This window comes from Pongo pygmaeus, chromosome 4, assembly GCF_028885625.2.
Source record: "Pongo pygmaeus isolate AG05252 chromosome 4, NHGRI_mPonPyg2-v2.0_pri, whole genome shotgun sequence".
NCBI classification, from domain to species: Eukaryota; Metazoa; Chordata; class Mammalia; order Primates; family Hominidae; genus Pongo; species Pongo pygmaeus.
In genome coordinates this window covers 180,695,714-180,839,020 of record NC_072377.2, presented here as the reverse complement: position 1 = coordinate 180,839,020, position 143,307 = coordinate 180,695,714, and the positions used below count along the sequence as shown (strand labels likewise).

The following is a 143,307-nucleotide window of genomic DNA, read 5'->3' as shown; positions in this document are numbered from 1 at the left end:
ATCTGTTTAACTCTCCTAACAACTCTAAGTTTCTCTGGAAAACCTAAGTGTCAATAAAGATCATATTAAATCTTAGGTATTTTGTGCATCTGAAAGTTATCCTAGCCACACTTTCACATATTTGCAGACATCAGACTTGATAAAGAACAAGGAATTTCCAATTAGAGTATCAGTTAGGATTAGATTTTGCTGTATGTGACAGAAATCGCGAAGTAGCAGTGGCTTAAACACACAAGGGTTCACTTTATTGCATAAAAGTAGTCAGGGAGCTCGCAGGCAGCCCCAGGCATTCATCAAGGACCCAAGCTCCTTCCCTCTTTGTGCTCTGCTGCATAGGACTCACGGTCACCACATGGTCCAAGAAGACTCCTGGGACTTCAACTGTCACAGCTCCACTCCAGGCAGAAGGAAGAGAAAGAGAGGAAGGACAGAAAGCAGTGTACTTCTGGCTGAGTCCAGCCCCTTTAAGTTGTCTTCCTGGAATTTCCACAATTCACTTCCATTTGTACATCATTGGCCAGAACACAGTCATGTGGGCACTCCTTGCTGCTAGGGGAGGATGGGAAATGTAGTCTTTTAACTGGGCACACTTCTACCCTCAGTAAAATCTGGGCTTTGTTCCTAGGGAACAAGAAGGGAAGGAATACTGGCCAGCAAATGGGAGTCCTCCCTGCTATAGATGTCTACATACAAAGGACTGTCTGTATAACAATAGCCTGACTAAGTAGACAATTTTGTAGAAGGCTTATGTAGCCATTTGAACCTAGAACATAAGGGACCAATATCTGTACCAGTTAGAATTCTTTCCATTTCAAGTAACAGAAGGCTCATCTCCAACCGGTTTAAACAGGGACATTTATCAGTCCACACACTTCACTCCCAGAGGTAGAGTTGGCTCCAGGGTTGCTTGATTCAGCAGCCTAGCAACATCATCCAGCCTGGGCTCTGTTTATCTACCTGTTCTCTTGTGCTTGGTGTTGGCTTCTTCCCCAGGCTGGAGGCAAATGGCAAACTTGTTTCTAGGAATCACATCCAAACCCAATCATATCCAGGCCAAGAAAAGAGAATATTATTGCCAGTGGCTCTTAGGAGCTAGACATGTTCTCAAGAGTTTCTTGTGCCTCAGTGGCACTGCATCATACATCTACTCTCAGACAAACTGCTAGCAAGAGCAAGGGCAAGTAGACCATTTCCTGGGCTGGGATCAGCTTTCCTGAAGCTCATGGCTATGTCAGGGAGTAGTGGATACATGAACAAAATTGGGGTTCTGTGCGTATGGGACAGAAGAGAAAACATGGCGGCAGGCAACCAGCAGTATACACTACAGCCTGGGAGGTGGGGTTAGTGTCTCCATTTTGCAGCAAAGGGATTGAGGTTCAGAGAGGTAAAGTAATTTGTTCAAGGTTACACAGCCAGGAGGTAGCAGAGATAGTGCCAGGATCAGGGAATGTCATCCCATATCTAAGAAGCTTAGCATTGCACTCTGCAGCCATAGAAGGGAGAGGGTCTCAGCTGTCATCTCTATCCGTGTTTCCCAAACTTCAGCCATTTGCTCACTACCTTTGTGACTTTTTTCTACATTTACTTTCATCTGCACAATGACTTACTCAATATTTTATTGAAGTAATATCACCATTTTATTGTTGCTAAAATAAATTCACAATTTTTATGTAAAGAATTGCATTTGTAAAGGAAACTAAAATAGTGTCATAGACAGAAAACTAGTGATGCTTGCCAGAAATAGAAGGTACATTATAAAAATAAATACAATAAAACAAGCACTCATTCTGTTCTATAGGGATACCATTACCCGATGAGCTCAAGGTCTGCTCTGTTTGTTCTCAAGGAGTGAGGAGAGCATTAAAGACTTGCCAGGACCAAGCTGAGGCTTCCCCTTTGATAAAATGAGAAGGAACTAATGAGAGTGGGAAAGAGCCCTGCTTTCTATGCCTTTCAGTGTCATTTAGGGCTTCTCATCTGAACTCGTTCCATGTACCATTCTTTGAGAAACATTAACTGCACCCTGAACAGTTAGCTACTGCGGCATTACACACCACGCCACTGACTCAGGAGCATACAACAATAACCCCTCATTCCTAGAGAGCTGCTGGTCAGCTGATGCTCTGCTGATCCAGGCTGGAATTGATTGGGTGACTCTTCTGTCTAGGGTAGAACAGGGTTGGCAAACTTTTTCTGTAAAAGGTCAGAAAGTAAACATTAGGCATTGTAGACCACACAGTCTCTGTCACAATGACTCAACCCTGCTGTTGTAGTGTGAAAGCTGACACAGACAGACCAGACATAAATGAATAATCATGGCTGAATTTTGATAAAACTTTATTTATGAACCCTTAAATTTGAATAAAACATAATTTTTGCATGTCATGAAATAGTATTCTTCCTTAGATTTTCTTCCAACCATTTAAAAATGTAAGAACCATTCTTTGCTTTAGGGCCACACAAAAGCAGGCAGGGGACAAAACTGGACTTGAAGACTATAGTTTGCTGACCCTTGGTCTAAAATAAAAGCTGTCATTGCCTCTACCAGGGCTGGCTTTATGGGTGTGGGACCTGTGTAGTCTCTCAGGGTCTTGCACAAAGAAGGACCCACACTTGGTTGAATGCTGTGCAGTAGCTGTCTTGAAATTTTTAATAATCTTTGAACAAGAGACCCTGCGTTTTCATTTTGCAGTGGGACTTGCAAATTATATAGCCATTCCTGGCCTCTGTTCACAAGATATGTAGAGACAGGAAGAATGATCTCCCAATAGCTGTCTCACTGGTGCATGCTTTCCTCATGGAGAGGGCAGAGGTGCAAGGAGGCCAGTGGAAACACCTCTGCCTCTTAAGGTCTAAGCCTGGAACGGACCCACTGTGTCTTCTGACCACATTCTCTTGGCCAAGGCAAGTCAAATAGTCATGGCCAAAGTCAAGGAAGGGGGAAATACGCTCTGTTCCTTCAGTGGGAAGGACTCCAAAGGCACATAACAAAGGGCTTGAATATAGGGAGAGGTGAAAAACTGGGGCTGATAACGCAACCTACCACCAACTGTATAAGAGTGTGTGGGCCCAGTGTGGTGTTTCATGCCTGTAATTCCAACACTTTGGGAAGCAGAGGTGGGATGATTGCATGAGGCCATGAGTTCGAGACCAGCCTGGGCAACACAGTGAGACCACATCTTTACAAAAAAAAATTTTTTTTAATAGCTTAGTGTAGTAGCACATGTCTATAGTCCCAGCTACTTAAAAGGCTGAGGTGGAAAGGTTGCTTGAGTCCAGGAATTTGAGGTTGCAGTGAATTAGAATTGTCCCACTGCACTCCAGCCTATGCAACAGAGTGAGACCTTGCCTCTAAAAATAAGTGTGTTAATCATTCTGGCTATTTGGACAAGGGAAAATGTCAAAGAACTAATTTCCTGGTGCTCTTATCCATGAGTTTTATCAGTCCCTTGTTCATCAGACCAGGGAGAGTCAAGACAAAAGACTGTGTGTGTCCTGAGGTTGGTTTCAGGTGGTACCAGTACACGCATTATCTTTCTTTCCCTTCTATGGGAGCAGGGAGACAGCACAGGACTGATTCCACTGGTGCAGATGCAAGGGAAGGGAACTAGGTGGCATTTCACATGGAGGAGCCAGCATGCCAGTCTCCTCCCACAGTACTCAGCCTGCTTCCTTTCCTGGAAGAGCCCTCTGGGGGATCTCAGTACCTTGGATAGCACCTTCAGGCTGCAAAACTGGAAAAGAAAAATGTCTGGCTCACACTCTACTTGGGAATTCTTTCTAGGTTTTAAACACATTTGAATAAACAGAGTGAGTCCATACACATACATCTGAGTATACCACTGCCCTGCTTAGTATCCTTTCCTGATTCCTGAGGCCCATGTTTGGCTTCACATTGTGGCCCTGTATGACCCAACCACAGTCCATTCAGAGTGACCACCTCACCATTCCTGGGCACACCAGCCATCTTCTCCATAGAGGTCTTTGTAGCCACCATCACAGCTGTAGAGGCCACACGTGTGATAAGCCGACTTGAATACTTTTAAATAAAAATGGAAAATTACCGGCTTTCGTAACTTATATAGATTGGATCTTTCCCCCGCCCAAATCTCATGTTGAAATGTAATCCCCAGTGTTGGAGGCGGGGCCTGGTGGGAGGTGACTGGCTTATGAGGGTAGAAGTTTCATGAATGCTTTAGCACTGTCCCCTTGATGCCATCCTTGTGACACTGAGTTCTCTCGAGGTTTCATTGTTTAAAAGTGTGTGGCACTCCCCTGTCTCTTTTTCTCCTGCTTTCCCCACATCATGCCCGCTTATCCTTTGCCTTCCACCATGATTAGAAGCTTCCTGAGGCCTCCCCAGAAGCAGAAGCCAGCACCATGCTTCCTGTACAGCCTGCAGAACCGTGAGCCAATTAAACCTCTTTTCTTTATAAGTTACCCAGCCTCAGATACTTCTTTATAGCAATTTGAGGATGGACTAATATAGTAACTGAACATCTAGTGGAGGGAGCTCCAGACATGCAAAGTGCTTAAAGATTGCCTCTAAGAATATGCTTTCTTCTGGGTTGGCTCCATTCTCAGGCAGGCACACCCTTAGGGTGGCCACTAGCCTCTCCTGGAGAAAGAGAAAGCCTCTTTCCTAAGTATTCTGACAGAGGTCCCAAGGCAGACTCTCACTGGCTGATTTGGATCATGTGTCCATCAGTAAACCAATGGCTGTGGGGCATGGAGTGTACTGATTGGCCAAGCCTGGATTATAAACCCACTCCTGCAGCTTGGAGGATGGGGTAAGCACCACAAAAACCACAGACACCTAGAGTTGGGGGTCCCAGAGGAAAATCAGGGTGTGGTTACCAAATACAGCAAGGGACAGAGGCTGAGAAGCCACAACAATAGACATCCCCCACCCTTAGGGCTCTGTGTCTAAAATGCTTCCCTTTCTCCTCCTGCTAGCTCGGTCTCCAGTGTCACCCCCTCTTTAAGAGCCCTCACCCCACCTCAGAGCAAGTCACTTCTTTCTCTCCATGTTCACACCATGCTTCACTGCCAGGTGTCTCTTGGGGCCACCTGTCTCCGGAAGATGCAGGTGAACGTGGCTGAATGCCTCAGTGTCAGAGCCTGTGCTTCCCTGGGGGCTGCATGCTCCTGGCCTGCTTCCCCTGTGGTCCTCAGCTCCCACACCTGTGGGTGACAGCTCAGGTTGGCCTCTTGACTACTGGTGTGCACACCATGCTATCCTTCCATCGCCACTGAAAAATGTCATCATACTTGGGACTTTGTGAGTTTAATAGCTTTACTGAAGACCTGAGGGAACAGAGGGAGCACATGGCTCACAACAGAGCTTTCCACCATGAAGCTGCCTCCTCACTTATCCCCCACCCCCTTCTTTTTTTTTTTTTTTTTTTCTGAGACAGAGTCTTGCTCTGTCGTCCAGGCAGTGGCGTGATCTCAGCTCACTGCAACCTCTGCCTCCTGGATTCAAGCAATTATCCCGCCTCAGCCTCCTGAGTAGCTGGAATTATAGGTTCACCACGCCCAGCTAAGTTTTGTATTTTTAGTAGAGACAGGTTTCACCATGTTGGTCAGGCTAGTCTCAAACTCCTGACCTCGTGATCTACCCTCCTTAGCCTCCCAAAGTGCTGGGATTACAGGCATGAGCCACCATGCCTGGCCTCCTCCACCCCCTTCTAAGAACACCTTCTCCTCAGGGCAGCCTCCCGCTGGGCCCAGACTTGGGGAAGTGGAGTTCTGCTCTCTCCCTCCCTTGCCTCCTCCTGCTCCCCTTGCAAGGCACAGACCTGCCAGGCCAGTCTGCACTTCCCCATCGCCCTTCCCGCCTTGCCTGCTTCCTTAACTCTGGTGACTCATTTACTTGTGGCAGTCTAAGGGTCTGTTGAGTCTCTCTCTTCCCTAAGTAGGGTCTGAGCTCCTTGAGGGCGGAGCTTCATCCAGGTAATCTCTGTGTCTCCACTGCCTTAGACTAGGAACTGAACACTGAATTTCAAAGCCAGTTTCAACAAAAGGCTGCATTTAAAAAAAACAGCAAGAATTTCTTTGGCTCTGCAGAAAGCACAAAGAGTGTGGGTGAGTGATGATTTCAGCAGAAATGCCATAGGACGCACGGGTTCTCAATTATTTATGGGCCTGAGGATACTGTTCCCAGAGCATTGCAGTACATTCTGAGGATGTCAGGGGAGAATGTGAGTGACTTCGTTCCTTGGAGTCCCTGCACCCCTACTCTGCAGATACCAGGGAGGGGGCTTTGAGTTTCTTTTTGCAGCAATGAAGAACTGAAGAGCTCAGTTCTGCTCTTTCCTGGTTACTGTTTCTCAGTGTGCTGGCAAGAGTGACAAGAGGAGGTAGGATGGCCTCTGGAGACAGAGGGGTCTGGGTTCAAGTCCTCTGCCCTGGGTCACTCTGTGCTGGCCATTTTCTGGGCTGCCATTTTCTCATCTGTTTGATGGAGATGGGCACCACCCCCTGACGGGGTCCCTGGGGCATTCAGGGAGGCAGAAACCTATGTGGACTCACAGCTCCCCACTGGGTGCACACAATAAGTGCTCACATGGTGGCAGTGGCAGTCCCACTCTCGGATCTGGCTAAGCTGGGTCCAGCTTGACTCTGTGTGGTTCTGAGTTCTTGGAGTCTCTCAAGTGCAGAGTTTCTCAATGGAATTTTCAAGAAGATTTGCAAAGGATTTGCTTTTCACTTGAACCAGAGGATAGAGGTTGTATAATTATCTGCAAGGGATTTCTTCCTGTTTATGTAAGGAAGAGTTGAAAGGTTTTCAGGCAAAACTGTTAATGCTTTTCTTAAGAGCAGAGGCTGCATCAGTGCCAAGGACAGGGGTTGTGCTGGTGGCCAGAGACAATGGATGTGCTTTTTTTCAGGGCCGGAGGTTGTGCTGGTCCTGGGAGGCAGAGAGTGTGCTGGTCCTGGGATAGAGGGTGTGCTGGTTCAGTAAGACATACACAGCTTCCATAGTCAGAGATCTTGAGCTTTCACCTGGTGCTTGGAGACCCCAGAAGTAGTTGGGGATGGAGGCAGCCTCTGGAGTCTGGTGTCCCAGGTTGCTGGCCTTGATTTTCACCACTGATTTCCTCCCTTGGACTCCTTCTAGGGTGGTTCACGTGATGACCACAGAGCCATCCCAGCGTCTGGTAGTACATAAGTCCTGAATAAATGATTGTTGAATGAATTATGTGATGAGGAAATAGTCTTGGACTTGGGGCGAGATGAAGCCTGATGCAGATTTTATGTGTGCATGGCTGAGTGTCTATTCCTTCTGAACATCAATTTCCTCGCTGGTGACAGTGGGTGTAACACCACCAGCAGTGCTGGGTGTTTGAGGCGTAAACAATCACAGTTGAGCAAGCACCTAGCACACGCTGGCACTAGATCCATGGTGATGTCTTCTCTGAGTGCCCAGCTGCCTTCTTCACATTTCTGGAAGTCTTCATTTTCTTTCTTATTTTGTTTTCCCCTAGTTCAGTGGGTTTTTTTCAGGTTTAAAAAAAAATCATGGCAGGAACACTTACCATGAGATCCACCCTCTTAACAGATTTGTACATGTACAATACAGTATTGTCTGCAGGCACGGTGTTGTACGGCAGGTCTCTAGAACCTCTTCATCCTACACAAGTGAACCTTTCTGCCCATTGAACAGCCCCCTCTTCCCCCCTCCTCAGCTCCTAGCAACCACTATTTACTCTGCTTCTATGCATCTGACTATTCTTCCTTATTCTTCCCAAAATAAATAATGTTCCCCTTAAGTACTGCCTTCTAGATAAATAAAATGCTCTTATTTAATTTGATTGTTTTCCTGTTTGTTTAATTACTACCATTAAAATGTTAATGCTTTTTTGTATTTTCTCATGGCAAATGTGATATTTTAGTTCCATTTTGGGTTACTGTATTTGTCAAGTCTCTGACGTTGCAAGTATCAGAAACCTGATTCAAATTGGCTTAAGAAAAAGGGGAAATTTATTGGTTTCTGTAACTAAATATTCCAGGGGGATTGCTTCAGCCAAAGCGGAGGCTGTGTCCAGACAATCCAAGGATGGCGTCAGGACCCCCGTCTACCTCCCGGCTCTCCACCGTGTGGCTCTCGCTCGTGGCACAGTGGTCTTTTGCCCCATCCTCTCCTCTCTACAACTCCACTGAAAGAACTCTTCCCCTTCATCACAGACACTCAGAGTCCCAGGACTTAGATCCAAACCCTGCTGAGGGATGGTAACACCCTGGCCAGCCCTGCTGGGTCCATGCCTGGAGCTGGGGTGGGGCTCATTCCCTTCCAGACCTCATGGGCTCGGAGAGACAAGTGATGGATCTCTGAATGAAATCAGTGCTGGGTTCATAGACGCGGAAGGGAGGTTGTTGTTACTTCTGTTTTACTGGTGAAAAAAACACCTGTGTTCACTACTGTCCTATTGGCAGCGAACTTGACCCCCTGTGATAAGGTTATGTCCTCTGAAAAATGGGACCTGGGCATTAAACTGTCAACTCCTAAAGCCCTTATGGAATCGGGTGCTTGTGTTGACTTCTGGGCCTGTCCAGGGGCCTGTGTGGGGCTGTCAGCGCAGGTGCTTGGGCAGGAGTGGGCAGGGAGCATCAGGGAAGGCTGAAGTCTGCCCTGTCCTGGCTGTGCACCAGGTGCCCTCGAGGATCTAGTGCTGGTCAAGACCTGCCCTGGATCTTCACTCCCTCATTGTGAAATGGAAGCAAATAACTCCAACTTCCCAGAGACGTGGGGAGGATCAAATGAGGGATGAGCGCTTAGGAAGCACCCAGTGAATGCAGAGTTGGCTCAGAACCCATGTGAACTCGGGCAGGTCACGTCAGCTTTCTGAGCCCAAGCAGCTTCAGCTGTAAAATGAGATAATTATGATCCTGTGTCTCAGGTGGGTTGGGTACGAGGTGCTCACTATGCCTCTGGAGACTGAGGGAAGAGGAGACTTCGCGAGCCATGAATCCCCCCAGTGCCCGGCGTCCCCCCTCCCGCAGGTGCGCACTTGCTGAGACTCCCACTATTGAAGTGAGGAAATGGATGCCCAGAGAGGCAAACTTACTCCCTCAAGTTCATGTAATCACACAGCGAAGGGGCAGAGCCAGGCTCAGTTCCAGCTGCTTCCCCAGGAACTGGGACAGCACTCCTTATATAGTCCTAGTTACTCAAGACCTGGCTAAGAGCTGGCCTCTCATGAGGTCTCCCCAGGGCCCGAGGCTGAGTGAGGGGGCTCTCCTCTCTTCCCCCCAGCTCCCTGGGCTCTCCAACCAGTTCTCCAACCTGGAATAGCAATTGTCTATCTATGTGTTTGTCTCCCTCACTGGACGGAGGATCAGGTCTGATGTACCCCAGAGCCCCTGGCCCTTGATGTGCTGCTGGGGGTGAAAATGATGCTGGGCAAACATAGAAACAATGACATGGTAAAGAGAGCTTCTGGTATCGCCCCGAGCTCTCTCCACTGGACCTTGAGCAGGGTCTTGCCCTGCTTTTGCCTCAGTCTTCTCATCTGTGGAATGGGAATAAGAGCACCTCCCTAGCTGTGTTGTTGTCAGGATTAGAAACAGTCTAATAGTAATATAGTCATAATAGCGCTGGTATTAAGTGAGGGCTTACTCATTTATTTCTTCCCACAAACTTTTAAGGCAAACACCGGAGTCTCTCATATTTTACAGATAAGAAACTGAGGCTGAGAAAGAACTGCTTTGCCCAGAGTTGCACAGCTGGAACCTACCGTATGCACAGTGGGAAGTTGATAAGTGGTATCTAGAATAATAAAGAATGTTCCTGGGGTAACTGAATGAATGTGCCCCTGACTGCATGGCCTCCCCTCGCCTGCCATCGCAAGCCCCTGAGCCCTTGTTAAGCAGCAGGCTTGGCCTTGGCCAGGCAGTGCCCAGCCCAGGTGAGTTACTGAGCTAGAAAGGCCAGCGTGCATGGGGGTGCATAAGTGTGCAGGTCTGAGGTGGCCTCTGGAAGGAGGGGGATTTGGAGTGGAGCAGAGGCCTTGCCAGGCAGTCCTGAGAAGCAACCGGGCTCATAAAGTCTGGCGTTTTGATCTGAAGAAATTGCTGCACCTGCTGCTGGACCCTGGCTTTTTGTTGCATCCCTCTCTCAGCAGCAAACCCTTCCTCCCGCAGGAAAAAGCTGCACAGCTGCCCGGCCCCTCAGCAGCAGCCTCGGGCCGCAATGGAGCATTCACAGAGCGCTCCAGTGAAGGAAGGAAAGATGCAGGCATAGCGTGGGGCGGCTTAGCATCAAATAGGCTGGGCTCAAGTCCCTGCTCTGACGTTCACTGGCTGGGAGACCCTGTCTGAGCCAGGGTCCCTCTCTGAAAATGGGGACAACCACCCTGGTCTTGAGGGGCGGAGTGAATTAGTGTCAGTAAAAGGCGCTGGCACTCATTGGTGCTCAGAAATGCTTTCTCCTCTTCCTCCCACCCCTTCCCTTCCTCAGGCATTTACTGAGAGCCTTCTGGGTCCAGATGTAGCCCAGGGGTCACAGAGTCTTGGAAGCTCTGAAGAGCCGTAGTGTTTGGAGTTGGATATGAGGGTCATTGCTGATTCCAATATGAGGCACCTCCCCCAGGCTCAGTGGCATTGTCTGGGCATAAGAGTGAGCCCCCATGCCAGGAAATGCACTGTCCTGGCCTCCCCCAGCCTGGAGGCACCAGGGCGAGTGACCTGTGGGGAGGTATGGGTGCCTGGCCTGACCACAGTGCCCACGTGCGCCTCTCCACCCAGCACCACAGCCTGGGCTGAGCTCAGGGCCCCCTGGAGGTGGAGGCCTGAGTGTGGGGGTGCTCTGCTCCCCTTCTTCCTGGGGCATGGCTGTGGTCTTGTGCTTAGCCAGGGTGAAACTGAGAACTCTGGGGCACCTAGAATCTTGTTTTCTGCTCTTAGAGCTGGGTGATTCCTCCATTCCTCAGGGAACAGGTGGAAATACTTAGAGTAGGAGAGAGGGGCCCTGCAGAAATGTGGGCGGGGGCAGCAGGGCAGGGGATGCGACAGACAGTCCCACTGCACAGCCAGGGAATATTGGGCTGGGAGCCGTGCTGGGGAGTGGGTTATGGGAGGTACCCAGCCAGGCATTCTTGGAGGGACAGAGGAAAGGCAAGTTTAGGGGGTAGACCTGGACTCACTGTCCGGCAAGAGAATGATTTGCCAGAGAGGTGATGAGCACCCTGTCTCTGGAGGCATTCAAGTCGATGCTCATGACCATTGGGCAGAGACATGGAAGAGCTGAGGCACCAGGACAGTTCTTCTGTTGGGAGTGACCTTGGCCTTGCAGAGAAGAAGGTGAGAAGCCCCATGCTGGCTTTGGGGGCCCTGTTGAGAACAGGGCACGGCAACTTCTGGCGAGGCCCAATCATGCTTGTCTTCCCCGGATCTCAGATGGCAGCTGTTGACTCTCCCACAGGTCAGCATCTGGTTCTGACAGAGCCATGGAAGGTCACGTTCCTGGGGCTGCAAGTGACCAGAGAAGATGAGCAGCCCATTACCCAAGAGGTGAAAGACAAGGGGGCTGTGAGGGGCACCCTGGGCCAGGCGGCCGCCCTGAGAGGCTGGGACCCTAAGGTAGGGCCAGGCCAACCTGGGAATGGGAGAATCCGAGCCAGTGATGGCTTCCTTAGGACGGTGGTGTTGAGCACAGCCTTGAAGGACGGGGAGAAGCTGGGTGGAGGGGCGGTGGGGAGAGAAGAGACACAGCAGGCAGCCTCAAAACCTGAGACCAGTGCCGGGGGCTGGATTCGTCAATACTTATGCAGTTGCAACAGCTAGAAATGGGATTAAGCTGATTTCTTCTTTTTTTGGTTCACATAATTGAGAAATCTAGAGTTGGCTTTCTGCATAGCTAGATGCAGTTTTCCAAACGCTGTCATCATCTCTTTTCATCACTCAAGTCCACTTTCCCCCTGTAGAATCTCAGAGGGGCTCTCTCAAAGCAGCCCCCAGCACCAGTGTCTTCCCCAATAGCTCCAGAGTAAGTTCCAAGAAAGGTCTGTGTGCCCTGGCTTGGGCCACGCCCACCCCTGAGGGATGGGGGATGAAAGGCTCTGGTTGGCTTTGACGGGGTCACGGGCTGATCCTTGGGTTAAGAATGTACAGAAGTATTTCCATTAGGAAACCTGAGGTGCAGTTACCGGAAGAGAGAGAATGGATTTAGGGCAGGCAAAAACGATGTCCATGGCAGGGCCTGGTCCTGCTGTAATGCTTCCCTTTTTTTTTTTTTTTTTTTTTTTTTTTTTTAAGACAGAGTCTTGCTCTGTCACCCAGGCTGGAGTGCAGTGATGCGATCTCGGCTCACTGCAAGCTCCACCTCCCGGGTTCACACCATTCTCCTGCCTCAGCCTCCCGAGTAGCTGGGACTACAGGTGCCGGCCACCTTGCCCGCCTAATTTTTTGTATTTTTAGTAGAGACGGGATTTCACCGCATTAGCCAGGATGGTCTCGATCTCCTGACCTCATGATCCGCCCACCTCAGCCTCCCAAAGTGCTGGGATTACAGGCGTGAGCCATGGCACCTGGCCTTTTTTTTTTTTTTTTTTTTTTTTTTTGAGACAGGGTCTCATCTGTCTTCCAGGAGGCAGTGCTGTGGCATGGCTACAGATCACTGCAACCTCAACCTTCTGGGCTCGAGCTATCCTCCCACCTCAACCTCCTCAGTAGCTGGAACTGCAGGTGCACACCACCATGTCCAGCTAATTTTTGTATTTTTTATAGAGAGGGGGGTCTCGCTATGTTACCCAGGCTGCTTTTGAGCCCCTGAGCTCAAGCAATCCTGCCACCTCAGCCTCCCAAAGTGCGGTGAAACAGGAAAGGTTCCCTTGCCGCCCTCGCAGGGCATGCAATGTGGGTGTGGCTTGCTTCTTCAGTGCCCCGATGCTCAAACCTCTAGGGAGGCAAACAGATGGGCAGGCTGTGAGGCTTCAACCCCACGGCAGTGTATAGGGTGAATGTTTACAGCTCCTGAAGCCCCAGTGGGCATGTGTTACAGGGTGCACTCTTAGTTTGCCGTCTATAGGCGGCTTGTGTTAACCAGCTCCATTAGACCCTCTACCTGTCCCAAGGTCGGAAGCATTTCTGTATCCCGGTTCTCGTCTTGGTGTACCGGAAGAATGGGATCACACGTGGGCTTGGAGAATGAGTGCGAGGTTTTATTGAGTGGAAGCAGCTCTCAACACATGGGGGAGCCAGAAGGGAGATGGTTTTCCCGTGAAGTCTGGCCGCTGGGCAGCCTGACTGTTCTCTGATCTCTCTTTCCTAAGTCCGTGTTGTTCCGCCGGTCCCTGGCTTGCCGGCCTGCCGGTGCCTGTCGACGTGCCCTCCCGCCGGTGTGCTCTCGACGCCCAGCTGCTTCTGTCTTCTTCCACCGATGTGTTCCTCGCGACGTCTAGCCACTTGTGTCTCTGCCTTGCTAGGGTCTCAGGTTTTTATAGGCCCAGAATAGGGGCGTGGTGGGCCAGGGTGGTCTTGAGAAATGCAACACTTGTGTGCAAAGGCAGAAGTGCCTGTCCTCAGCTAGCTCTGTGGGGGTGGAGCCCTAGCCAGGGACCACACCCTCCTTTTGCCAGTACTCCCGGATCACTGGCATTACAGGCCAGAGCCAGCACGCCCAGCCCACCTTTCCTTCAGGCATGAGAGCTCCGGGCTTCCCTGTCACTGTCCTCTGGCCCTCTGCACAGATGCTCCTCATCTTCTCTGAGCTCTCTCTTGGTGACTGCCGGCATGAATGACCAGCTGTGGCAGGCTGAAGAATGGCCCCCGAAGATGTTCATATCCTAGTCCTTGGAGCCTGTGAATGTGTTTCCTTACGTGACAAAAGTGGCTTTGAGGATGTGATTAAGAATCACGAGCCGGGAAGGTGACCCTGACTTATCTGGTGGCCCTGATGTAATCACAAGGGTCTGTCCTTATAAGTAGAGTCAGAGAAGGGGAAGGGATGACGAGCAGAGGTGGGAGGGATGCAGCTGCTGGCTGGGGCCACAAGCCAAGGAATGTAGGCAGCCTCCAGACACTGGGAAAGGAAGGGCAATGGATTTTCCCCTGGAGCCTGCAGAAGGAATACAGCCCAATTGCACCCCGATTTTACCCCTGTGAGACCCATTTTCAACTTCTGATCTACAGTACTTTCTGTGTCCTACATCTGTGTTGTTTGAAGCAGTTAAGTTTGTGATCTGTTATAGCCACAGTGGATCAAAAACTTAATGGCTTTATACCTGACATCTTACTTTCTGGAGATCTCGCTTCACACTGGCCCCTGCTTTGTCACCCACAGATGGAGCCACCGCTCCTGGCTGGCAGCTGTCGGCTGGATTCAGGTCTCCCCTCCAGTACCCCCACTCCACCTGCTGGCTGACCTGCCACTGTCTGGGACCTACCCTCCGTCTTCTTCCTCCATGGGGACAACTCCCAAACTCTCAGCTCCAATGTCATCTCCCCTGAGAAGTTGGGCATGTGCCCCTTCAACACCTTCTAAGCACCCTTTTCTGTCCAGTCCCGCTGGGGTGGAATCACATGTTTCTCTGGTCTCTCCATCAGGCAGTGAACTCATTGGATACAGATGATGGCTGATTCATCACTGTTACTGGTTCTCAGCCTGGGGCCTGCGCACATCAGAAGCTAAGTCAAAAATTGCTGACTTGGATGGGCCACTAGCCATGAGGGGTGGGCCAGCGAGAAAAGCGTGGGGCCTCCCTCTTGATGGCTGGCTGCTCACCCTGAATCTGTTTTCTTTTCTTCCTGGTTTGTGCCTCCCTTGGGCTGTGGGCTGAGTTCTGTGTTCTGGACCATAAACTGGGGCAGAAGTGATGGGTTCCCTTTTGGAGCCGAAGCTTTTAAGGAGCAAATGTGTCCCTTATTTTCTTCCCTTCCTGAGTCTGGAAGAGATGAAAACAAGGCCCTTGTGCTCAAGGGGAGGTGGCTCCCAGGGGTGGAAACCTGGTGTCTGGCTTACTGTGAAGAGAACCCTCCCACCACCCACGGCTGCAACTGTAGGCTCAGGATCATCAAGTGAAGAAGGAACCAAATTCTGATGTGTTGAGTCCTTTTTCATTTTGGATCTACTTGCTTCAGCAGCTTGCATTACTCTAATCAATACAGGAATTGGCACCTTGAAGCAAGGGTGTTGCCATAACAACCTCAAATACGTGGCATGGCCCCAGGGGGTGGATAGTGAGTAGCGAAGACTGGAGATCCCAGGTGGACAGAGGGGGGACTTGTGTGATGCAGCCACAGCGCATCTGATGAGCCATTCATTGCCTAAAATAATCTGGAAGGAAGACAAAGGCCAGGGAACTGGCAGCTCCAGGGGAAGAGGTAAAAATCCTGAAAGCTAGTGTGTGTTTCTGCCCATAGAAACACACATTAGCTTTTGCTGCATTTTGCTGCTTATAGCAAGGTCTTACAAGAAAGACACGAACTCAGGTAAGATTTGTGTAGTCTGCAAGCAAAAATGAAAGAAAATAGTCAGAAAGGTGGGGCCGCTCTGGGTTGGTTGGATTTTCCAGATTTGGACTATTGCATTGCATGAGCAAGTAATAGACTTCTATTGAGTCTGAGTGTGCATACACCTCTGGGTCTATTTTTCCAGCAGCTAGCATTGACCTAATGTAGGCGGCTTTGGTAAGTGCCACCTTTGGGTACAGCTAGTACTCTTCACATCCACTTTGGCTCAGTCTTCCATGGCAGGGAGGGGCCACACTGAGCCACCACTCCCTGGATGGCCTGCCCTGGAATCTATGTCATCACTTGCAAGCAGAAGGCTGGGATCAGAGGGCTGCAGGGTTCCAAATAAGCCCAGGGTCACACAGCTGATGAGCTGGGGGAGCCAACTCATGGCAAGCTTCCCTAGCTCTAGAAACGTGGTATTTAGTCACGTGAGATGTGTAGGGGCCTCTTTTTCACTGGGGTCTGGTGAGTGAGTGTGAGTATGTGTGCCTCTGCGTGTGTATGGTGGTGGGTGGCAATTGAGTCCTCAGTGACCCCAGTGTTGAGATTCTCCGTAAGTAAAGCACTGCTGGACAGAGGGACTGCAGAGGACAGGTATGCTTGCCCACAAAAGTCTTTACTGATGGTAAAACTGGGGCTCAGAGAAACCAAGGACCTGCTGGAGGTTGCACAGCAGGTGGCTGGCAAGCTGTGATGAACAGCCAGGACTTTGCCCATCTGTAAGGAGTGCCTCCCTCCTTTACTCTCGCTCATTCTGCTCTGGCCTCCCTGAGCCTTGCCTCCCCGAGCCTTGCCTCCCCCAGTGGCTTTCACACACTCTGACAGCAGAATCTTGCTTGCTCCTTCTCATGTCTGTACCTTTCTGAGCTCCATGCTGCAGGGCTGGGCCCAGGGACCAGAACAGGAACCAATGTCATGAGAACTGGAGTTCCAGCCTGGACTTGGTGTATTGAACTGTCATAGACTTGGCTGATCTTTGGCCATCTGGCCTCTCTGCCACTTCACTGGGGGGACTTGCCCTTCTGAGTTGCATGTGACATTGTCCTGGGGTGTCGATCAAGCTGTCCTGTGCTCTCCAGGCCAGGCCAGGGGGTGGCCTGATTGCAGGGGCTCTGCATCATAGAGAGACCACCAGAAGTCACTCTTCACAGTGGTGGCAACTTGGCAGAGAGGAAAAGCGCTCTCGGTGTCCTGGTCCCCAGAGCTGCTCTGGTGTTCGCTGAGCTCAGACCTCCAGCTTTCCTTCATTTTTTCTGAGCTACCTGACATCTTTCCAATAAAGTTCACACAAGTCAGTGTTCAGAGCTTGCACCCAAAGACCCCAGATGATGCAGACAGAAACCCAAATGAATAGTGGGAAAGAACTTCCTGAAGCCATCCTCAAAGCAATGCAGTGTGCAGTTTTTGATCACCTACTGTGAGCTAGCCACTGAGATTGCAGAGAGGCAGCAGTCCCCTTTACAGCCTGGAAAAGCTCACATATTGAGGGCAGGGAAAAGAGACAGTGGATGAATGGGGGCCAGTGCCCAGTGGCCAGGAGTCGAGGCTTGGGGCTCTGCTGTGCCCACTGTCTCTCCTGTATCATAAACTTTTAACTATGAATTTAATTGGGACCCAAAAAGGTTTGCTCCTATTTCCTCACATTCCCCTTAAAAAATAATAAACCATTCAGGATGTCTTTAATAGAGACTAAATCAGAGTTTTTCATAACCTTGTTATGGGGTTGGTATTTGCACCATTTTATTCCTAAAGCTAAAGTTGGGTTAATATAGCATCATTTGGAAATCAGACAGTGGACTGAATTAACCAATAACCAACCTATGTCTGGCAGTTTATCATTTTCAGGGAACCCTCGCAGGCATCATAGAAGCCCTGCAGGTTAGAGAGTTTGGCTCAAAGAGGGGAGGGAACATGCCTACATTCACACAGCCAGGGTGGAAATGGTAGAGCTGGGGTTGATCCTGGATCTGCCTGACTCCTCAGCTCCACTTTTCTTCTTAAACAGAAAGGGGTAGTTGAAACTCTGGAAGCCTAGGAATGCTGGCGCTAGGGGGAGACGATTTCTGCAGGGTTTAGGGAGGACAGTTTACGCGCAGGTGCTGGCTGGATAGGCATCTGTGGTCCTGCGCTGCCCCCTGGTGGATTCCCCGTGCCTGGGCTTCCCCTGGTTTGGGGACTAGCTGGGAGTTGAAGGCTGCTGGCTGTGGGCGGGTTGGAGACCTTCCTCGTGCAAGCAGCCCCTGCTTTGGGACAGCTGAATGTTTAAGCCTGCGAGATCATCTAACAGATGTTCATGGGTTTGCTTATTTGTGGGAAAAGTGTTCATTAATTAATTCACTTCCCTGTATTCTGCAGGTCGCAATGCTGATGACTCCGCACTGCCCTGGCCCCCAGCCTCGTGGGAGGATCAGATCCACAGAGAGACGCCCACTATGCAGGGAGATTGGACTATCCTAAGCTAAGCGCAGGGCGTCCTGGGGAAGGACCCAACCCGGGCAGGAGTGGGGAGCGGTAGGCGGGGCTGGGGAAAGGCTGCCCCGGGAAGGTAACGGAGGGGAGATGGGACCAGATGGGGGAGGGGAGGCAAATCTGCTTTAAGGCCAATGGCCCGAAGCTTCAGGGAACCTCGTTTTCTAGGACTCTGGACTTCATTGTCCCATTTATCCTTTTGTACTCTTTTTCTTCAGGAGATATACCCCAGCTCATGTAAGCTTCAGGGCTCCACCAAGCCTGGCTCTGCCACTGGACAGACGGGGATGCATGCGGAGGACGCTGGGCAAGTGCCCCACGGAACCTGCAGGGAGCAGCAGGGGATCAAACGACAGAGGCAGAGGGGCGGGCTGGCGCGGAGGAGACCGGTGGCCTCTGTCCTGAGGGCAGTGGGTCCCACTGGAAGGTTTTGAGCAGGGGTGTGGCCAGGCCCTGTGAGTGAGATAGGTCTATAAACAGGAGCTCGCCCACAGGGGCCCTCGCCTTCCTCCGCCGAACAGTCTAATTCCAGGGTCTGCAGGGACCTTGCCTGGCCCCAGTCTGTAGAGGAGGGACCACGCTGGCAGTGTAGTGCCCGAGGATGGCTGGTTTTGGGGGCTGTGCGGAGGGAGTGGAGGGGCCTAATGGAGGGCATAGGCAGTGTTGTCAGCCGGGGGCCTCCCCCAGTCCACCCTCATCTTTTTCACCGTTACTTAGGAGAACCTGAGCTGTGTACCCGTGCAGCTCACCCAGGGCCAGACCAGGCTGGGCTTCCTGGGCCAGAGGTGCTGGGGAGGCCCAGGAGCTGGGAGTGGGCGGGTCCTGCGGGCAGGTTGTGGGATGTAGAGGCTGGAAGTGAACATAGGAATGTAGGGGTGCTCTGAGAGGAGGACTGGCCAGTGAGGGGGACCCAGCCCTAGGGTGACGGTGCCCGGTGCGGAGACAGTGCCTGGGGCAGGAAAGGGCAGGGAGAGGGCCAGGACCCAGATGCCAGGGCCGAGGAGTCCATGGCTCATAATGTAATTGTTGGCCCTTGGTAGCCCGGGAGTGAGCCAGGTGGCTTGCGAATCTAGGGCTGGGGCAGAAATCCAATGGGAGGGGCCATTCTCAGGGCTGGGAAGCTTTATCCCCGGGAGGAGAACTGGTCTATCTCTGACAATCTGGTCTTGGGGACTCAGGCCAGACCCCTTGTTCTCTAAAGAATAGGATTCCCACTCTGTCTGCAGCCCCCAGGAGGCAGCAGGAGGCCCCGAAAGGCGGGGAGGAAGCGCGTCTCTGGCCCAGCCTGGTGATTAGGTCCCTCAGTTGCAATTACTTTTGCAATTAGCTCAGCTGGTAATTGGAGTGGGAAGTGGTCATTTCTGTCCTTCATGGAAGCTTCCTCTGAATTGGGCTCTGCTCATCTGTCCAGGATGCAGGGTTGTGATCCCGGAGCACTGTCTCTCAGTGGGAGCTCTGAGTGCACAGCCCTGGGCTTGGCAGGTGATGCATCTGGATTCTGCTAGAGCCCCTGGGGTGGGACATTTTATTTATGGTGAGGAGGTGCTTTGTGGGCTTCACAGGAAAAAGCAAGGCTGCTCTTAAGATTTGTGGAGCTTGGGAGGACCGTATCTCATGTATCTAAATACTTACAAGTCAAAAATCAAACAAGCTGTGACAGGCAGCCCCTAAGATGGCCCTAGTGATTTCCACCTCCTGATGTTCCTGCCCTTGTATGACCGCCACCCCTTGAGGGTGGGCTGGCTGGAGACTTGCTTCTAACAGTAGAATATGACAAAGGTGATCAGGTGTCACTTCCATAAGTAGGTTATAAAAAATAGTAACTTCTGTTACAATCTTATGATGCCTCTTGGCATGCATGCCTTGATGAACCAAGATTCCTTCTGGCAAGGAACTGAGGCCAGCCTGGCTGACAGCCACTGACTGAGCTCAGCCACCAACCCTGCCCTAGCTGGGCCTTCAGATGAGTCTGTAGACCCTGGGCTGAGACTTGATTATAGTCTCCCAAGACACTGTGAAGCAGAAAACCCAGCTAAGCAGTTTCCAGATTCCTGATCAGACGAATTGTGAGACAATACATATGTGTCATTTTAAGCTACTATGTTTTGGGGTCGTTTGTTACACAGCAATAGGTAACTGGTACATAGACACATTATTAAATTAAATCGCTTCTATTTTTTGATCTTGAGAAAGTCTACTTTTCAAACTACCTAGCAGGTCAAGTTCAAATCTGGAATCTTTGGACTCCTTGGAGTTCCACACCAGAACGTGGTATGGGGAGGAGAGCTGAACCTTGGCAGAAGGCCACCCTGCTCTGTCTCTTCCCAGCTGGGCTCCATCCCATACACCCCACATCTTACACATGCCCAGGGGTCAAAACTCCATTCATATCCCCCCATAAGTAGCCACCCTTGGGCCTAGCCATGTTCATGGTCCACCCTTGAGAGGTTGGATGTGAGGATAGGCCTGCACAGGCCCAAGAATTGGGTTTTAGCACCATTTGGCCAAGGAAATCTAGGGCCCCAATTCCTGCAAGTGTGATTTAGTAGGGGGCCGGGGTTGGCTCCAGGTGCCACATCCTTTCAGCCCCATAGACCCTTGACCCCGTGGGGACCACTGGAGGGACAGGGCCAGGTCTTCCAAAGCAGGGTCCCTCTTGCCTGGGTCTGAGGGGGGTCCTGGGAGGGCTCCTTGTTCTAATCTTCTCAGACAGGGATGAGGTGTCTCCAGGGATATAACAGAAAAGAGGGAGATTCAATAATACTCAGCCCAGGGGCAGGGCGAGGGCCCACGTCTCCTCTCTCCTCCCTGTCTTCCACCTTCATTGGGGCCTGATCTGTGCTAAGCACTTGCTGGCAGAGCATCTGATGGACACAGCCTCTGGCTTCCCAGTTAGTAAGGAAGACATACCTTAGAGCAGAGCCAGTCCTTCTCCCCAAGCAGATTCATTTAATTAGAATTCATTGAACACATATTACAGGCCAGGAGCTGGGTATTAAGCAGGAAGAGATTTATTAGCATAGGTTATTCGAAAGCTCACGGATTGACAGCAGAGCTGGCCTGGCTGGGAGCTGGGGCTGCCCTCGGAAGCCTGTGCACTGGGGTGAGCCAGCTACTGCCAGAGCCCGCCGCATTCTGTCCTGCTCGGAGGAGCTTCTTCTTCCCTCCCTTTTTTAAATTGATTTATAATAGTTGTACACATTTATGGGGTACATGTGATATTTTGATACATAGGTACAATGTGTGATAATCAAATCAGGGTAACTGAGATATCCATCACCTCAAATACTTATCTTTTCTTTATGTTGGGAACATTCAAGTTCTTCTCTTTTAGCTATTTTGGAATATGTAATACATTACTGATAACTCTAGCCACCTTACTAAGTTATCAAACACTAGATCTTCTTCCTCCTATCAGACTGTATTTTTGTACCCATTAATTAACTTATCTTCATCCTCCCTTCTCCTCCTGTTCCCAGCCTCCAGTAACCATAGTTCTACTCTCTGTCTCCATGAGATCCACTTTTTAAGCTCCCATATATGAGTAAGAACATGTGATTTTTGTCTTTCTGTGCCTGGCTTGTTTCACGTGACATGATGACCTCTAGTTCCATTCATATTACAGCAATTTCACTCTTTTTTGTGGCTGAATAATATTCCTTTATGTATTGATATGGTTTGGCTGTGTCCCCACCCAAATCTCATCTTGAATTGTAGCTCCCATAATCTCCACCTATCATGGGAGGGACCCGGTGGGAGGTGATTGAACCATGGGGGTGGGTTTTTCCCATGCTGTTCTCATGATAGTGAATAAGTCTCATGAGATCTGATGGTTTTATAAAGGGCAGTTCCCTGCACAGACTCTCTTGCCTGTGACTATGTAAGATGTGATTTTGCTCCTCCTTTGCCTTCCAGCATGATGGTGAGGGCTTCCCAACCATGTGGAACTGTGAGTCCATTAAATCTCTTTTTCTTTTTAAATTACCCAGTCTTCAGTATTTCTTCACAGCAGTATGAAAATGGACATATATATATATATAATTTTCTTTATCCATTTATCTGTTGATAGACTCAAACAACTCAATAGCAAAAAGCCCAAATTATTTGTCTAAAAATGGGCAAAATATTTGAATAAGCATTTCTCAAAAGAATACGTACAAATAACCAACAGGTATATGAAAAAATGCCCAATGTCTATCATCAGGGAAATCCACATCGGAACTGAGGAGAGTGGAAATCACCTGGTGACCATTGGATGGGTCCCGGAGACGAAAACTCCTTACCTGAGGAGTTTAGAAGCGAGCAGCGACCACCTGGTGACCATCGAACAGGCCCTCCGGAGGCAAAACTCCCTACATCTGGAGAAAATCAAAAGTAATTAGACTTCCCTAGTATCTAAAGTCGGCGTCTGGTTCCAGGCCTCTTTCAGCTTTTATAAGTAACTAAAATTTCTACCATCTCCAGAATGCCACGCCAAAACTCATTTTACAACCCTAAGCTCCTGCCTTAAGTCCGTAAATACCCCTAAGGAAAAATCCACCGCGGCATGCTCAGTCCTCTTGCTGAGGTGCCCCGCTGCACGCTTTTGCAGCATTCTTCCTTTCTAATAAACTTTCCTTTTTCAAACTTGTGCTATTATTGGTACTTTTTTTTTTTTTTTTTTTTTTTCTAACAAACCCACGAGTCGATCACTTCCCGGTGCTGGGACTCTGACCTTGCCTGGCAGAAACCACAAGGAGATACCATCTCATCCCAGTCTCAACAAAAAGGCAAAAAATAACGGGTGCTGGTGAGGATGCAGAGAAAAGGGAATGCTTGCACGTTGTTGGTAAGAGTGTAGATTAGTACAGCCACGGTGGAAAACGGTATGGAGGTTCCTCAAAGAACTAAAAATAGGACTATCATATGATCCTGCGATCCCACTGCTCAGAGGAGCTTATTTCTAAATCAAAGTTGCTCGAGCCTTTGATTGGGATAGTCTGTCATATGTCTGCACCCTAGGGGTAAAGAAGGCTGAGCAAGGCAGAGGTTTGCATTCTACACTGGGCAGGAGGGCTTTTCAGAATACAGGAAAGGATTTAAACGTGAGAGGGTGTTTCCCCACTGGGGCAGCCCTGATTGACAGCTGCTTGCCATGGCAATAAATACAGGGAATAACAAGGTAGCAGGAATCACCCAGCAGCAATGTACAAAAATGAAACATTTACATTTTCTTCTAATAACATGTCACTTTTGTTTCCTGAGACCACTGGTGTGGAAGAATAATGATGGATCTGATCTTGCCAAATAAAGGATTTTTAAACCCTTCCATTTTTAAAAGTCACATTCTATTAAAATTTGGGGTAAATATTTAAACAATCCCCAGAAGGACCTCCACGGCCCTTGCTGCTGTTTATAATCTCCAGCCCAGGACTTCCTCCCCCTTCTCACTGGTTTGTCACCTTCCAGTCCTCTAGCTTGCTTTTTACCAAAAAAAAAAAAAAAAAAACAGTTGATTCCAGAATATGAAAAGAAGACTGCAGGATCAAAGCTAATCAATGTTTCTATGTAACCATATTCTGCAGGCAGTAATGTTATGTCAGCTTGTGAATTGCAATTGAATTTAACACTTGGGAGAGTCATTTCAGGTGGTGTCTGGAAACATTTTAGTGTGTTACTAAGATGTGGAGTAAGCGCCCCCCAGATTAGGGTGTCTGTATAAAAAGGACCTTCATCAAACATTAAACCACAGGATTTTTTTTTTTTTTAACCTGGAAACCTTTACTGTTTTGGTGACACGTAGGATAAATTAATTTTTATTTACTTCAAAATTATGGGACCTTGAAAACAGATATTTACTAAGTACTAAATAGGTGCTAGATGAGTTATATGCATGATCTCATTCAATCCTGGCTTGATCCTTGATCCCTTTTTACAGATGGGAAAACCAAGGTACAAATAAAGAAGTAACAGGCCCCCTAAGGTTTCCTCAGAACTTTAACTGGAGCCAGAGCTCATATTTCAGGGTTTTGAGGCCCAGTGAGGAGTGCAGTTTCCCCTTAGCAAAGGCCCTGAGGCCTGCAGTTTGCATATCTGTGTTCTCCTCTTATCTGGGGTCAAAATAGAATTTGGTTTTGTAAACACTAATAGGCTGGGCCTGATTATGGTTTCAAAGCTGGGAGGACAGGAGTCTCAATCCCCACCCCACGGCTCTAAGAGCAATTTTGGCCTGGTTGAGAATTTCTTGTGCTTGAAATGTTCTCCATGGCTGGCCAAAACTGATACTTCTACATTATCCAAATTAGTATTAGGATCTTTCAAGAAATAGTTTGTGACCTGTGGATGTGGAGATATGAAAGGCTCATTGAAACCTCTTCCTCGCCTCTTGGAGTGACCCATGATACCAGCTGGTCAAGGAATTGCTCAAGAGGCACCTCAAAACCAGAACACAGGAGAGCTATTCTTTTTTTTTTTTTTTTTTTTTTTTTTGGTGCTAGGTTCTCACAGCCTGCAGCGAGGATTCAACAAAGCCAAGCTGATTGGCTGGCCGTTGTCTCTAGGATAGCAGAAGAGAATTTCTTAGAGCACCCATCTCATGAAGATTGGCGGGTTGTGTAGAGGGGAGGCAGATCTCTTGCTGCCTGGATGGATAGCTGACTAGCATCAAGAGCCCAATGGCCCTGAGTGTGGGCAAGACACCACACAGATGGCACAGTATCCTGGTGACAGAGGGAGACAGGAGAGAATGTGAATTATGCCAACACTCTCCCACCAGATCCTGGGGAGGCAAGGTGGCCTTGGCAGGTGGAGTGGGGTGTCTATAGTCCTAGATCAGTCTTGTCTTGGAAATAGGGCAGATGGAGCTGGTTGATGGCCCTGCATCATTTTCATTTCATATTAAGTAAAAATGATGCATAGAACATGTCTTCTGCCTTTATCCTGAAGAACTCCCATCAGACATTGCAACCGCTCAGAATATCCCATATTAAAGATAATTTTTATGTAATTATGAATTGAGCTGAGCTATGGCTGACAAGCTATACTTTGTAGACATCTAAAATATTGCATTTTAGGCCTGGAGTGGTGGCTCAAGACTGTAATCCTAGCACTCTGGGAGGCTGAGGTGGGCGGATCACTTGAGGTCAGGAGTTCGAGACCAGCCTGGCCAACATGGTGAAAGCCCATCTCTACTAAAAATACAAAAAAATTAGCCAGGTGTAGTGGAGGGTGCCTGTAATCCCAGCTACCCAGGAGACTGAGGCAGGAGAATTGCTTGAGCCGGGGAGGCGGAGGTTGCGGTGAGCCTAGATTGCGCCATTGCATTCCAGCCTGGGCTACAGAGCGAGACTTCGTCTCAAATAAATAAATAAATAAAAATAAAATATTGCATTTTGTAGATTTTAATCAAATGCAGACTCATTTTAAATTTGCATTTCTCTTTTCATACTTTAAAGGCTCTATTTTTTTTCTTTTCTTTTTTTTTTTTCAGGTCCCAAATATCTTTGGAAGCGTCTGAAAAGCTTGGGCTTATAACGTGTAATGGATAAAATGGCCCTGCCAGCAGGGGGCGTCCCTGCCCACTGGCTGCGGCTAGAACCCAAGATTTCATCAAAGTATAATGTTCAAAAGACACACACGACTCATACAAATGTATAGTCAACACAAGACACAGAATAATTTAACTTATTAATGAGAGACCAAGGAGGATGGTAGGTGGAGCTGGTTCAAATAAGAATCTGAGAAACAGCCATAGACCATCACTGAAAGAATGTCTTGGGATAGGATTGCTGAGTTAGACACAAACAGGGTAATGTCCTACAGGACAATAAACTATAACCTTTGGTGTAATCTTTCCCACTACACAGAAATCATTTGCATTTCTAATGGGCCAAAAGGAAGCTATTTGCAACTTAATCTTCTACAAATTAACGTGTAACTTTGCAGAGTCTGGGCCCTAATCAATAGTAAACAGTAAGTCAAACACAGGCACATTCCCCTGGAGAATCAGATAGTCCTGGGCGGGCCTGCTAGATAGGTCCCCCCGTGTGACACTCACAGGACATGCTGTCACCTTTTAGCTTTATTCCCAAGTTTTGGGTAAAAGTTCTTAACAATAGAAAGGGGGAGAAAAGGCCTTTTCTGGGGCAAGTCTTTGCTGGGGTCAAGGCTCCCGGGAAGGTAAATGGTTTGGCATTTCTTCAGATCTATGTCTTTCAATCTTTGTTCAATATTAATCTAGCTGGGTCAGGGAACAACTGATTTTTCTGTTAACAAAAACTATATACAGAAACAAAGTCACTTACCTGTTTATTTCCATGGTCATAATGGAGTCAGTACTCAGAAAATACTCAGCAAAACATTTCATTTTGTTTGGTTTTTGTTCCTTCCCTAGTTTGGGGATTATCCAAAAATGTTAGTGGAAGCACAGGAAAGAGTTTTAGCTCTAGACAATGCATTATTTTTACTGGTAAGCAGCCCAATGGCGTGAACTACTGGGTTCCTGCATTTCAGCAGAGGACACTGTGGGCTCCAAGCTCTCTCTGATAGCCCGTGTGTGGCACAATGTCCAGAGTGGGCAAATTCACAGAGACAGAAAGTAGATTCATGGTTGTCAGGGGCTGGGGAGTCATTGCTAATGGGTGTGGGGTTTCTTTTGGGGATAATAAAAAATTTCGCAAAGTTGCAAAATTTAGCAGTGATGGTTGCACAATTTTGTGAATATACTAAATACACTAAGTTGTACACTTTAAAAGACAAATTTTATGGTAGGTGAATTATATCTCAATCAAAAAAACACTCCAGAAAAGGGTCAACAAAACAAGGGATTTTGGAAAATTCCCTGAAGGGCCAAGTGTGGGGATCAATGCACATTTCTCCAGCTATGAGAGAAGAATGATCCTGAAAACTGGAGTTAGCACGTTTGTGGTTTATTTCCATGATGTTTCAGGGTTCCCCGCCATCTAGCTGGCTCACACTCTAACTCAGCTTGGGCCGGTCCTGTCTTTAGTGACATGTTCCAGAGGAGACAGTTTCCAGGAACTGACAGGGTCCTCTCCCCTCTACCTCTCGTACACAATACATGTCTAAAAGATTTAAAATCATTTGAACACCTGCTTAGATCCACCCAGTGCTTTAGCATTTTATGCTGCCTGAGACCTAAATCTTCAAATTGGACATTTCTATAGTATTGTTCCTGGCATTGGAAGGAGTAACAACCACAAGGAAAATCCACCTCAAATAATGTTGTCATTATGTATCAAATGCTTTTATTCATCATCTCTTAATCCTCACCACAACCTGTAAGGTAGATTTTATTAAACTTGTGTAAACAAAATGGCATCTGTGGCCTCCTGATGCCTTGAGATATGGACAAGGTTGGTTTGATCTCACTCATTCACTACCCTCTAGGAAGACCGCAGCCTTCCTGAGATTCCAGTGACTTCCCAAAGGATCCAGAGTCTCCTGTTTTTTTCTGGCTCTGGAAACCCGCCTCCTCTAGGGTCCCTTCTGCTGTGGCCTATGTGGGCCCAGATGCCAAACTCCACCCCCTTCCTAGATTCCACCCCCACTACCAAAGCCAAAATACTCATGAGTGCAATGGTCTCTCCTGGAGATCTTTGTGTAGGAGGAGAGGTGGAGAAGGGTTTACACCATATCAGTGTGTACAACTATAAAATGAACATGAGGCATTCACTTTTCTTCTAAGTGTCATTTTGGGAATGTACATGGTTAACTTCATTCTGTCCCCATCTTAGCGACTTTTATCGCTTTTCTCTTTTCTCATCCCTCCTCCTCACCACCTGCCACCCCAGACTGTACCTCACGAACTCCAAATTCTTCTCCCACTATTATGCAGATAAATGCATTTTCAAATTCATCCAGGTGCTCAACAGAACAAAGGGAACCTAGTTAACAATAAGGGGCTTTCTTTGGAAAAGGCAGCTTGGGTTATAAATAGCACAAAGAAAATGTCCCCAGTACCATGTCACAGATGAGAGAATGAGACTCAGGGGCCTGTGTCAGTCACCTAGACTTCCCTCTCTGGCTCAGGCTCTAGATCAGATGACTGCTTGGTCCCTGGGAGCAGATCTTGGAGTCAACTCAGAATGAGCTCTGTCCCTAAGTCTCTAAGAGAGGTTCAATTTCAATGCCCAGAGCAGCCCTGCCTTGGCACTCAAATCCTGGACTGAGCTCCAAGGTTGGTGGAGGACCTCCATTGCTTTGGGGAGGGGGCCGCCTGCAAAGTCTTGACATTTGGAAGGCTCAGAATTGACAAGTCAAGAATGTACCGTTTAGAGTTGGGTGTGTACATCTCATGGGTGGCAACTGCATCCATGTGGGATCAGGGAAAGCTGCATGGGCTAGATCAGGCAGGGCTGTGAATGTCAAGCCAAGGAGCCAGCTCTGCATTCAAAGGTAATGAAAGCTACAAAGGCGTTTAAGCAGAACACTCAGTGACTTGCACTTTGTCAGTAGCAGCAGCTGATGCTTATTGAGCACATGACATTGTCTAAGCTCTTTGGTTGCATTATACCAAGCACTTTGCAGGCATGACATCCTTTGAAACCTTCCAACAACTCTGTCAGATACCACCAATTTTCTCCATTGGTGGATCAGGGAACTGGAGTGTGACTTGTTCCCTCAGCTGGAATTCAAGGCCAGTCAGATAGCATGACCTGCTGGCTCTGAGATGCCCTTGGGGACACAGGGAGGTGTCCATACACACTGAATGAGGAGGGAATGAGGGCTGGAAGGCTAGTGGGAAGTACAGGAAAGGTATGGCGAGGACTGACCTAGGGCAGTGGTGATGAAGATGAGAGGAGTGGGCTCACTGAAGACACTTTCTGAGGTCCAAAGGCTCTTGGGATCTCTCTTGAGCACTGCAGAGAAACCCTGGTCAAGACAGAGGCAATTCCCAATCTCTCTGTATTTCTTGTCCTCTGAGGTCTCCCTGCTCTCTCCAGTTCCCCTGGAGGAGCTGAGGGAAGTGTGTGTGCGGTGTTGTCATGGCAGAGGGAAATGGAGGAGGCATCCTCGGTGGTGTCTGCTCTGGGCAGGGGCCACACCCCACCCCTACTTTGTCCTCTAGGGGCTCCCCCAAAGTAACAGGGCAGTTCTGTTTCTGAGTCCACAAACTGGCAGCGTTCTGGTCAAACGTGGCCTATAAAAAGGCTTGGTTGCTTCAGTATATCATTTTTTTTTAAATTACCAACTTTTTGAAGAGAGATTTATCTAATTTACCCTCCTCCTTTCCCTTCTTTCCTCTCTCCCTCCCTTCCATCTATCCACTTACTTTAACAGGTATACAGCATTTACGATGCCCCCAGAATCCTTCTTAGAGCTTTACAAATATTAACCCATCTAATATTCCTAATAAATATCCAAATTTATGTCTTCCCCTGAAAAATAGACTCTGGGACCACAGTCCCAGGTGGCAGCGTCATCGTCTAGCAGAGTTGCTGTGGTCCCTTTTGGTCAAGGTCATATAAACATGCGTGCAATTGGCATGGCTGGGGTGGAGATCAACAGCAGGGACATTGGTTGTAAATTGCCAGGGACCCTCTTCTATTTGTCTTAAGCCAGTGAGCTTTGGTGGCCCCTGAAGGCATCTGAGTTGGACCCTCTGGGATGTCTGTGATGTGTCTCTTGGACAGAGGGATGTGCCAAGGGAGGAAGTAATGATTATTCTGGGAACAGGGACAGGGATCACTTTGAAATGGAGGTGAGGCCCAAGCTGGGACTTGAAGGATGCCTGGGAAGGGAATTCTGCTGCAGACATGACCATGGAGTGAGAACATGCACAAGAGGCTGGGTCCTGGGGCAAGAGGGGAAGGGGAGAGTGCAGCAAAGGGGGAGGGCTGTGAGTGAGCCTGGACCGTTAGGCAGAGCCAGACCATGTGGGGTGGGGCAGTGGTAGTGGGGGTGGAACACTGAAAGGCCCACAGCCAGGCAGTGCCAAGGCCCAGATTTGAGTCTTAGAGATCTCACTGTGGGGCAGGGTAGAAAATCATTGTGGTGTGTGTAGGAGACTGAAGGCAGCTTCACTAATGAGGAGCTTTAAAGAACTCATTTCCAGTCAGCTGGGGGACCCTGTCTCCATCCTGAGACCCCTGCTCTGCAGGGTTCTGGCATCAGGCAGATTTCAGGTCATATCTGGCCTGGCTTCTGTGGTGGATTAGATAGTCGTTCACCCCTCACCTCAGTTCCACTGGAGAGGGAAGGGGTGGATTTACTTGCTCCATCCATGGCTTGGCCATGGGACTTGCTCTGGCTCATGGTGTGTTTGCAGACGAGATGCCCAGAAACTTGAAATGCACATGTGTTGCTGGGCTTGTCTCTTATGTTCCTGCCGTTTCCTGGAGAAGAATATGCCTGGGTGGCCCTGCTGGTCCCAGGAGAGCATGGGAGACACCTGAAGCAATGCTGAACCATCCCAGCAGAGCCCATCCTAGATTAGCTGCCTACAGATGAATGAGCTAAATAAATATTTACTGCCACATGCCGAGAGATATTGTGGATGTTTGTTACACAGCACTCCTGTGGCCACTCTTAGCTGATACAGCCTGTAAGAGCTGGGTGACTTGGGCAGGGCTGGCTTCCTCCACAGAGATCCAAGGAGGAAGGCAGGACTTGGTAGAGCTCATGCAGAGCCTGGGGTGAGCCTCAGGAGAAGTCTGAGTATTTCTTCTACCTACCTTTTCTGTCCTGCACTGGAAGTAGGGTATCTCTAGGAGGACTAGAAGGACTAGAAGGCACAGGTGGGATGTTGAGGCTGTAAAGAGACAATTTCTTCCCAGTGTTGCTGGTGGGAGTGTGAACATGCTTTGCCTTTCTGGAGGGCTGTTTGGCAGCATGTATACTCCACATCCAGAAAAACACTTGCAGGTACACTTATGCTAAACACACACACACACTCACACACACACACAACCAAAAAAACTGCACTTGCACATGTGCATGAGATGATCAGCATATCACTGTTTAAACAGCCAAAAAAAGAGAAATAACTCAAATGTCTGTGGCTAGGAAGACAGCTAAACTGTGGGGTACCTACCAATACCAATACCATGGAACACCTTCCCACGGCTAAAAATAATGAGGAAGATCTTTATGTGCTAGCATGGTTGAAACTTGAAGACATACTGTTGAGTTTGGTTCCTTAGGTGCAGTACAACTTTTCTGTTAAAAAAACAAAATAAATAAAACTGAACCAAATACCATACAGCAAACTAGGATATCAGTGGTTGCATGGAAAGAAATTGCTAGGGAAAAAAGATTGTTGGCAGGGGGTCAAATAAACTCTACCTTTCTCTGTAATGTTTCCATTTTAAAAAGAGATTGTATGTCTATTATCAGTTATGTCCTTAACAATTAATTTCAAGATAAAAGTATAAAGAAAGGACCTGGACTTTGGAGACAAGCGAATCTGGCTGGAGCCCCAGCTATGCTGCTTGTTCGGGTTGTTAATTTCGGAGTTGTTAACAGCTCATGGTGATGCTAATCTCTACCTGGGATGGCTGGTCACAGAAGAGATGAGCTGGTGGCTGCAGAAGGGCTGACATCATGTCTGGGTACAGGAAGGGGCTCGTAAAAGTCAGTGGAAAGTGATGGACGGTTTATCTGGGAGCCACGTGGCCCAGACTGCGTCCCTTTGGGGCCCTATTTCCCTGAGAGTCCTGCCAGGCCCACCAGATGCACGAGAACTCTGGCAATGCCCCAAATGGCCTAGGTGGTGAGGGCCAAGGTCAGGTCAGACCAGTGCAGCAGCTTGCCCGGTGGCATCTCAGGACGTGAGAAGCACTTTGTGCTCTGTGACCTTGAATGAGGAGGTCAGGGACACGGCACTGACTTCTGCAAAGACCTCCGAAACATTGAGTTATGAGCCCCGAGGTCTGTTGACAGTTGGGGCAGCAGGGGTGGGGGGGCTCCTTCCATTCACCCTGCAGGCTTGAGGGTCCTGAATTCTCACTGGATGCTTGGAATTCCGGTGGCAAATGTGTGTCCCCAGCGATGCTTTCCTGCTTGTGTGACATGGGGAGAGCCACCTGAACTCCCCGAGCTCCACTCCCTCATCTGGACAATGAGGGTGATGAACTCTCCCTCGACAGTAGTCTTGATGGCCACACCAAGCACGGGGAATTTCCGGGTGCTTTGCTGGGGTTCACAGCAAAGTTGCTGTGAGTAGAATGGGATTCTCCATCCCACCCAGCTCAGCTGGGATGCGATTCCAAACCACCCCTCAGTCTGGCTACCGAGCAACTCACCCAGCTTGCATCTAAACCGGGTTTAAACACCACCCGAACCAGGGTACTCAGGAGCCTTTTCCTCTAGAACCTCACGGCTGCTGCGTCCACTTCCTCCCACATTCGGGCACTGTGCCTCCCTCCCAGCCGCCGCCACCCCGCTCTCCACACAGCTCATTTCTTCCCTCATTCCCTTGTAACGTTTAGGTGCATGCCCATCTTTCAGGCGGGCACGAGCTTTGATTCCTTTGGGTTCCCAGATGTAGCTTGAGGTCTGCAGTGAGCAGATGCTCATAGAATGTTCCCGTCCACCCCCACCTGCTGCAGGGGACTCACGATCTGCCCCCGATCCTCCCCCTGATCTATTTTCTCCACTGGAGCCTGAATACTCTTTTCATAACACAGACCGCATCATTTTAGCCCCCTCTGCTGAAAACCTTTCAAAGGCTTCCCGTGACTCACGGAGGAGACACAATTCCTGATGTGGCCGCCAAGCCTCCAGTCTGCCCATGGGGCCTGTTTGGGGCTCACATCCCCTAGTCTTGGTAGTTTCCCAAAGACTCTCTGGTTTCCTTCCCCCTCTGCAACCCCATTCCCCTTTGCCTAGTTAACGATCACAGTTTTTGCTTCTCTGATTCCCACTGGTGGCATCTGAGCCTGCTGGCACAGGATTCTGGATGTTGTAGTTCCCAGGCCCCAGTCCTGGCTGCTTGACTGTAAAGAGCCCCGATATTCATCACCCCCGTGGCTGTCGCTCAGGGGTTAGCAGTTCAGTTCAGGACTGCTTAGCATCATCTGCCAACCCAATTTACTACCTTCACCTTTCCCAAGTCTTCCAGCTTTGTCTTTTCTCCCCTGAAATATATATTGAACTCATTTTCAGCCAAGCAGTTCCTGTAAGCTTTGATTTACACACAATCTCTTCTCTGCTTCTTGTGAAAATTTGTCAAGGTGTGTCTTGGTGGGTTCTTCTGGAGGGTTGGAAGCTCAGAATTCCACAACCTCTAGCCTCTTCCCTACCATGCCAGGGAGCACGGCTCACAGCTGACATTGCGGTGATCAAACATCATCCTCAACTCCGGCCTGCCCCATTCCTTCCTCCTCAAAACCCTTTTGTTGGTAGCTCTGGGATTCATTCCTTGCACAAAATCCGTGCATTTTCTCTTGACCTGGTTTTTACTTGTGCCTCATCCACCCACTCTCTATTGTGGGCTTGTTTGATTGGCAAGTTTTCCATTTTAAAGGTGCCTCTTTCTCCCACGTAAAAAAAGGTGTCTTTGCATCTGACAATTTCAGAATTATTCCACTTCAGGAACACTTACCTATCTCCTCCCAACTACCTGGGTCTCCAGGTCCTTCTTATCAGCCCTTCCCTCATTTCTGGTGTGGTTCTTTAAGATGAAACTAGCTTCTGGAAAACGTCTTTACTTTTTGAGGCAATTTTTAATTTGGCCTTTACCCCAGCATTTTATCATGACTCTTTTTCTAAATCAAGACACCGTATGATGAAGTTTGGGAAGCATTTCCTCACCAGGAAGTTAAAAAATAAAACCGTGAGGCAGCATCTGTTTCGATAGTTTTATTGGAACACGATGGTAACACAAACATGGATTTGGGGTCCCACCACAGATGTTCCTCCTCCAGGCAGCATGCACCCCACTTCTGCAGCCAGCAGAGGCTCCAGGAGGCCTGCAGAAGGTGGAGGCAGCCCAGAGACAGACGTGGAGGCGTCTTCTGCAGTGGCGGGTGGTGCGTGGGCCCCTTGGGCCAGAGCTCTGACCAGCTGAGTCTGTGAACAGCCAGACTGGTTTGTTTTCACTTGAGGTCATGTGGCCGTGACTGAGAGACCCGCCTGCCTCAGACTCCTGGGAAAACTTCCAAGGAGGGGATTCTGGGGATTCCAGAAGGAATTCAGCCAAGAGACTAAGCACCTCTGGGGAATCACCAGGGCAAATCATGCCTTTAGGTTTATTGGCAGATACACTGCTGAAAGCATCTGTTTTGGCCACTCTCTGCACTCTCTTTTCTCTGATCATTCATCCAACACATATTTATTAAGCTCCTACCATGTGACAAACTCTCCTCTAGGGGTTAGACAGACAACGGTCACCAGAAACAGACAGGACCCACAGCCTTGTGAGGAGGAGAGACAGACAACGTTCAAGGAATCACGCAAACAGCCATGCCAGTGCCTTCCAAGGAGAGCTCTGAGGGGTGTGGCAGGGGCCTGGCTTGGTGTGGAGGGTCAAGGAAGACTTCCTCAAGGAAGTGACATTTCAGGGCACTAAAATGAACAGGAGGAGCCTTTCCTCATGGAAACAGCTTTGAGCATGGAATGGGCAGAGTGAGTTAATCAAACTAAAAGGAAAAGAACAGCAGGGCCAGAGAGAAGTGATGGAGGAGGCCTGGCACAGGGGGAGGCTGGAGAGGGCCCAGCAGGTCCCAGCACACAGGGCCTGAGGGCTGGGCTGAAGATGGTTTTATCTACCTGTGTGGCATGACCTGGGTTGCATCTGGCATGGCCCACTCTGGCTGTCGGGTAGGGGGTGGACTGGGTGGGGGCGAGAGTGCTGAGAAGAGGTGTTCCAACTGTCCTGATGGAGACAATGGTGGTCGGATGGAGTGACACAGAGTAGACGGGGAGAAGCCAGCAGACGGTGGAGCCAGGGCTCCATGAGGACCGAGGCAAAGGGAGGTGGCAAGGTGGACCCTCAGCCTGTGAAGCCCGGGCAGGCTTTGGTCTGAGAAAGGGACCTGGGGAGCAGGGCAGGTGCAGGGGGAAGGCAGGCACGCAGCTGCAGGCACGCTGAGGGAGAGCGCCTCTGAAACTCCCAGGTGGAGGTGTTGCGGAGGCGGCAGTGGGTCTCAAGCTCCTGGAAGGAGCCAAGCCTGCAGTTATAAATCTGTGAGTGATTTCATAACCGAACCTCGTGCCTTGTAACTGGAGTTGTGGGTGCAGACGAGGTCACAGGAGGAGAGATGCTGAGTGAGAAGAGAGGACTCCGAACTGAGACTGGGGAACAGCCACATCTGATGGCAGGTAGAGGACAATGAGTTGCAAAAGGGACAGAAAAGGGAGGTCGGGGATGTTAGGGAGCGGGAAGATCATGAAGCATCTTGGAAACCAGGGAAGATTGAGTGTCAGGGGACAGCCAGGAGATGCCACTGAGAAGCCCTGGGGGTAGAAATACCCCCACAGCCCCCTCTCTCTGGGGCTGGCACTACCCTATCTCTTTGAGTCTCTTTATGGATCCTGTAAATAGGAACAGGGGGCCTACCCTCTTGGACAGGGGAATCAAAAGCTGCTTAGAGTGGTCAGGAGACATGCCCAACGTCATACGGCCACCAGAGAGTGCTGGGGGCCAACTCCCCCATTTACAACCATTACAGTCCCTCAAGCTCCATCCCTCCCTCCATGATGCCTGGCTGCAGACACTCTCTCCAGCAAGTCCACCACACACCACTTCTTGAAGACAAGCACCAGAGAGGGTCATACTGTAGCAGGAAGGGACCCCCAGAGCCTGGGGGTCTAAGCCTTGCTAGGAGGAAGGTGGCTGAGTCAAGAAAATATTTGCCCTCTCTCCTGAGAGGCGGTGTAGTGCAGTGTCAGTAGTGTGGGCTTGAGGCCTGGCTTTTCACCCGTTCTGTCATTCATTCACCCATTCAACAAATATTTTTGTGTGCCTCCTATGTGGTAGGCACACTTTCTAGGTGCTGAGTGGCCTTGGGCAGGTCCCTTACTTCTCTGAGCCTCAGTTTCCATCTCTGTAAAGTCAGGGTGGTGATTCTTGCTCTAAACTCATGTTGCTATAAGGGTTACGAGAGCTCATGCCAGGGAAGCACCTGGTACACAGTAGGTGCTCATGAAAAGCTATTTCCTTCCTTTCTCTGTCTTTTCCTTTCCTTTCCTTCATCCTGCAGAACCCATGAGGGAGTGAGAGGCCAATGCTTTCTTCAGTACCCTCTGCCTTGCTCAGAGGTCATGCACGTTCCTACACATATGCACCCATGCACACACATGTGCACGCATCCCCGTCTGTCCCACCATCTCTGCTCATGACTCCCAGGGCCAGCACCAACGTGAGCTTTGAACCCATGGGATTCAGCCCACTCGGGCCCAGAGGAGTCTTGCGTGCCTGTCTGGGAATGCTGAGCACAGAATAGGCTGTTCCGCCCTAGGCCTGAGGACCCCACACCCAGCTGTGTGTTCTGGGAGCCCCCAGATTCAGTCCAGGGTGAGTCCTTGGTGGCTTTGGAGACTGGGTCCTTAGGAGCTCCAGGAGTCACATCTTGGGGACCAGGAGCGGTATCTTCAGTGTCCTGGGGCTAGGTCTAGACAGCCTCAGAGGGCAGCGTCCTCACCGCTTTCTGGGGAGGTCTCTTCTGTGTATCCTCAGACAGTGGCTCCCCCGATAGCTCCTCCGAGGGGCCTCCCATGTGTCTCTGAAGGAACCTGAGCCCCCACAGGCTCTTGCAGCAGCTCAGGAGGTTGCTGGAGCACGTAGTGCAGGACAGTGCTGGCTTCCTGAGGAGACACAAGCACATGCCAGGCTGAGGTGGCCACAGACGAAGGCGGGGGCAGCCCAGGTTTAGCCTCTCGATTTTGCTTCTACTAAGCCAGGGTCTGGGGAGGGTGGAATGGGGTGGGGAGGGGAGGGGAACCACCCTTTGCCACCCAGAGCAGCCTATAGGCAACAAAGACTTCTTCCCTCAACCCACAAGAAGGAGTATTCAGGAGACTTGCTTTCAAATCCCAGCTCTGCTTCTAACATGTTGTGTGCCTGTGGTCAATTTACTTAGTTTCTCTGGACTTCAAATGAAGATAAAAATATCCAATTCAGGATTTTTGTTTTGTTTTTGTGTTTGTGTTTTTTGAGACAGGGTCTTGTTCTGTTGCCCAGGCTGGAGGGCAGTGGCGTGATCATAGCCCACTGCAACTTCTAACTCCTGGGCTCAAGGGATCCTCCCACCTCAGCCTCCCAAGTAGCTGACACTATAGGTGCGTGCCACTATGCCTGGCTAGTTTTTTTAAATTGACTTTTTTATAGAGGTGTGTTGTCACTCTGTTTCCTGGGCTGGTCTTGAACTCCTGGGCTCAAGTGATTGTCCTGCCTTGGCCTCCCAAAGTGCTGGGATGACAGGCAGGAGCCACTGCACGCAGCCCTCACTTTTCCTACTCCTGAAAGAATTCAGTGTTACAGAATACATATGAAAGTAAGCACACACAGGTTGTCTGGTAGTAGGAGCCCCGTCAAAGTGTGCTATTCCTGAATCTTAGTGAGATGATTCCTGAGCATCTGCAGCATGCCCCGAGTTGGGGAAGAAGTTTGGGAGAAGTCTGAGTTACTCCATCTGGGATTCAAATCAGCTGTGAACACCTCAGCCACCAAGGGAATCAAGCGTACTGCTCCCTCTCCCTTCCACATAGAGAGAGGGAAGGGAACCCTCATGCCTTTAGCGTCCACCTGATGATAGCTGTGGGTTTGGAGGCCTGACTTTGTAAGGCTTTGTGAACAAGGACATAGCTGACATCTGCGCTTTCTTCCATGTGAGGGCATGTGCCGGCCAGGCCATTGCAGAAGGCCTGGGTGTGGCCCTTCCTCCCTGAACACCCCACCTGCACCTGGGCCTCAAGGTCATCCCTCTGGCATTTCAGAGCCTGTGGGCGTCCTTTACCATGTTAGCAGTGTACATATTTGACCAAGCAGGCAGGTATTTGCCCTTGCATTAACATTCCAGACGCAGCCTGTGGCTCTGAGAAGGCAATTCTCATTACACTCAGTGAAATTATCAAAGAACAGCTAGCTCTAGGCTAGGAAATAACCACTTCCCTTCTTCTAAGGGGCCTAAAAATCACTTAAAATAATGCTATTTTGGAAATACCACATGTTCATAGTAACAAACTCAGACCATAGAGATTAACTAAAAAGAAAATAAACATCTCAAGTCTTTCTCTATTCAGTCATATCTCTTTGTTACATGTCAATTTACTCATTAAATATTTTTAAATGAAATGCATTAAGCATCCAAAGAGACGCTATATAAAACACATATACATGGCTTAAGGAGTTTTGAAAAGAATACCGGTGGAACCACCTGTCAGATTAGGAAACTGAACTTTTCCAGCCCCTGATTTGTTTCAGTAAATATTTCTGTATCCCTAAACAATCTATTGTGTTGTTGTGCCTGTATTTCACTTGTATTTACATAAAATTGTGTTTTATGATCGTTTCTCTGTAGCTAACCTTTTGTTATTGTTTAACATTATATTATTGATAGGTATAGCTGTAGCTCATTTTCACGGTTTTAAAGTACTTCAGGGCCAGGCGCAGTGGTTCATGCCTGTAATCCTAGCACTTTGGGAGGCCAAGGCAGGCCGATCGCTTGAGCTCAGGAGTTCGAGACCAGACTGGGCAACATGGCAAAACCTGGGCAACATGGTGAAACCCTGTCTCTACAAAAAAAATACAAAAATTAGCCAGGCCTGGTGGCATGCACCTATAGTCCCAGCTACTTGGGAGGCTGAAGCAGGAGGATCACTTGAACCCGGGAGGCTGAGGCTGCAGTGAGCTGAGATTGTGCCACTGCACTCCAGCCTGGGGGACAGAGTGAAACCCTGTCTCAAAAAAAAAAAAAAAAAATCTACTCTGGGTACACTACCTGTGGGGGTAGGTAGTCCTGCTCCAAAAGAAGCAGTTAAAAAAAAAAAACAAAAAAAAGATTGGGCATAAGTTGATAACTATTTACATCTGTGTGATGGGTTCAGGGAGCCTTACTATGTATATGTTTAAAATGTGCCATAATTAAAAAAAAAGGTATTTCATTGTATGAATAGACTTCAATTTATTTATGCTTTTATCTGTTGAAGGACATCTGGATTGTTTCGAGTTTTTTTTACCATTACAAGAAATTCTGCTCGGGACTTCACTGGACCTGTCCCCCGGTGTATAGGTATTTGAGTGCTAGTTGAATTCTCTATCCTTTTCCACTGGTCTATTTGTCTATTCTTGCAGAATTACCACCAAGGACTTAATTGCTATATCTTATTTTTTCCTCTTTAGAAAAGACTTGGCTATTCCTGAGCCTATTCTCAACCATACAGATTTTAGAATCAGCTTGTCCATTTCTACGAGAACACTTTGGATTAATGGGAATTGTTCTGAACATACAGATTAATTTGGCAAGGAGAAACATCTTTATAATACTGAGTCTTTTCCTCCAGAATCTATGAGTCATTTGAATTAATGTTAGTATATAACAAGGGTATTGCACATAAGATCAGTATACAAAATTCAGTTGCACATATGGAGTCCAATTCTCTATGTATCAGAAAGAGGCAGCAAGAAAATGCAATTTATAAAAGGATACCATACTTACAACAACAACCAAAATCACAAGGCACCCAGGTACTCATCTAACAAAAGACATAACAGATTTTTATGAAGAAAAGTATATAATCATTGAAAGACTTATTTAGCTCTTCTTCAATGTCTAATTTTCTGATTGTTCTTATAAGTGGTAGTTTTCAAAAGCTGACAATGTACATTGATTTTATGTCTGGCAATGCTGCTCAACTTTCTTATTCATGACAACAATTTGTAGATACTTTTTGGTTTCTGTATAGAGGATGGTTATTAGCTGTGAATAGTAATAGTTTTGTTTTCTCCCCCTTCTTATTTTTTAAAATTTATTTTTCTTGTCTTACTGGACTGATCTCCGGTAATATATTGAATAGAAGTGTGATGGCCAGCTCTGCTCCTTATTTTAGAAGTGGTTTGTTAGTATTTCCTCAGGTTAAGGAAGTTTCCTTCCATTCAGAATGTGCTCAGAGATTTTGTTTTGTGTTTCAAATAGTGAATAAATGCTTAAACTTACTCAGTGTTTTTTTTTTCTGCTCCTATTGATATAATATTCACAAAGTTTTTTCTTCTTTAATTTGTTGATAAGCTGAATTACATTAGTAACATTTCTAATATTAAAGCAACCTTCTATTTCTGTATAAATCTAACTTGGTCATGAGGAATTATATTTTTCCTTTAAAATATTGCATGATTATGTTTTCTAATGCTCTGAAATTTTTGTAAGTATGTTCATGTTTCTGATTAGCTTGTAATTTCCTTTTTCATACTTATTTTTGAATCTGCTCTCATAAAATAAATAGGAGAGTTTCTCTCTTTTTCTCTCATCTGAGAGAGTTTGTATAGGACTTCACAGTGATCTCTTTTCTTTGAGTGTCTGGTAGAACTCATTTGCAAAACCAAATACTATTGGTGTTTTATTCATATTATGTATTTATTTTTAAAATATGGAATTCTCATGAATTTGCATGTCATACTTGCACAGGAGCCATGCTAATCTTTTCTGTATGGCTCCAGTTTTAGTGTATGAGCTGCCAAAGTGAGCCTGCCATTTTATTTATTTTTAATGGTTACAGGGCAATACAGGTTTTCTATTTCTTCCCAAGTCAGTTTTGGCAAGTTCTGTTTACTCATTCACTTCACCTTAGTTTTTTCTTGTTTTAGGCATAAAATTGATCACAATGTTCTTATTATCTTTTTTGATCTCTGCAGCATCTCTATTAATATCTCCCTTTTATTATTCATAGTCTTTACTTATGTTGTTTATTCTGTTACATTCTGTTATCTTAACAAGTTTTGCCAGAACTTTTTAAAGCACTAAAGTTTGGTTTTGTTGCTCTTCTCCTTATTAAATCTTTGTCTTCTGTTTCATTAATTTCTTCCTTTGTCTCTACTGTTTCCTTTCTTTAATTATCTTTGAGTTTATTTTGTTGTTCTTTTTAACTTCCTAAATTGGCTGTTTAAATCATTAAATTTCAAATTTGCTTTTAAAAATATGAGCCATTATGGCTATATATTTTCTTTTGAGTAGAGTTTTAGCAGCATCCTATAAGCTTTGATGTGCAGCATTTTCATTGTCGTTTACTTTAAAATGTTTTCTAATATCCATAATTACTTTTTCTTCATCCCATGATCTATTAAAAAAATGTTTACAACTATGTAAGAGTTTTGTTATGATTTAATTTTGTTGTAGTCAGATAATTGTTCTGTATGAAGCATATTCAGTGCCTTGAAATATGCTGATACATACTTCTTAACCTAATACGTGGTCAGCTTTTTAAATATTCCACGTGTGCTTGAAAGGCATATGTACTCTCTAGTTGTTAGAGACAGTGTCTTAAGCGTTTTGTGTTTCCCAAATATTAATTACTAATTTTTTACATGCTTAATGTTTAAATTTTGATAGAGGTATATTATACATTTTCTGCTGTAATGATTATTTGTTAATTTCTCTTTGTAGTTCTGTCAACTTTACATATTTTTAAAGCAGGGTTATTTGGCACATACAAATTTAAAATTTATCCTTCTGGTCAACTGAACTGTTTATCAAAATATGGTGATCATATTTATCTTTAAAGATGGTATATTTGGTTGGGCGCAGTGGCTCACGCCTGTAATCCCAGCACTCTGGGAGGCCGAGGTGCGTGGATCTGAGGTCAGGAGATCCAGACCATCCTGGCCCACATGGTGAAACCCCATCTCTACTAAAAATACAAAAAAAAAAAAAAAAATTAGCTGGGCGTGGTGATGGGTGCCTGTAGTCCTAGCTACTCAGGAGGCTGAGGCAGGAGAATGGCATGAACCCAGGAGGCAGAGCTTTCAGTGAGCCAAGATCGTGCCACTGCACTCCAGCCTGGGTGACAGAGCAAGACTCCATCTCAAAAAAAAAAAAAAAAGATAGTATACTTTTTGCTTATAGCTACTCAGATTTCTTTCAGTTAGTATTTGCTGAGTATATCTTTTTTTTCCTTCCTATGCTTTCAAAAATTATGTTCTTTATATTTTAAGTCTCTTGTAAAAACGTTTGTTTGGATTTAAAAAACCAAGCCTGACAATCTTTGTATTTTTTTAATTGGCCAATTTATTCCATTTATATTCATTGTAATTACTGATTTATTTTCATTCATTTCTTCCATCTGTTTTTGTGCTTTAAATTTGTCCCATTTTTTTCTAAATATTCCCCCCTCTTTTCTTGTTTGAAGTTGATTTCTTTTTCTCATTCTCTTTCCTCCATACCATATGGAATCTCTACCTTCTGTTGTTTAAGTGATTATCTGAGGCATTTTGACATGCATATTTAGCTTTAAAAAGCCCAGTGGCAGGAGCCCCCCCTCTCTCTTACTTCCCCCCATGCTGTGCATAAGCTGGGATGAGACACCAAGCTGGGATTCCCATGCTGTGTAGACTCTAGTACAGATTACCCTTAAAGGCAAAAACCGCAATTACTTTTGCACCAACCTACTACTTGCAGAGATTCTAATAGGTTTAATCTTCTTCAACCCCCTTCACGGTCCCATGGCCTGTCTTTGCCCTGAGCCAGAACACTGGAAGCTATTTTAGCGGATGTTAACGGGGTTCTAGGTGTGTATAATGCAGTATCTGCCTAGCAGTAAGTGTTTGTGATAAACACCTCGTTTTCACATTTCCATCCTCAGTTCCCCTTCTCATGCTAACAGCACCTTGATTCTTCTTCAGAATTCAACCTTCTCCACTTCTTGTCCTTGTAGATTAGGTGGAGTTGACCTATTTCCCTTTGCCCTGGCTTCAGGGTTGGGCACGTGACAGTTGGTTGAGGGATAGACATATGACCCAATCCAATGAAAGCGAAGCCTGGAGCTTTTTGTTGGAATAGTAGGAAAGGGACATACTTTTCCCTTGGGTCTGCAAAGATGTTAAGATAGAAGCTTGGACCTGCTGGTGGCTTTATGGGAAGACTCCGGCTGAGGATTACAGCGGCAATTCGAGCGGGAAGCCGAGTTGAAAGTTGGAGAAAGACAAATTTCTGAGGACATTTGAGCCCTTGGGTCCGACCATGCTTGAAGCTACTCTTAGTGTCTTCAGTTCTATGAGTCAGTTACCTATCTCCCAAACCCCATCCTCTTTTAACTGTGTTTCTGCTACTTGCAGTTAAGAGAGTTCAGACTAATCATATTCCTAAATAAACGTCATTTGAATCTGAATCTCATGTTTTTACATGGACCATGTTATAATATGTTCAGCCAACAGGGGACAGGACCCGGTTTCAGAGCTGCTTGGGTAGCTTTGCTCAGCCCCGCTCTGAGCCTCGGTTTCTTCATCTGTGAAATGAGTTAATAATAGCGACCTCACAGGGCTAATGTGAGGACAACGGATAATGAATGCCAGTGCCCCTTCCCATTTCCCTCCACTGCTTATCCTACAAATGATCAGACAGAACCACCATCTGTATGTGTTATCCTGCTATTTCTTGCATCTGTGCTTTTGCACAGATTTTTGTTATTCTCACTGCTTTAAATTCCTGTATTTTATTCTTTGCTAGTCAATTTATCCTGTTTTTCTTTTCTTTTCTTTTCTTTCTTTTCTTTTCTTTTTTTTTTTTTTGAGACAGAGTCTTGCTCTGTTGCCCAGGCTGGAGTGCAGTGGCACGATCTCAGCTCACTGCAACATTCGCCTCCCGGGTTCAAGCAATTCTCCCTCAGCCTCCTGAGTAGCTGGGATTACAGGTGCATGCCACCATGCCTGGCTAATTTTTTTTATTATTTTTAGTAGAGACGGGGTTTCACCATGTTGGTCAGGCTGGTCTTGAACTGACCTTGTGATCTGTTTGCCCCGGCCTCCCAAAGTGCTGGGATTACAGGTGTGAGCCACTGTGCCCGGCCAATTTCTCCTGTTTCAATATTCTGTTCAGTATCATCTCCTATGGGCAGCTGTCTCTGAGGTCTCCCAGAATTACTGGTTCCCTCCTGGCTCCTGCAGCTCCTTTGCCGAGGCACTTATGTCCCTGGGTTAGGTGTCAGCTTACTTGTCTGTCTCCCGGACTAAACAGTAGTGTCATAAAGGCAGGCATTGGATCTTTCATCATCTACCTTGTCCAAGTTTATAGTAAGTGTTCATGTGTGTTTTGGATAGTGATTCTCCTGTCTTCTAACTCCCAAATTCACAGATGGTCAGAGGCAGTCGAGCTTCTCCCCGGCTGTCTCCGGTAGCCGGTACCTACTTTCTGGCTTTATTTCACCATCTACCTTCTCACCGCCAGCCTGTAAGAGCCTTGTGGGCAGGAACCCTTGAGGGAGACAGTGAGGGAGGTTTACCACTTCAACAAACATCTGAGCAGCAACTGCATGCTAGGAGTGAATGGGAGGAGGTGTGAGATTCGGAACCAGGAGTCCCGTGTTCTGTCTGAGCCTTCCTCATCTCCTGCTGCTGGGTCTCACACAACTCCATCTCTCTCCGTTCCTCAGTCCCTCTCCACATCTGTACAACAGGGACAGTCCTGAAGAAGAGGCTGTCAGAGCCGTGAGATGAGATGAGAGAAGCAGAATGTTTTGAAATTTCAGGGAATCCTCCTTCTCTTTCTCCTCCTTTGTAAATGCTTTGTCCCTGAGGGTCCCTAAAAACTGACAGTAGGTCACACCTCTAATCCTAGGACTTTGGGAGGCTGAGGTGGGCAGATCACGAGGTCAGGAGATCAAGACCATTCTGGCTAACACGGTGAAACCCCGTCTCTACTAAACATACAAAAAATTAGCCGGGCATGGTGGCAGGCGCCTGTAGTCCCAGCTACTTGGGTGGCTGAGGCAGGAGAATGGCGTGAACCCAGGAGGCGGAGCTTGCAGTGAGCCAAGGTCATACCACTGCACTCCAGCCTGGGTGACAGAGTGAGACTCTGTCTCAAACAAACAAACAAAACAAACAAAAAAACCAAAAACAAAACCAAAAAAACTGACAGTAGAGGGACTGGGTGCTGAGGCTCTGGGCTGATCCTGTACTGAACAACACACAAGAAACCCCAGACTGAGAGGGTCAGTTTCACCTGCATCCTGGGAACTGGCAGGTCTCTCCTTTAGGAGGAAATGGAAGCGGAGGAGGTTGGGGAGGAGAGGGGATGGCTCCTGCCCTTGGGGCCAGCCACAACCCACCCCACAGGGGTCTTTCTCATTGCCTTAGGCTATTGCTAAAATTGGAGGCGACCCTTTTCTCTAGGCCATACTTATTTTTTGGTTGTTTTAAAATACGCCATGGTGGAAATTTCAGGACACAAAGTCACCTGGAGACCAATCACAGTGTCCTCTTCATTCCCCCTTGTTTTCTGCCACAAACCAACATTACCCAATATGCCCAAATGACCACACTTCAGCCCTCTGCTCATGAAAGGAATTCTTTTCTCACGGCCTTCTCCTGGTTTTCTGGAAGTAAGCACAGAGGGTTTGCCTGCCCCCAGGGTCTGCTTTGAAGGAGACTGAGGGGCAGTGTGAATGGCAGGGATCTCCCTTCAAGGCAGGGCTCACTTCATCCTGCGTTAACAAGCAGCGTGAGCAGGTTGCTGAGCAGGCCGGGGAGACTCCCAGCAAGAGCTTTGCAAACACTCTGGGTTCGCTTTCGCACCCAATGAGATGAAATGAACCCCGTAGGACTCACCTGAGATCAACGGTTGTCAGTCACAGGCCTTAACCCCTTTTACATTTTTTCCATGACAAAGGGAAAGTGTGGGTCTGGGAGCTTTAGGCCCATAAAGGGAATTTTGATGAGGGAGCTCCTGGGACACATATCCCTGAACACTCATGAGCTATAGCCTCGGACCTGACCGGGAGGCTGCGAGAGGGAGGGGGTTGGCTGTGACTCTAGCAGGATCCCTGGATTTGCTGGTGAATGAATAAGCGACTGGCACGAAGTAGCATTTACTAAGTGCTCGTGTTCTGGGGCCTGAGCTGGGTGTTTTGCATCTTTTTTTCTGTTTAACTGTCTCAATGGCACTATAAAGCGAGGACAGGTGTGTGCATTTAACAGACCATGAACGTGAGGCTCCACGTAGGTAAGAGCTGCCCCAGGTCACACAGCAGCAACGCTCAAATCTGAACCCAGGGCTATCTGACCTCAAAGCATGCTTCTCTCCCACTGTGACATGCTGCTTCCCGTGGGGCAGACTAAATGGATTAGGCAAAACGGCACAGAGGGATAATATGAGGGACACGGAGATGATCTGGGCAGGGCCGCTGGTCTCCAGCAACTTAAGGGTGATAAAATGCTTGGGTTAATTGCTGCAGTGTAAAAACAAAACTGCATGTGTGCATACTGTGAGCCTGTAAGCGAGCCTGTGCAGGTCGGTGTGCCAGTGTATGCACAGGTGTAGACTACACACAGGGGCAGGTCTGCTTGCACACAAGAGCGTGTGTGCGCTCCAGTGCCTGAGTGTGCATGGGTGTGTTGCCTGTGAGTGTGAGTGGGCGTGCACCAGCAAGACTGTATGGCCATTTCTGGCTCTGGAGTTCACAAGAGGCTCCATGGAGCAGGTGGCATTTGAGTTGGGCCTGTTGCCATGAGGGGTGTTTGGGGAGGTGGGCAAGGCTCTTCAGGCAGAGAGCAGCCTGAGCTGTGGGATATGCTCTGAGAACAGGCAATGGCCTATCTCAGCTGAAGAGGAAGAAGCATGGGGCTGAAGAAGATGAGAAAGGCAGAAAGGGATTCTGTAGTCGGAGTTTGAAGGTCTTGACTGAGGAATTTGTGTGTTGATCTGGCAGGCACTGGGGAGCCACTGAAGGCTGTAGAGCAGGGGAGTGTCAGGAATTGAACAACGACTGGACTAAGTCTGTGACCCAGACAGCTCTTCTTCAAATTCTGTGACTGCGTGGGGTGGTGAATACCCCAGTGGGGGAATGGGGAAGGGAGCTTGCCTCTCTGGTAAGGCATATTCACTCACTGCTGGGAGAGTTGAGGCTGCAGGGGAGTGGGTCTGGACAATTTTCATGGGCATCCTCTTTAAAGTTAAACTTTAGGCAAAATGTGTGACTCAGCACTGTCTTTGAGCATGTAGTGTGTGCTCAGCCTGGGACCCCTCACCCCCACCGGCAGTCATGCCAGCGGGGGACTTTACACAAGAGGGGACTGGCCTTCCCTGGGGTTGAGCGCCCTGACCGAGGTCACACAGCTGGTGAGCAGAGGGACCGGGATCCTGCCACCTCCGCTAGGTGCAAACCCTGTGCTGAGCCCCGAGAGCTACCATGTGAGGCCACCATCCGCTGAGCTCCTGCTGCACTGTGGCCTGGCTCTAGCATTTTCTATGCCTTAACTCAGTTCCTTCTCACCCCAACCCCATGGGGCAGGTGCTGAGATTCTCCCCGTCTTATAGAAGGGGAAGTTAAGGCACAGGAGAGGTTAGAAGACCCAGCAAGGGGGTCACACAGCCAGTAGGCGGTGCTGAGTGTGTTGCAGCACGTCCCATGGAAGAAGTGAAGGCGTGGGAGCCCTACTTCCTGCTGAGCCCCTCCCCCACCTCCCTGCCATCCACTTCCTGCTGCTGACCCAGGTTTGCTGGCAATAAAACCACAAGAGTGCGCATGGAGGAAGCCCTTAACATCCCCACTGTCACTTAACTTTTACAACATCCACATGATCGATATGACAGATATTTATCCTGTTCTTATCTCTAACAGATGAGGGAGTCTTGGCCCAAAGAACTTCAGTCACTTGCCCGGGACTCACAGTGAGTGGTGGAGCCTTGAGAAGTCCAGGTCGGCCCCACAGCAAAGTGGGGGGCTCCCTGCCTTATAATGCACAAGGCGGAGCTCAGAGGGGGCCCAGAGTTGGCCCACACTGCTCCAGAATCAGGGTTACGCTCAGGTCTCCCAAGTCCTGGACTGTGTTCACCCTGCCCAGCTGCTCGAACTTTTCAATAACTGCCACTTTGAGATGGGCTGACTTGACGCACCCTCTCCTCAAAACTGTGAAATGTTTTTTTCAAACTGAAGGAAACCCCCAGGCCCCTGCCCACTCATGCCAACGGTGGCCCACACACAGGCGATCCTCAATGTCAGTCACCATCCCTCATTACATCCCAGCCCTGTGAGGCAGGCGAAGTGTCATGCCCATTTTGTAGATGGGGAAACGGAGGTTCAAAGAGGCCTGCTGTTTGCCCCTGGGCATTTAGCAGTGCCTGGCAGAGCTGAGAATCGCCTAGGCCTGTTGAGCGCTGTGTCTTGGGTGTAGGCCCTGAATCGCCGTGCCAGTTTCTTCGGTTTGAGACCTTTACCGGCTCTGTAGCCTCTGACTGGCTCAGGCCTTGGACCTGGGGACCTCTCAGATGGTTCCTCCTCAGCCCCTTTGAAGACTCCTCTCTCCTCTTCCCTGTTCCCTGGCCCATCCTTAAATGCTGGTGGCCCCTTTTCCTTGAGGTCTACACCCTCTGCCTTAGTCTGCCGCCCCCGCAGCACTTCTAGGGCCCTCTTGCTGTTGTGGGTTCGAGGAAGTAATAACCTTCCGATGTGGCTGGCAGCAAGGAGGCCCCCACAGCCTGTCTAGAAAATAGTGATGGGAAGCGTAGCACAAGGCTTCATATACCCCTCCCCTTTAGCCAGTAACTATTTCCAGAAATTCCGTTTCTAGGGAAATAATCTGAAAGAAACAAAGTGTTCCCTGCATGAAGATGTTTATCATAGGGTGAAGAGGAGACAACAGCCAGATGCAACAATAGGGAAGGGTTTTCTCGCACCTACTCCTGTGCGAGCTGGTGACCTCTGGGGCTCACCGGGTGCCAGACACTGTTCTCCAGCCTCTATATTATTCACTCCTTTAATCCTTGTAAGAACTTTTTGAAACAGGTACTAGTAACACCCCCTTTGACAAGTGAAGAAACCGAGGCTTGGAAAGGTTAATCAGCGTGCCCAAGGTCAGCCAGCTCCCTGAAGTCTGACTCCACCAGCCTCAACCGTTACCAGGGCAGCGATGGTTAGTAGTCACAATTACCAGGTAGTTGTTGGGAGAGGGTCAACGTGCTGGGCAGCATGAGATGCTTATCAGGTGAGGCAGGCTGGGCTGGACTTTGCCATGCAGGGAGACTGCATGGCTCCTGGCCCTGGCTTGTCTGTGTCGTCGGCACAGGCCCCACCACTCAGGCAGCAATGGCAGGTGAAGGCAGAGACAATTTCTGAAGTCCCAAACAGAAACGGTGGAGAGAGTGTCCATGTGCATTAGGTTTGCAAGAGCCCCTGTGAGCCATTTCCCACCACCCAGGGCGGAGGGGGCACCACCTGGGGAGTAGGGTGGTAGGCTGAGTTAGATGCTAGGCTGGGCCCTGCTTCCTACCCCCAACACTCTCCTTTTGGGTCAAAACCCAGATTGCAGAGGAGCTGGAGTCACTAGAAGGTGAGTTTGGGGGGTCTGAAAGCACAGAGGCTATGCTCCACTTCCCATCTAGAAGCTCAGGACAAGGCTGTCTCAGAGGAAGGGGCCCCTGCAGGGGAACAGAAATAGCAGCTAGGAGGCCTCATGCTGCACCCCAGTTCCTCTTCCCTCTCCTCCACAGGGGCTGCAGGAGATCGTCAAAATGTCACAGAGCCTACAGTGAGCCTGAGCACATGGCTGAGCCTTGGGGACTGCCTGCTAGGGTGTCCTAGGGGTGGGGGCCCATAGCAGACGTCAAGGCCTGTAGGGGGATGTAGCTGGCTTTGGACAATGCCAGGGAGAGCCCAGGAGCCGGCCGACTATGTCCACGCAGGTGCCATGGATAGAGAAGCTGACAAGACAGGTCTGGAGTGGCCCAGAGAATGCCACTGGGGCCAGACAGCCTCCGGGGACTTATACTGGGGGGATGCGGGTGGGGAGGGGAGAGAAGCCCGCACGGACTGCGTGCCGCTTCCAAAGCCACCATGTTTACTACTGGAAGTGGCTGAGCTCCCTGACCTGGAAAATCGAAGTTTTGCCATCTTGTGTGAAGTGGTGGCCTATGAGGTCCCAGAGCAGAATAAAACAAAGCATCTTACACCTGGGCACGTCCAGGTGTGTGCGCCAAGCTCCACTCCTGGGGCAAGGGCACTCACTCAACTGGTCCTTCCCCAGCCCTGGGAGGCAGGCACTGAAATGATCAGCCCCATTTTTCAGATGAAGAAGACACAAGAGTTTGAGAGAGAGGAAGTCACTCGCTCCAGGTCAGCCAGCCAGCAAATTGGGGAGGTCAGCCTTCACAGCTCTGGCGACATGTCATAAATAGCTTCCCAGCTTGCGAGAGTGTCTGGTAAGGGACGAGTGAATGGGGGAGACAGCAGGAAACTCAGCAGCCACAAAAGGGAGAGACGTGCAGCCTGCTCAGGAACGAACACCAGGTGGAACAAAAGCGGGGCAGAACAAGAGCATGTGCATCCTCTTACCAGCATGATATTAAGGCCGTGTCTGCACCCGGAACAAGATGGGAAGGGGGCACAGAGCTGTGACTTCAGGGACTGGGAAGGATGGCAACAGACATGGGGTTCTCTATGACTTTCCATTTTATCTTCCATTTTCACAGTAAGTTTTAAAACTCTGTGTCTCCAGATTCAGCATGAGAAGGAGAAGTTCCTTGAATCCTCTGGGCACTGGGGACAGCCCTGCCACCCACCCTGGGTGACAAAGGGATGTGGTCAGTCCTCACATGAGGAGTGACTGAGTGTCCTCCATGGACCTGCGACGTCCCGTCTATGAGGCCCTCGCTACCTTCTGCAAATTTCTGCATGGATCAGAGACAGGAGAAGCAGGCACACTGATGGTTGTCCAGCACCACCTGCCAGTTTTTGGCAGTCAGGACCACCTCGACTTCCTATCTCCAGGCAGGGCGGGGAGGGAATGGTCCTCATGCCCCAGGAGAGCCTCAAGGGCTGTGCACACCCTGCAATGCAGGCACACCCCCTTCCACCCTCTGAAAGCTCTGCCACAAACAGCCACTGCGAACGTAATGAACCCCCCAAAACAGGGAGCCCTGTGACTCACCACGGCTGCTTCAGGGACAGGGACAGCTGCCAGAATTCTTAGCTCTCTTTTACAGATGGGGAAATTGGGACTCAGAGAGGGATGCGATCTCTCCAAGCTCACACAGCCAATCTGTGGCAGGGGAATGAGAAAGTCTGGTCTGGTCTCCTCTCCCCATGGCTGGGGCCCTCTGCAGTCCCGCCCTGTGCCCAGCCTGCACCCTCACCTGCCCCTGGCTCCCGAACCGGCAACTCAAGTCGTGACAAGGACACGCTTTACTGAATTTGCCTCCACACTTCGAGCGACTCATTAGTATGAAAAACACGTTCCTCACCACCCTTGCCAGAAGATTCTTGACACAACACAGTTGGGGGGTTGGCACGCTCTCTCCGTTGTTAAGTATTTATATATAGTTAGTATTGGAATGGTCCCCGGACACCGATCCAAGTCTCCCGTTTTCAGATGGGGGGCACCAGGCTTAGGGTCAGGACCCCCCTGAAACAATTCAGTAGCACAGCTGAGACATAAATCCACAGAGCCTGCCCTGAACTTTCCAGCTGCTCCTTGGCAAATGGGCCATGGGGGAAAAAATAAATAAAGGCTGCCATTAACTAAGCATTTGCTCTGTGCCAGGCACTTTGCATAAATCGGTGCTAAATCTTATCCTAATTCTCTCAGGGCGGCATTTTTATCCCCATTTTGCAGATGAGCAAGCTGAGGCTCAGAAAGGGCAAGCCACCTGCCCAAGGTCACAGAGCCAGGGGCTGGAAATGGCACACATTTCTTCCCCCACGCCAGGGTTGGCAAACGATAGCCCGCAGGCAAATTGAGCCCACCATCTGTTTTTGTTGAAATGGTTGAAAAATAATAGAATAACATTTCGTGACCCTGTGAAAATGATATGCCGCTCAAATTATTGTGTTCATAAATACAGTTTTATGAGAACACAGCCATCTCCATCCATTTATGTACGGTCTGTGGCTGCTTTCACCCTCCAAGGGCAGAGCTGCGGCACTGCAACAGGGATCGAATGGGCTGCACAGCCTAAAATATTTACTATCTGGCCCTTTGCAGGAAAAGCTTTCTGACTCCTGCCTTTTGCTGGGCTGTCTCTTGAAGGGTCTCAAAAGTATGCAGCCCCCATACGGACGGTAGGCCGTTTTCTGCACAAAAGCATCAGGTGAAGGGATCAAGGGCCTGCAATCAGCCCTCCCTCTGCTTACCAGGCTGTGCACCCTGGGGCCGGGTCCCCTGGAGGAAGGGCCTTTTCCTGATTTGTTCACCTTTCTGTGCTCCTTTTTTTTTTTGAGATGGAGTCTTGCTCTGTCACCCAGGCTGGAGTGCACTGCAACCTCCGCCTCCCAGGTTCAAGCGATTCTCCTGCCTCAGCCTCCCGAGCAGCTGGAATTACAGGAACGCGCCGCCATGCCCAGCTAATTTTTGTATTTTTAGTAGAGATAGGGTTTCACCGTGTTGGCCAGGGTGGTCTCAAACTCCTGACCTTAGGTGGTCCACCTGCTTCAGCCTCCCAAAGCGCCGGTATTACAGGCATGAGCCACCACGCCCAGCCGCTGTGCTCCTTCTTAAGGGTACAAATGTACTAGCAGTGGCCCCGAAGGCATGGTGCCCCTTCCCGCCCCATTACGGCCCCTGGGAAGGCAGCGCCTTCAGACCTGCTCAGAGGGAGCCAGGAGGTGTACATCAGGGCAAGGGCAGGGCAGGGGAGGGGAAGGAGGGGTTCACAGGTAGACGCCAGAGCCTCCAGCTGGCTTCCAGTCACCATCCCCAGACCCATGCAGGAAGGTTCTCTACCTTTCAATGACTCCTGGGGGGCCACGATTTATTCTCCTTGACTTTTGAGGCTGTAAAGGGCTTCCCACCTCCTCTCTGCTCTCCTTCCCCTGACTTCCTCTCCAGGAGTGGGAGGGGCTCTCACTCCCCAAACTCTCTGAAGAGACAAAGAGGAAGAGGATTAACTGTGAGCTTGCGCTGTTGCTCCGCATGGCCGCTGTGCAGAAGTGCAGGCCCTGAGAAGCTGGGCGGGCAGGGATTTGGGCTCCGGTGGCCCACGATGCAGCCTTGAGCTCTCCACCCAGGGCCTACAGAGGCCACGAGCTGCCCTAAAGCCCAAACACTTGGGGAAGGAAAAATGGGCCCTTGGATGGAAGAAAGGGAAGGAAAGAAGAAACAGACAGGAGGGAAAATCACAGCAAAAAGGATGGAAGAAAGGGACAAAGGAAGAAAAGGCGGAAAATAAAGATAGCACCGTGGCAGTGTTATGCTAAGTGAGGGGAGCCAGGCACAGAAGAGCACCTATTCCATGAAATGTCACACAGGCAGATCCAGAGAGGCCGAATGCAGATGCGTGGCCACCTCGGTGTGAAGGTGCAGGGAATGGAATGCAGGGAGTGTGGGGGTCAGCTCACAGGTGCAGGGTTTCTTTTGGGGGGTGATGAAATGCTCTAAAACGGATTGTGATTGTAGATGCACAACTCTATGAATATACTAGAAACCACCAAACTGTCCACTTTAAACAGGTGAATTCTATAATATGTCAAATGTAGCTTGATAAAACTGTTATAATAAAATGGAAAGAAAGAAAAAGGAAGGCAGGCGGGCAGACAGACAGGAACAAGAAAGCGAGATAGATGGTGAAGAATGAAAATTCTCGTTTGCTGAAGTACCTGTCACATGCCAGGAATGATGCTAAATGTCTGCGCCCTTTACACCTTTTCTGATTTTCCATGGAAGTCTGATGATTATCAGCATTTTACAGTAAGGAAGCTGCAGCTCAGACTGGAGAGTGACTTGCCTGAAGTTATCAAACCTGTAAATGGTGGGGCCATGACTCATACTAGGCAGACCCACCCTCCAACACCCCAGGAGAGCAACCCCAGCAGCTGTGAGATGGGGCAGCAGCTTCACAAGGCAGCCAGCAGGTTCCTGAGTGGTGGGGCCAGCTGGCGCCCCTGACTGTGGGGTGAGCTGCCCTGGGTGTAATGCAAAGTGCACTCATAGAGGCCGGGCAGGAACGCTGAAACCATATGCTAAAGGGAGCATTTCACTAAGCTGGATGTATAAGTTAACAAGCCGGGGCTCTTGAAGGGGTGAACACATTCAGACCCTTAAGGAAACTGATCTTCTGGGCAACAGCTCTTCTTCAGAAGTGTGTGTATCAGACACGTCATTGCAGCCTCATCTTCTGAGATTGGATTTGGAGCAAAAGACAAAGTCAGCCTTGCTCCTCAAGCTGTGCCCCTGACTTCTGGCCAAACCAGGACACGCGGTGGTGATGCTGTGGATGCAGTCCAAGTTGTTGGGAACTCCGGATTCCAATCCTGACTCAGAAGCTCTCTGTCTGTGCTATTGGCCAGAAGTCGCACCACCTTCCCGGGTTCATCTGTGCTGGAGCTGGAGAAGGGTTAGGCTGTTCCCACCCCGAGGTTCTATGATTCAGAGCTGGTACTGGATTCTGCCAAGAAGCCTGCCTCTGATGCCAGTATTTGGAGGGAGGCTTATTGTGACATCCAAGCTAAAAAGGGGAACCAGGAATCTCTGAGTTCTTATGAGGTTTCTGGAACTTCCCTCTTACAGATGTGGTTTCCTAATCTCTACAGTAGGGGTGGGTTCACTTCTCAGGGTTCCTGGGGGCCTATAACAAGACATTCACTCATTCATTTATTCAATCAGCAATATTCCTGGGCCTGTTCTGTGTCAGGCACAGTGCCACGTGTTAGGGTCCAGTAGCGAACAACACAGACAGGAACCTGTCCTATGGAGCTTATGGTCTAGGGGGAGCAGACGTTAAACCAATAGGATAAGTCAAGAGGGGGAAGAAGAGGGCCTGGGCTGAGGGGAGCCTGCATGGGGTTAGACACCATGTGGGCTGAGGGGGGCCAGAGGGGCGGGAGACGAGGTCGTGGCAGGGCAGGGCCTTGGAGACAGGGATAAGAATTTGGTGTTTTACTCTAAGCAATAGGAGAAGTGGAGTATAAACCAATTTATGCCTGAAAACCTCTCAGAGGGAAGCAGAGCAAATTCAGAGAGCCAGTCAAGGGCCAGTTGGGATGCTGGACTGATCGGGGGACAGAAGAAGAGCTGGAAGGAGTGGGGAGGCACCAGCTGTGACTGCAGCCCTCCAGGCATCAGGAGTATTGAAGCCACAGGCACAGGACCAGGGACTGTGCAGGCATGAGGAAGGGCCACGCCCGGAGGCTGTGATAGCCCAGGTGCTAATGAATATTATCTCCTGCCTTGGGAGATTACCATGAACAAGTGAATGGGTGGGGAAAGGGCTCAAAGAGACCTCGGCAGGGGTCCAGAAACACAGGGTTCTCCTCTCAGCCTCTCCTGAGCTTGCTTCACACCTCAGACAGGTCACTTGCCTCCCTGTGCCTCATTTTCCCCGTCTGGTATCCGTAGGGCTAGCACGGGGGCGATAGTCAAAAACAGGGCCAAGTTCAAATCCAGACAGCATTTCATCCTAGAGACTAGGCTTTGGGATCAGAGAGACTCGGGCTCAAATCCTAGCTCTGCCACTCATTAAGGCTGGCGGCCCAGGCCAGCTCCTCTGTTTCTGGGAGTCCCCTGCTGGTGGGGGCCACGCTGTGACAATGCCTGCTGTAGAGTAACATTCCTGTGAGAAGAGGGCCTCAACCTTTGTCACTGCTCTACTGCAAACAGTGCTGGCAGGTGGCAAGTCCTTGGTAAATGCTTCTCACTGAGCTCTGGGTGGTTTATTCTGGCTGGGGCAGACGGTGGTGGCTGGGCCTGGGGAGGTGGCAGGAAAGGCAGCAGGACGGTGGGCAGGGACCAAATCATGACGGGCCAGAGGGTTGGGACTTGTGGGAGGCTGAATAATGGCCCCCAAATGTGTCCACATCCTAATCCCTTGAGAACGTTACCTTACACGGCAAAAGGGACTTTGCAGATTCGATGACGTTATGGAATTTGAGCTGAGGCTCTAGAGTAGCATGGGTTACCCAGGCGGGCCTCCGTGCAATTGCGAGTGTCTTTCTAACAAGGAGGTAGAGGGAGAGAGCTGACTACAGCGGAGCAGAAGGTGACGTGACCTTGGAGAGCAGAAGGTGACGTGACCTTGGAGGCAAAAGGCTGGAGTGATGTGAGAGGGGCCCCGAGCCGAGGCACACAGGCTGCCTACAAGTGGGGAAAGGTAAGGAAAAGGAGGCTCTCTGGAAGCCTTCAGAAGGAACCAGCCCTGCTAACACCTTGATCTCAGACATCTGGCCTCCTGAACTGCAACAGAATAACGTGTGTTGTGTTTGGCCACTAGGCTGGTGGGGATGTGTTATGGCAGGAAATGGACACAGGGCTACCTATGTGCAGGTGGCCGTGGGAGGCAGAGGAGGGTCCTGAGCAGGGGCACTGCACTGAGATTCATAATTTAGGGAGCTCACTGTGAGTGATGGAGCAGACAGGGAGAGGCTGGAAGCAGGGGTATCTGAGAGGAGGCAGGGGAGAGGTGATGAGGGGTGATGAGGGGTGATGAGGGGTGGACAGTAGGGGTCAGGGAGGGGCAGATGGTGTCTGCCCACAAGGCAGCCAGCAGGTTCTCGAATGGTGGGACCAGCCGGGGCCCCTGACTGTGGGGTGAGCTGCCCTGAGTGTGCTGCAAAGAGCACTCGTACAAGCCAGGCAGGAACATTGTGGGGTGGCTGCTGGTTGGCCACAGGGAAGGGAGGACCAGCCAGCTTGGCCACTCTATCTTCTGGAGTCACCCCTTGGCCGATGGCGACCCCACCCCACCCAGGGCAGGCTGGCTCAGTTCCCTTCGGAATTCTTGGCTCAGGCAGACAGCCCAATCTTGGCAGTGATAACGGTTCTGGGTCAGTGCGGGTTTGTCCCCAGACGGAGAGCTGGAGGACATGCTATCAGCCAGCAGGGAAACTGTCAGCCGAGCTTATCGAGGGACACACGAGGCCCTGATCGCCCTGGCAGTCTTGGTGGGAATATCAACCTCTGGCTGTTCTTGGCTACCTCCACGCTCCATGCCCTCAACCACAGTGTGGGGCCCTCTGACTGGCTCCCCCACCCTTCTCTGCCGAAGCCTTCTGCCCCTGCTCCTGGGGGCTGGAGGACAGACCACAGCCGTGATCTCCAGGAGCATGGGCTCTGGACTCGGCTCTGGCCCTGCCTCCACGGCTGCATGCATGACCCTGGCAGGCACCACCTCTCTGCTGGCCTTGGTTTCTTCACAGTCCCCCACCCAGGGTGCCCGCGAGGATCAGAGCAGGAGATGGACACTCATACCCTGCAGCATGCCGGGAGCCCGGAGGACAGTCTTCGGCAGGCGCTGCTATTTCTGTTGTTGCTCAGATCGCAACTTTGGGTTGTATCCCTTGGGGCAGTTTACTTGACTTCTGTGAGCCTCAGTTTTCCCACCTATAAAGTGGAGATTAAGCAAGTCCCTGCTTCACAGGGTTGTGTGGAGGATGAAGTGAGGCCCTGCGTCTCAAGGGTCCAGCCCTGCCTTGGAATGAAAGGGTCTTTCTCGTTTGCATTTGAAAGCTCAGAGGTCTCCTCTCCGGGATGGGCTCCCAGGCCCACGCGCCAGCCCCATCTGGGCTTCAATCCTTGGCATGCGTGGCTCTGAATCTGACCAGTCAGCTTCTTAACTAGACCATGAGCAATTGCAGGTGGCCGAGGGTGGCACGGGGTGGGAGATGCTCTATCTCACTTTGTGCCCTTAGCACTTGGTGCAGAGGTGGGAGTAGGTTGCCCCCGAAGAACAGTTAATGCCTAGAAACAACGTCAGACATCTGAAAAGGGCCAGTAGTGGATGCTCAATGAATGTTAGCTATTGTTGTTAAGTGCTTATTGAATGAATAAGTTCCCTTAAGGACTCAGCTGAAAAGGCGGCTTATTAACCCAGGGCTCAAACAGGTAACGGCAGCACAAAGTGATATACAAGACTAAACCCAAGAGTGGCAACCACCTTCTAGCTGAACCACATCCCTGTATTTTTTTATGCTTTGTGAACTAAGTCAGCTTTGCACTCCAGTTGCCTCCTGAATAAGAGACTGCGCAAGGATGTGGTAGGTGGGCGTTTTGCCCATCAGGACTGGAAGCGGAAGTTTCCAGGTGTGCACTTGGAGGGTGCATTTGAGGGGCAGGGTCCAGGGCCCGAGGCCACAGTTCAGTGCAGGAGCAGCCAGGCTTGCTTCAGATGGACAGTGGTGAAGGAGCAGAGGGCCTAGGACCCAAGTCTATGGAGGGACACTCCACCCCTGGGAATGGTGGTGGCAGCTGCAAGGACCAGAGGGAATACGTAGGGTTCTCACTAGGCAGTTTTGCCTCCACAACTCCAGAACCTGGAGCCCTTGTTGGTGGGTCTGCAATATCCACAAAGCTTTCCTTGAGTCTGATGCTCAGTGCTCCAGCATGGACTTATGTCCTGTTGGGAGATGGCAGAGCACGTTCATGTCCCTTCGCTCATGTGAGCTTCAGGCAACTCTGGAGGGCAAGTAGGAAGCCCGGTGAGGGTAGACCAACTCTCTGTGAGATGAAGAAACTGAGGCCTGAGATGGGGAGGAACTTGCTCAAGATACAAGGTGAGTGATGGCAGAGCTGAGACCAGGGCTGTGCCATTGATTTTCTGTAACTTCATCACCATAAACCCAGAAAATCTCATTTCTACATCCCCAGCATTCATCATAATTCCTGGCATGTGGTGGGAATTGGATGAATGTTTGCAAATGAATGAATGAACAAATGAACAAACGAATGAACGAATGGGTCAGTTCCACAGACCAGCATTCTGGAAGGCAAAGCAATGGTCTGTGGGGAGAGAAAGGAAAGCAACATTTATTGAGCAACTTCTATGTGCCAGGTATCCTCTGAGCATTCTTTCATTTGCTCCTCTCAGCAGCTAAAGCCCAGACCAGTAAGCTGTCTCTCCTCACAGCAAGCTTCCTCGGTGCCACTCAGGTCTTTGGTGTGGTTTCCCTTAAGATCCTGCATTGGCTTTGTCACCAGTGAATATCCAAATCTCATTCTGATTCTTTTCCGCCTGGTGCCCTCTAGGAGGGGAAATCCTGTTGTCCTCTTTTGCATCTCCCACACTCTGAACATCCCAGAGTCTTCAAGCTTTTAAGATCTATGGCCTCCTTGATTTTGCTTTCCTCTCTTTCCTCTCTCATGAGTCAGTGCCACAACCCCCTCGTCTACAGTCTCATCCTCTGGTCCACATCTTAGGGGTACCCAGAGCCCTCTTTCCAAAGCATAGATCTGCTTACCCTTTCCCTTGCTTCTAACTCTTTCACCTTTCCTAAAATCTACAGTATCATGCCCAAACTCAGCCTCCTTCAAGGCCCCACCTTTCTGACTCCACTGGCCTCTTTCCCCACCAACTTACACACCCCCACGGTAAGAGCTGATGCATAGTAGGTGCTCAATAAATGCTGAACTGAGCTGAGTTTCTCATTTAACCCCACAACAGGCCCGTCAAGTGGCAGCGTTGGTGACATGGTTACTTGAGTGCTATCCTGGAGGGGTTGGTTGAACACTTACAACTCCTCAGTGGCAGTCAGGCTTCAAACATAAGACTTCTAATTGTAAGGACAATGTAGCTGGGAAAAAGGGCTTGCGAGTTCCGAAGTCAGGTGACCACTCTTCCAGCCCCAGCTGTGCGGCCCTTGCCAAGTCCTCTGAGAATTTTAATGTGCTCCTTTTAAAATGGAGCTAAGTTCTACCTTTGGGGGCCGTTGGGAGGATTAAGCAAGAGGGTGTTTACAAAGTGCTCATGAAGAGTTCCTAGAACATAAACCAGCACCACCTAAACAGCAGCTCCCTTAATCATTCCCATCAGTAGCATCCCCTCCCAGTGCCCCCATCCTATGCACCAATGGCTAGGGCTATTACCTGTCTGTAGCTCCCTGGGGGGCCGTGACTTCTGTCCCACTCCACACCTGGAGCTTCAGGGGTTTCTCTTCCTGTTGCCTGGGTTCTCGGCTTTGGGTCCTGGACAGCTGAGAGGCGTTGGACCTCAGAGAAGTTTTGTGGGAGTTGCGGTTGGCGAGCCTGCAGCAGAAGAGCTGTTGGTACCCGGTGCGGAAGTCTCTGTTCAGCGCAGCATACAGGATGGGGTTCAGGGCTGAGTTGGCATAGCCCAGCCACAGAACGATGGCTTCTAACACCTCATTGATGGCATCATCCCCTCTCAGCCCACGGTACACAAACGCGGTGAAGTAGGGAAACCAGCAGATGATGAAGGCCCCCATGACGGCGGCCAGTGTCACTGTGGCTTTGTGCTCCCTGATGGTGGCTGCCTTCCAGGAGCTAATGTGATTGATCCTCTTGGCCTGATCCCGGGCGACCTTGAAGATGCGGTAGTAGGTGATGCACATGATCAGTAGCGGTAGGTAGAAGGTGACCAGCCCATCCACCAGCCCGTACACTTCATTGACCTGGACTTTGCACTTAGAGGTGGTATGATTGCCCTTGCTGGTCTCGTTCCTGCTGTTCCACCCCAGGTGGATAGACAGAAAGGACAGGGTAATGGAGATAACCCAAATTAAGACCAGAGAGATGGCGACCCGAACCGGGGTGACCAGCACAGGGTACCGTAGTGGGTCCATGACAGCGCAGTACCGGTCGAGGCTGATCATAAAAAGGTTAAGAATGGAAGCTGTGCAGAGCATCACATCCAGGCTGGTGTAGATATTGCAGAAGACCTTGCCAAAGCTCCACTTGCAGGACAGCTGGTAGATGGCAGAGAAGGGCAGCACCAGGAGGCCAAGGAGCAGGTCAGTGATAGCCAAGGACACGATGAAACAATTGGTCAGGTTGCGGAGCCGGCGGTTCAAGCCCACGGCCAGACAGACGACCACATTGCCAGCAACGGTGATGAGGATGAGGACTGCAAGGACCACAGTGATGGTGATCTTGCATGCAGTAGAGTCTAGACAAAAGGAAGAGGCTGTGCCATTGGGTGCCATCCTGGGACTCTACGGCTCAGTCCCCTGATCAGGGCCCCTGGTTGCTTCTTCTCTGCTCCCAATGTGACAATTATGCCAACCACTGGACTCCAAGCTCCCAAGAGAGCCAAAATATGTCCAGTTTTTTTTTTGTTTTTTTTTTTTGGCCAGGGGGTGGGGAAGGCTTCAATGACTGACTCTGGGCTGCTTTTCTAGAAATAAATTAAGCAACACCTTCTAAGGTGTTGGGAATGAATATGAATGAAGAAGAGAGAAAAGCAAGGTCTTGAAGCCAGGTTCATGGATCAAACTCCAGTCCTCAGATGGTCCCCTGAAGAGCTAGCTTCCTCCCGGGGCTGGGGTAGGTCTCTGCTCCCCAGGTTTTGCATAGAATCCGAGGCACTGTGTGGCGGTGGCTTTGGTGTCATGCAGGATGGGTCATGTGGAGACGCAGCTGTATCCCTCTCCATAGCTGGTGCCTGCTCCCATCTGCGTGATGGAGTCAAGTACTGGGGATCTCCCTCTCTGGAGTCAGTGGAGGGCAGGAGCTGAAAAGGCAAAGGTTGGATGTTAAGCACCTTGAAACCAGATAGAAAGCATGACCCAATTCAAGATGTGTCCTTCTACTAGATCTCAACCTCTTGGCAAGACCCCAGGAAGTATGGGGCCAGTTTGGATACCTCTCTTTGGGAGGGACTTGGGCAATCAGGATACATACTGGGGAGGCAGAAGGGAGGTAGGATGCAAGGGGCTGGACACTGAGACTCGTGAGAAAGAGTTGGAAAGGCTGGAAGTGCTTGTACTGAGAAAAGAAGGATCTAGACACAGACTTTCAGCTCCACAAGAAGAAGGCCTGCATGTGTTTGTTCACTGCTGGTTCCTGGTGCCTGGCCCCACAGATAGACCTTAAGCATCTGACGAATAAAAGATAAAATGAATGAACGAATAAACAAATGTAATGAATCTACTCCTCTGAAGTGCTGAGAACAGTATCTGGTGCTGCTGTTTGGCAAAATGTCATCATACTGTAAGGCGGTGGCCGACAAACTTTTTCAGAAAAGGGTCAGGTAATAAACATGTTCTGCCTTGCAGCCTGTGACAGCTCGTCTCTGCCTTTGCAGTGCAAATGCAGCTATGCAGATGACGTGCAGACAGAAGAGCGTGGCTGCACTCCAACAAAACTTCAGTAATGAACACTGAAATTTAAATTTCATATCATTTTCACGTGTCACAAAAATCTCCTTTTTTTGATTTTTTTCCAAAATTTAAAAATGTAAAAACCATTCTTAGCCACGGGCTGTACAAAGCCAGGCAGAGGGCCAGATTTAGTCGGCAGTTCGTCACCTGTCATCCACGCCACCCCTGCTCCGAACACATCTCTAAATCTTACTGGTCTTACTTGGCAGAACACGTGATCCCACATCCAGGTCAGCAGGGACAGAACTCACTCAATCCTTCTAATGGTTGCATAACAGTCTGTGGGGAGGCTCACCATGAATAGGTTTATCCTATCATCCCCATATCACCCTCTCACGGGCATTAGGGTGGTTTCTCCTTCCTCCCTTCCTCCCTTTGCACTATTGAAGTAGTGCAAACACTATTTCAATAACGTAACTGCATGTGCAATGCCTCTTTGTTAAATAAGAGCCCCTGGTCACCAGATAATCTCTAAGGCTCCCTCCCAATGGTGGCTGTATATGATTCCAACTGGCGAGAAACAAGCTGAGGCCCTGTTCTACGCCCTGGTCCTTCCCTACCAGCTCCTCCTGGTTTTTCAGAGAGCAGGCAATCTCCTGAGCTCTGAGAGTGTGCAGAAATCGAGTTGATGGCGGAACCCCCTCTCAGAAGCAAGCTAATCTCCATAAAACATAAATTAAGCCTCTCCCAGGCTCTTGCCTGGAGCGGTTTGCAACCTGAATATGAGAAACATCATTTAATCATAACCAGTGTGTTCGTGCAGGGATCAGGGTTCCCGATCACCTTCTGCCACGCTCCCTGGCTCAACCACCAGTCCTGGCAGCTGAACCTCCGGGTACTATTTTTAGCAGATCTTTTCATTACATAAATAGCCCAAACAGCATGGGTCTCACCGCCACACTTAATTAACTTTGGAGGGGGTAGCAATAAGGGTATTTTTTTGGAGAATTCCTATTTCTCATCAAAATTTTTCTGAGTTACCACAACAGCCGGTTATAGGTATTTTGGCATTAGGCTGACATTTGAGTTAATGTTTGGATGAGGGGTCTTCAAATCTGAGTGAACCAGCCTCTCTTATAATTAGAAAATCCTTTCCTTCTCTCCTCTACTGCCCCTCCATCCCTTCCTCAGTCCTTTTCAACACATATTTCTTTGAAAACCCACAATGTGTCAGATGCTACTCCAGGTGCTGGGAGGACAATGATGACCAAAACAGCTGTGAGTCCTTTCTTCACAGAGTTTTCAAAGAAGAACCACTTCTGCTGTATTCCTATTTAAAGCCCAGCTCCCGTGAGTTCTGGTCACCTTTTTCGAGGGCAGGGGATTTTGTACGGCGCTCTGTCTCCCTCCCATCCTCTCCTGTCCCGTGTGGGCAGAAGGATTGCCCTAGAGGGACACGTCATCCCCTTATGGAGCAACCTTCAATGGCTTCTCTTTGCCTGTGAGGAAGAATCATGTCATCCTTGTCACCATCATTGTCACCATCATAGCTAACAAAAAATAGTCTCTCAAACTGTCCTTTCAAACTTCCAAAGTGATGACAGGCTCATTCCAGTAAGCCAAGTATCCCTGAGGTGTACAGAAAGGGCCAAAAATCAGGGCCACCACGCACCTGAGCCCCTGCACCAGGAAGTGACTGCTGCTGACCGTTTGGTATGTGGGGGCCTCCCGGGTTTCTCATGCCTCTGCATGCACATGGGCACACACCGGGCACTGTCCGCGCACAGCATACATGCTACTCAGCAACTGCCTCTCCTTCACTTCTTTTAAAATTCCCAATATATAATGGATGGCCCTCTAGGTCATTTAGATCTAAGCCATTCTTTAGGGAGCCCAGCCCGTGGCAATGCAAATGCTCTCAAGAGGATATGTGCACAAGGATGTCCGTTGGCAGACGTGCAATGGCAAGAATGGAAAACAACCTGAGCTGCCATCTGCAGGGGGAAGAAGGTTCAATGAACCACGGCACAACTGTCCTGCAGGATCGTCCTGGGCAAAGCGATACCACGCATAGTAAATAAAATATCACTGAATCCTCACAACCCCACGAGTGAGGAAAATCATTGTCTCCATTTAACGGTTGAGGAGACTGAGGCTCAAAGAGGCCAGGTGATGTCACACCCCTAGCAAGTGGCAGAACCTGGATTCAAATTCAGCTCAAACTCCTTTGGCCTGTACTTAATGCCCATTCTTTGATCAGATTTCAACCTGTCTTTCCAACAGGGTCTCATCCAGCACTCCAGCATCTGCCTGTTAATTTCACAGACACTTAGGCAACCGAGCATGTCCCCAGATGCAGCATGCCTTCTCCCTCCTTCCTCTGCCTTTGCCTCCCCTATGCCTGGTGTGTCACTCTCTCTTGTATTCACTTCAACCACTCTCCTTTCAAGGCCCAGCTCAGGTACCTGTCTCCTTGAGTCCTCCTAGATGCCTAAAAGCAGGAGTAATCTCTCTGCACTTTGTACTGAGTTAGATTGTACAGCACCTGCTGCCTTGGAGCGTTGATCTGGCTCTGTGGCATTTAATTCTGAAAAGTGCCGGGCCCATTCTGATTCTGTGCCTTTGCACATGCTGTTTTCACTGCTTGGAAGGTCTTTCCTTACCTAGAGAGCTCTTACTCTTTTTTCAAGCCCTGACCTCCTCTGTCACCTCCTCCAGGAAGTCTTCCAGAGGTAGGTTCTCCATCCTCTCTCACTTTTACCTCCCTTGTACTCACCTCAGGCAGAGGCTTGTGCTGTCTGAGGTGGACAGAAAGGGGGTGTTTTTTAATCCCATTGGGCAGAGTTTTGAGTTTTCAAGGCCCTGGGAGCACTCTCTTCTTAGTGGAGTCCTTGGTGATTCACCATGAGAATGTGTCTCCCCAGGAATTGAGTTGTGGTGAGACACAAAATACCACTTTTCTCTTCTATCCTTCCACCTGGTGGTGAAGAAGATGAGGGCTTGGAGGGTGAAGATTTCCACAGAAAGAGGTAGAACTTGGCAGACAGCCCCAGGTCTGCCTGATGCCACAGCCTCCCTCTCACTGCCCCCGACTCATGAAACCCCAGAAGAAATGCCACTGGTATGCATGCAGTTAGAAAACCAGAGGGGCGAGGCCATCTAGAAAAGCAACCAAGCTGGTGACTGGGATGTGCTCCCCCTCCAAATTTACGAAATCAAGTCCAATACTTCCTTTTCCCTTTTCAGCGGGAAGTGAAACACCTTTTGCTGTTTAAGTACTTAAACCCCAGACACAGCCCTGTGTGAGCCTGGCAATTGCACACAAGCGGCCAGCAATTTGGGGGAATCAGTTAAGGCTTGATTGGGCTTCTCACTCGGCCTGAAAGATAAATCTGATTTTCCAGGTAATAATGTACAACAGGAAAAGAAAATCCTGCATCCACGCAGCGACCGCTGTGCCCGACGCCCCTTCTGGGCGAGCGTCACGGCAACCCTGTGAAGTAGGCGGTTTGATCCTTACTCTACAGAACGGACACCGTGAGGAGTGAAGGGGAGCCGCCGGGCTGACAGCAAGGACTTGGACATTGGACAGATCTGGGTTCTAATTCCAGTGCTGTGGCTGAAATAGCTTTGTGACCTTGGGCATGTGACTTCCAACTGTCTGAGCCTCAGTTTTCTCATTTGTAAAATGGTGATGCTACTACCTTCTCTTTCACTCGGCAGCTGTGAAATGAAGAGAATAAAGTGATGGAAAACCCTTAGTGCCCGGCACGTGGTAGGTTCTTACCAATAACACTTTTGTCATTGGCTAAAGCTGCATGGCCAGCAAATAGCATTCATGTGCATGACACATACCGAGCAGCTTCCAGGTGAAGACACTGTGCTGGGGACTGGGCTACAGCAGTGAGCACAGCAGACACATCTGGAGCGCCCATCACAAGGATGGGAGGAGACAACATCCGGGACCTACTGTGGAGCTGCTTATTTGTGGCAGCCGTGCTAAGAGTTATATAAAGGGAAATAGCACGGCCAGAATGTATCACGGTGTAGCTACGGAAGGCTCCCCCAAGGAAGCGATATTTGAGTTGAGATCGGTACAGATGGGAACACGGTAACTGAGTGAACATGGGACAAGCTGATTCCAGAGAGAACAGCCACTGTGAACGTTTGGAGAAGAAAGATGGTGGGTCGTAGCCTAAGAACCCTGAGACGCCTCCGGCAGGTGGAGGGGAAGTTCGAGCAGAGGGTGATATGATTGGAAGGCGGGAAAAGCAGTGCAGGGTCCCTGACCTCCTGCTGTATATCAGGATTTGGGGGTGTGGCAGGTGGGGGTGGGCTGTAGCAGGTGGCTGCCCGGCACCGCCTAGTTCTTCATTCTCATGAGCTATTCGTTCTCAGAACTTTTCCCCTGTAATCGACCACTTCAAATGTTCCAGGTGCCTACTGGGGGTATCAGAAAGTGGCCCCAGCATCAGCCCCCAAGGAGCAGCCCAAAATAGGCTGGGAGGGGTTATTTTGGGGTTGCAAGGAAGCAGGGAGTTATTTAGTGTTGCAAGGAAGACAAGCCTCTCCAAGCCCAGAGTGGCTGCCCCCATACGAGGGGCAGACCAATGTGGCTTCAGCCCAGACGGTCAGAGCTGAAATGATCCCTGACCTTCCCAGGGAGCCCTTTCTTCCCACTTAACATGGCAGGACAGCTTCATTTAAGAAATGCTGACCAATACATCGAAAAGATACCTGAGCTCATGTTTTTCGCAGCACTATTCACAGTAGCTAAGATATGGAAACAGCCTACATGTCCATCAGTGAATGACTGCATAAAGAAAAAGTAACAGGGCGCAGTGATTCACACTTGTAGTCCCAGCATTTTGGGAGGCTGAGGTGGCAGGATTGGCCAGGAATTTGAGACCAGCCTGGGCAACGTAGTGAGAACCTATATCTACAAAAAGTTTAACAATTAGCTGGGCATAGTTGTGCATGCCTGCAGTGCAGGCTACTCGGGAGGCCGAGGTGGGAAGATCACTTGAGCCCAGGGGTTCAAGGCTGCAGTGAACTGAGATCATGCCACTGCACTCCAGCCTGGACAACTGAGTGAGAACCTGCCTCATAAAAGAGAGAAAGAAAAGAAAAGAAGGAAAAAAGAAACAGAAACAGTGGTATACAGACATAGACACACACAAAATGGAATACCATACAGCGATAAAAAAGAATGAAATCTTGTCTTTTGCAATATTTGACTTTCTGTGTCTGCCTTGTTTTAGTTAAAATAATATCCTCCAGTGCAACTGGAGTCAAATATCGCATGTTCTCACTCAGAAGTGGCTGGTAAAAAATGTGTACACATGGACTTAGCACACAGAATGCTAGGCAATGGAGACTCTGAAGGGTGAGGAGGTGGGTGATAAGAAATTACTTAATAAGTATGATATACATTATTTGGGTGATGGATATGATGAGCCTTGACTTGACCACTATGCAATCTATGTACGTTACATAATTGTACTTGTACTCCATAAATTTATACAAATTTTTAAAAACCTGGAAAAAAATGTTGATGGCCCATTATGTGCTAGGAGTTTGGGCTCCTTCTTGCCTTTGCCCAGGAGCCCGAGGCGAGCCCTGGGGCAGGGGCTGGGGATACATAGGAACAGGGTGTGGTGGTCCCAATCCTCTAGAAGTTTAGACACAGCAAGAGATGGCTAATGAGAGCTGTGGGTGGAGGCCACACAGGTGTGGGAACTGGGACACTGGAGCTTTGGCTCTGAGGGCAGTAACAGGCAATAGCTCCGCGTGTGCACACGTGCGGGCGCGGATGTGCGCATGCCAGAATGTATACTCTGGCACACACACATATGTATTTGTGGAAGAAGCATTTTCTTGGGTCTGGAAAACCCCAATAATGTTAAAGTCACTCAGACTACTGACCCAGCAGTTGCACTTCTAGGAGTCTGTCCTGTGATTCCCCAAAGCCCTGCTTGTGTTGGCAAAGTCTGGAAAGTGTAAACGTGCACATGACAGAACGTGGTGAAGCCGTCCAAAAGACTTAGATTGTCTGGGCTGATGGGGGGGCCTCCAAAAGTGTGCCGATGCTGAGTGTGATATGCACAAGGGGGAACATACGTGTGCATACCCACGCATCTACACATGTTAACGTCGGTCAAGGACCGGCTCAGGAGGGCGGCAGTGAGAAGGTAGGGATGGCTGCCTCCAGGGAGGAAATGGGAGCTGGGACAGGACGGGAGAAAGGCTTCTTTTTCACCACGTGTCTCTTGGGACCTTTTCAATCTTTCCACCTTGTGTATGTATCACCTACTCAAAACCTAATAGACATAATAGTTTGACAGGTGGAGAATGGAAGGAGAAGGGTATGCTGAGCAGAGGGAACAACACACAAAGGAATGGAAGCTGGAGGACTAGCTCATGCTTAGGAGTGAGACAGGGCCATACGGTTGAGATGGGCTCCGGGCTAGGGTTGGGTGAGGGTTGATGCTTGGTCCACTCAGTCCAGATACCCCTTTATAAAAAGTCCTCTACCTCCAAGTTCATAGCTCTCAGGGCCCATCCTCTCCTCTCAATCATTGCACAGGTTTTGCAATCCAACTGTCCTGGTCTTTGAGCATGCCACGGCCTTCCAATTCCCCTCCTGTTGTTAGGATAAAAACGGCAATGCCTGCTATGCCCTGTGTGATTGGCCCCCGCCAACCTCTTCAGCTAGTTCTCAACAGGAAAATGTAGCTGGGGATGGAGTGCTTGGGAGTTTGGACTTAGTTCTGAAGATAATAAGGAGTCATTGAAGGTTCAATCATCAGCCCTAAGATCACCAGGGAACTGGTAGCAGATATGGGACCCCATATCTCTTGATTTCAACCAGTTAACAACCCATGAGAATGATACTACTACAAATTGCAATATAAAGAATGCTTACTTCATGACAGGCCTGCCATTATCTCATTTAATCTTTACCACAACAATGTGAGGCAAGAGATTTTTCTTTTCCCAATTTTACAAACACAGACGCTGAGGCTTAGCAAAATTAAGGAAATTGTCCAAAGTTTCAAAAACAGGAAGTGGCAAAGTCAGGATTTGAACCCAGGTCTGTCAGCCTCCAGAGTCCCTGTTCTCGGCCTCCACATATTTGGCTTTGCAGGTGGAGAAAGGCCTTTAGGCTTTTAAAAGAGATGGCGTGATTGCAGTTGTATGAACAGCACAAGACACTTCGTACCTTGTGATAACATACAAGCATCTTTCATCTCTGTGGTTGCAGGTGTCTAACTCCTTCCTGGCAGGACATTTGGTCAAAGCCCATAGGCAGGAAAAGACTCTGGTTGTGGCTGTTCCTTGGAGAGAAAGCCCCCAGCCTCCCAGGAGCTTTGGTCCTGCCCCTTTATTTCTTCTGAGTCAGGAAGGGTGCAAAGGCAGGACTTGTTCTTGCTTCTGTCTTCAAGCATGTCTTGTCCCAAGCTCTGCAGCCCCCAGCGGGATCCCTCTGCACAGGCTGAAAAGTGAATGGATCTGAATGTGGTCTGGAATTTGGAATTGGGGGCAGGTTCTGTAACTGGTGTTGTTGGCACAGACTTGAGAAGAGTTTCACTACCCCTGAGACGTGTGTCCTCCAGCTCAGTGCTAGATGGCAGGGTCAGAGTGGACCCTTTATGATGATGAGTGTCATCCCCTAGGCATCATAGTGAGGGAGAGGGGGACCTGGACTTGAAGCAAGGACCCTGGCCACTTCCATTTCCCAAGCACCTACCACATGCCGGGCACCTGACTGATGATAATAATAGTATCTGGATAGCAGAGATTGTCATGCTCCCATTTGATAGATGGTGAAACTGAGGTTTGGAAAACTCACTTGTCTGGGGCCACACAGCCGGTAAAGAGGCAGGCAGGGCTTTGAACATCCATATCCCCCGACCCACCCTGCTGCAGAAGGCATGAAACCAGCCTTGGCACTGACTTATGTGACCAGTTCTTGCGTGATGTTTCCTTATCAGTGAGAGACTCACACCATTTGCTCGGCCTCTGCCAATAGCGGATGTGGGAACCTGAAGCTGCATCTGATGACAAAATTCCTTAGTTTTTGTTTGTATGGGAAAGGCTTTATTTATCTTTCACATTAAAAAAGAAAATTGAGGTGGCTGGGTGTGGTGGCTCACATCTGTAATCCTAGCACTTTAGGAGGCTGAGGCGGGTGGATCACCTGAGGTCAGGAGTTCGAGCCCAGCCTGGCCTACATGGCAAAACTCTGTCTCTACTAAAAATATAAAAATTAACAGGGCATGGTGGCGGGCATCAGTAATCCAAGCTACTTGGGACGCTGAGGCAAGAGAATGGCTTAAACCCAGCGGGGAGGAGGTTGCAGTGAGTGGAGATTGCACCACTGGACTCCAGCCTGGGTGATACAGCGAGACTCCGTCAAAAAAAAAAAAAAAAAAAAAAAACCAAAAAAATTGAGGTGAATTTCACATAACATAGAGTGCACCATGTTACAGTGTACAGTGTTGGGGAGCATTCAGTACCTTCACCGTGTTGTGCAACCACCACCTCTCTCTGGTTCCAAAACATTTTCATCACCCCAGAAGCAGTCCTTTTTCCCATTATCAGTCGCTCCTTCTTCCTCCCTTTCCCCAGCCCCTGGCAGCCGCCGACCTGCTTTCTGTCTCTGTAGACTTGTCTTTTCTGCATATTGTGGGCACAAAGTACATATAAATCATGAAGTGAGGGGCTGGAAAAGGACCCCTGATTCTTTTTTCTAACCTGCTCCTCCCCAGCCTCTAAACACCTGGTTGCTCAGGCTAAACACTTAGGCATTCTTCTTGATTCCCATCTTTCCTTCACCTCTGACATCCAACCCATCAGCAAACCCTGTCTGCCTGTGAAATGAGCACATGCATACACATACGCACACACACACATCTACTCTCCTTTGCAGCTTCCCCCGTCCTAGTCCTAGTTCGAGCCATCACCCTCTCTTGCCTGAAGTTTTGAGACAGGTCCTGACCAGCCTCCCTGCTGCTGGCACTTGAATCACTAGCACCTGCCTGCTTCTGCCTCACCAGTTTTGTCCTGTTACACGCTCTTACCGCTGGCTCAGAAGGTCCCTTGTGATCGGCATCCCCTGCAACCTGCTCCATCTCTTCTTTTACCACCCGAGGCCTCAGTGAGTGCACACTGGCCCCGCTAACCTTGCTCTTATTCCTCGGATACTACACACCTGCTCCTCCCCAGAGCTTGGTCTGTAACCTGCTGATGACCTGGACATTCCCGTCTCGGTACACACATCAGCTCTGCCGAGGGGCCTCCTGGACTCCTCCAAGGCAGCTCAATTCACCCTCTTTAACATCCCCCACCCCTTGTGGCCCTCCTAGCATTTCGTGTGTTTCTCTATTGGTTCACTATTTGTGTCTCCCTACTGGAATGAGAGCTTGGCGAGGGTCAGGATCCAGGATCCAGGATCCACTCCACCTTGCTCCCCAACAGGCACTTAATGGGGGATCCGTTAATACTCAGTTGGCTAAATGCATTTGAAAATAACCATCATAACAATATAATATCCCATTTGTTGGGTACTTTGAAAGTGTCAGGTAATCTTTCAAATATTTTACATACATTATCCCATTTAATCTCTTCAACAACCCTATTATGTGGGTACTGCTATTCATCTCTATCTTATAGATAAGAAAATTAAGGTTTATGATGTTTTGTGACTTGGCCAAAGTCCTCCATCCGCAGGGGGCTGGCGAATGTGGCAAAGGCCTGGGGAGGGAGTTTTCAGGGCAGGGGTGATGGGATAGCTGAAGAGTCTGCCTTGGTTCTTGGGGAGGTGAGATGTGGATTGCCAATGTTTTCAGAGAAGCCCACATCCCTGCCACCCAGGGGCAAACTGCTCAGGGGCAGTAGCTGGGGTGGGAAGAACATTGGGCTGGGAATCAGGATCCTGAGTTTGTGTCTCTGGTGTGACTCTGACTTGCTGTGTTACCTCAAGCAAGTTTCATACCCTCAGTTTCCTCAGCAGAAAAATGTGGAGATGGGCTTAGAATATTTCAAAGGTCTCTTCCAGCAACTGTGCGTGTGTGTGTGGAGGGGAGAAGGGAAGGAATCATGAGCCCTCCATAGTAAAATAGGAGAGCTCTGGGTGGAAACAAAACACAGTGCTCCTCATGTTCAGGAACCCCTTCTGTAGCACCCCAGAGAGGCAGTCATCCCGGCTCTCCTTGTACACCTCCATCGATGGGGGGCTTACTGTCTTACAAAGTGTTTGCCAATGAGTCACAGCCATTTAAGGACATTTACAGAGCTCTACACCCTCTTTCTTTTGGAGGTCACACCTCACTGCATAATAAATACATTGTAATTTATGCACTTTCCAGAGAAAATAAATTTGTATATGGCTATTTGACTTAGGCAGCTGACTTTGACCAGCTGGCATAATGTTACATTTGCGGATGTTCAATTGAACATTTAATACTTGCAATTTTGTGGGTTTCTTTTTGTATTTTATACCTGGCACTTTGTGTGTATGTGTGTGTGTTTGCAAAGTTTTTTGTGTGTCTCTGAAAAGCTCTGAGGTTCACAGAAGAAGTCCAAGTTCCTTTTTCCAGGCTGGCTATCACCACCATTATCACCATCACCTCCGCCATCAGTAGCAGCTGTGGCCACATGAACTGGATACCAGCGCTGCCGCTGACAACACTGTCCCTTCCTCCCTCTCTGTTCTCTCCCCAAGCCTCATTCCTTGGAGGTTTTGCCCTTCTGCCAAGGTACAACTTTCTCTTACAGGCAGAAGTCCTGCAACCAGCTGGGTCACCTTAAAGATATCAGCAGCAAACAGATAACACTTGCCAGGAACATTTATACCCATCGATTATCTTATGCAACCTCTGCTCTGCTGAGAAAAACCAAGCCCATGCAGTGCCCCACACAGCCACAATCCATCTGGCTCCTGGGAACTTTCTAATATGAGTCCCCAACTTCTCTTTTCCTCACTCAGAGGCTTCTATGCACAGAACTGTCCTCCAGTTCCCCAAAGCACTGTCCCATCCCCACGCAGCACTCTCAACAGACATTAGACGTCTGGTTATACATTCGTGGCATCCTGTACTTCCAGCATGGCACTTAGCATACCTTGTTCTTAACCCCATGTATGCCATTCTTTCTTTCTCTGTTGGCCCCCGCCGGCTGAGTATAAGCGCCATAGGGCAGGGCCCGTGTCTGTTTGCCCACTACTGCATTCAGATGAGGCTTGGTAAGCATTGTTACAGGCCCAAATCTGGATATGGCCTGGCAAAGCAAACCAAGAACCAGCCCAGGCAGCTGTCTGCCTGGAAGCGATTTTCATCATCCTGATGTGGCCAGTCTTTGGCCAGCAATGAGGGTGGGGATTAGGCTTAATCATGTAGACTCTCCAAGGGTCTCTGGTGGGCTCAAGGGTCTTGAGGGTTCTGCTCCAGGCAGGTGGTTGCATTTGCAGCCTGGCTGTGGCAGTGCTCTCAGGCACACTGCCGGTCTGAGGGGAAGCTGTGGGATTTCTGAATCATCCATTAGTAGGACCGAGGACAGGAAATAGCCTAGTGGTCACTGTGAGTGGAAGAGTCCCTGTCCAGCATTTCAGATGGATGGCCAGGCTACCTCTCCTTGATTACCTCCAAAGATGGGGAGGTCATTTCCTTCAAACAACATGTGTCTCCCCTAGTTTTCAAATTTTTGGACAACAAAGATGGAATCAATGGCCACAGGCTGAATTCAGTCTGCTGAGGAGTGCTGTTGGGTTCAAACAATGTTTATCAGTTTTTTTTAAGAAGCAACATTTAACAATCAGGAGATTTCATGTAAAAAGTCTAGATTTCCAGCTACTTTAAAAACAAATTTTTGTTTGAGGCAGGGTCTCACTATGTTGCCCAGGCTGGTCTTGGACTGCTGGGCTCAAGAGATCCTTCTGCTTTGGCCCCCTGATTAGCTGGGATTACAGGCCTGGCTCCAATTACTCTTGAAAACCAGCCCTGGCCCTCATTCCCACCTGTCCCCTTTGGATTGGAGCCTGGTGCTAGAAGCCTGTTTGGCCAGACACAGGCCCATTAGGGAGTGACACCAAGCAGTGACGTCCCCTGCCTGGCCTCGGAAGCATCAGAGTTTGTCACCCCGAGGGAGCTGCTCGTGTGGTTAGTAAAATTTGGGCTCCTTGGAAAAGCGGCATCAAGTTACAGAAGTGTCCCGTCTTCCTGGTTCTCTTGAGTCCATGAATGGTAAAGGCAGGTTTCCTTTAGTGGAGCTCTAGTGCTTTTTGAAGCATTAAAAGGGACCTTGCTTGGATCCTGATGTGAACATAATCATGGGACAAAGACATCTTGAGGCAATCAGGGAAACTTGAATGCGAATCGGGTGTCAGGTTACGTTAAGGAATTGTGTTCGTTCTGTCATTCTGTTAGCTGCAGCAATGGGAGGGTGCCATGTGCTCGTCAGTTAGAAATAAACACAAACACTGAAGCTAGGCACCGTGGCCCACGCCTGTAATCCCAGCACTTCGGGAGGCCGAGGTGAGTGGATCACTTGAGGTCAGGAGTTTGAAACCAGCCTGGCCAACATAGTGAAACCCCATCTCTACTAAAAATAGAAGAACTAGCCAGGTGTGCTGGTGTGTGCCTGTACTGCCAGCTACTCAGGAGGCTGAGGCAGGAGAATCACTTGAACCTGGCAGGCAGAGGTTGCAGTGAGCTGAGATCGCACCACTGCGCTCCAGCCTGGGCGACAGAGTGAGATTCTGTCTTAAAAAAAAAAAATAAATAAATAAATAAATTCTTACAAGCACAGTTCCATGATGCCTTGGATTTTCTTTAAAATATTCACATGAACAAACAAAAAATATTATGTGGTGGCGGGGATGAAAGACGATTGGCAAAACGCTGAAAATAGTGAGGCTGGGAAAAGGGGATGTGGGGTTCATCATTCTCTCCTCTCTGCTGCTGTGTCTCTTTGGAACCTCAAAAACAAATGCATTTAACAAAGCAGGGGCCAGGTGCTGTGGCTCAGGCCTGTAATCCCAGCACTTTGGAAGGCCAAGGCAGGAGGATCGCCTGAGCCCAGGAGGTGGAGGCTGCATCGAGTTATGATTGTGCCACTGCACTCCAGCCCGAGCTGGAGGAGACCCTATCTTACAAAACAAAACAAAAACCAAAGCAGGGACCTCCTGGGGAACTGCACGATTGATTCTTTGTGGACATTGTCATACTTTGCTCCACGATTCTGCACTGAGTGAGTCCTGCCCTCAACATCCCTTCCATGCTGGGGAGCTCCCCTCTCCCCTGCTTCTCCCACCCTCTTTCTGGATTTGGACAACTCTGCCCTGACCTTGCTGCCCTTCCCTGAGTCTTTGAGTGCCTGTCACCCTCGCTCTGCTTCTGGGAGCACGCGATTGTTCCTGGACAGCCTGCAGAATGGCTGGACTCCTCACTGACCAGCCTGGGCCCTTCCTCCTAGCCGGCCCCTCACCGCGAATCTCATCTCAGTCTCCAGGACCTGATGAAAAAAAGGCATCCTTCACAGCAGCTGCAGTGAGTTCTAGTTCAGCTCTGCTGCTACCAGTTAGTCAATTTTGGCCAGATGACTTTGCTTTGAGCCCCGATTTCCCTTCCTGTAAAATGGGGCTAATAACCCAGCCTCACAATGGAGTTGACATGTGTATGGGGTCAAGATCAAGACCCTTCTAGAGCCAACTTCCTGAGTAACAGTCCCCTGCATCCCCACCCTGAGAACAACAGCTGGGGGGGTCTCTGCCTCAGAATTCTCAACCAGAGGAAGGAAATCCCTGCAGTCCCCCGCTGTCTGACTGCTGTGCGGAGTCAGTGGGCAAATGTGTGCCAAGCCCCAGCACTCATTACTTTGTTCATGCACCGTGAGCATAAATAGCGCACATGTGTGATGCACAAGCCCACAGCACAGTGCTTGGCCCACACTGGCGCCTGCCTTCCTCCAGCTCCCCAGGTGCCTGTGCCCCACCCTGGCCCTTCCCCTTCCAGAAACTTATCCCCACACAGTCCCAGCCCTGGAGCACCAAACCATGGCTTTTCAGCACCTGGCCCCTGCTTTGTTAAATGCATTTGTTTTTGAGGTTCCAAAGAGACACAGCAGCAGAGAGGAGAGAATGATGAACCCCACATCCCCTTTTACCAGCCTCACTATTTTCAGCATCGTACCAATCGTCTTTCATCCCCGCCACCACATAATATTTTTTGTTTGTTCATGTGAATATTTTAAAGAAAATCCAAGTAGGTGGCCCACTTTCTAGGGATGCTCACTCTGCCCAATTAGAAATATACAGAACAACTGTAGGTATAACTGTATTCTCGACAATAGGCAATATTGGGAATGACCTATATGTTCAAAACTAGAGGAATGGTTAAATTATGTCATAACAAAATTACTATAGCTGTTACTATCACTTCTTGGAAACTATGAAATAATGAGGGGAAATGCTTATATTTAAGTCAAAAAATAGCAGGATTCAAATTGTAAGGAGACAATGATTCTAACTATGAACTCCTAATCTGTTAACTTACAGGGGATGTGGGGGGGACAGCAAAAACCAAATGTATGCCTAGTAGGACAGACTGGATGGTATTAGTGGTTTTCTTTGGATGGTCATACTGGTTATTTTGTCTTCTTTGCACATTTCTTTTGCTTTTCCTTTTCTTTTTTTGCGGGGGGAGGGACGGAGTTTCGCTCTTGTCACCCAGGCTGGAGTGCAATGGCGCAATCTTGGCTCACTGCAACCTACGCCTCCCAGGTTCAAGCAATTCTCCTGGCTTAGCCTCCTGAGTAGCTGGGATTACAGGCACCTGCCACCATGCCCAGCTAATTTTTGTATTTTTAGTAGAGATGAATTTTCACCATGTTGGCCAGACTGGTCTCAAACTCCTGACCTCAGGTGATTTGCCTGCATCAGCCTCCCAAAGTGCTGGAATTACAGACGTGAGCCACCGCGCCCGGCCCTCACATTTCTTTATTCAAAGTTTTCTACATTGAGAGTTAAGTCTACAGTGACTAAAAAACAACATGTAAGGTACAAAATAGTATGTATAATATATTCCCCTTTGGGCCCAAAATAAGACTATACATTACATATATATATGCCTTTATTTGCAAAAAGAAAACCTGGGAGAATAAACCACAACAAATGAATAAAAGAAACCTCTTCTCTTTTTTGAGCAGGGATTGGACAGATGGTGACCAGGGTACAGCGAGGCCTTTCATTGTGTACCTTGTAGATTGTACTTTTGAACCACATGAAGGTCTTATCTACTCAAAAAGTGAAAAGAAAAAACAACCATCTAATCAGTCTTTGGAAGAAGGCAGTATGGTCCCAAATGAGCTCTGTGGATATTTGTTAAAGGTGCTACTTCAAAAAAAGGAATCCAGAGGCCAGGCGCAGTGGCTCATGTCTGTAATCCCAGTGCTTTGGGAGGCAAGGTGGGTGGATCGCTTGAGCCCAGGAGTTCAAGACCAGCCTGGGCAATATGGTGAAACCTCGTCTCTACAAAAAAAATACAAAAAATTAGCAGAGTGGGGTGCTACACATCTGTAGTCCCAGCTACTTGGGAGGCTGAGGTGAGGAGGATCCCCTGAGCTGGGGAGGTCGAGGCTGCTGTGAGCTGAGATTGCACCACTGCACTCCAGCCTCAGTGATGGAGTGAGACTCTATCTCAAAAAACAAAAAAGGAATCTGCGCCTGAGTTCAAGGGTGAGTCACGTCAACTGGGGTCTCTGTTGCGGACTTGACTGAACTCGCCATCCTGTACTGTGACTGAGAGGGGCTGGGGGTAGCAGGGCTTCCAGAGAGCCAAATGAGGCCCCAGATCCCACCTCCACAAAGCCTTCTCTGAGACTGACGCTTCCAGGAACACAGTCTGGGGACTGCAGGGCAAGAAACTCCCACACTGGCCTAGCCCCTAGGTAGCAGGGCAGAGACAGGGATGAGGCTGGTCCTGGAGTCTCAGATCCCAGGGCCTCAGGGCTCAGGCAGGCAGGTGAAATGTGGCAGGCTGCACCCACAGTGGGGGTGTACTGCCCAGCTGGAGGGGCAGCCACTGCACAGCTGTGGCCACGATGGGCTCAGTGCCATCAGAGCTCCACATTCTCCAGAAGCTGGAAATCTGGATGTTAAGTAAAATCTTCTGGGTTTGAAATAAAATGTCCTAACTTTTCAATGAAATCTCATTTAAAACTGTTGGCTTATTTTTTTTTTTGCCAAACAAAAATTTCTTGTGGTCTCTGCAAAAGTCCTCTGCCAGCTGCCATCTATGATCTTGGCATGTTCCTGGTGTTGTTGGAGAGCCAGGTCGGTTTCCAGGATTTCCTTCTTCCTTTTCTAACCACTCTTGCCCATTTTATAATCGTTTTGAGAGCTTGGCCTCAGTTGACATCACATTCACTGGTCAATTGTTTGGGGGAATCTGCCTTCTGCCTGTTTGACAATCCGACTGACAGGCACCCATCTCTGGCCCTGGGAGTGCGGTAAGGTGTTGAGAATTTTCTAGCTCTAGCAATGGGCTTTCTCAGGGCAGCGAGTGCTCTGTGCCTGGAAGCAACAGTCAGTGGTCTTGTAGCCAGGACCCGTGCTCTGGGTTCTAACAGCCATCTGATGCCAAGCAGGGATGCCCCTCCTGCCCACTCCAGCCTCAGTTTCCCCTCCCATCTTGCCATCACACCCTCTGTGCTCCAGGCATCCAGGGCTTCTGTTTCTTTAACTCTCTTTAATTCTCACACTTCTGTGCTTGTGCATATCCACATCCCTGGGTCCGGACCTCCCTCTCCCGCTGCCTCTACTCCCCCTCTCCAGCCACCTGGAAAATGCCATGCTCAAATGCCAGCTCCTGCAGCTCCTGTGCCTCCTCAGTCGTAGCAGGAACCCCGGGAGGCTGGCATCAGCTGTTCCTGTGTCATTCATTACTTAGATTCCTTCCTTTCCTTCAACCCATACCCCCTTCAGATGATTTTACCTCTCAGCTTTGAAGCTGTCCCTTCCTCTCCAGCTGCAGAGTACTGGCCTGCACAAGACGAAGAAAAAGAGCCAGGGCATCCTGATTAAGTTCCTGGCCTCCTGCTCTCTCCTCAGCCCCACCCTCCTCCGCACTGTCTGGAGAAAAGGCATTTTAGAAAATGCAAACCGGATCGCCTCTATCCTCAGCTGAAAATCCTTTTGTGCAGGCCATGTGCGGTGGCTCATGCCTGTAATCCCAGCATGTTAAGAGGCCACAGCAAGAAGATCTCTTAAGCCCAGGAGTTTGAGACCAGCCTGGGCAACATAGCGAGCCCCTGCCTCTACAAAGAAAAAAGTAAAGCAGCATGCATGATGGGGCTCTCCTGTAGCCTCAGCTACTGGGGAGGCTGAGGTGGGAGGATCGCTTGAGCCCAGGAGGTCGAGGCTGCAGTGAGCCATGAATTCGCCACTGCACTCCGGTTTGGGTGACAGAAAACAAAAAACCCTTCCGTGGCTCCCGCTGCCTACAGGACGAAATCCAAACCCCTCAGCTTGACACTGAAGACTTTTCAAGGTCTGCGCCCTTGATTCCTCTACTGCCTGCCCCCACTGCCCTGGGGTCTCAGGTCAAGCCTAATCATCCTGAATGCCCTGAACACCCCTGGACATTTTGCAGCTCTGTTGCCTTGTGCATGCCCTTTCTACATCTGGAATACCCAGGCGCTCTGTGTCTAGCTGCTGCATTCCCATGGACCTGTCTGCTTTCCACACTATGCTGGAATCTTTTATCAGGTGTATCCATTGCTGTATCTTCAGTGCACTGCCCAGGACTGAGCAGAAGCAGGACCCCAGGAAGCATTTGGTGAGTGACTGAATGTGTGAATGAATGGCCTGCATGTTAAGAGAGGCTTTGGCTATTAGATCATTCTCCCAGGAAAAATGGGCAATTCTAGAGCCCAAGGTGGCCAAAGTGTCCAGTCCTTGCTGGAGCTGGAGGTGTCTGCAATCCTCCCTCCTGTTCTTGGAGGTTGGGTGCCAGGTCAAAGCTGCCACACGCTCTTGCAGACTGTCCCCATGGGGCTGGCAATAATCAGCCACGCTGCCTGCTCCAGTCCGTGACCAACTTGGCTCCAGCCACCCTTCTCTCACAGCAACGGCGCCAGGCCCGCACCCTCCTGGCATTGCTGTCACACAGCATCAGATAAGGGCAGAGCTGGAAAGGCCCTTTGCAATCAGCCAGTCCCATTTCTTCTGGTTTTCAGATGGGGCAGCTGAGGCTCAGAGGGGGAGGTGGCTTGCCCAGGGTCACACAGTAGTCAAAGGTGTAGTCACACCTGGAGTTCTTCAAGATCTTATCAAACAGGAAAGTACGATCAAAGAAAACTTGAAGTGTGCTAGATGGGGGCTGGAGAAGTGTCCTTGAGACTGGGAGGACAGAGAGGGCCTCTCTGAGGCTGATCTTTGAACTGCTGTGCAAAGGGCAAGCTGGGCAGGGGAACTGGCAAGTACAAAGGGCCGGTGGGGAATGAGCTGGCCCTTTTGAGTCTTTGGCCAGAGCTGAGTGAGGAGAAATGCAGACAGGGCATGGGCAGGGCCTGATGGAGGGCGCCTGATAGATTTCTATGGAGTTTGCATTTCAGTCCAAGTAAGGGAATGATGCATTGAAGTTTAAAAGGTGACTCTGATCTGAATAGACAGTTCTCCAAAGAAGATACACAAATGGCCAACAAGCACACTGAAGGATGCTCAAAGTCATTAGCCCTCAGGGAAATGTAAACCGAAACCACAATGATACCACTTCACACCCACAAGGATGGCTAGAATCCAAAAGACCTAAGAAGCTTTGGAAAGGACTGGGACCTCCACGTACTGCTGGTGGGAATGTAAGACAGTGCAACCTCTTTGGAAACACTTTGGCAATTCCTCAAACAGGCGCCAAGTCAAAGCTGCGTCACCATGTGATCTAGCCATTCTACTCCGAGGCATATATTCAAGAGAAATGAAAATATATGTCTCCCCAAAAGCCTATACGCAAATGTTCACAGCAACATTATTCATTATAGCCCAAAAGCAGAAATAACCCAAATGCCCATCAATTGATGAATGAAGAAAATGTGGTCTATCCATATAATGGAATATTATTTAGCCATAACAAGGCATGAAGCGCTGATACATGCAACAACATGGATGAACCTTAAAAACATGCCAGGTGTAAGAAATCAGTCACAAAACCTATTGTATGATTCAATTTTTGTGAAATGTCCAGAATAGGCAAACCTGTAGCGAGGGAAAGTAGACCTGTGGTTGCTGAGCCTTGAGGGGGAGTGGGGAGTGGATAGAGGGTGAGTGCCAATGTGGACGGGTTTCTTCTGGGGATAGTGAAAATGGTCTGAAGTCAAGGTAGTGGTGACGGCTGCACAACTCTGTGTGAATATCCTAAAAATTGTGGACTTGTCATTTGAATTGGTGACTTTTATAGTATATGAAATCTATCTCTGTAATGCTCTTATGTTAAAAAAGAAGACCACCTTTGTTGCTTGAGGGGTGGGGGCAGAGGGGAAGCAGGGAGGCAAGGTGGCCAATAGAGCAACCTCAGGCTCAAAGGACCAGTGCTTTGGAGGCACTTGGTAAACACCTGTGGGTACCTGAACCAGCTGATCCCCGGTCAGGCATGTTCTTCTCTTCCAGCCCAGGGTTTCTTAACCTCGGCACTATTGACATTTGGGACAGGATAATTTTTTGTTACGAGGGCTGTCCCGTGTATTGTGGGAAGTTTAGCAGCATCTCTGGCGTCTACCCACCAGACGCCAGCACTCCCCCTCCCCAAGTTGTGACAATCAAAAATAGCTCCAGATGTTGACAAATGTCTTCCAAGGGGCAAAAATGTCCCCAGTTGAGAACCATCTTTCCAACCTCCCTGGCTCACCTGGTGAATTCCTACTTATCCTTCCTGATCTATTTCAAATATTGTCCCCTCTGGGCAGCCTTCACCCTGCATCCCCTGAGGCCCACGGTTTCCTAAACACCCCCTATCAAAGCCCTGAGGACCCTGCTTATACACAACTCTCCCCACACCCCACCGTCTGTAAGCTCCCTGTAGCAATGGCTTTTATTTATTTTATTTTATTTTTTGAGACAGAGTCTCACTGTCACCCAGGCTGGAATGCAGTGGCACAATCTCGGCTCACTGCAACCTCTGCCTCCTGAGTTCAAGAGATTCTCCTGCCTCAGCCTCCTGAGTAGCTGGGACTACAGGCGCCAGCCACCATGCCTGGCTAATTTTTGTGTATTTTCAGTAGAGACGGGGTTTCACCATATTAGCCAGGCTGGTCTCGAACTCCTCACCTTGTGATCCTCCCGCCTCAGCCTCCTAAAGTGCTGGGATTACAGGCGTGAGCCACTGTGTCCAGCCAGAGATGGCATCTTATATATGCCTAGGTCCCCAATATCTGGTACAAACCCTTGCACTTTGGAGGTCATTGTGCCATTTCTTCACCTCTACAGTGCAGAGATGCATTTTGCTTTTTACAGCATCTCTGTGATCCCTGATTAGATGTTGGTTGATTGAATCTGTCAGTCCTTCCTGACCCTGATTAGGAGTGTAGGCTGTGGATTTAGATGGCCAGTGTTCGAATTCTGTTAGACACTGGGCAAGTGGCTGAACGCATGTTACTCTTAGTTTCCAATCTGAAAGTGAGACCCATAGGGTTATCATGGGAACACAGTAAGAATACAAGAAATAATAGATATTATTGATATTAATAATTTTGTATTTCTTCTAAGGGGCCTGCCAGGCCTCGACATAGAGGTGCCCCTATTACTGACAAGCTTTCATGTGCCAGCCCCATCCTGGGTGCTGGCAAGGAGGAGACAGGTTACATCGTCCCCATCTTTAAGGAGCCCTGGGGGAGGAGCATACCTGTAAACTGTGGGGTCCTAGAAGATCTGGTTTGAATGGAATCTTGAAGGATGAGTAGGATGGGGTTGCTAAGCAAAGGAGGGCATTGCAGGGAAGAGAAATTCCAAGTGGGAAGTTTGGAGGTGGGCAAGAACATAGTTAATTCAGCCAGCTGGATGTGGATTGTTGTAGGTGGACCAGCAGAGGGTGGGTGGGTGGGGTAGCTGGAGGCGATAAGGCTGGCCAGAGACTAAACCATCATGAGCCATGTATGCCAGTCTAAGGACTTTGGTCTTGATCCATTTGGTAATGAGGAGTCTTGGAATATTTTTGAGCAGGGGAGCAGTAGTCTCAGATCTGTATTACCAAATTGACAATAGGATAAAGGATATATCAGAATTGGAGGGGACAAGATAAGAGACAAGAAGATGGTGAAAACTTCAATCTGGAAAACACTACTTGAACCCTTTTAGAGGCAATTCAGTCTATATTGTAGGCCTGAGACAGGGCACCCTCAGATACGGGGCACCCATTTTACTGAACCGTAAGTTACCTTTTTTTCAATCAGGCACCCTCCTCCCTGCTCTCAGAACTCGAAGCCAGGTAGTCCACTAATTATTAAAGAACATGCTCATTGCATAAAATCTGGAAAGTCAAGAAAAAGTAGTCAGGGAACAAATCTCCCACAACCCCACCATCCATGGGCAAACACTGTTAACACTCTTTAGCCTATTTCCTTCCAGTCTTTTTTCTAAGCTCTTGCCACATATTTGGGACCCTGCCATCTGTATGCCAATGCAAAACATGTTTCCATTCAGTAAAAACTCTCAACTTTTGGTGGTCATGTGGGTGTTCCATAATTTTGATTCCCTACTGTTGGACATTTAGGCACTTTCTGACTGTTGATGAATATCTCTGTACGTGAAAGAGGCTTTGTGCATATCTCCATCCTTTCATTTGGATGTACTCCTCTTCTTTAAAACATTTTTTGGCAAAGGAACCTCTCTAGCCTGCTGGGACACCCTTTTCCCCATCGTCAGGGATTTCTTCCTCTAGTCTGAATTAAATCCTTGGGATTGGAACTTAATCCTGTTTCCCTTACTTTGGGGTGTTGGCAGAGATGGACCACAGCTGGTCTTGTTTTTCCCATGGACACGTCGCCTGGGAGGGCCAGTAGTTAATCATCAGCCTAGGATGGAGAGTGGAATGTGCCTGTGAGCTCAGGAGAATCGGCCTAGGCTGAGATGAATAAAGACAAGGTTAACCGGGACAAGGTGATGGAGGAAGCAAAGAAATTGGTGGGCTAGGGTGAGTCAGTCTGATATCGGCTTCCTATGTAGTACTGAGCAGTGACCTTCCTTCCTTCCAGACCCTTAGAGAAATCCCTTGGCAAGAGTACCCCAACCCTGCTGCCAGCCTTCAGGCTCACTTTCTCCAGTGCTTTGTAGCAGTCCTTCCTATGACACGTGGAACAAGAAGCCTGTGCTGATCGCGCACGTGCCAGGTGCCAGGCCCTGTGCTATGCCGCAACTTCTACAGTCATATTTTGGGGCCAGCACGATACAACCAGAAGCGCCCTGGAGGCGGGCAGACATGGTTCCAGTCTCTGAACAGGCACTTCCTACCGGTGTGACCACATGGCAATCATTTACCTCTGGGAACCTCAGTTTCCTCATCTGTAAATTGGGATTTGATGGCACCAGTTTCCCAGGATTGCTGTGGTGACGCCAACCAATGCCGTACTTGTAATGCACCGAGTACCAGGCCTGCAAGGAGCAGGTTCTCGAGATAAGTTATTTTCTCATGATATTGAATTCTCCTTATATCCTAGCTCAGATATAAGGAGAAAATGCCACCATCCAGACCCAGAGATGTCAAAAAATGTAATTTATCCAATTGCCTTGGATAACCTCCAGGGACAGGAAACTCATTAGTAGGTAGGAATTTATAACTTCCTTTTATAAATAAGGAAACTGAGGTGCTGACAGATTATGCCAGGAGTCTTCATAGGACAAAAACTGCCATCTGAGAGACGTCATGTCTTAGAGGAGCATCAGCCTCAGGATAGGTGTGCAGTGGAGGCTGAAGCTTCTGGGTCCCCCACATTCCCCAGGCCCTGCCCTGCTTCATGCCCAGCCCAGCCACCACCCAGCTTCACCGATTGACCCTCTCTGGCAAAGGACAAGGACACAGAGGGGACCTAAGGCATACAAATGACTTGCCAAGAGGCAACCGCCTCCAGGACTGGGCCCATCTGATCTAGGGCATGACAGCTGCCACTGGGGGACACCACAGCACTTTCCTGCCCCACCTCCTTCGCCTCACAACACCTCATGGACAGGGTGGGGGGATTAGCATGGCCCTGTTCATGGAGGAGGAAACTGAGGCTCTCAAGCTCAAGGTCACTGCCCAAATTGGGATTCCTATCAGAGGCCACTTGCTCGGCTCATCCCACAGGCGAATCCACGTCCAGATGTCCCCAGCAAGGACTCCCACCCGCTGAGCGCTGCCTGTTGTGGCTCCGGTCATCGGTCAACGGGCAGCAGGCAGCAGCCCAGCGGGATGAAGGCAGGTCGTTCTGGTTTCCTGAGACATAGAAGCCTCCTCCCCACCAGCCCCCGCTCTCCGCTGGCTCCCCTTTAGCAGAAAGTTGCTCCATGCTCCGACAGACACATCGCCGCGAGAAAATGCCACCACCCAGACCCGAAGACAAAACGGGGGCTGTTTCGGCGCAAGTGGACTTTCCAAATCCACCCTTCGCGGGCAAAGGGGATATAAAGCCGACCCGCGTCTCGAGCACTGCCGTGCACCGGGGCTGCAGCCCGAGCTCTCAACGCCCTCTTGGGGAATGCACGACCCCCGCGGTCACAGAGAAGAAACTGAGGCTCGCAGGCCAGGCGGAAGCACCTGCCCAAGGTCAGGCACAGCCAGGGAGCGGTGGGGCCGGGGCTCGAACCCGGGTTCGGGGCCACGACGGCCGCCGGGGATCCCGAGCAGACCCTCGGGCGGCTCCTCCAGCCCACGGCGGGTCCCCAAGACCGCCCGGGACCCCACCCTGAGCCGAGGCCCCGCGGGGAGGCGGCGGCCGCGTTACCTGGTGCTGCTGCCGCGGGTGTTGGCTCCGCACCCGGTTCGCCTCGGTCCCGCGCCCGCGCCGGCTGCGCTCCGGGCAGGGATGCAGCGGGCGGCGCGCGCACGGCCTGCGCCCCGCGCCTCGCACCCACTTCCTCGTCTCCGCCCCCAACTCGCTCCTCCTTGCTCTCAACGCTCCTTCCCTTCCTTCCCTCTCCAAGTCTCTCTCTCTCTCTCTCCCTCTCAGCGCGCACACGCCCACATTTTCTCCCCCAGTCTCCGTCTCCCACGGTCTCACCCACTTTCTATTTTCCTTTCTCCTACACCCTCCCTCCTCATCTCGCCGACTCTGACACTTGCCCCTTCCTCTTCCTTTCTGCCACACTGCCCCCTCTTTCTCTCCCTTTTCTCCCTGGCTCCTTCCCTCTCCCCGCCCCGCAGATTGTGAGCCCGCCCTTGACCGGGCAACCGCCACCTGTGCAGATATTGGCTGAGTGGCCACAGCTGGAGGACCTGCCCCGGGTGGGCGCTAGACCCAGGAGGTCAGGTGGCATCCCTCACGTTGGGCGCCCAGGACCCAGCTAGATTCAGGCTAGAAGGGGGAAATAACTAGTTTTGAGGGAAAAGCTTGAATAATTCTGGACTCTGAAATCTAGAAACACAAATGCAGAAATTAATTAGTCCAGGAGTTATTAATTACCAAAAAAAAAAAAAAAAAATCGGGAAACTTCAAAAACCCTACAGTGGCTTTGTTTTGGTTGAAGGAAGGGATGAAGAGAGAGAGAAGTAAGGAAGTGGGCTTTGGGAAAAGGGGTTTTGGGGATAGGGAGAATAACGCCCACCTTCCAGATGAGAAAATGGAGGCTCAGATGGGAATACCCGTCTCCTAAATATCAAGATATCAAGGCCACTGTGCTAACCACACAGATCTCCGTGGAGGGAGCCCGGGTGGGCAGCATGGTGAGAGATTTTCGCCAGGCCTGGACAGCAGCCCAGTGCAGGGGAGGCAGGCGGTCAGCTGGGCTGCCCCGGTTTGCTTGGGGAGCCTGGTGTGTGGAGGGGGAGTTCTGTGGAAGCTTGGCAAAGGATGGTGAAAGCGAGGAGGGTTCAGCCAGCATGCGTTTCAGACACATGCCACTGCTGATTGATGCACCACCTCAAGCCATTCTGTCACCATGGACCATCCCTGTGCCAGGGGCTGTGATGCAGAGGATGAGGGGCCATGGTCCCCTAGGTCTCAGTTCACATCTTCTGGGGAGGCTATTATCGCACTGTGCATCCAAGTCATTGTCATCTTGGAATGACAAGAGCCTCCCAACGGGTCTTCTGGATGCCTCTCTTGCTCATCTGCAATTCACAAAGCAGCTCAGATAATCTCTGAAAAGTGTAAATCGGATCGTGCCTTTCTACTTCCCTGCCTCCACACCTCCCGTGACTTCTTGCTGTAGTTCAAGTAAAATCCAAGTTCCTTGCCACTGCTAAGAGGCCCCACCCCACGTGGTTTGCAAGAGCCACCTGTCTGATCTCATCAGTCACCACTTTTTACCTCTCTCTCTGCACCTCAACCACAGTGGCTTCCTCCCCGTTCCTGGAATGGGCCGAGCACACCATACCACAGGCCACTGGCACAGGTAGTTTCTTCTGCCAGGAAAGCTCTCCTCTGTTCCCATAGCTGCTTGAGCATCACCTCCCCAGTGAACCCACCCCTAAACAACTTATCTAAAGGAATCACCTTCTTGCCTATAGTGTTTTTCACAGCAGCCCCTTTTATTGTAATTAACACATTTATCACTGTCTAAAATTATTTGTTTTTCTTTTTTCCTTTATTGATTGATTTATTTTTTATTTGAGATGGAGTCTTGCTCTGTCGCCAGGCTGGAGTGTAGAGGTGTGATCTCAGCTCACTGCAACCTCTGCTTCCCAGGTTCAAGCAAGTCTCCTGCCTCAGCCTCCCGAGTAGCTGGGACTACAGGCGCCCACCACCACGCCCAGCTAATTTTTGTATTTTTAGTAGAGATGGGGTTTCAGCATATTGGCCAGGCTGGTCTCGAACTCCTAACTTTGTGATCCACCTGCCTCGGCCTCCCAAAGTGCTGGGATTACAGGTGTGAGCCACCACGCCTGGCCTATTTTGTTTTTCATTTGCTTCTATGCTTATTGCCTACTTTATCTCACCAGCATACAACTGGGGAAGGATTGAGACCTTATCTGTATTGTTTCTTGTGTCTTTGCAGAGCCTAGAAGAGTACCTGGTACATAGTAGATATTCAATCAATGTTCGCTGAATGAATGAATGAAAAAAATGCTATAACAAAGAGGTTTAGAAAATGAAAAAGTTGATTGACCCTGACAAAGGAAAAAGAGGATTATCTTCAAAGAGATTACTTTACAGCCCAATCCTAAAAGGAAAGCAACATTTCACAAGCTGGAGAAGAGGGGAAGGGCTGTGCAGGTTGAGGTGACAGCACAGAGAAAGGAACTGAGGCGTGAGGTTCAGCAGGGCTGCAAGCCAAGCTGTGGGGAGCACAGACAGAACCAGGAGACAAGGCTGGAGAGGCCAGTGGGAACCTGATCGGGGGAGGCCTGAAGGACTCGGATGGCAGTTTGGACTTGATCCTGTTATCAATAGGGGGATTACGGCAGGTCTTTAAGCAGGGGAGGGCTGGAAAGGCTGGGATGTGTATCCTGGAGTAGAGAAGGCTCCAGTGACCTTCACCTCTATGAAGGACCTCTGTGCAGAGGGAACAGATGAGAGAGCAGCACTGAGGCTAACAGTAGAAATAGAATGAGATGCATTTCCACTCAGTAAAGAATGTGTTTTTAAAGGAGCTGAAGAGGAAAACGGGCTCCAGGGTGATGGAATCACCATCCATGCATCTTCAGTGACCCTCCCGGAAAGAGGATGATGTGTCTGGGACTTGTGTGGCTACTGATGTGCTGGTAGAAATGACGTGTATTTCTTCTGAGCAGAGGCTTTAGGGCCAGCAAATGCCTGCCACGTTCCTTTCCTGTCTGCCACAAGACTGGCACGATTCAGGCGTTGTGCCAGGGAGAGGCTGCTCCATCACCTGGGTCCCAGAGTGAAACCGCAGAGGCCCAGCTGGCCCCCAGTGGACATGTGTAAGTGAGAGATACTTACATTACACGTCGTAGGCCATTGTGGTTTCTAGAGTCATCTGATATTGCTGGATAGTCACGGTCCATTGATCTGCCTTAGTGAGTCACAAGCTCAGCCAGGCTGGTTCCAACACTCACTAGCTGTGATGGATTTTCAAAGACAAACCTGGCAATTCAGCCCAGGCATCTTTGCAATGGAACAGCACCTCCTATCGAGAGGTGGAGTATATTTTATTGCTCCTTGAACTTCGGACTGGCCTTGAGACTTGCTCTGGCCCATAGAACCCAATAGAAGTGATGCAGTGTGGCTTCCGAGGTTACGCCTGAAGTAGACCTGGCAGCCTTAGCTTTCCCCTTCTCGGAAAAATACCCAAGACCACCATGCTCTGAAGCTATCTAGGATGAAAGGCCACACGGAGAGAGATGCCCAGGAGTTGCAGCCCTCACAGCAGACCCACTAGCTGAATGCAGCCACATGAATAAGCTCAGGTGGGGCAAGCACAAGAACCACTATTTAAAGCTAATGGAGTGGTTTCAAGTGGTTTAAAGCTAGCTCGAGTGGTTTGTTATGCTGCAGTGAATGCTAGGTAAGTGGCGTTGGGAGAATCAGCACCCATCTTGAAGTCTATTTCCTTGACCATAAAATAAGCATAACAGTAATGTTATCCTTGTAAAGAGACAATGTCTGTTGTAAAGTGTGTGGATGGGGCTCAGGTTTTTTTAAAGAAAGGATATAAAATTCATTTATTCATTCAACAAACATGTATTGAGTACCTACTGTGTATGTGTCAGGCACTGGGTCTACTCTGGGATGCAGCAATGAGCAAAATAGGCAAGGACCTGCCATTCTAGAGGTAGATGAGATGAGCCCAATAATTCCAGCTACAGATAATTGCTTTGACATTACACTCTCCATGTAATGTCATGGAGAGTGATTGGGCTAGCACTTTGTTTAAGATACTTGGGGAAGGATTTTCTGAGCCTGTGACATTTGCACTGAGCCAGGCATTTGTAGAGAAGGGGGAGCAGCCTCCTTTTGAAGGACCAGTAAGTGCAAATGCTTCAGGGTAGGGCAAGCTTGGCCTTGACAAGGAACAGGGACAGTCAGTGTGGCTGGGTGTATGAAGAAGAGGGACAATGGCCAGAGATGGGGCTGGTGCAGAGTCTTGTAGGCCGTGGTAAAGTGGTGGATTTCATCCTAAATGCAATGGAGCTGTAGAGGTTCTAATAGGGTAGTGATATCCTTCACACACTGTAAAGTGATTTACTGCTGGAAGCAGTTCATGGTTGGCCACCCATCTGATCAAGACAGCACTGGTGACCCTGTCCAGCTCTCAAAGTTTCCAATTCTGTACTAGATCTGAAAACCTTTGGAAGCTCCTAAGCATCTTCATCATAAAAGGAGTCCTTGTTGTTACGAATAACCAGAATTGAGGCTCCCTGCCTTGCCGGAGGGCTTTGGGATCTGATGGCCCGAAATCCCTTCTGGCTCTCTGTATGTAACAAGAACCATCTTTCAAAGGAAGCCGGAAGAGGCCTCTCATTCTGAGGAAATCCAAACCACTATTGGACCAAAATAGAAAAACGTACTTTCTTTGGAATGAGTAATCCCTGCGGAGTCTGACTGCTTGAAATCGGAAAACAAAACAAAATAACAACAACCAAAAAAACCCATAAACCCAACAATTAAGATACTGAATGACATGGTATGGTAATAACTTTTACCCAAGTGGTCTGTGGAAAATTCTGATAAAAACCTACTGGTTTTTGTCATTGGTTATTTCTTGTCTGCATCCTGTGCTGTGTGGTAGCTCTGGGTTTGTGGTAGGGCACTTGAACTGTGGTTGGGCTGTGTGGGTGCGGATTTCCTGGCTGTCGTGTGCTGATAACCTTGAGAGAGGCATTGGAAAGGTCTCGGGGCTGGGAGTCCCCAGATGGATACAGCAAATTCTTGCCCCACCAGTGCTACTCTGGAGACCCCAGACTTGGCTGCTTCCCCCAGCATCTCTGAAATTGCACAATGACCCAGTTTTGGCTTGCAAGGGGAGGAGGGAACATCGTTTTTTGACTATCTGCTGTTTTCTGTATACTGTGCTAAGTTCTTTGGGTACATCATCTCTAGTAATTCTCACCACAGCTCTGTGAGGCAGATACTCTCATTTCCTCCAAGTTACAGATAAGGAAACTGAGGCTCAGAAAGTCAAATATGCCTCCCAGATCCCACAGCTAGCTGGGGGATTCACTTCACCAGGTTTCTGCTTTTAACCACTCTGCTCTCTCGGTCCACTCCAACAGCAAAATAGACGGTTCTATGGGAACCTAGAGTAGAGAATGATTCAGCCGGGGGTGGAGAGGGATCCAGGAGGCAACTTTCATAGCGTATCTGGAAGCATAAATAGGACTTTGTTCATGGGAAGGGCGGGGAGGGATGTTTCAAGCAGAGACAAAGCATAGAAGGACATAAGTATGAGGTGTTAATAGGGAAAAAGGGACAGAGGTATTGTTGAGTTATGGGATAGAGAGGTGGGTTGGGGTAGAGCATAGAAGCCCTTGAACATTCCGCTAGGAAGCCTGGGCTGCATCCTGGTGGCAATAGAAGGTGGTCAGTGCAAGATAGAATGTTCATCTGAGAGATGGTGAGCGGGAAAGCATTCTCCCTGGTGACTGATAGAAGAAAGAACAAACTCAGGCATCTTCTGATTTCGAGGAACAGAGATGCCTGGAACTGGCTGAAGCATGCAGGACTTTATGGAAATGAAACTCAGGACGTCATGAAAAAAGGCTAGGACACACAGCTTGGTCTCACGGAACCTGGACAATCTTCAGGCAACATCTATTCCTTTTTTTCTGCCTCACCTGGCCAATCATCTTCTTTGTCTCCTTGAGCAGACACATGTCCCCAATTCTGAATCCCCTGTAATTTTCACTTCCATGGTATTGCTACTGGGGCCCTGCTTGGGCCTCAAAGCTATGTGACTCACAGATCCATGGCCCAGCGCAAGTCGACTACAGCTCTTGAGTCTCTTAACTCAGATCATAAGAGAGATAAGATCTGAGGGAAGTGACTTTTAAAGTACCTAAGAGACAGGGGAGGGAAGTAACATTTTCTTGAATGCTTACTGTGTGCCAAGTGGGCACATGGAATATCTCAATTAACCTCACAATAGCCTCACTGAGCAAAGGGTACGATCTCCATTTTTACAGGAAGGGGAGTGATGTGGTTTAGATAGCTTCCCCTCCAAATCTCAGGTTGAAATATAATCCCCAACGTTAGAGGCCTGGTGGGAGGTGTTTGGTTCATGCAGGCAGACCTCTCATGAATGGCTTAGCGCTCTCCCCTTGGTGATGAGTGAGTTCACATGAGATCTCGTTGTTTAAAACTCTGTGGACCTCCCCTGACTTGCTCTCTTGTTCCTGCTTTTGCCATGTGATGTGCCTGCTCCTGCTTTGCATTTCACCATGATTGTAAGCTTCCTGAGGCCCTCACCAGAAGCTGAGCAGATGTTGGTGTTATGACTATACAGCCTGTAGAAGCATGAGCCAATTAAACTTCTATTCTTTATCAATTACCCAGCCTCAGGTATTTCTTTATATCAATGCAAGAATGACCTAATACAAAAAATTGGAACTAAGGAGTAGAGGTTTGCTGTAAAGATAGCTGATGATGGGGAAGTAACTTCAGAACTGGGTAATGGGCAGAGGTTGGAAGAGTTTTGAGGGCTCAGAAGAAGACAGGATGATAAGGGAATGTTTGGAACTTCAACTGGCTAAATAGTTGTGACTAAAATGCTGATAGTGATGTGGATGGTGAAATCCAGGCTGATGAAGCCTCAGTTAGAAACGAGGAACCTGGCCAGGTGCAGTGGTTTACACCTGTAATCCCAGCACTTTGGGGGGCTGAGGTGGGTGGATCACTTGAGGTCAGGAGTTTGAGACAAGCCTGGCCAACATGGTGAAACTCTGTCTCTACTAAAAATAAAAAAAATTAGCTGAGCGTGGTAGCATGCGCCTGCAGTCCCAGCTACTCAGGAGGCTGAGGCAGGAGAAACTCCTGAAACCAGGAGGAGGAGGTTGCAGTGAGCTGAGTTCATGCCACTGCAGTCTGGCCTGGGCAACAGAGCAAGACTCTGTTGAGAGAAAGAAATAAAAAAAGAAAGAAAGAAAGAGAGAGAGAGAGAAAGAGAGAAAGAAAGAGAAAAAGAAAGAAAGAAAGGGAAAGGAGAGGAAAGAAAGGGAAAGGAAAGGAAAGGAAAGGAAAGGAAAGGAAAAGAAAGGAAAGGAGAAAGAAATGAGGAAACTATTGGGAACCAGAGCAAAGGTCACCCTTTATATGCCTTACCACATAACTTGGCTATATATTGTGTTAATGCCCTAGGGAACTGTGAAAGTTTGAACTTAAGAGTGATTACCTAGAGTATCTAATAGAAGAAATTTCTGAACAGCAAACCCTTCAAGATGTGACCTGACTGCTTCTAACAGCCTATGCTCATCTGTGGAAGCAAAGAAATGAGTTAAGTTGGAACTTATATATAAAGGGAGCATAAAAGTTTGGAAAATTTGTAGCCTAGCCATGTGGTAGAAAAGAAAAGCCCATTTTCGGGAGAGGAATCCAAGCAGGCTGTGGAGCAACCACTTGCTAGAGAGATTTGCATGACTAAAAGGGAGTCAGGTGTTGATATCCAAAACAATGGGGAAAAGTCCCTGAAGGCATTTCAGAGCTCTTCTAGGAAGCCCCTCCCATCACAGACCCAGAGGCCTAGGAGGAAAGAATGGTTTCCAAGGCCAGGCCTGAAACTTCCACGCACAGCAGCAGGACACTGCTCCCCACATCCTGGTAGCTCTAGCTCCAGCCTCAGCTCAAAGGGGTCCAGGTACAACTTGGGCAACAGCACCACAGGGTGCAAGCCATAAGCCTGAGCAGTTTCCATGTAGTGTTAAGCCTACAAATACTCAGAATGGAGGCATGAAGGAGGCTTGGTGGCTTCCATCTACATTTCAAAGGATGTATGGAAAAGACTGGGTGCCCAGGCAGAAGTCTGCTGCAGGGGTGGAGTCCCCACAGAGAGACACTATTAGGGCAATTCTAAGGGGGAAATGTGGGGTTGGAGCCCCCACATGGAGTTCCCACCATGACACTGCCTAGTGGAGCTGTGGGAAGGGGATCACTGGCCTCCAGCCCCCAGAGTGGTAGATCCATTGGCAGCTTGCACCTTGACCCTGGAAAAGCTTCAAGCATCAACTCCAATATTTGAGAGCAGCCATGTAGTTTACACACAACAAAGCCAGAGGGGCAGAGCTACCCAAGGCTTTGGGAGCCCACCCCTTCACCAGTGTGCTCTGGATAGGGGACATGGAATCAAAGGAGATTATTTTGGAGCTTTAAGATTTAACAAATGCACTGCTGGATTTCAGATTTGTGTGGGACCTGTTGCCCCTTTCTTTTGACCAATTTCTCCCCTTGTGAATGTTTATCCAATGCCTGTACCACCATTGTATCTTGGAAGTAAATAACTTGTTTTGATCTTACAGTCTCATAGGTGGAAGGAGATGAGTCTCAGATGAGACTTAGGACTTTGGACTTGATATTGGAATGAATTACAACTTTAGAGGACTATTGGGAAGAGATTATTGCATTTTGCAGTTTGAGAGGGACATAGGAATTGGGGGTCCAGGGGTGGATAAGATGGTGTGCATATTTGTCCCCTCCAAGCCTCCTGTTGAAATGTAATCTCCAGTATTGGAGGTAGGGCCTAGTGGGAGGTGTTGGATCATGGAGGCAGATCCCTCATGAATGGCTTAGCACCATCCTTTTGGTGATGAGTGAGTTCACACAAGATCTGTTTTTTTAAAAGTCTGGGACCTTCTCCTCTTGCTTTCTTGCTCCTGCTCCTGATGTACCTGCTCCCCCTTCATCTTCTGCCATGATGGTAGGCCCCTGAGGCCCTCACCAGAAGCCAAGCAGATGCTGGTGCCAGGCCTGTACAGCCAGCAGAACTGTGAGCCAATTAAATCTCTTTTCTTTATCAATGGCACTGTCTCATTTATTTTTTTATAGCAACACAAGAACGGTCTAATATAAGAAATGACTTGTCTAGGGCCTAAGAGCAAGGAATTAGCAGAGCATGAGAATTAATTTTATTTGTCACCTTGGATGGGGCCATGATGCCCAGATATTTGGTCAAACTTTATTCTGGATGTTTCTGTGAGGATGCTTCTGGGTAAGCTTTCCATTTATGTTGGTGGATTTTGAGTAAAGCATATTGCCCTCCATATTGTGGATAGACTTTATTCAATCAGTGGAAGAGCTAAACAGACCAAAAAGACTGATCTCCCTCAAGCAAGAGGGATTTCTTCTTACAGAATTTGGACTTAAACTGCAGCATTAGTTCTCTCCTGGTTCCAATATATATCCTATTTATTTTAATTTTCTGGAGCACTCAGACAAATAACCAGAATAGGAACTCTTAGTCACCTCCTAGAGCAAGAATGGGAGAGAACATTTTGGGCAGCTGGGGGACATGTTGACTGACACAGGCATCCCAGGACTGGGGACTTAAGTAAGAAACTAATAGCCCAGAATACAGGGAAAGCCAGGTCCAGGAATCAGCCCAGGATGAGCCCCTGGGAGCCTGGCTAAGTCATTAATTAGAGTCTTGTGAGATAAGGGGCTCAGAGGTGAGGCTAAGGAGGTGAGCCTAAGGCCCAGCCAAAGAAGTCTTGGGCAGCTTGTTCCTGGTCTAGGCAGAGGCAGAGAGCACTGATGTTCACTACAATGGTTCCCAACTCCCTTTACCCCTGCTCTGTACCCACTTCAACTGCTGGAAATTTAAAGAACAGCTTTCCTAGCCTCTGTTGCCGCTATGGGTTGTCATGTGACCCAGTTTGGCCAATGTGATGGAGGGACGAGGAAATTTCCTCTTATAATAAGACAGACAGCAGGCACACCTTCTCCTGCTGCCCCGATGGCTTATCCCATGACCTCCTTCCTTTGATCCTGCAGGTGAGGCAGCCATATTGTGACCATGAGGGAAAGACCATGAGAACTGAAGGGAAATGGACTCAGAACCCAGATATTGTAAGGCTCCTGGAGAAACCCCGGCAACATCTACTTCTCAACGTTTTTGCTTGTGAGCTAATGAAACACCCTATGGTTAGGCTACTGTGAGTCAGAGTGTCTGTTATTTACAGCTGAACACATCCTGATTCAAGGAGGAAATATATAAATGTGCAGCAGATATGACTTCATCTCCAATTTGCTGCCCCTCGAGAGTATGGTGACCCAATTTTCCTCTGTTACGGTATTCTTTCTCTGCATCCTCCACGTGCTCCCCTCTGAAGCTTAGATATTGTCTTCTCTGGATAGCCAACTTCCAAGTCCCAGGCTGGATCACACACCCCTCCACTGAACTGTCTCAGTCCTGCATACACATGCTTTCATAGCGTATGTCACATGGTCTTGTAATGGCAACTTTTCCACAAGATGTGTGCTCTGTGAGGGCAGGAAAGAAGAAGAGAAAAGAGAGTCAGTGATATCGACCTCCTCAGCAGACTTTCACTTTTATCTCATTGCCCAGACCTACCACATGGTAGGCACCCTAGCTGCAAGGAAGGCTTGCAAGGTGACAATTTCACCCTTCCAACTTCTATAGTGGAAGACAAGCAAAGGAGAAGAGTACTGGGAATGGAAGCATGGGTTGGCCACCAAGCAGCATCTGCCACAAATGACAAAATATTTTAAGTTCTTTGATGTTTTAGCCATAACATTGTTTTTATTTTTTTCTAAATGGAAATATTTTATTATTTTTTCCTAATTCTAAAAGCAACAAAGCTTTTTTAAAAATTGAAACCTTATGGGTTATGGAGTGAGGTTCCCAAAATCTTTTTTCTTTAGATATAATCTTACGAACAATTAAATCTATATATTATTTTGGCATAAAATATTTTTTGCCCAAGCATAAAAATATTTTAGACACTTATTTGTAAAAGTGGGTTATATAACATATACTGTTTTGTTATCTACTTGTTTTTTTTAACTTAAGACTAGCATGGCCATTGTACATAGTTATACAAATAGATATGACTTAACCTTTTTTAACAGTGGGATAATTTCAGTATTAGTTATCTATTGCTATATCGTAAATTACCACAAACTTAGTGGCTTATAACAACACATATTTATTATCTCACAATTGCCGTGGGCCAGGAATCTGGGCTTTGCTTAGTTGCATTCTCTGTTTTAGGGTCTCTCATTAGACTGAAAAGTGTCTTCCAGGATTGAGTTATCTTCTGAAGGCTTGACTGGGGAAGAAAGAATCTTGCTATGGTTTGAACGTCCCCTCCAAAACTCATGTTGACACTTAATTGCCATTGTGATGGTATTAAGAGGTGAGACCGTTAAGAGGTAACTAAGCCATAAGGACTCTGCCCTCATAAATGAATTAATGTTATCATGAGAGTGTGTTTGTTATTGTGAAAGTAGGTTATTGTAAAAGCAAGTTTGGCTCTCTCTTCCTTGCTTGCTCTCCCTCATGTGTGCCCTCTCACCCTTCTACCTTTTGCCATGGGGTGATGTGGGAAGAAGGCCCTTGCGAGTTGCTGGAAACTTGATATTGGATTTCTCAGCCTCCAGAACTGTGAGAAATAAATTTATTTTCTTTGTAAAATATTCAATCTATGGTATTTCGTTATAGCAACACAAAACAGACTAAGACATACCTGCTTCCAAGCTTACTTAGATAGTCAACAGAATTAGTTCCTTCTGTGTTGTTAGACAGAGAGGCTGAATTCTTCCATGGCTGTTGGCCAGAGGCTGCCCTCAGCTCCTTTCCATGTGGTCCTCCCCTACTTCATCAGATCAGCAAGGCAGAGAATCTGCCAGCAGGGTGGAAGTCCAAACCTTTTGTAACTGAATCACAGAGGCGATACCCACTCAATGCTACAGTATTCTATTGGCTGGAAGCAAGTACTACGTCGTACCCACACTTAAGGGGATGGCATTACACAAAGGCCTGGACACCAGGAGCCAGGGGTGATAGGGGCTGCTGTCTGCTGTGGGTCCCACTTGTTCAACTATTTTGCTGAGGCATACTAAGGTTGTTTCCAGTTTTTTCACCAATATAAACAATGTCATCATCCTTGAACTTGTATCTTCATGAACTGGTTCAAGATTTTCTTTTTTCTTTTTTTGAGATGGAGTTTCGCTCTTGTTGCCCAAGCTGGAGTGCAATGGAGTGATCTCGGCTCACTGCAACCTCCGCCTCCCAGGTTCAAGTGATTCTCCTGCCTCAGCCTCCCGAGTAGCTGGGATTACAGGCACGTGCCACCATACCTGGCTAATTTTTTGTATTTTTAGTAGAAATGGGGTTTTACCATGTTAGCCAGGCTGGCCTCAAACCCCTGACCTCAGGTGATCTGCACACCTCAGCCTCCCAAAGTGCTGGGATTAGAGGCATGAGACATCGTGCCCAGCCTGGTTCAAGATTTTCTTTGGAAAATTCTTCATGGTGGAATTTCTTGTTCTAAAGGCAAATAGATTCATGGGTAAGTGGCCTCCCAAAGACTGACCAAATGTGTATGCCCAACATCTGTGTGTGAATGTGGACTATTTCTTGTCACGCTCACTAATACAGCATTTAACAATCTGTTAAACCGGCCTGGCCACAGTGGCTCATGCCTGTAATCCCAGCACTTTGGGAGGCCAAGGTGGGCAGATCAAAAGGTCAGGAGTTCGAGACCAGCCTGGCCAATGTGGTGAAACCCTGTGTCTACCAAAAATACAAAAATTAGCTGGGGGTGATGGTGGGTGCCTGTAGTCCCAGCTACTCAGGAGGCTGAGGCAGGAGAATCGCTTGAACCTGGGAGCAAAGGTTGCAGTGAGATGAGATCGCGCCACTGCACTCCAGCCTGGGTGACAGAGTGAGACTCTGTCTCAAAAAAACAAAAACAAACAAACAAAAAATCTTAAATATTCTTCAATATGATAGATAGAAACTGGTATCTTTCTGTTTTAGTTTGCAATTCTTTGTTTCTCAATAAGATTGAAAATATTTTCTTATGTTACCAGCTACTTGTTTTGGTCAGGATTTTTTGGTTATCACGTACAAAAATAGCCTTTTTTTATTTTTTAAAAACTTTTTTATTTGTATTTTTTTGAGACAGGTTCTTGCTCTGCCACCCAGGCTGAAGCACAGTGGCATGATCACAGCTTGACCTCGCAGGCTCAAGCAATCCTCCTGCCTCAGCCTCCTGAGTAGCTGCGACTACAGGCAGACAGCACTATGCCCGGCTAATTTTTAAATTTTTCTTTTGTACAGATGTGGTCTCACTATATTGACCAGGCTGGGTTCAAACCCCTGGCCTCAAGCGATCTTTCTGCCTTGGCCTCTGAAAGCCCTGGGTGGGTAGCTACCAGTTACACAGCATTTAGTATGTTCCTAGCGTTGTTCTAGGAGTATTGCATGCTTTAATGCTCCTTAAAACAACCATTTGAAGAAGACACAATTCTTTTTTTTTTTTTTTTGAGATGGAGTCTCGCTCTGTTGCCCAGACTGGAGTGAAGTGGTGCGATCTTGGCTCACTGCAACATCTGCCTTCTGGGTTCAAGTGATTCTCCTGCCTCAGCTTCCCAAGTAGCTGGGATTACAGGTGCGCGTCACCACGCCTGGCTAATTTTTGTGTTTTTAGTAGAGATGGGGTTTCGCCATGTTGGCCAGGCTGGTCTTGAACTCCTGACCTCAGGTGATCCACCTGCCTCGGCCTCCCAAAGTGCTGGGATTACTGGCGTGAGCCACCGTGCCTGGCCTATTTCTCATTTTATAGATGAGAAAACTGAGGAATAGAGAGTTTAAGTAATTTGCTAATAATGCCAGGTCCAGGATTCAAACCCAGGCAATTTGAATCTTCAACACAGAAACACACACACACACACGCACACACACACATTTTAAAAAACACATTAAAAAATAAAAAAAAATCACACTGTGCAGTTTCTGCATTTTTTTCTGTATAAAATATTTACGTCATTGTTTTTAATCACTGAATGGTATTCCCTTGCAATGATGAACTGTAATTTTTAGCCAGTCCCCTATTGATGGACATTTTAGTTGTTCCCAATCCAGCACTTCACAGGCTCCCTCATCAGTAAGCCTGACTTGATGGCAGTGACTCTGGCCTTTTCCTAAAATGATCTTTCAGGTTGACTCCGTGCCAGCTGACAGCTCTGTGACTCATCTTTTCATTCAGGTCTTCTTAAGAGAGGATCTGATGGGTCCCGGACCAGCAAATGAACACATATGACTGCTCTTCCCAGAGGCAGGTAGCTCTGAGAGGCAGGTCCTTCAGAAAGAACACTTTTCTTTCTTTCTTTTTTTTTAAGTACAGGGTCTCAGCAGTGCCCAGGCTGGAGTTCAGTGGCACCATCATGCCTCACTACAGGCTCAACCTCCCCAGGCTCAGGTGATTCTCCCATCTCAGCCTCCCAGGTAACTGGGACTACAGGCACTCACTACCACATCCAGCTAATTTTTAAAATTTTTGGTAGAGACAGGGTTTTGCCACATTACCCAGACTGGCCTCGAACTTCTGAGCTCAAGTGATCCGTCTGCCTCAGCCTCTTGAAGTGCTGGGACTACAGGTGTGAGACATCATGCCCAGCCTGCAATTTTTCTATTAGGACATTGCTCTTTTCCCCACTGACTTCTCACATATTTTGCAAATTATATCTTTCCATTTGTCTTTATGCCTTTTACAATATAAAAGTTTTAAATTTCAACATGGTTAGACCTATTGGCCTTATTTCTCACTTCTGACCCTCATGGCATTCTGAGAAAGGCCTTTCTCAACTCAGGGTCATAAAACCTTTCTTTCTTTTATTTTCCCTATGACTTTAACAATTTTTGTCTTACGTTATTTGAATATCAAATCCATTTCAAATTCGTTTTTACATCAAATTAATCATCTCTCGAATAATCATCCCAACACCATTGCTTGGTGAGGCCCTCCTTTCCCCACTGACCTGCCTTGATGTCCCACCTACCACTGTCTGTGGTGGTTACTGGCAGGGACATTTGAGTGGGACACACTTGGATTCTGGGTCCTGCTCTGCCACTTACTGGCTGTGCGACCCTGAGTAGGTTACTTAAGGTCTCTGGGCCTGTGCCTCCTCCTTGTAAAGTGGGGATCATCAGGGTTCCAGACTCAGATGATTGCTGTGGAATGAATTGATGCAGTCCCTCCCAATCACCAGTAACTGTCCTCATGATTACTGTTTCCTAATTCCCCCCAACCCCATTTCAAGAACCTATGCCTGGGCTGTCACTGGTTCCCTCTGTCTGCTCTGCCCCAGGACCACACCATTTACACCCTCTGGTTCTGTAGCATGTGTTAGTATCCTCCAGTCTGTAAGCTTCTTGAGGACAATGATGGTGCCTCAGAACCTGGTATATAGTAGGTGCTCAATGACTATCCACAGAAAGAATGACTGAGTAATGTGAGCTCCCCTCCTTGTTATATTTCTTAGACACTTTCTTGGCTATTCTTGAGCATTTTTTCTCCCAAATTAATTTTAATTAATTTGTCAAGATCTTCTCCTGAGTACTAATGGGATTTTTATTGGCATTACAGCAAATTAATGAGGTGATTTGAGGCGAATTGGCCTTACAGCCCCAGGAACGTGAGCTGCAGTGCATTTACCCAGCCCTTCTTTCATGAGCTTTGCTAAGCTGCATCGTTTCCTTGTTATTGGCCTGGGCTGTTTGCCTGCACGTTTATTCCTAGATGTTTTGCTGCTTCTCTTGCTTTTTTGAAAGATGTCTCTTCTCCATTGTAGTGGCTGAGCAGTTAGTATCTTGGGTGGAATCAATATCCTACCTCTTTCTGGCATCAGTGGTTATGAGCACACAGCTTCAGAGTCCAGCAGATCTGGGTGTGAATCCACTTAATAAGTGTATGACCTTGAGAAATGACCTTCCACCTCGAGCCTCAGTTTCCTGGCCTGTGACAGTGAAGAAGTAACATATGTGCCGCAGTCTTGCTGTGAATATTAAATTAGATACTTTGAGTAAAGCTTTTAGGGTGGTACCAGTACAAATACGCAAGAAATGTCTTCTATTATGGTTATTTAGTAATATTACTGGCATAAATATTTTATAACTCTAAACAATGTATTATCATGCTGGGCGTTTTGTTATTACTATACACAAAGAATATTTCTGATGCCACACCCCCCACCTCATCTCTTTGGTAGCTAGGGGACGGCACTATTTTCTTAGTGCTCTGCCTAACGATCTTTCGGATTCTTGAAAGCAATGTGGATGTTGAGCGTGGAGATGCAGAGAGAGAAAGAGAAATTGCTCCAAGACCAGGTGGAGACTGAGGATAGGGACAGGAAACATTGAAAGGCATGAGTGAAAGTAACAGGAAAGGGTTCTTGGGGGGAAAAAGAGAGAGAGAGAGAGCAGGATGGGAGGAGACAGTAGAGAAGTGTCGTCAAATGTGATGAGGATTTGGGAGGGAAATCCTCAGGCCTCTCCACTGCCTTTGCTCCTCTGACTCTCTGGCCAAGCAAGAAGTTCTGAGCACCGCCCTCCCAACCCAAGACCTCTGCCTGGGTCTCTCCAGGAGGCCCTTGATCCTCAAGACAGAGCAGCTGGACCAACAATCTCAGCACTGCAGCTGCCCCCAATGCATCTATGGAGGCTGCAGGTCCCCTGCAGGGCCCCAGATTCCCAGGCCCAACAGAGGCCTGAGCCCACTAGAAAGTGATGTGCCTCCCAGTTGCTCCGGGAGGAGGCTGGCGGAAGGATTGGGAAACCAGCCGTGGGGACCTACGTCTGCTGCAGGGCGTGGGCGTGGAGAGAAAGGCCAGCAGGCTCCCTGCCCCCCAGCCCTTCCCAGCTGAAGCTTCTCTAGCAGTCTTAGCGTGTTTCCCTACCTCCGGGTGGGATTCTGCATGGCTGGAAGGGTTCAAGCATCCTTCTTTGAAATCCAGCGCTAAGTTCTTATGACACCGTTTATTACCTATGAACACTGTGCAGGAATGAGTGTATTCTCTTATTCTGGACCACCCAGTAGATTTCCTGACATAGCCCCTGCAGGGCACGCATGTTAGAAACTGTCAAGGCAGGAAACAGTGCACTGCAAGAGGGTAATTTCAGCAGTACATGAGAGGGACTTTTTACAAAGGTGCAGGCAGGCTGAAGAGGAGCCACAAAAGTCAGTGCTGCACCCCTGGTGGTCACAGCCAGGCATCTGTACCCCTAGGGCTGAAGCGGGAAGGGGAGAGTGCAGAGTCCAGCACCTGGACACAGAGAGGGCTAGGGAGGAGCAGCCATCATCAGTGAGGGAGGCGGCCAACCCAGCCCCCAACCTCACTCCCTGCTTCCCTCCTGGCAGCACTGCCTGCTGGCTGAACACAACAGGAAGCCAGGGGACAAGGGAGCTCTTTGATGAAGTGGGCTTTTGGGGTGGAGACAGGGTCTGGCGGGACAGATGGACGTTACCCATCATGGCAGGGAAGCCCTACATCGGTCTCCAGGAGAGTGATGGCAGGTGCGTGTGGCAGGTGCCTGGCTCTGTAGCAAGCCCTTTATCTGTATGAATTTATTTAATCCCCACCACAACCCTTTGAGATAGGTGTGATTACTAGCAACATCTTTACTTTGCTCACAGGGAAACTGAGGCCCAGAGAGGTTAACAACTTACCCAAGTTGCCGGGCTACCAAGAGGCAGAGCTGGGACCTGGATCCAGGTCACGTAGCCTGGGGTCTGAGGTCTGAGGCACTCCCCTGCACTGCTCCCTGCCCCTTGTTGGGGACCTCCTGCACGTCACGTGTTAACCACTTTCCCATGAGGCTCTGCCCTGTAGAATGTGCTAGGTTGGCATGCATCCTATGTTAAGGCAGAACCTCAACTAGGACAGAATCCTACTCAAGCACCTTACTCAGGGGGATCCACTGGAGATGTATTGAGCTGGCAGCAAGTGACAAGAACAATCAGGTTGCCTGTGACAACCGATGGCTGGAGGTCCTGTGTGTGTTTAAACCAGCATCTCTGCTCTCAATCCTAGTGACAGCTTTGGGTCCCAGCCTCATCCTGTGTCCCAGAATCAGACAGGTAGCCAGGCCACTGGCTATACTTCCCAGCTCCATTACTTTCCAGCCGGGTGGCCTTGAACTCACCTCACTCTTCTCACCTGCAAATTGGGGAGATAACAGTCTTATCTCATGGGATTGTTGTGAGGCTGAAAAGAGTAAATGTGAGTAATGATAGCAGTTCTTGGCACATTGTGTACACTATGTGTCAGCTATTTTTGCTGGTGTTCATCATCATTATGATTAGACAGAGATCAGCCCTCTCATCATAGGCCTCCAGTGCAGGGCTTCCCAACCCCGGCTGTGCATTAGGAGCTGCTGGGATGTTTCAAGGATATGTGTGCCTGGGCTGCCCAGCAGACAACTCAATCAGAATATCTGCTAGCGGCCGGGCGCGGAGGCTCACACCTGTAATCCCAGCACTTTGGGAGGCAAAGGCGGGCGGATCACAAGGTCAAGAGATTGAGACCATCCTGGCAGACGTGGTAAAACCCTGTCTCTACTAAAAATACAAAAATTAGCTGGGTGGCACATGCCTGTAGTCTCAGCTACTCGGGAGCCTGAGGTAGGAGAATTGCTTGAACCTGGGAGGCGGGGGTTACAGTGAGCCAAGATTGTGCCACTGCACTCCAGCCCGGGCAACAGAGCAAGACTCCCTCTCAAAAAAAAAAAAAAAAAAAAAAGATCTGCTAGCAGGTGAGGGGGCACCCAGGCAAGGGTAAGGATGGTTCCAACTTCCAGGAGCTTAAATCTAGCAGGGAGCACAAGAGGAACTGCATGGCTGGGTTGGTTTCTTCATTTGAATGTGAACGGTAAGGAATGTTGAAATCAAGGGCATATTTCACAAGGGAAAAGGAGTGAATTTGAACAGCTCTGAGGACACATTTTGCAGGAGAGAAAAGAGGTGGGCAAACAGTTGACAGGACAACAGCAAGAAAGTGGAAGGTGCATGCCAAGGGCCACGACCACTGCCTTGGCCCTTTGCTAGGGCTGGGCATACGGATGGCGCATGGTAAGCATTTGTTTAATGAAGGAATGAATGAAGGAGCCCACAAGTCCTTTAAAACATTGTGTTCACAACCCTAGATTTCTGTGTATTCTGTTTCCTAGGGCTGTGTAAGGCTGTGTAACAAAATACCACAAGCCGGGTAGCTTAAACAACAGAAGTGTATTGTCTCACAGTTCTGGAGGCTGGAAGTCCAAGATCAAGATGGCAGCAGGGTTGGTTTCTTCTCAGGGTCATGAGGGAGAATCTGTTCTGTGCCATTCCTCTAGCCGCTGGTGGTCCCCTTGGCTTGTAGATGACATTCCCCCTGTGTCTTCACATCTCTTCCCTCTATACATGTGTCTCTGTGTCCAAATATCCCCTTTTTATAAGGACACAGTCATACTGGATTAGGACTCTCCCTAATGACCACATCTTGATCATCTTCAAAGACCCTATTTCCAAATAAGGTCACATTCACAAGTATTGGGGATAAGGACTTCAACATCTTTTGAGGGGTACACAGTTCAACCCAGAGCATTGCTATTTCAGCCACCTTAAGAGCTTAGACATTTATTCATTCCCTTCATACCTCTATTGAACATTTAAATGTGTACTGTGCCCTGGATGTTGGAAAAGAAAAGGCTGGGAGCACTGGTTCCCTGGCATCAAGCAGCTCACAGCCTAGAGGGTCAAACCGAAAATAGGTAGAAGGGAAAGTATCCAAGAGGGGGAGGACAGGGGAGAGAGTGGGGCAGTGTGCAGGGGGTAGGGGTTGCTGAGAATAGTCAGGCTGTTCTCAGGGCTTGGTTCTAAATCCTGTATAAACAAGCCCTCAATAAATCTATTTGCATTTATTATCCAAGTTCACTGGCCTCAAGTTCCCCAGGCATTTGAGGAGGTTCTTCCTTTTTCCTTAGTGAACAGGAGGCTTTTAAATAAATAACAGACTTCTGGCTGGGTGCAGTAGCTCACACCTGTAATCTCAGCACTTTGGGAGGCCAAGGTGGGTGGATCACCTGAGGTCAGGAGTTCAAGACTAGCCTGACCAAAATGGTGAAACCCTGTCTCTACTCAAAATATAAAAAATTTGCCAGGCATGGTGGTGGGTGCCTGTAATCCCAGCTACTCGGGAGGCTAAGGCAGGAGAATCCCTTGAACCTGGGAGGCAGATGTTGCCGTGAGCCGAGGTCTCACCATTGCACTCCAGCCTGGGCAACAAGAGCGAAACTCCATCTCAAAAACAAAAAAGACGAAAACAAAACAAAACAAAACAAAAAAACAGACTTCCAAATACATTCCAAACAAATTATCCTAATAAATTCTTTTAAAATTTCTCTCAGAATCTGAGCCTTGCACCCGGGTATCACAAAATCTCTTTTCCCACATTCTGACTCTGGCTCGTGTCTTGCCCTAGGAAAAACATGAACACCCCTATCTGGTTCATCCCACCATTTAAAGATTGAGATCTTTCCTTTCAACCCTCAGCCAAAATTCTCCCAGTATAAGAAATACCTCTGCCCAGAATCAATGCCACATGGGAGGTGGAGCTGGCTAAGCTGTTGGTGACATTCTTGTTGAGTTGTATTTCCTAGCAGAAATTCCCAGAGTATTTCCCAGAGTAGCTGGGATTACAGGCCAGGGAGTTTCTCCGGCTTCCCAGAATGTCTAATGACACAAGTAGATTGGGAAGCATGAGAAGTGGGGACCCCTGGGCATTTCTCAGTTCTCTTCCCTCCCTGAGCTAACAGATGGAATGCTGACTCAATCCATGTTACAGTTGCTGATTGGAGTGTGGAAGAAACGCTCAGTCCTGGGGTTGAATGTTGCTTCCGGCCCAACCACATTGCCGTCTTTATCAGTGTAATGCTCTGGTCCCAGGACATCCCACACTACTGGGCTGCCCTCTGTGACAGCTATTCACAGACCCCGAGAGGTCCCGGCTTGCAGGCAGGCAGCCAAGGCCTGCTTTGCACAGGTGGCAATTTCTTCCCAAGCCCTTGACTCTTCCGGGGTTCTAGATTGTGACTTCGCTCTTCTTGTTTTCTTTCTTTTGGTGATAAACAGTTTGGGTTCACCATTCACTGAGCTCTGATCCCGCCACAGCCTTTGGGTAGGGGGAATGGGGGCTCCTACCCTCACGGAGCTTATGGTCCAGTGGGGAAGACAGAAAACAAGCCAATAGTTATGATAAAGCAAATACGGAATGCAAATAAACACAACAAAGCAATAAAAGTTACAGAGTGTGATGAGATACTATGATAAGGGAACGTACTGTTACTGGAAAGGGGTCCCAATCCACACCCCAAGAGAGGGTTCTTGGATCTTGTGCAAGAAAGAATTTAGGTGGATCCATAAAGTGAAAGGAAGTTTATTAAGAAAGTGAAGGATAAAGAATGGTTACTATGGTTACTCCACAGGCAGAGCAGTGGCTTGGGCTGCTGGACTAAGGATACATATAGCTATTTCTTGATTATATGCTAAACCGGGTGGATTTTTCATGGGTTTTGCAGGAAAGGGGTGGGCAATTCCTGGAACTGAGGGTTGCTCCCCTTTTTTGACCATATAGGGTAACTTCCTGAGGTTGCCATGACATTTGTAAACTGTCATGGCCCTCGTGGGAGTGTCTTTTAGTATGCTAATGCATTATAATTAACATATAATGAGCAGTGAGGACAACCAGAGGTCACTTTTGTAACCATCTTGGTTTTGGTAGGTTTTGGCTGGCTTCTTTTTTATTTTTTTTTTGAGATGGAGTTTCGCTCTTGTTGCCCAGGATGGAGTACAATGGCGTGATCTCGGCTCACTGCAACCTCCGCCTCCTAGGTTCAAGCGATTCTCCTGCCTCAGCCTCCAGAGTAGCTGGGATTACAGGCAAGTGCCACCATGCCCGGCTAATTTTGTGTTTTTGGTTGAGACAGGGTTTCTCCATGTTGGTCAGGCTGGTCTCAAACTCCCGACCTCAGGTGATCCACCCACCTTGGCCTTCCAAAGTGCTGGGATTACTGGCGTGAGCCACCGTGCCTGGCCTTGGCTGGCTTCTTTACCGTATCCTTTTATCAGCAAGGTCTTTGTGACCTGTACGTTGTGCTGACCTCCTATCTTCATCCTGTGTCTTAGAATGCCTAACCTCCTGGGGATGCAGCCCAGTAGGTCTCAGCCTTATTTTACCCAGCCGCTACTCAAGATGCAGTTGCTCTGGTTCAAACACCTCTGACAATACCACTGGAAATATTGAAAAAATGGAAGTGACATAGATGTTGCCGTTCAAACAATGCCCTGCTATGCAGCCATTAAAGAGGGTGTTGATTAGCTCTAGGGACTGGCGTGGAAAGGTGCCTGAGACACACTGCTGTCAAATGCCACCAACCGAAGACCACCAGGAGCACAACTGTAGTTGAAAGGTAAGTTTATTTGGTTTGCTGCAGCACGGGAAAATGATTTCTGAGGAACCACAGGAGTGTGTTAGTAATTGGAGGGGTATTGGGGGTGAGGTGGTTGGGAGAGTTTTGTAGAGAATGGGTTTGACTTGGATGATTCTAGGTGAGAATAAGGAAGTAGGTTCCAAACTGGATATTGTCAAGGAGCAAGAACAATTCAGTGATTGGGCATCTTAATGCATTTTATCTTGGAGGCAGTAAAAAAGCAGCAATCATTCATATGAGTCAAATGAGGGGGTGTTTGGTAATTTATGTGGCCACAGATGGGCTTTGTCTCTGTCTTCTTCTGTGCAGCATGGCCTAGTCTGAGTTCCAGACCATCGGGACTCAGTTTATATTCTGTGAGCATTGAGCATCGTTTATGTTCAGATGGGAACATCACGGTCTGGCTGCCAGCAGAACTGTCTTTTACTTTCTCATTGTTAATAAAAAAAAAAAGGTTTCAAATTTTGGGGAAAGTATACACATACACAAATACAAGTATCTATGTAAAAATATGTGCATATGACAGAAATTAAATAATGATTTATTAATAGTGTTTCTTTTTTTGTAGTTGACAGGGTATGTGGTTTTTTTAAGATCTGGAAATTTTACATACAAGTAAGTATTTCTGACTTACACTAAAAAAATGGGAAGATTTAGCAACATTGAGCTTAAATCATTTTTTTTCTGTAACAAAATATACCAGGGTTTTCTGGAAAGAAAGGTATTGGAACCTGCCAATCCATGTTCTCTGCTATTTAAAATAGCAGAAAATCTCATTGGGATGTCTCTGATCTGGATCTGCTAGTAACCCCAAAGAAGAATTTATCAGTAAGGAAAAGAGAGTCTGAGTTCATGTAGCTAAAAGCCCCTGTAGATCTAGCCACCCTGACTTGGAGTGGTGCTTGGGGAAGGAGAGCTGAATAGAGGAATATAGGAATGTACCCCAACAGAGCTGAACTTTGGGGCAGCATCAACAGGAAGGGTCTGACCAGCCCGGTGCTTTGCTACACTAGACAAGTGTTCACAGGACTTGTAAGACCAGTGTTCAACAGCAACACCTTCTGCAATAATAGAAACAGCAGCCTACAGGCACAGTAGCTCACACCTGTAATCCCAGCACTTTGGGAGGCTGAGGTGGGCGCATCACCTGAGGTCGGGAGTTCGAGACCAGCCTGACCAACATGGAGAAACCCTGTCTCAACTAAAAACACAAAATTAGCCGGGCGTGGTGGCGCATGCCTGTAATCCCAGCTACTCGGGAGGCTGAGGCAGGAGAACCACTTGAACCCGGGGGGGTGGAGGTTGTGGTGAGCTGAGATTGCGCCATTGCACTCCAGCCTGGGCAACAAGAGCAAAACTCCATCTCAAAAAAAAAAAAAAAAAAAGAAGCAGCAGCAGCTCTGGTGGATGATGAAATCCTCCCATTTCTTTCTCCCCATGGTGTTTTTTAAAATTATAAAATCTTTTTATTTTTATAGATTTAGGGGGTACAAAGGCAGTTTTGTAACATGGATATATCGCACAGTGGTGAAGTTGGGGCTTTTAGTGTAGGTTTCACCTGAAAAGTGTACATCATACCCACTAAGTAATCTCTCATCCCTCACCACCCTCCCACCTTCCACCCTTCCAAGTCTCCATTGTCTGTTATTCCACATTCTATGTCCTTGTGGACACATTATTTAGCTCCCACTAATAAAAAACCTGTGGTATTTGACTTTCTCTTTCTGAGCTATTTCACTTAAGATAATGGCCTCCAGTTCCATCCATGTTGCTGCAAAAGACATGATTTCATTCTTTTTTATGGCTGAGTAGTACTATGTTGTGTATATACACCACGTTTTCCTTATCCAATCTTCCACTGACAGACACTTAGGTTGATTCCACATCTTTGCTATTGTGAACAGTGCTGCAATAAACATACGAGCACAGATATCTTTTTTATGTAATGATTTCTTTTCCTTTGGGTAGATTCCCAGTGGGATTGTTGAATCAAATGGTAGTTCTATTTTTAGTTCTTTGAGAAATCTTCATACTGTTTCCCGTAGAGGTTATACTAATTTACATTCCCACCAACAGTGTATAAGTATTCCCTTTTCTCCATATCCTTACTAACATCTGTTTTTTTTTTGACATTTTAATAGTAGTCTGACAGGTGTAAGTTGGTGTCCCATTGTGGTTTTAATTTGCATTTCTCTAATGATTAATGATATTGAGATTTTTTTCAAATGCTTCTTGGCCACTTGTATATCTTCTTTTGAAAAAATGTCTGTTCATGTCATTTGCTCACTTTTTAATGGGGTTATTTATGGTTTTTTTTTGTTGAGTTGTTTGAGTTCCTTGTTTATTCTGTTTATTTGTTAGAATCATAGTTTGCAAATATTTTCTCCCTTTCTGCAAGTTGCCTGTTCACTCTGTTGATTATTTCTTTTTGCTGTGCAGCAGCTTTTTAGTTTAATTAAGTTCTATTCGTTTATTTATTTTTTTTTTTGAGATGGAGTTTTGCTCACTCTTGTCGCCCAGGCTGGAGTGCAGTGGTGTGATCTGGGCTCACTGCGACCTCTGCCTCCCGGGTTGAAGCAATTCTCCCTCCTCAGCCTCTTGAGTAGCTGGGATTACAGGCACCTGTCACCATGCCCGGCTAATTTTTGTATTTTTAGTAGAGGCAGGGTTTTGCCATGTTGGCCAGGCTGGTCTTGAACTCCTGACCTCTGATGATCCACCCACTTCGGCCTCCCAAAGTGCTGGGATTATAGGTGTGAGCCACCACCCCGGCCTCTATTCCTCTATTTTTGTTTCTGTTGCATTTGCTTTTGAGATCTTAGTCATGAATTCTTTGCCTATGCCAATGTCCAGAAGAGTTTTTTTCTGGGGTTTTCTTCTAGTATTTTTATAGTTACAGGTCTTATATTCAAGTCTTTAATCCATCTTCAGTTAATTTTTTTATGTGATGAGAAATAGGGGTCCAGTTTCATTCTTCTGTATATGGAAGTCCAATTCCTCAGCACTATTTAGTAAATAGGGAGTCCTTTTCCAGTGTGTGTTTTGGTCGCAACTTTGTCAAAGATCAGTTGCTTGTACGTATGTGACTTTATTTCTGGGTTCGCTATTCTGTTCCATTGATCTATGTGTCTATTTTGTATGTGTACCATGTTGTTTTGGTTACTAAACCCTTGTAGTATAATTTAAAGCCAGATAAAAATGCCTCCAGCTTTGTTCTTTTTGCCTAGGATTGCTTTCATTATTACAATCTGTTTTTTGGTTCCATGTGAATTTTAGGATTGTTTTTTCTAATTCCATAAAAAACGACATTGGTTGTATAATAGGAATTGCATTGAATCTGTAAGTTATTTTGGGCAGGATAGTCATTTTACTGACATTGATTCTTCCAATCCACGTGCATAGCATTTTTAAAATTTGTATCATCTATAGTTTCTTTCACGAGTGCTTTGCAGTTTTCCTTGTAGAGATTTTTCACCTCCTTGGGTAAATATATTTCTAGGTATTTTTTTGTAGCTGTTATAAATGGGATTGACTTCTTGATTTGGTTCTCAGATTGATTGTTATAGGTGTATAGAAATGCTACTGATTTTTGTACATTGATTTTGTATCCTGAAAATTTACTAAATTCATTGATCAAATCCTGGAGTCTCTTGGTGGAGTGTTTAGGGTTTTCTAGGTATAGGATTATATTGTCATCAAATAGAGATAATTTGACTCCTCTTTTCAAATTTGGATGCCATTTACTTCTTTCTCTTGCCTGATTACTCTGGCTAGGACTTCCAGTACCATGTTGAATAGGAGTTCTGAAAGTGGGCATCCTTGCTTTATTCCAGTTCTTAGGGGAAATGATTTCAACTTTTCTCCATTCCATATAATGTTGGCTGCGGGTTTGTCATATGTGGCTTTTATTATTTTGAGGTATGTTCCTTCTATGCTTAGTTTATTGAGAGCTAAGAAAAACTTTGGGGGTGCTTGGGAAACTCAAGGAATGTGGAAAAACTTCTATGGGCAAGTTGGTGTTCACGTGCCTAGAAAAATAAAAGAGATGTTTTAAGCTGGTGAGATACGTAGTACCAGGTATAGTAGTAGAAATGAATGGATCTACCAGGTGCGGTGGCTCATGCTTGTAACCCCAGCACTTTGGGAGACTGAAGTGGGCAGATTACTTGAGGTCGGGAGTTTGAGACCAGCCTGACCAACATGGTGAACCCCGTCTCTAATAAAAATACAAAAATTAACCAGGTGTGGTGGTGGGCACCTGTAATCCCACCTCAGCTACTCAGGTGGCTGAGGCAGGAGATTCACTTGAACCCGGGAGGCGGAGGTTGCAGTGAGCCAAGATCGTGCCACTGCACTCCAGCCTGGGCAACAGAGTGAGCCTCTGTCTCAAAAACAAAAAGCAAAGAAAATAATGGATCAGAAGGCCAGATAGCCTCCAGCAAGCAGACTCCATGGAGCCACTAAGCAGATAACCAAGGCCTCAGGCCTTGTAGCCTTCTCTCCCGCCCCAGTGAGTGAGTGACCATCTAGGTCCTGTGACAAGTACCCAGCCAATTTTTCTCTAGTGTGGTCAGCCCTGGCCTCTTTCCCAAATGAACAAGACCCCCTCATGAGCTGTCTCCCCCACCTCTCTGACCTCATCTCATAATGCTTGCTTCTTCCTTACTCTGCAGCAGCCACACTGGCCTTCTTGCTGCTTTATGAACATGCAAATTTCATTCCCACCTTGGAGCCCTTGCATTTGCTGCTCTCTGGGCCTGAAACACTTCCCAGAGCTCTTTGTGTGGCGGGATCCCGGTTGTTGTTTTGGCCTTCCCTGACCACCCTGTCTAAATGAGCAGCCCCTCTCACCTCTAGTTGCCCTCCATCCCATTTCACTGTTTCACTGTCTTCCTTGCGTGTATCACTCTTGGAAATGTCCTTGTTTGTTCATTTATTTGCCCGTTGATTGTGTATCTCTTTTCACTAGAATCCAAGCTCCATGTTTGTCTGTCTTGCTGTTTGCCAAATCTCCAGCATATAGAACAGTGCCAGCCGCAGGGTAGGAGCTCAGTGATTCTTTGTTAAAATGAATGTTGATTCCTTTAATCCTTTCAGCGAAGGCCAGTTCACAGAGGCCCATGACCTCGATTGGCCTAGGGGACCCATAGGTCAGCTGTGTTGTGCCTGGTTGAGATCTGAACTTGGAGCTGACTCCATCTCTGCCTTTTTTTTTTCCCTGACTGTTTTGAGCCTGTTTCCTCTTCTCTGGAAATGAGGTAACCTTACGGGATGTTGATCCACTCTAAGCGGGCGGGAGGTCAATGTTTTTGTGTTTGTGAAATCTGAAGCGGGTGGGTTGCATGAGTTAGCAGCTTCCAAGAAGCAGAGGGAGAGAAAGCCAAAAAAGCACATTTCCTGGTCCCACCTTCTGGGAAGAATTGGGTGGGCTTAGTACCAGTGGACACCTCAGGGGACAGTGGGGGCCCAGCATGGGAGGTCCCCAAGGAGCAGAGTGGGCAAGGCTCTGGTGCTGAGTAGGATGAGCTGGGGTGTGGGTATGGGGCCAGGAAGGCCAGAGTCTGGCAGCAGGAACAGCCTGAGCTGAGGGCCTGGGTCGGGAACCGCAAGGGCAGGAGGGAGGCCATGGACATTCATGGTCACTGATGATCTTCCAGATTTCAGGTCCTCTTCTGTTGTTCTAGGACACCTGGCTTAACTCCGCTAGGCAGAACTTACTGCTCCTTCTTCAGTGCTCCTACTAAATGTTGCTCATACATCTTTGACCAGTATCTGGTTGTACAGTTGACCCTCAAACAACCTGGGTTCTAACTGCACAGGTCCACTTCTACATGGATTTTCTTCCTCCTCTGCCACTTGTGGACAAGACAAACTCGTCCTCTTCCTCCTTCTCCTCAATGTGAAGATAACAAGATAAAGACCTTTATGATGATCCACTTCCACTTAACGAAGAGAAAATATATTTTCTTTTCCCAATGATTTTCTTAATAACATTTTATTTTCTCTAGCTTACTTCATTGTAAAACTACAGTATATAATACACATGACATACAAAATATGTATTCATGGACTGTTTATGTTATCGGTAAGGCTTCTAGTCAACAGTAGGTTATTAGCAGTTAAATCTTGGAGGAGACAAAAGTTATAGGCAGATTTTTTTTACTGTGTAGGGTCTTGATGCCCTTAGCCTTCACATTGTTCAAGAGTCAATTGTATTTTCATGTGTTTTTCCTTCCTTCTAGACTCTGGACTCTTGGAGCATAGCAATGATGACTTTTTGATTTATGTCCCCAGGCAGAATTAGGCAGTACTCCTTCTCTAGTGCTCCCACTGAACATAGCCTACATGTTCGTGACAACAATTATCTGGTCAATTGGAATTATTTATTCACATAGGTGGCTCTTTGTTGACCCGTAGGGTAGGGGTCAGATATTTTCATTTTTATGTCCCTAGCTCTTAGCACATCGAATAAACACTCAATAATAAGTTATTGAATGATAAAAGAGGAGTAAATATTGTCTGGTGGAATTCGCATTCTCACATGCACCCTATGGATGTTCTCCATAGCGTTCATTATTGCTCAGCCTGTGAACTCTCCCTCTGTAACATTAGATTAAAGAGATTTGCCTCTGGTATTTCAATGAACTTTTTTCCTTTCCTGTAGGCAGTAGGAGTCATCATCTATTGGGCTCTTATATTGATATACATTAGCTCATTTAATCTGCACAACACTTCCTCTGATGGCTAGAGAGTGCAAATGAAGCACAAAGAGGTGGGGAGCCAGGATTTGAACCCACATCCAGGAGAGGCCAGAGCCAGGCACGTTTGCCTGTGTTAGGACACCCAGAGGCAATAATAAACCTTTACCCAGGGCTGTAGCAGGATCAAATTTAGTGACAGCTGCTCGAATGATCTTCTGCCCTGCCCCAAGGTGGGTGGAAGAAAGCCATTCCAAACCCTCAGCTGGGAGCCTGAGCAGATCCAAGATTCCCGAGGATGAGGTAGGGTGGCGTTTGGGCAGACTTGTGCAATGACAGCCAGTATGGGAAACCACTGGACACAGGTTCCAGAGGCCCTTCATTGCCAGCTAATGGTTGGTGTAGCTGCCAGGGTCCCAGGCTAGCAGGCAGCAGGCACCCCCTATGACCTTGTCTGCCAGAAGGAAACATCAGCTACACAGTTGTACTGCCTTTGGGATACATGCAAGATGGAGTCTTAGAGGCCCCAGGACAGTCAGAAGAAAACCCCATAATCTAGTTCCTGTCTGCCTTGACCTTGAGCAAGCCCCCCATCACCTCCAGCAGTGGGTGCCCCACACCCAAGAGTCTGTGGTCCTCCAGCTCCCCGACTGCAGCGTCTCCTCTTGTCCTGGAGATTGTCCTACAGTCCAAATTGCATCTGGTCTGCCCCCTGTTAGAGCTGCTCTAAGGTCTTTCTGGGTTTTGCTAGAACCTTTTCCCAAGACTAGCCTCCTTCTTCTCTTCCCTAAACCTGCCAGGTGGAAACTTTTGGCAATGGCATGGGCTGAGCGCCTCGTCACTGTGAATATTCAAGCAGAGGCTAGTGAGGGCCTCCCTTTGTGACTCCAAGGCCTGCAGTCCTAGGGTCTTCCTTATGGCTGGTATCAGTAAGCCCTGCAGAGGGACTGTATGAGCTCCAGAGCTGGCCCGTCTTTCCTTGGAAGCTGTCCATTGCTCTCCCTGGCCTCGGTCTCCTCATGTGTCCATGGGGATGTTGACATCACCTCATAGGATTATTATAGGGATAAAATGAGAGGAGGTTTGTAAAACCCCTAGTGCAGTGCAGGCACATACACAGCACATGTTCCTCTGCCATTTGGGCCGCCACAATAGCTGATCTGCTGCTTTGTGCCAGAGCCCTGGCCATGGCCTGAGCTGAATTGCATGAGGATGGACAGGAGGCTGGTGCCCACTGGGAAGGTGACTCCTTACTTGCCACATTGCTTCGGTTTGCATTTGTTCTCTAACACTCCCTCCCTCCTAGCCTTTGCTTATGTGGTTCCTCCTCTCCATATTTACTCACATGTGCATTCAACAATTATATACAGAATTCCTGACCCTGGTTTTATGTTAGGCACTGTTCAAGGTGCTGGGAACGATACAACTGTGAATAAGACAGCTCTCACGCAGCTTGTATTCAAATCAGGAGAGAAATAAAGACAGTAACAGAAGGTATCTACAATGGTGTGAAGTGCCCTGAAGAGTGTCAGGCATGGTGACTGGACAGTGTGACAGGGTGGGGATGGAGACGGTGAGGAATGGCAGGCCATAGAAACCAGCCCTGGCCAATGGATGCTGAACGGAACAGGAACAGGCTGGAGGGATCCCCAGGAATGAAGAGTGAGACTCAGAAAGGAGGCAGGTCCCAGGGAGACCTCAGCCAGACCAGCCATAGGACAGGCTATCACCCTTCCTCTCTGCATGGGCTAGTTGGGCCTCCTTACAACATGGCTGCACAAGGCTCTAGCACATGTGTTCTAGTGAACCAGATGGGAGCTCCTCTCCTTTTATGACCGAGCCTTGGAAGTAACAGGGTATCACTTCTGACACATTCTGTTGGTCAAGTTGCTAAGGTTGGCCCCAATTCAAGGGCACCCTACCTGTTAATGAGTGACAAGAATATGTAGATATGTTTCAAAACATCTACTCAAGTCCTGACAGACTCTGGACTTGAGTGCTGTCACCACGGGGAATACGTCCTGACTGTCCTTTTGGAGTAGCTGAGGCTGTGTTGCATGCCACCCCATAATTCCCAGGAGGCAGGAGAGAAAGAGACGATTTCCACCCCTCTTTGGCCTGCCTGATGTAAAGGCTGGTCTGACGCTAAGTAGCCAAGAAATAACAAGTGTCTGAAGAGGTAACATCTGATTTCTCTGATTTGAGATCTAAATCATAATGAAGCAGTCATGGAAAAGTTGAGAGGAAGGGAAGCATTGTAGACAAAAGGAACAGCAAGGGCAAGGTCCCTGGGGCAGGGATGAGCTTGACGAGTTCCAGGCACAGAAAGAAGGCCATGTGGTGGAAGTGCAGTGAGTGAGGAAGAGACCAAGAAGAAAGGTGGGCAGGAAGCTGCCTTGCTTTGCAATGCTGCTGCGGCTGTGGCCACAAGGCTGCTCCCCTCCCGTCTCCTTCCTCCCCAAATTCAGACAAGATTGTCAGGCTCTGAATTCTCTCTGCATCTAAGTTGCACTTTCTCACGAATACCACATACTTTCCACCTGATCTGGAAATTATTTATGGGCATGCTTGACTTAGAGCCCTGGAGGGGATGGACGGGACTATATTTTCATCTCTGCGTCTCTGGGGCCAGAGGCAGCTTGGCACAGGAAAGGTCTCAGGTTGCCTGGATGATTTAATCAGCTGCCCACAACAAGGGGCAGCACACATTAGAAACAGGAATCTGCGTCAAAAAGTGCCAGTGTTTCCAGCTGTTACGTAAGTATTGTACCAACTAAACAATCGGAGCAACAGGCTACGTGCAGCTTGTGAGAAAGTCCCCGGTATTCTCTGTTTGCGCAGTTTGGTGGTCAAATCTCCCATCTGGGAAACTTCTGGCTGGTGGTAGATGTTGCAGAATGCCTGTCCCGTGGTTGTTTTTCCATCTTCCTTGCTAATGAAACCTCAGTTTTCTGCAGCTGGCAGGAGATGAAGCATAATTAGTCTAAGCTGATCATGTGGTCTGGTTACTGATGGTTGAGAAACAAATTACCCCAAACCTTAGTGGCTTGAAACCATAACAATCATTTTATTATCTCTCATGGTTTCTGTGGGTCGGGAATTTGGGAAGGCCTTGAATGGGCTGTCCTGGCAGTTTCAATCAGACATGGCTGGAGAAGGAACAATGGGGAGCTGGGGCACTTGGAGCTAGCAAGCCTCTCTCTCTCTTCACATAGGGCGTCTCTATGTGGAATCTCTGCATGGGCTAGTTGGGCCTCCTTACAACATGGCTGCACAAGGCTCTAGCACATGTGTTCTAGTGAACCAGATGGGAACTCCATCTCCTTTTACGACCGAGACTTGGAAGTCACAGGGTGTCACTTCTGACACATTCTGTTGGTCAGGTTCCTAAGGTTGGCCCAAATTCAAGGGCACTCTACTTGTTAATGAGTGACAAGAATATGTACATATGTTTGAAAACTACCACATCATGCCAGTCTTACTCTTTTGCCACTGATTGGTCAACAGGTCAACACTGATTGTGCAACCTATTTCTGGCCAATGAGACATAAAGGCAAGTCTCTTGCAGGTTTTCAAGCATGATTTTTCCTGCATAATAAGAGAGGATACTCCTTTTATGCCATCTTCTGTCCCTCTCTCGGGATACATTCATGATGCTTGCAGCTGTGGCAGCCAAATTGCAAGCTGCTAGAATAAGAGGGACAGAGTGGGAAATTGGGAAGAGTGTGAGTCCTTGATGATATGGTTGAGGTATTGCCTCTACCCTGGAATCATTTAAGACCACACATCTTGATATGTGAGAATAATAAACCCCTGCTGTATAAGCGCCTTTGCCTGCTGTTTCTTGCAGTTGACCATATGCTAATGCTGACTGGTGTAGGAATTCCAAGCACAGGCTTTGGAACAAGACCTTTCTTCCTTTTTTTTTTTTTTTTTTTTGCGATTTAGTCTCGCTCTGTCACCCAGGCTGCAGTGGCACGATCTTGGCTCACTGCAAGCTCCACCTCATGGGTTCATGCCATTCTCCTGCCTCAGCCTCCTGAGTAGCTGGGACTACAAGTGCCTGCCACCATGCCCGGCTAATTTCTTTTTGTATTTTTAGTAGAGATGGGGTTGCACTGTGTTAGCCAGGATGGTCTCTCCTGACCTCGTGATTTGCCTGCCTTGGCCTCCCAATGTGCTGAGGATTACAGGCGTGAGCCACTGCGCCCGGCTGGAACAAGACCTTTCTGTGTTTAAATTCTAGTCCTACATTTAGTCAGTATGTGATCTTGGGCAAACCACTTCACTCTCTGAGTCTCACTGAATAATGAAGGGAATAACTCTGCCCTACCTCACTGGGATGTTGGGAGGATTAATGAGATCTTGTACAGAACACATGGCATAGCATTTGGCATGTAGTACATGCTCAGCAAATTCCAGCTAATGATATGCAGTGATTTAAACCCACGTGGCAGGAGCTATCGCTTTCATGATCTCAACAATTTTGTGAGATGTGGGGGTTTATATCCTTGTTTTGGAGACAGGGGAAGCGAGGGTTAGGAAGGTGAAGTGACTTGCTGGAAGTCACATGGCTGGTGGGGGTGGAGCCAGGGTTTCCAGCTCTGGCTGGGTCCACTTGTTCCTTCTCTACTTTGGTTTTGTTCTGACTCTTACTTTGTTTCCTGCAAAGCTGTCTCTGAGATCCATGGTTTGTACCATGTACCAAGCTTCCCACAGTCACCCTCCTCACCCATGCACTGCTGTCAGCTGTATTCTGCTATGTCCTGCCCAAAGCTGCCTTCTTCTTCCCAGCCCCGTGGGCACCACCCTGTTTCTCTCACTGGGCTCACTGCAGTGCCTCTCAAGAGCTGGTTTGGAGGTTCTAGCAGGGGAGCACAGCTACTCTTATACCCTTAACAGAACAATGGTCCTCCTCTCTCAGGGAAGGTCGCCCTCTTTGACTGAGCATACAGCTTTGGGAGGGACACACGTGGAGGGTTGAGGGAGGAAGGGGACACCCGCCTAGCCAGCCAGATCAGCTGAGTCAGCTTTGGCAATCCAGTGGGGTGATAGATGTCACAACCAGATTGCCCTCCATCACGCAGTGTCTCTTGAATGGTCTCCTTGTGTCCACTTGTGGTCCTCTGGGTCCAGAGGATTCTTCCTAGAACCTAAATCAGCTTGCAGCTCTCCCGTGGCTTCTCAATACTCTTGGAGTAAAGAGCAAACTCCCTGTAGAGGCCTCCCAGGCCTGCAGCCTCTGAGCCCTGCTGTGCTGTGACCCTCCCACTGCAGCCTACAGTGCCCCACACACTGGGCGTCTCCCTCTTCCCTCTGCCAGCTGCCACTCCCTCTTCTGGGCTCCCTAGAGGGCCACTTCTGCCCACTCCTCCCATCTCTGATCCCTCGTAACTTTATGCCACACGACTTTTCAGTTTCACCCTTCACTTGTTTCTTGAGTTTTTTTAAACCACATCCCCCCTCACCTGGGCTGTGAGCTGTGTGTGGACGGGCAAGCAGTGTAGCTTAGTGGATAGAAGGACGGGCTCTGGACTCAGACCAAATTCACATCCCTGTTTACTACTCACTGTGGGCCCTCCCTACAGGCAAGGGACGTAGCTGTTTTCTGCCTTAGTTTCTTTGTACGTAAAAAGAGGGTGATGAGAGAACCCATCTCACTGGGTTGCTGTGGAAATTAAATGAAGCAAATCCACATGATATTATTAGAGAGGAGCCTGGGTCATAAGCAACGCTTAACAAATACGAGTGACTTCTTATTCTGCTGGCTGCACCATCCCTCCCACTGAGTGCCCCTACCCACGCAGTATGTGCTTAATTAGAACTTGCTGGATGAGGAATGAATGGATGATCTGCCTTGCTCCTTCCATAGCCCTGTGCAGTGGGAAGGTGGGATTATTTCCCTCACTTTGCTGAGAAGGATTCAGCCCAGTGTGGGCTAGCAGCCTGCCTGTGGGCACAGAGCAAGTCGGGGGTGGAAGCAGCAGTTGAGCTCAAGCCTCTTGACTCCCAGCCAGAGTTCTGTCCATCATTCAGGGGTGGATGCAGTCCTAGGGAAACCCCGCCGAGGCCTCAGCCATCCTCAGCCAGTCAGCAGCAGAGCACCAGGACTCGGCTGTCTCCTTCTTCAGGAGATGATAAGCCAAAATGCCAGAGTCCTTTGGCTTATCAAGATGTTCCTTCCCCCTTTCTCCCTGGCTGGGGGTCAGCTGTGATTAGGAGGCATCTGGCCCTGCATGCAGATGTCCTTGGGGACCCAGCAGCCAGAAGCAGGTGGGTGCAGGCCCTGATCAGGAGGCACCCCATACCGAGACCCAGATTCCATAGCATTCCCTGAACAGCTGCAATGTGCCTGGCCACATGCTAAGAGTGCCTGGCCACCACGTGGCTCCTGCTCCCCCAGGTCCCTTCCCTCCTGCGTAGGGCAAGCCTCTGAAACACAAATCTAACCTCATCCCTCCTCTGCCCACACCTCCTCTGAGGTAGTGGGCTCTCCACCACCTCAGCTCCCTGGGCCTGGCATTTAAGGCACTTCTCCTTATTCATGGCCCTGTCGTTCTGAAACTCTTACGTACTTGACCACTTGTTTGCACTCTTACTGCCCGTCTTCCTCCCCCACACCTTAAACTCTGTGCCTTGTTCACTGCTGTATCCACAGTGCCCCGTGCAGTGTCAGGATCTTTTGGTGCTGTATGGATACTTACTTAATAAATGAATAAATGAATAAACAAACCTTCTGTCCCCTGACTACTGTCCAGTAACATCCCCTAAAGTGTCCCTGATGACTTGGTTTGGCTGTGTCCCCACCCAAATCTCATCTTGAATTTTAGTTCCCATAATTCCCATGTGTCGTGGGAGGGACCTGGTGGGAGGTAATTGAATTATGGAGGCAGTTACCTCCAGGCTGTTCTCATGTGATCTGATGGTTTTATAAGGGGCTTTTCTGCCTTTTGCTCAGCACTTCTCCTTCCTGAGGCCATGTGAAGAAGGACATGTTTGCTTCCTTTTCTGTTGTGATTGTAAGTTTCCTGAGGCCTCCTCAGTCATGCTGAACTGTCAGTCAATTAAACTTCTTTCCTTTATAAATTACCCAGTCTCGGCTGGGCCTGGGTATAATTACCTTGGCTTGGCTCAGTCCTGTAATCCCAGCACTTTGGGAGACTGAGGCAGGTGATCACGAATTCAAGAGATTGAGACCATCCTGGCCAACATGGTGAAACCCCGTCTCTACTAAAAATACAAAAAAAAAATTAGCTGGGCATGGTGGCATGCACCTGTAGTCCCAGCTACTCGGGAGGCTGAGTCAAGAGAATCGTTTGAACCTGGGAGGCCGGGGTTGCAGTGAGCTGAGATCGTGCCATTACACTCCAGCCTGGGCAACAAGAGCGAAACTCAATCTCAAAAAAAAAATAATAAAAAATAAATAAACAAATAAATAAATAAATTACCCAGTCTCAGGTACGTCTTTATTAGCAGCATGGGAACAGACTAATACACCTGCCATGCCCCTGTCCTGGGTTTTACAGTTCAGCAATACTAATCCACACCTTGGCCAAGGCTGGTCTCTGCCTGGCATGACCTCCCTTTTTTGACCTATTCATTGGTGAAGTCTCAGCTCTTTCCTGACCTTCCCTCGCCCTGCCTGCCCCACTGGCCCATCTTCCTGGTTCCTCCCTGCATTCTCCACGACCTCCATCACAGGGTCATGGGAACCATTACTAACCTGGATCATGAGCTCTTGAAAAACCCAGGTCTGATTCATCTCCTGAACCCCAGAACTGAGCCAGATCCTTGGACAGTGTAGACACTTGGTAAACACTTGCAGACTCAGTCTTTCAGATGAACTAGTTTAATCCTCGCACACCCTGAGGGGCAGGGGTTCTTTGTGTTGTAAAGTTTGCCTGCCACCAGTGAGCAGCAAGGATGCTGTTGGGCCCCAGGTGTAGAGTCCAGTGGTCCAGGACTGAGGCCATGGAGTTGGGCAGACCTGGGTTTGAATCTTGGCCCTGCCATGTGCCAACTATGACCTCAGGACAATTTTCCTACTGCTCTGTGCCTCAGTTTTCCCACTTGTCAAATGAGGACACTAATAGGGTCTTTCTCAGAGGGTTGTTAAGAGAGTTAAACGGGACAATTCTTGTAAAACACTTGGCAAAAAGTCTGGCACATAGTAAGTGCTCAATACATGTCTGCTGCTATTATTGTTATTATCTTTTTTTTTTTTTTTTTTTTGAGACAGGGTCTTTCTTTGTCACCCAGGCTGGAGTGCAGTGGTGTAAACTCAGCTCACTGCAGTCTCAACCTCCTAAGATCAGCTTCCCAAGTAGCTGGGACTATAGGTGCACACCACCACACCCGGCTAATTCTTATTTTTATTTCTTATTTTTTTGTAGAGAGAGGGCCTCCCTATGTTGCCCAGGCTGGCCTTGAACTCCTGGGCTCAAGCAATCCTCCCACCTCAGCCTCCAAAGTGCTGGGATTACAGGCAGGAGCCACCGCGCTCAGTCTGTTGTTTTTATCTTGACTGCATGTCTTGTGCTCTCTTCCATTAACCAACTCAGTTACAGCTACATGGAGTAAACTTTGCCAGAAAATAGAAAACAACAGCCCGAAGTCAGATTGTTTTTGACATTTGGCTGCTAAGGCGAAGGACAGTGACATTTGAGATAAGCTCTGCCTGTGGCTTTGATTGGCAGGCTGGGCCGTTGGCTCTCTAATGATGATAGTGATCTCTGACTCTGGGGAGGAGTTGGGAGGAATAACATGGTTGCCTCTGCAGAGTTTTCCACAGCCCAGCCCAAACTGTCCCAGCAGCCACACCCCTAGGACCTACCCCATCTGGGCAGCCAGGAGGTAAGGACACCCCTCTGTGAAAACAGCACAAATGGAAACGACATCTCTTACCAATACCAAAGCCTTACCAGGCAAAACAGAGGCTTTTTGTGGGAACGGAAAACTGCATTTGGCAATCACCTGCTCTGTGGCTGGAGTTTTGATGTCCATGAGCTCTCCGATTTTCCCAACCACTGAGCCAAAGGACCTGTGGGAAAGACTGTTGGTGCTTGCCAAATAGCACATAGACAGAAATTCCTGCAAAACTCCAGAAATTCCTGCAAGTATTTGGGAGCCATGTGACTCGTTCTGGCCAGTAGCTTGTGTGCGGAAGTAACAGTGGTCACTTTTTGGCCAAGGCAACTGAAAGCCAGTGTGCCCCCTCCATTGCTTTTCTTCTCCCTGCCCTGGTGACCTTGGAGAACACGTGCCTTAGATGACAGAGTTGCAAGATGGAGCAGCACTGTGAGTGGGGATATGAGGGGCAAGTCACCTCTTTTAGGTTAGGATGTAATTTGTCACCCCAGCAAAGCCTAGAGTAGTCCTGACTCCTGCAGCATTCTTTTTCTTGTTTCCAGATGAGGAAATAGAATCTTCTGAATTTGAAACTGTTACCCCCCAAAAAGCAGGCTTGGTTTGTTCACCTGGTGAGTAACAAACAACTCTCCATGAGAATACAGGTTTTCATCAATAGGAGTTTTATTGCTTGTCACAAGTTAAAAAAAAAAGCACTGGAAGTATTCTCCAAAGCAGTGTCTCCCCGAGGGAAAATTGTCACAAGTAAAAAAAAGCACTGGGAATATTCTCCAAAGCGGTGTCTCCCTGAGGGAAAATGAGAGGAAGATTTTATGGGGTGATGGAGAGGGGAGAGGGTGCATCATCGCATGCAGAGGAGGGGTCCCAGTGGCACAGATGCAGTGAGTTCTTATGCCAGCACATAGGTCACCTGTTAGGGCGATGAAGCTATAGCTCCTCCACGGGTAAGACTTCAGCATGGTGGTGAGGAAAGTTCACTTGGGTTCATCTCTAAGTTGCCGAGGTCTGTCAGGCACTGCTTCCAACTGACTAGGTGACAGCATTCCACATGGGGCTTGGGGAAAAACAGGCTGCAAGGCAGAAGGCTGTAAAACAGGCTGATTGCTCGAGTTGATTAAATTCGTATAGTCCCTGGAGACCCTCCCTGTCTGCTTACAAAGTGATTTACTCTAGATCATCCAACTAGCAAATGGCAGAGCTGGGAATGTGTTATTGGCAGTCGGACTTACGTCTTTTTAAGACTCATTCCAAATCAGAATTTTTTTACATTTCTCTAGCTCAGGATCTGAAGTTGGGGTGAGTCAAGAAAGCACAGTCAGAGGTCTTGGGCAGTGGCCAGGTGAGACAGGGCAATCTGGGCAGATCCATCAGAGGACATAGGTGGGTGAGGGCCCCAGCCTCAGCCCAGGAAGTGGGGTTCAGACCTTGTACGGAAGACACACCTGACAGCAATAACTCAAGCATACCCTGAGAATGACCCTATGATCTAAGAATGTCGGTTCAGAGTTTTGAGCTAGGGAATCTGGGAGTAGCCAACTCAGAGATTCACTCCTTATCCACAAAGAACATCTGAACCCCTGGCCCATTCCTTGGAATGAAGGCCATACAGGAGATGGAGGCCCTTTGTTTTGGGTTAAATAGAAGTTGCTAGGTAGAGTGTGCTAAGTGAAGATTGCTGTATAAACTACGTGTTTTTTACAAATGGCAGTGGTTCTCCTGTCCAGCCCACTGCCCTTAGACTATCCCACATGTAAGCCCTCAAAAAACCCTATGTGTTATTCACTGGCTTCAGGTCTCTTCTTCAGCCTCTTGGACATGGTGCCATCCCTACTGGAGTCAACAGGGGTCCAGCACAACTGATCTGAAGCTCCAGCTCTGGATCAGAAGGAGGTTAAGGGAGGGTCTGTGGTTATCTAAACATAAGCAGAATAAGCCCCTATATGGCTAAGGGATAAGATCAGCTCTTGCCAAGGTCATTTCCAGGGACAAGATGTCTCCCAAGTTCAAAGGAAAAATTTCAGATCTTAGAAATTCGATTAAGACTTTGAGGAGGGAGAACAGGGGCTGCCTAAGGAAAGTGTGCTGTAATAAGAATATAACTGGTTTTCATTCCCATTTCTGGCACTGAGCTCCAAAAATCTTTGGAATTTTCTGAGTTCTAAAAGGGTCTTTGTTAGGCTAATGAGGTGGGCCCCTAGATAGTTTTAGGATGGGGATTGGTTACCAGAAAGATTAACCATGAGATTAGAGGGTTGGTATTTTGGGCCAGCCCAAGCTCTGGGGAAGGAAGAGGGTTGGAGGCTGCGTTCAATCACACAGCCAGTGACTTAACCAGTCATTCCCACAAAATCAAACCCCAATAAAAACTCTGGACACCAAGGCTTGGTGGAGCTTCCTAATTGGCGAACACACTGATGTGCCAGGAAAACGATGTGTCTGGATTCCACAAGGAGAGGTCACAGAAGTTCTGCACCCCTCTCTTCAAACCTTGCCTTGGCCTCTTCACTTAGTTGGTCCTTCTGTGTATCCTTTGTAATAAAACTGTGATTGTAATCTAGTATTTTCAATGAGTTCTATGAGAACTACTAAACCCGAGGGAGTCTGGGACCACTTCTTTAGAAGTGTGAGAGGTATCTGAAACGTTTGGCTGGCATCTGCAGTGGAGGCAGTCATGTGATGTCCCAAGCTCTTAAACCTGTGAGTCTGATGCTAACTTCAAGACCTTTAGTAGGTGTCAGAGTATTGGAGATAAATGAAGGGACAATTATTTGCCCATCTGGAAGAAGAGTTTGAACAGAGAGTTTGTTTTCAAGGAGCCCAGAAAAAGAGATTAAGTGTCAGTGTTCTCACCCAGAGATGCCAGCATCTACTGCTTTTGGTGGATCTTCCTTGCATTGATAATGGGAAGGACTTAGGTTCAGCTAAAAGACCCTAGCCACTGGGGACATCCAACCACTGTCTGTGCATTTTTTATAAGAGCATCCTTATCATCACCATTATATTATCATCACTATCACCCATCACCACCATCATCCCATCATCCTTGCTATTATCATCACCATCACCGTCACCATTATCAACATCACCATCATCATCACTGTCTTAGTCCATTTATGCTGCTATAAGAAAATGCCACAGCCTGGGTAATTTATAAACAATAGAAATTTATTTCTGACAGTACCAAAGGTTGGGAAATCCAAGATCAAAGCACCAGCAGGTCTGGTGTCTGGTGAGAGCCCAGTCTCCACTTCTAAGATGGCATCTTGTTGCTCTATCCTCCAGAGCGAAGGAATGCCATGTCCTCACATGGTGGAAGGAATGGAAAGGGCAAAAAGAGGTGAACTCCCCTCATCAAGCCCTTTTACAAGGGCATCTAACTGCCATTCATGAGAGCAGAGCCCTCATGACTCCATCACCTCCCAAAGGCTACACCTCCCAATACTGTTGCATTAGAGATTAAGTTTCAACATGAATTTTGGCAAGGACAAAAATATTTAAAACATAGCAATCACTATCATCATCACCATCCTCATCCTCAGCATCATCATCATCACCATAATCAGTACCACCATCATTATCCTTATCATCACCATCACCATCATCACCATTACCAACATTATCACCATCACTGTCATCATCCTTACCATCATCATCCTCCTCACCATCATCAATATCACCATCATCACCATAATTATAATCACCACAGTAATAATTATCATCATTCACCATCACTATCATCATCCTCACCATCACCATTGTCATCCTTACCATCACCACCATCACCATCATCATCATCATTCTCACCATCACCATCACTGTCACCACCAACACCATCACCATGATCATCATCGTCACCACCACCATCACTAACATTGATCTAGTGCTTACCACGTGCCAGATCCTCTCTTGAATTTCTGCTACACATTCCATAGCAGTCCAGTGAGGTGGAAACCATAGCTATCCTCATTTTACCTGGGGAACTTGAGGGCAGGAAAAGTGAAATGACTTCTCTGGTAAACGCCAGTGAAAGTCCACTAGGATCTAAAGCCCAGGCTACCTCATTGCAGAGCCTGTGCTCACAGGTAGTGTCTCGTAAGCTGCCATGCAGAAGTCTTCCTGCTTCCTCCCCTTATCCAATTCCAGGCTGCTATAGATGGACTGTGTCTCGCCCAGAATTCATATGTTGAAACCTTAACTCTCAGTGTGGCTGTATTTGGAGATATTAAGGAAGTAATAAAGGCTAAATGAGGTGGTCACAAGAATGGGTTTCTGATCCTGTAGGATTATTTTCCTTATAAGAAGCAATACCAGAGCGCTGTTTCTCTGCACATGCTCAAAGAGGTCAGATGTGCACACAGTGAAATGGCGGCCACTTACAAGCCAGGAAGAGAGGTCTTACCAGAAAGTGACCATGTGGACACCTTGATCTCAGACTTCCAGCCTCCTGAACTGTGAGAAAACACATTTCTGTTGTTCAAGCCACCAGTCTGTTGTATTTTGTTATAGCAGCCTGAGCAGACAAATACACAGGTAGACTCAGTAAAGGGAAGGAGATGGGGAGGGAAGTCTCATTTCCCTGAGCACCTGCTTGTGGCTTGTCAAGTGCTAACCGATCCATCAGGCACATAGGCACAGAACTAAGGCCCACAATACTTTTAGGGACCCTCAAAATATTTTAATTTCTTCTAAAAAATCATAAGATAATTTTTTCACTTAAAAAAAAAAATTCTAGGATCCACAGACTTCTGCTATGGTAAGAAGGACCCATGAAGGCACAAGTACCTAGAGCTCATGAAAGTCATGATGAAGTCCTATGTATCCCTGGCTTGGACTGATTTTGATCAGGTATCAGCACACCATGGCCAGGGAGCCAAATCCAGCCTACTGACTGTTTTTGTAAGTACATATTGCCTATGGTTGCTTTTGTGCAACAAAGATAGAGTTGAGAAGTTGTGGCAGAAATTGTATGGCTTACGAAGCCAAAAAGATCTACTCTCTGCTCCTTGGGAGAAAAAATATTGTCAACTCCTGCTTTGTATTCATTAATTGAGTTAATCCATGCCCTGTGAGGCTAGGCATTTTATCCTTATTTTTCTAGATTAAAAAAACTGAGGCTGAGCAAGGTGAAATGGCTTGTCGCAGATCCCATAGATTTGCAGCAACGAAATGTTGACTTCACAAAAACCTCATGTTCTTTCTGTCACAACCAGGCCCAGCCAGGGTATTTGTTTGATCCCCTTCCTTCCTGAAACTGTCCTCTTTTCTTGCTAAATACACAGAATGAAACTGCAACAATTAAGGAAAACGTGTTGCCAAAATTAATTTCAGTTCAAGCAATATTTTCTGTGCTAAGCCTGTTCCTGTACTTAGTGCCATCAATATAAAGACAAAGGGCCAGGTGTGGTGGCTCACGCCTATAATCCCAGCACTTTGGGAGGTCAAGGTGGGTGAATCGCTCCAGGCCAGGAATTCAAGACCAGCCTGGGTAACATAGAGAGACCCCCATCTCTACAAAAAATAAAAAATAAATTAGCTGGGCAAGGCGGCGTGTGCCTGTATTCCCAGCTACTCGAGAGGCTGAACCAGGAGTATCACTTGAGCCCAGGAGTTGGAGGCTGCAGTAAGCCACTGCACTCCAGCTCAGGTAATAGAGACCCTGTCTCTAAAATAATAATAATAATAATATAATAATGATAAAGACAAAGAAGACATATCCTCTGGGGAATAGTACAGGACAGTGACTATAACATGAGTGTTAGTGCTGGCTGGAGTGGCCCTGATAAGCCGTTTCCCCTCTCTGAGCCTTGTGGCTTGCTTTTCTAATAATGCAGCCAGCGTGGTTGTTAAGAGTGGGGCTCTGGAGGCGATAGACTAAAGCTTGAATCCTGTTGTGTAAACTCACCTGTTGTCTCCTCTATAAAATTGAGATGCTAATAGCTCCTATCTCATAGAGTTGTTGTGAGAAGCAAAGGAACTAAACATGAAAATGCCTTTGAATGCTGTCACAGAGGGGGAGCTTAATGATGATTAGCCATTGTTGTTATTATTATTATTATGCACCAGGACCACTTAGATTTATTTTTATTATTAATTTTTAATTTTTAAAATTTATTTATTTATTTATTTATTTTTGAGATGGAGTCTCACTCTGTCACCCAGGCTGGAGTGCAGTGGCATTATCTCGGCTCAACCTCCACCTCCCAGGCTCAAGTGATTCTCATGCCTCAGCCTCCTGCGCAGCTGGGACTACAGGAATATGCCACCATGCCCAGCCAATATTTTGTATTTTGGTAGAGACCAGGTTTCACCATGTTGCCCAGGCTGGTCTCGAACTCCTGAGTTCAGGTGATCCACCCACCTCAGCCTCTCAAAGTGCTGGGATTATACAGGGGTGAACCACCATGCCTGGCCAGACCACTTAGATTTCTGGGCTTGGTGAGAAGGCTTCACATTGGGGTCTGCTAGAGACTTGGGACCTAGTTCCGAGTGTTTCTGACTAGCCACGTTACTCTAGATAAGTCCCTTCCTCTCTCCAGGCCTCAGTTTCTCCACACAATCACCAGTTAATCTCCACCCAGCATTAATTTTCCCTTTTCTTCTAGACTACCCTCACTGCTATCTCCCTCCTAGGCCTTATTTCCCTGGAGGACTGCCCAGGGTGGGGCCTGCCCTGTGGCCCCATTGCCCACTTGGTGACTGCCACTGTGGCCTGCCGTCACCAGATGGGGACGTCCTGGGTAAGGTCAGAATCCAGGTGCAGAGCCCGCCAGAGCCTGGAAAGGCAAAGAGGGAAGGAAATGAGAAGAACAGATTGTAGCTGACTTAGCACCAAGGTATACCTGTTTGCCCAGGGGACAAAACAGAACCCTCCGGAATTTGGAGATTAACCCTCCACAACGGGGACCCCAGAAGATCAAGCGCATCATAGCTCGTGGGTGTGCAGTGCCGTGTACAGTTCACATAGCTCATTCATAGCCAGGTCTCTTCCCTGTTCATGCCACTTGCTTCCTCAAACCCTCCTTCTCAGTGGGGACCCTCCTTCAGGGTCTCCAAGGAGGTCTCTGAGGACCCTCCTTCTCAGTGGGAACCACATCTGAACCTGCTCCTGGTTTCCAGCTGCAGGGGCTGCCTCCTGCCCAGCCACCTTCCTGGTTCTGTGCATCCAGCCACACTGGCCTCTTCTCTGTTTCCCTGCGAAGCCAAGTTTGCTTGCAGCACTTTGGCTGATAATTCCGCTTTTTAAAGGCTGGCCCCTTTCACTCTACTTCTCCGGGAGGTCACCCAAGTGAAAGCAGCACTCCCCAGACACTCTTGACCTTGTTCTGTATTCTGCAGGGCACCTTGACTCTGGGAGTCTCCTATTTGTGTATTTATTGTCTGCCCCCCTGCCCCAGTGTAAGCTCCATGAGGCCAGGGCCCTTGTCCCTCCATCACCACTGCCTTTGCAGGGGCAGGGCAGCGCCTGGAGCATAGGAGGTGCCAGTCATAGCTGCTGAGGGACTGAATGAGTGCATTCACACACATCTTAAAACTGCATCTTTCCATCTTTGTTTTTTTTTTTTTTTTTGGCAGAGTCTTGCTCTGTCACCCAGGCTGCAGTGAAGTGGCATGATCTTGGCTCACTGCAACCTCCGTCTCGCAGGTTCTAAGTGATTCTGCTGCCTCAGCCTCCTGAGTAGCTGGGATTACAGGCGCCTGACACCATGCCTGGCTAATTTTGTATTTTTAGTAGAGACGAGGTTTCACCATGTTGGCCAGGCTGGTCTCAAACTCCTGACCTCAGGTGATCCACCCACCCCGGCCTCCCGAAGTGCTGGGATTATAGGCGTGAGCCACCACACCTGGCCCAATCTTTCCTTTTTTATGAGAGGAGGCTGAGGCCTGGGAGGAGCCATAATGTTGAGAGATTTTCTGAGGGAGCTGGCAGTGTGACTTGGACCCCAGGCCACGTTGCAGAGAGGTTGAGGGAGGAGCGCAAGCTTCGGAAAGAGGCACCTGGGTGTGGGGCCTTCCTCCGCTGTACTAGCTGTGTGACCTTGGGCAAGTGACTCACCCTCTCTGAGCCTCTTCTTTATCTGTGAAATCATCACTCAGGTGGGTGGTGTTCTGGGAAGATAGAATCTGATGAGTGAGTGTGAGTGCGCTGTGTGCTGATGAGGGTGTGGGGATGGTGGTGTTGTTCTTGTTCGTCCCAGACTCTGTGCTGCTTTGCCAGAGGTGGCCAAAAGGCTGTCAGGGGCTGCAGACCCTGCACCTTCCTAAAAAGCAACTCACAGCTCCACCTGGGGTCTTCTGGGAGTTTGCAACCATGGCCTCTAAGAAAGCATAAAGGACTCTGGGCTATACATATATTTTTAATTGTATAATAGTAAAATACATACAGCATTTATTATCTTAGCTATTTTCAAGTGTACAGCTCAGTGGCATTAAGTACATTCACACTGTGTGCCGCCATCACCACCATCTATTGCCAGAGCTCTTTTCACCCTCCCCTGCTGAAACTCTGCACCCATGAAACACTAACTCCCCATCCTCCTCCCCTCACAGCCCCTGGCAGCCAACATTCTACTTCCTGTCTCTGTGAGTTTCACTACTCCAGGTATGTCACGTAGGTGGAATTAGAGTATGTGTTCTTTTGTGATGGGCTTATTTCGGTCAGCATAATGTCCTCAAGGTCCATCCACGTAGCATGCATCAGAATTTCCTCCCTTTTTAAGACTGAGTACTATTCCATTGTGTATATGCCCCACGTTGTGTATCCACTCATCTGTCGTTGGACATTCAGGTTGCTTCCACCTTTTGGCTATTGTGAGTAATGCTGCTATAAACACGGCTGTAGCCGGGAGCGGTGGCTTGCACCTGTAATTCCAGTACTTTGGGAGGCCAAGGCGGGTGGATCACCTGAGGTCAGGAGTTCAATACCAGCCTGGCCAACATGGTGAAACCCCATCTCTACTAAAAATACAAAAATTAGCCAGGCGTGGTGGCGGGCGCCTGTAATGCCAGCTACTCGGGAGGCCGATGCAGGAGTATCGCTTGAACCTGAGAGGCAGAGGTTGCAGTGAGCTGAGATCACGCCATTGCACTCCAATCTTGGTGACAAGAGTGAAACTCCATCTCAAAAAATGTATAAATAAATAAATAAACATGGCTGTACAAATAGCCCTTTGAGGCCCTGCTTTCAATTCTTTTGAATAAATACCCAGAAGTGAAATTGCTGGATCATATGGTAATTCTATTTTTAATTTTTTGAGGAACAGCCATACTGTTTTACACAGAGGCTGCACAATTTTCCATTCCCATCGATGGTACACAAGGGTTCCAATTTCTCCATATCCATACCAACGTTTCTTATTTTCTATTTTTTTGATAGTAGCCACCTTAATGGGTGTGAGGTAATACCTTATTGTGGTTTTGATTTGCGTTTCCTTAGTGATTAGTGATGTTGAGTTTCTTTGCATGTGCTTGTGGACATATGAATATCTTCTTTAGAGAAATGCGTATTCAAGTCCTTTGCTCATTTTTTAATTGGGTTGTTTTGCTGTCGTTGAATCATAGTTGTTTACAGTTGTTTATATATTTTGGCTATTAACTCCTCATCGGATACGTGATAGGCAAATACTCTCTCTAATTCCATAGGTTGCCTTTTCACTCAGCTGATTCTGTCCTTAGATGCATAGAACTTTTATATTTTGATATAGTCCAAGTTATCTATTTTTACTTTTGTTGCTTGTGCTTCTGATGTCATAGCCAAGAAAACATTGCCAAATCCAATGTCATAAAGCTTTTCCCCTGTGTGTTCTTCTAAGAGTTTTATAGTTCTAGACTATTTTAAAAGCCAAAAAAAAAGAAAAAAACCCATGGTAAAATGTAAAGCGATCTCAGTGCAGCTTGGAGCCCTCTGACTCAGATTCCCAAAGCCAACAGTCTCGTGACTGGAGGTCATTTGTGTCCAGTTTCCGGGCAGAGCAATGCAAGGCAGGCAGTGGGCATGCCGTCCGAGGGCTCCTTAAGTGCCTTGGTTTTCCCATCAGTAAAATGTACCTGCTTCATGGATTTGTGAGGATTAAATGAGAAGGAATGCAAAGCAACTGACCCTTACTGAGTGTCTGAGGCCCTGATCGCTCTGCGCTGTGCAGGGCCTCAGCTGGGTCGCCAAGAGAACTCTTGAAGATTTTAGACCAGCCCAATCTCTGCAAGCAATTCTTCCACGGAAGTCCGGACCAATAATAAAAAAGGAATTCTCAACTTTACAAACAGCACTAGAAAAGATTCAAGAGGATCCGATTCCTAACCCACTGGACACTTGTTCATGCCCATTTTCCCTCCATCCTCAGCCAGCCCAAAGGGCTCCAGCCCCTTCCTCACCCAGCCGCACCCAATGCCCTCCACCCAGCAGGTACACGCTCTCCTCCCTCCTCCGCTCTCTGAACACAGATGAACTATTTGCTGATGTGCTCTTTTCTTTGCCCTTTTTCCTAAGCCTGGATCATATAAAGCTCTCGTGAGACCTGGAGAAGCAGCAATGGCAAAACCAGCATTGTCTATGGGAGGGGCTAGGATGTAAAAACAATCCAGGTTAATAAGTTTAAAAACATCCAGTCAATCAACACGGGTGAACTTTGAAAACATTGAGCTGAGAAAAGAAGCCAGTCACAAAAGCCTACATATCAGATGAAAGTCCAGAACAGGCAAATCTAGGAAGACAAAGTAGATTGTTGGCTACCTGGGGCAGGGGTGACAGCTAAGGGATACAGCGTTTCTTTTTGGGGTGATGAAAATATTCTAAAACTGATTGTGATCATGGATACACAGCTCTGTGAATGCACTGAAAATGATTAAACTGTACACTTTAAACGGGCAAATTGGATGATGATATGGTTTGGCTGTGTCCCCACCCAAATCTCTTCTTGAATTGTAGCTCCCATAATTCCCATGTGGTGTGGGAGGGACCTGGTGGGAGATAACTGAATCATGGTAGGGGCTTCCCCCATACTGTTCTCATGGTAGTGAATAAGTCTCATGAGATCTGATGATTTTATAAGGGGAAACCCTTTTCACTTGATTCTCATTCTCTCTTGTCTGCTGCCATGTAAGACCTGCCTTTCACCTTCCACCATGATTGTGAGGTCTCCCCAGCCATGAGGAACTGTGAGTCCACTAAACCTCTTTTCGTTTATAAATTACCCAGTCTCAGGTATGCCTTTATCAATAGCGTGAAAATGGACTAATACAGATGGTATTTGAATTATATCTCAATAAAGCTGTTAAGAAAAATCTCTTCACCTACCAAAGATAAAACTGTGCTCCTAGAGACAAAGTTGCTGATCCAGGGTCACAACAAGCAAGTGACAAAGCTGCGACCTAAGACTCGTCGGCGTGGCCTCAGGACTGCTTTATTCCTCTCCTGTGCTACCTCCTTCAAGCACAAGTGAGGAGGCAGAAGTTTGGCATTGTCCCTCTAAAATCTAAGGGGTATTAGCGAATATTTTAACAGTAGTATCTATGAGTGATCAGATTTGCTTTCTTCTTTGTTCTTTCTGTATCGAGTATTTTAATATCATTTTTTATTAGAAAATGTTTTAAAAAGAATACATTATTCAAGAACTGTAGGTGACAGTAAGTTTCATGGGGGTCAGTAGTAAACAATTACTCCTGTCATTGCTCTGCTGAGGTGGCATGCTTTTTAATGTGGCAGGCATGGAACCACCTTTGCAAAATGACATCAATGAGAAAATTGTGGCAGTGGGGAAGATCTGATTTAGCCAACCTGACTTGTGCCTTTGGCCTTTGAGCTGCCTTTGATTATTCCCGCGGTAGCTTTGGAAGACATTTAGTTTATAGTTTAAATGATAACAGCCAGGCCGGGCATGGCGACTCATGCCTGTAATCCCAACAGTTTGGGAGGCTGAGGCAGGTGGATCACTTGAGGTCAGGAGTTTGAGACCAGCCTGACCAACATGGTGAAACCCCATCTTTATTAAAAATACAAAAATTAGCCGGGCGTGGCGATGCACACCTATAATTCAAGCTACTCTGGAGGCTGAGGCAGGAGAATCGCTTGAGCCCGGGAGGCAGAGGTTGCAGTGAGCCGAGATCGTGTCATTGCACTCCAGCCTGGGCAACAAGAACGAAACTCCGTCTCAAATTAAAAAAAAAATGATGACAGCCCTTCCCCAAAACTCAACCACCTTCCTAAAGCTAATGAGAGGCCACCAGACTAGGAGAGGAGATTGAATTCTGCTAAGGTGTAGACATAAACAACTGCCAGCCATTATTCCAGAGGTCGTAAGATACGCAACTCCCCCAGTTACTCCTGCAAATAACATCACTATGGTAGAACCTAAGGTTGGCCTTTTGGAAATATCTTTTCAGGTTTTTTGCATGTCTGACACCTAGGGTTCCACAGGATCCACCCACTGATGGTGGCTCCATCTGGACCCACCCACTGTCCTGTGGCCCCACCCAGAAGCGATTCAGGGCAGGAGGATCATTTCCCACACCGGTTGGATTATACCCCCCAACCAATCAGCAGCCACCCCACCCCTTTCCCCAGACTACCTGTGAAAAATCCTAGCCCCTGAATTCCAGGGAGACTGATTTGAGTAATAAGAAAACTCTGGTCTCCCGTTCAGCCAGCTCTGTGTGAATTAAACTCTCTCCATTGCAATTCCCCTGCCTTGATAAATCAGCTCTGTTTGGGGTGTGGGAAAGAGAACCCATTGGGTGGTTACAGGCACTGTACTTAGTGTATGATGCATGATGTGGAGGCAATGATTATCCCCATTTTACAGATGAGAACATTGAGGTTTCAAGAAACGAAGTGGCCTGTCCAAGGAGGCACAGCAGGAGATGGCAGGGCCAGGATCTACCCCCAGGTCTGTGGGTTCCAGAGTCTGTTTCTGGAATTTAGGTATTTCCCATGCCCATGGAGGCATATTGTTTAGATCAGTAGACACAAGGGTCTGGCCACTGGCCACACCCATTGGCTATGGTGATTAGTTCCAGACTCTGCCCTTGTGGAAGAGACTAAGTAGAGAGGAGATGGCACAGGCAGCCATGCTGTATAGGAGCAGTTGGGGGTCTGAGGAGGAGGGACTGGGGGCATAACACTGTCGCTGCTTGGTCTTGGCCAGGCTGTGCTGGGGAGTGGGGGACTTTGTGAGGCCAAGGAGGAGAGACAGAGGGAGCTGCGACCAATGGTCAAACTTGGATGGGAGACAGGTTAGGATCTAACTGTCCAGAGATGGGATTGGGCAGCCTTGTGAAGTAGTGAGCTCCCCGTCACTGGAGGTGTGCAAGCTGAAGTTTGATTTCAGCTTGGCAGAGATGGTGAGGGGTGGCTTTATGCATTGCATGGAGGTTGGATTCGATGATTATATTAGTCAGCTTGTGCTGGGTAAAAGTCCCACCCTACCCCCACTCCACCAAATCTCAGTGGCTTACCACAAAAGGTTATTTCTCTTACATTGGTCTTCAGGTCAGCTGTGGCTCAGCTGGGCTTGAGTTTTTTTCAGAAAGAAGTAGGGGATGTGGCAACAAGCTAGCACCAAAGCATGAATGTAGCCAGGGAGAGATTCCCCATGGTGGGCAAGCGGCAGATAGATCTTAGGATAATAATGAATTTGGGAATAATATTCAAGTTGAAGCTGTTGCCTCTGCTGTGTGATGTGCAATAACTACCCTCCACAGCCCTAAAACTTGAGTAAAATTCTGTTACGTACAGAAGCTTGTGTTCCTGGCAATGGGGGAGTGAAATGATCAGTCCAGCATTCAGCATGGGAGAGAGTGGGAAGCAAAGGTAGCGTGGAGAGTGAGAACTCAGCAAAGGAGGAGATGAGCGCCAAGGCTAACTGAGGGAGAGGGAGATGTCTAGAATGGGGGTGTGAGTTATTTTCAAAGAATACGCTTAGCCCAGCAGGCTGGAGGGGACCCAAGGCCTCCAGGTGGCTGCCATCTGACTTACATTTGGGGTAGTTTTGTGCTCTATGGAGAATCCTTTGCAGCTTGGGCTAGCCATCAACCTAGCGCTGAGACAGAACAGTGTCCTCACAGTGTTGGGGAGAACAGCCCGGGGATGGGCGGACCCTCAGAATAGACCCCAAAGCCAGAATGGAGTCATTGCAGAGTCTGAAATCAGCCCTGGAGTCTTTGTGGAGTCCCTCCGCTGCAGGCTGGCTGTTCCAGGCACAGTGTCAAGGCAACTGCAGTGTTGAGAGAACTTTCTAGAACCTTTTGGCCAAGCAAGTCTCCTGAGGCAAACGTACAGGAGGCAGGACAACCCCAGGCAGCTCTCTTCCGGGGTAAGTCAGAATACAGTGTGACTGAGTCAGGAAGAAGGATGCACACAGTCCAGGCAGGCTGGAGGGGAGAAGCCGGCGAGTGCCCCGGGAGCCTCCACACAGGCTACCTGTGAGCAGGGTCTGGGAGGATGGAGCGGGGTTTATCCGACAGCAGCAGGGAGGAAGGGCTTCTTAGGCGGAAGGAGGAACGTTAGGTGGAATGTAAAGGAGCATGACACACAGCCTCACTAGTTAACAGGAGCTTTTTATCTCTTTTCCCATGTATTTCTCTTTCCTGTTAAAAATGGAAAATGTATTCAGATGTATGCTAATTACGCACCCCACACCCAGAATAGAAAAAGTCGTAGGCAGAGGCTGCAGAATTGTCCCTCCTGCGGTAGCTTCTCGCGGTGAGAGATCACAGAGGCTGTGGCTTCCGTGGAAGGTCCTCAGAACCCAGTACTCTAAGCCACCCTTGGGGCAGCCACGCTCAGCAGAAAAGTCACAGACTGTGCAGCCTCACAGACCAGGGTTCAAGGCCCGATGCTGACACTTTTTGGCTGCATGACCTTGGACAGGTCATTTTGCCTCTCTCAATTTTCATTCCCAAAATCTAAAATAAGGATGCAGGATAAGGAGGCAGGCCCATCCTCCTGTATCCTCCAGGGCCAAGTGCTTGGACTGTCTCCCCGAGAGTTTGCCAACTAGAGGCCCAAGGCCACCTCTTCCTTGATCTAGAGGCTGCCTGACCCAAAGCACAAGAGCACCTTGATCCCTCTTTTACTCTGTTGTTAAAGAGACTTTAAGCAAGTGAGAGCAACCAAGCAGGCAAACACACCCATCTTCCCTCCTAGAACTCAGGCCAGCTTCCTGGTGACTTCTCACCAGGGCCAGCAGCACCAGCTCCATCAACAGGACCTGGATTCCTGTGTCCCTGGCTTCAGGGCGAGGCCCAGGATGGAACTGTCTCCCTTTCACCCCACACAGAGCAGGTAAAGCAGTCTCCTCTTTGGATCTGGAGGGCTCTGGAATGTGCAGAGCTGGAATTCTGGTTCAGCTGTGACACCTTGGGCAAGTCCACTCACCTCTCTGAGTCTCAGTTTCCTCACAGTTAAAATGGGGATGACAGCATCCATCTCACAGAATTACGACGAGGGTGACATTAAATGAGATAATATATGCAAAGTGGCAGATGTATAGTGAGTGCTCATAAACGGCAGCTATTTTTACCTCCATGAATGCACCTTCAGGCTGTGCTAGGTTTTTCGGAAGCTCTGATCCACTGAGAACCCTGTCCATGCTCTGAACCCCAGCTCATGGTTTGCGATCTTGCTTGCCTCTCCCTGCACCCCTGTTTTGCTTGCTTAACCTCTTTTAGCAGATGAGGAAACTGAGGCTTGAAGAGGTGAAGTGTCAGAGCTGGGATTCCAGCCCACCCTTCTGATGCCAGACTTTGGGCTCTCTCCCCACTCTATCACTCTAGTGAGCAGCTCACATTTGGGTCCAGGGTCCCGGAGGCCCTTCTGGGCTCAAGGAAGGACGTCAGCTCTGGGAGAGGGGGCCTGGGGTCCAGCAGTGCCCAGCTTCCAGAGCACTTGGCACAGTGGTGCCAACATTGTAGGAATATTCACCCAGGGAGGCAATGAGGGGTACGTGGTCTGAGAGTTTAACTACAATAATAAAATCAACTAAAAGTCAGCTTGCTTTTTAAATTATAACCATGTGCCTGCAAGTCTAAACAGTGTTCATGATATAATACCCCTCCTTGAAGAAAAAATTGTTGGTCTATGTCTAAACAATTGCTGTGGTTGTTATTGAGAATTTGTGCATGTGAGTAAGGCATGAGATCTAATGTATTATGAGGGTAATGTACATCAGCTTCCAATTAGCATGTTTTTGTGACTTACCCTTTAAAAATATTATTCTTCATGGAAATTAATTCTTTTTTTTTTTTGAGACAGAGTCTCACTCTGTTGCCCAGGCTGGAGTGCAGTGGCACAATCTTGGCTCACTGCAACCTCCACCTCCCAGATTCAAGCAATTCTCCTGCCTCAGTCTCCTAAGTGGCTGGGATTACAGACCATACCACCACGCATGGCTAGTTTTTTTGTTTTTAGTAGAGATGGGTTTTCACCATGTTGTCCAGGATGGTCTTGAACTCCTGGCCTCAAGTGATCCAACCACCTCAGCCTCCCAAAATGCTGAGATACAGATGTGAGCCACCGTGCCCAGCCTCTACATGGAAATTAATTCTGAGCGTTCCTTGTCACACAGTCAACCTTGACAAACTAAACTCAGCTGTACATTCTTCTTTTGGGTATAAATTTATAAAGATGCAGAGTTGTTCGAGTTCACTTTGGATGAAGTTTATGTCTCTACCCCTGTGATACTCTGTATTCCTGTGTTTGAACAACAGATTTGAAATAAATAAGAGCACAGTAATTGTAAAGATGAAGAAACTGACCTTGAGTTTCTTTAACTCTGTCATTCTGCATAATCACTTGAGGCTCTTATTTGTGTTTAAAATTTAAAACAGCAGAGCAAAGTACACACTGTGAGATGTCATATTTTTGTTTGATAGTGTAACTTCCGTTTACACATGAAAAATATGTTTCAGTATTTCATTATTATTTTATTTCAGAATATTATAATTTAATATTCCCCTTGTATAGAGAAGGGGATCTAAAAAATTATCCACTCTGGATCAGATATGGTAGATATTCCCTGCCAAGGAACAACCAGACTGAGGCCAGGTCCCTGGGGAGCTGGAACAGCCTCTGCCTCCCTGCTCAAATCAGGACTGACTGTCCAGTGGTCTAGGGGACTGAGGCCGTGTGCTGCGGTCTCATGAAGGAGGCAGCGGCCACTGTGACACGGAACCACAGGCTTTGGAATCAGAAAGACCAGGTCTGAATTCCAAATGGCTGTGTGGCTTTGAGTAAATTACTTCACTTCTCTGAGCTGCAGTGTCATCATCTGTAAAATGTGAGATGCCAACAGTAACTATCTCCTGGTTTGATGTGAGGGCTTAATGAGATAATGTTGCCAAATTCTGTCTGGCCCACAGTTGGTGTGAAAGGACTGGTGGCCACTGGTATTTTTTGTTTGTTTGTTTTTGTTTTTTGTTTTTTTTGAGATGGAGTTCTGCTCTTGTTGCTCAGGCCGGAGTGCAATGGCATGATCTCAGCTCACTGCAACCTCCGCCTCCTGGGTTCAAGCAACTCTCTTGCCTGAGTCTCCTGAGTAGCTGAGACTACAGGTGCCCGCCACCGTGACCAGCTAATTTTTTGTATTTTTAGTAGAGACAAGGTTTCACCATGTTGGCTAGGCTGGTCTCAAGCTCCTGACCTCAGGTGATCCACCCACCTCGGCCTCCCAAAGTGTTGGGATTACAGGTGTGAGCCATCACACCAGGCCCAGCCATTGTTAATGATGTAATTTCTGTTCATCAAGGGCTGGCAAGGAAGGAAAAGATTGGAAGTGAAAGTACTTTTGCAAAAATTATGACAGTGGCAGGAATTTGATCTAACCGACTGCATCTTGCTTCTAACCGCCAAGCTGTCCTTGCTCATTCCTGGACATATACTGAGCTGACTATGGGAGGAATTTAGTTTATAGTTTAACTTTGAAAAAAATGATAACAGCCCCTTCCCAAAACTAACCCCCTCCTTCGTTGGGGATTGGACTTCCTTTGTAAAACTAAGGTTAGCCAGAAGATCAGAAGTTACAGCTCAAGAGTCATGCAGCCAGAGGCCACAAGATTCCTAACCTCCTCAATTGCTTCTGTAGATAACATCACTATTTGTAAGACCTGAGATTGGTGTTCAAGGTATTGTTAAGGCCCTGAATTCTGATGGACCAGCTGGCACCACCTAGACTGGTAAACTGGCTCATCTGGTCTTGGGCCCCCACCAAGGGACTGACTCAGCGCAAGAAGAAAAGCTCCGACTCCCTATGATTTCATCCCCGACCCAACCAATCCACGTCCCCATTCCCTAGCCCCCTGCCCACCAAACCATCCTTAAAAAATCCTAGCCTTTGCAATTTCAGGGAGGCGGATTTGAGTAATAATAAAACTCCTGTCCTTCCACTTAGCTGGCTCTGCATTTATTAAACTCTTTTTTGTTGCAAAAACCTGCTTTTCTCCAGTGCATTGGCTTTTCTGGGCAGCAGGTGAAATGAACGTATCAGGCTGCTGGTCTGTTACAGAGGCAGAACAGAGTGTGGGTGTGGGCATTTCCAGGGTGACCCCTGGCAGCTGGGATGACCAGAAGAACAGAGGTTCTGTTTATGGGTTCAGGTCCAAGATTTGGAGGGTATGATTTCTCAAGTGAAGCTGGCAGTGGAGAGTTTTCAGTGAAATCTTTCATTTTAAAATGTTGGTTCAAATGCTTCTAAAACACTGTGAGGGTCAAACAAAACAAATGTGTGGGTTGAATGTGATCCATGGGCCACTGGTTAGCAACCACAGTCTAAGAAAAGATGGGTCCTGAAATACAATGAGAAGAAAGTCTGTTGCTCTGAGAAACATCAATTAATCTCTCTTTTCTTTTATCTTTTGCTCTCTAGCTCTGCTTTTCCTCTTCCCCCGTTTTGACTCTCTTCTACTCTCTATTTCATCTGTAAATATCTCAGTAGTTATCTCTGAAAGATTAGCACTCTTTATAACATAACCATAATACCATTATCATACCTAAAAAATTAGCAATATTTCATCAAATACTCAGTAAGTATTCGATATTTTCCCTGTTGTCTTATATATATGATATATGATATGATATGATATATCATATATATATCAACTTGTGTGTTCTAATTCAGTGTTTTCAAACTTTTTTTCATCATGGTCCCCCTAAGGAGCTTTTGTAGACATATTTTACCAGTCATAGCCTTCCCTCTCCTGATGAAATTT

At 48.2% G+C, this 143,307-nt stretch overlaps 1 protein-coding gene and 1 non-coding gene across 4 annotated transcripts; both read right to left on the bottom strand.

The window, feature by feature from the left end:
• Positions 1–33,711: 33,711 nt before the first annotated feature.
• HRH2 (histamine receptor H2) lies at positions 33,712–86,358 on the bottom strand. 3 transcript variants are annotated; one of them, XR_008502740.2, is made up of 5 exons: positions 85,954–86,358; positions 59,798–61,400; positions 53,602–53,744; positions 52,730–52,865; positions 36,558–36,672 (listed from the first exon to the last, which is right to left on the bottom strand). XR_008502740.2 is itself a non-coding variant. In XM_054489070.1 (3 exons), the coding sequence occupies exons 2-3, from the start codon at positions 60,871–60,873 to the stop codon at positions 36,480–36,482; spliced, it is 1,269 nt and encodes a 422-aa protein (XP_054345045.1). In that variant the 5' UTR covers positions 60,874–61,400; positions 85,954–86,358; the 3' UTR covers positions 33,712–36,479. The 3 variants fall into 3 exon arrangements, 1 of the variants encoding a protein (XP_054345045.1); XR_008502741.2 differs by lacking the exon at positions 53,602–53,744; XM_054489070.1 differs by lacking the exons at positions 52,730–52,865; positions 53,602–53,744 and having other exon boundaries at positions 33,712–36,672.
• Positions 40,446–40,552, bottom strand: LOC129037655 (U6 spliceosomal RNA). Its single transcript, XR_008502892.1, has one exon. It is a non-coding gene; the product is annotated as a U6 spliceosomal RNA (small nuclear RNA).
• Positions 86,359–143,307: the final 56,949 nt, after the last annotated feature.

What these genes read in the sequence shown, in the direction of transcription:
- HRH2 (XM_054489070.1), bottom strand. Translation starts at nt 60,873, where the DNA reads ATGGCACCCAATGGCACAGCCTCTTCCTTTTGTCTAGACTCTACTGCA. An exon ending in CCCCAGGGAGCTACAGACAG is followed by an intron (nt 36,673 to 59,797) that starts GTAATAGCCCTA and finishes GTGTCTCCTCAG; the next exon opens with GAAGCCAGCACTGTCCTGCA.